This window comes from Schistocerca serialis, chromosome 5 (genome assembly GCF_023864345.2).
Source record: "Schistocerca serialis cubense isolate TAMUIC-IGC-003099 chromosome 5, iqSchSeri2.2, whole genome shotgun sequence".
NCBI classification, from domain to species: domain Eukaryota; kingdom Metazoa; phylum Arthropoda; class Insecta; order Orthoptera; family Acrididae; genus Schistocerca; species Schistocerca serialis.
The window spans coordinates 239,807,780-239,951,958 of NC_064642.1; the positions used below are offsets into that span (position 1 = coordinate 239,807,780).

The 144,179-nt window shown below is 41.2% G+C and overlaps 1 protein-coding gene across 1 annotated transcript; it reads right to left on the reverse strand.

Annotated features, from left to right (window-relative positions):
* Positions 1-10,079: 10,079 nt before the first annotated feature.
* LOC126481450 (venom allergen 5-like) lies at positions 10,080-116,081 on the reverse strand. Its single transcript, XM_050105221.1, has 6 exons — positions 115,990-116,081; positions 67,176-67,287; positions 45,319-45,483; positions 25,933-26,014; positions 16,878-17,013; positions 10,080-10,604 (listed from the first exon to the last, which is right to left on the reverse strand). The coding sequence occupies exons 1-6, from the start codon at positions 116,004-116,006 to the stop codon at positions 10,376-10,378; spliced, it is 741 nt and encodes a 246-aa protein (XP_049961178.1). The 5' UTR covers positions 116,007-116,081; the 3' UTR covers positions 10,080-10,375.
* Between the last annotated feature and the right edge of the window lie 28,098 nt (positions 116,082-144,179).

Sequence of the window (144,179 nt, forward strand, 5' to 3'; positions counted from 1 at the left end):
GAAGGAAAGAGACCAAGAGGAAGACCGAGAGACAGATGGCTGAAAGGAGTAGAGGAATGCGTCCAGAAGAAAGAAGAAGACTGTGCCAAGGTGAAGACGGAGAGATGGTGGCAAGACAGAAGACGATGGAGAGGCCTATGTTCCATACAGACCCGACCAGAGGCTGGAAACTGTCCAAGATGATGATATTGATGATCATTGGACTACAGCTATCATCCCTGAAAGCTACTTATCTGTCCGTAATTTATATACTGATTTTATGACTTTTTGTATAATTTCATTCTGTAAATGTTTGTCAGAAAATATGAAACTCCACAATAACACAGCAACTGAATGCTGCGTGAATACTTCATATCTTGTCACACTTGTGTAGTTATTTAAGGAAAATGTTACTATTTTTGCCAATAAATTTACTAAAATATGAATACAATCGATATTAAAAAACCACGCTCAGTCGCATATTTTAGATGACACCATCGCTGATAAGAGCACCAAAAACGCTTCTGTCAAGCAGACATCAAGTAAATGTTTATTTTAAAGTGAGTCCACATGTGCAAGTATGCTGGCTTATTTATTTGTGAACAAATCATTGTTTGTAGTTATTGTAAATAGTCTGGGTGTGACTGAATGTTTGTGGGATCTTTTTACTGAAATATTCTTATAATATGTCAGTATAGCGCAAAAATTGGTCAAGTTGAGTCATAACACGTCTGTATAACACAAAAACAAAGTATTTTTAGTAGGTATGGCCTTCAACCAGTGGTGAAGTAGGCAGCGGCAGAACACTACTAGGCCGGCCGAGATGGCCGAGAGGTTCTAGGCGCTACAGTGTGGAACCGCGCGATCGCTTCGGTCGCAGGTTCGAATCCTGCCTCGGGCATGGATGTGTGTGCTGTCCTTAGGACTGATGACCTCAGAAGTTAAGTCCCATAGTACTCAGAGCCATCTGAACCATTTAGAACGCTACTAGAATTAAGTTGTTGCAGACACTTTCTGAGGGTTGCGATTAAGGGAGCAAGGGAAGACACTTTATGACGAATTCTGGAAGAAGGCATACCTGCCTGGGGTAATGTGGGAGTTTCGGTCATGTGGGTGACCCGGGTGGTTAGCGGACTGTAGAAGTCATTAACTTTTGAAGGGACTTAAGCTTCTGCGAGGTCTGAATGTTCACCATTTGAGAAACTTAACTTTTCCACTTGCATTACAGAAGCGAGATTGCACAATGTATCAGTGTCTATCTTCATCTGTCGTGTTGTGATAGATAAATCATCATGCTGAACTCTATATTACTTTGAACTGGCAAATATTTCGTGTATAGGATTCACAAAATGGACTTAGCTTTTTGTGCGTCTTTGATGACTATTTAGTTCGGAAATTTTGCTACCATTCTTTTTACGCACTTAATGCAGCTTCATTGAAATTTAATAAGGCTATTTTTCTGACTGCATTTTGATTGGCAATCGTAGGACCACTTTCCGTTTGTCTGAAATGGCTTACTTGAATAAATATTATTCATTATCAGTCTCTAGTGTCGCCTACAACAATGTCAGACGTTACAATAGAACCCTTTTTATTAAGTGTTCGTTTTTTGTTATTTTATTAATTCACTATTCTATCCAATGCATAGACCTTTTGACTGCAGGATCACAGTTGCATGTTATTACTAACAGCGAAAAAGCTGCTGGGCATGAAAGCAGACCTGTACGTCTTGATCCAACGACTTCATCAAGCCTTTCTTTTTAAACAGAGTCATGCATAGTCCAGATACCTAAGCTTCAAGTAACCACAGATAAAATATCAGTTGGTCCATGTATTTATGCTGTAGTACGTCTCCCCATCGCATACCACACTTGCTCGATGAGATTTTTATGTCGGAGGAACGGGCAAGTCAGTCCATTCGCCGAATATCCTCTCGTTCACGGAACTCCTCTACCGACGGTGTTTGCTGCGGACGCGAATTGTTATCCATAAAAATTAAGTCAGGGCCGATTGTAATTCTGAAGAAACGCACTTGGGGAAGCAATACAGTGTCACAATGGCGTTGACCGATGAGTGATCAGTGTTCGAAGATTAGGGGTGTCAGGACGCCCATGCAAAATTATGTCTCCCCACTAAGTAACACCTGGACTACTAAAACTATCCGTTTGACAATGCTGGACGCACCTTCATATGGAGAGATCTGAGAACACGTAATGCACCCGAGAACATTGTTGAACATTATCCTTTTGGTTGTCCTGGTGTTATTGCATGGGGAGACATAATTTTATTCGGTAATGCTGACCTCCAAATCTTTGAACACGCTACACTCAACGTTTAACGTCAGTGTTACACTGTATTCCTTTGTCATGTGCGTATTTTCAGGGGTGCATTCGGCCCTGTGGTTATTTTTATGGATGACAAAACGCGACCGTATCGAATAGTGAATGTGGAGGAGCTTTTGGGGAGAGAGAATATTCGGCGAAGGAACTGACCCTGCCGTTCCCACGACTTAAATGCCATCGAGCACGTTTGGAATGTGTTGTGGAGACGTACATGCACCAACAACTATCGTGCAGTTTCAACCGTGCTGATCGAAGAATGGAGCACCGTACCACAAATACTCCTTACCAAACTTGTAGCCAGGTGAATGACGTTTCAGAGCATATTCAGTGCCATCCGTGGCTATCACACATCCTATTAAGAACCATGACCCATCTTTCGTGATGTCCAGTTTCATTCTCCTTGTTATTGCTAGCGTAACAACTAATATATTGATAAATGGATGAGATAAAATATGTTGCTACGAAAGGAGCCCTGAAATACCTTTTAGGGAAGCTGTGCTGTGACTTTCTTTGGATAATTAATTTTCAACAAAACAAAATATATTATGTTCTTATTATTCTGGATCTGGCTCTCTATAAAAGGAACATTGTTTCGTTACTGTAACTCGCTGTAAACTTCAACATTTATTTCTTACTTTACAGTTATTGAAAAGTTTTCCGAAAATTATTTAGCTATCAATACTGATGTTATAGTACGCAATGTTTGTTCAACATCAAAATTTTGAAGTTGATTTTTGTTAACATTAAAACACCAATAAGTACCACGACTAACACGAAAACAAGAGACTATTATCAGAGAAAAAATGTTCTTACTGTAATGTTTGCCAGACCAGAACTACGCACAGCAGGATTTCCTTTATGTCGTGAAGGTAAATTAACTTTTTGCACTGTTAATAACATAACATCATCCGCAGCCCGCGTCCACTTGTAAAACACATCATAAAATCTGCTCCTCTGTCCTGCAATCCGATAGTTGAAAGAAATAATTTTTGTTTACTATTACCTGACCGCTTCTTTACGGTATGATTGATTTCATTTAATGCAGTTTGAATGCGCCGCGGCAGCGGTTCATTCCTTCGTAGCGAAGCTGTGCACCACGCATAATATTTAAATAGCTGAAAATGTCTTAAAAGGATGGGATAAAATACCCGGCAAGCTTATTAGAAATCATATTGCAAGTTTTCACTAAGTAACTCTATTCAAAACATTTAGACATATTAAATTCTTACACACCTTTACAAATCAATGCCTAATGGCGTCCTTCTCTCAGTCTTGACAAAAGAATGCTACACAAGCATACGAAATAGCGTCAAAGGCTCTTCCTACCCACGTAACTCCAAAACGACGACAGAGAAATTAATGCTCGGTCACTACTATTTATACTCTGTTTAATACATTTACATCTTTGTTTGATAATAAGTATCGTCTGAGGCGGTTCCAGTACTCGCCGACACAGATATTATCATTAAAAAATCGATACATAACTCTATACAAGTACAAACAGAAGAGGAAAAGAGGCACAATGACAAGAGAGACATAAAGTGAAGTGGCAAACAAAGTAATAGCTTAATCTTCACTGAGGAAGCCCGCTAACAAATACGGAATAAATTGGTACAGCGATTCTGTCTAAAAATGAAAACTGTTTCTACAGGCAATAATATTTATACATGCACATAATGCTATAGTTATGAGAACTTTATTTTATTTAAAGTAACTAAGAGAGCATTTCAACATGAATTAACTTTGAAGTGTATTGCTACCCTCCACAACAAACACAGTGACTCAATAAAGTAAATACAATATTTGTATAATCCCTTAACATTGCTGAATAGAGGTATTATTTCAGTCTTGGTTTCAAACTGATATTCATTTATGCCTAATGTTGAATAGAAAAACTCTTGCCAGAACTTCTCAGAGGAGAAGATGTGATTGAAGAAGCGTGCACTTCAACTTCCCATCAGATCTGTGTCCTAACCACTACTCAGATTTGGGCAGCTATTGTAAAAGAAGACACGCCGAGAGTGATTATGGTGAGAAAAGTGATGATGATTATTATGATTACAGTGAGGAAAAAGAAGAATAAAATAATTACAATAAGGAAGATGACATTTATGACTGGAAAACAGTCTCCAACAACTCCCCCCCCCCCCCAGCACCTATCATCTGGAACGATCTGGAAGAATTGGTAGGGTAATTAGTTTTGAGGCAGTCTTCGAAAGCGGCAGGCAATAATTCACTAGATAATGAAATAATTTCTGTTGAAGAGAAAGTTCGTGAAAAACCAATTATTGTTTGAAGTTGCAGAAAATAATGTGAAAGACTCAATGGTAAGCTGCATATGAGAACATTAAATCTTACTTAGAGAAATGAAGAATGTATTTTTTACACTGAACTGCTTCTGCATCATTATGACAAAGTGACTGATTGATACATTAAGGACACACTGTTGATATTATATATGATTAGCCCACAAAATACAGTTCATTGCCATTCCGATTTTAACAGGCATATGCAGCAGTAGAAGCTTGGTTGTGTAATGGAGATACCTCAAATATTAATTCAAATCGTAAGAATTTACTTTTTGCAATAGATCATACTCTGTTGCGGATGAAAACTAAATAAATTTTATTCCACTTCACGAGACAGCATAAAATATCAATGTTCACTGTGAAAATGTTTTGCAATAGGATTTCTGTTTATAGTTTTTCTTGTTTTCTTTTCATTCCCCCTGTGACATATTATAATGGTGCAGCAATTGTAGAAATAATTTGTGAAAACACATGAGAGATGAAATTTAATTACAAGGCAGTACAGCATTTGCCGAGGTCGAACGTTATGCAGTGTGTGTGTGTGTAACGCCATTTTACGCAAATATCTCTGACTTTCAAGTGAAGGTTTCGGAAATAATTCATATCTTTCAACTTGGTGCCATTTCATCGAAGTGACTACCTTATTTTAGTACTATGCCAATGAAATACGGAAGTATGTGTGCGTACACAGTATCAGAGGTAAACACACTGATGGTGAAAGATCACAGTGCCAATAAATAATTAATGTACAGTAATGAAATTTCGGCAGAATATTTGTCTAGGTAACATATTTAAGTGATTAACATTGCAAGATCACAGGTTCATATAGGTCCGAAATAAGTCATGACGAATGTGAAATTCTGATATAATAATATCAGGTGTAATTGCCAGAATGCTGAATGCAAGCTTGCAAGAGTGCACGCCACGCATTGTGTTGTAGAGGTGCCAGATGTCATTTTGAGGGACGGAGTTCTATGCCTGTTGCACATGATTGGTCAGTACGGGGATGGTGTGATGATGCTGGTGTGAATGGTGTGGGTGATTATCTGAGTATTTAGAAAACCACAGAAACCCTAAATCTCAGTGGGTGTATGGGGACGCGACCCGTTGCTCTCCTGAATAGAGTGTATTGTGTCAACTGCCGCATTCACTCAGTTCTCCCATACACTCGTTGTCTATTAAGCCAATTGCTGAGTAGGGAACTGCTGCAATCACTCAGTTCCCTCAAACATTCGTTATTTGGTAAGCCCATTGCTGAGTAGGGATAAAGAAATTTGGGTGCACTTAGGTCAGACTGTATATGGTGAGCAGAATTATCTCACCTATTTTCAGTTTTGTTAGGCATCGTGCATTCTGAGGAACCAATGGAGTCGTTTTCTATCTATCCACACGCTCACACAGTTATTCTCATGAGTAGCGTCAGGTGCCACGCGATATGTACCTTATTAAGTGCCCATGTCATAATTTAACCGTCTCCTTGAACTCAGAAAACAAGTCTTCTGATTATGGACATCGAAGTGTTCTTTGATGATGCCACTTTGTCTTTTCATCTTTAATATCACGAACGAGTGAAGAAACAAAGTTTCGTTACAGGTTCAGTAAACATTCTCCAGGAAATGACCAGATATCTTTTTAAACTGTGTTTCACCTCTGCCTGGTCAGACCCCACTCATTCTTTTCTTCAAATAATCAGCTAGTAAGAACCTTGCTTAAGTGGTACTTTGAAGCCGCTCTAGGCTGCTGACGACATTTTAAAATTAGTGGATAGGACTTGTCCTGCCTTGCCTCTGTTCGATATTTGTTTAAAACTCATTTACCATTTTATGTTTTTCATTTAAACTATTTGCACACATCGCCGTAATTTCTGAGCACATCTTCTTTGCAAAATGATCGTGCATGAACTCCGTGTACTATACATTTACGGAATTCTATTTTCTATAGATTATATTTATGATAAACATTACGATATGGAATTTTTAAAGTGAATACAATATTCATAGAAAGTAAAAAAAATATGTTACTGATATATCACTGTTTGTTGTTCTTTACAACCTGGTAGCAGTTCTTACTGTCTATGGGGCTATCTTCAATAATTCCTCTGCAGTATAGAAAGAAATGTTAAGGAGAAATAACTTCAAACTACATTTGTAAGCTCTTCTGTTGTCTGTCAGGAATTTTATTTACTTGGGCAGATTACCAAAGACTTTTTCACTTCCTCCTGCCCTAAATTTTGATTCACTGGAGGGAAAGAAACGATCATCCGCAAAATAAATGAACGTGAAGACTTCGTTTACTGATTAATTTGCTGGAAATACTTGGAACAAGAAGATATTTTACCAAAAATTAGTTGGGGCGTATCGTCAGACATACTGAAACTAACGTAAGTCTAACAAGTATAGAAATTAGAATGTCTATCAGTCCGACAAAATTTACAGCAAAAGAAGTCATCTACATGAGTAATAAAAGGAATCCGCTAAATGTCGGTTACACGATAAATCACGTAAATCTAAATACATAGCAATTACAATTATGAACAACTTCAGTTGTAACGATATCACAGATAATGTTGTGGGCAAAGCAAACCAACGACTGTGGCTTTTTGTCAGAACACTCAGAAAACGCAATAGGTCTACTGAACACGTTGCTTAGACCGCATTTGTCCGACCTCTTCTGGAGTACTGCTGAGCAATGTGGGATCCATATCAGATAGGATCACCAGAAGACATCGAAAAAGTTCGAAGAAAGACAGCTCGTTTTGTAATATCGCGAAATAGTGGAGAGAGCTCCAAGGATATAATAGGCGAATTGGTGCAGAAGTCATTAAAACAAAGGCGTTTTTGGCTGTGGCAGGATCTGCTCATGAAATTTCAATCACCAACTTTCTCCTTAGAGTATGAAAATATTTTGTAGGAGCCCACCTACAGAGGGAGGAATGATCACCATAACAGAATAAGAATAGAGCTAGTAGAGAAATATTTAATTCTTTTTTTTTCAATGAGCTGTTCGAGAGTGGAATGATAGAGAAATAGCTTGAAGGTGGTTTAATGAACCCTCTGCCAGGCACTTAACTGTGAATTGCAAGCTAATGATGTTGATGAAGATGCAGAGGTAGAACAATTTTAGTCATGTTCTCGTGCGATTTTGAACACTGTTCTACTTCTACATTGTCTTTTCCAGACTGTCTATTGTCTGTTACTGTTCATATATTTTCATCTGCCTTCCAGAGTCTCGATTCCTTGTCTGTTTGTATCCCTGTATTTCCACACACTTCCTTCATTTTTTACACTCTTAAGCAGATAAATTTATAAATGACCTTTTTCTGTCAAATATTGTGTGAAGATTTTCTGCCGCTGGATATGAAATCCATACAGTTTGGACTTGTGTTACCGATAATGTGTGTGTGGATATTCCAGTAACAATGGGCTCCACATCTATGTCACTGTTCTGGATTGTTGAGATAGTCAGTCCTACACCAGCTCTTATCCCTTTCCACCCTGAACACCTTTTTTTCTTGAAAATGGTGAATAAAGTTGAATTCTCTGTATACTTGGGCATTGTAGACACTGGGAAAAATAATAAAAAAACTCTTCCATAAAAAATGTAGAGGGAAAACAACTAGCACAATCGTGAGGGTCAAGTTTTATTTTACCAAAATTATTCTCTGACTTCCTGCTATTTGTTTGATATTATGAGCTACCTGAGGAACAGTTATGAATAAAAAATTATTCTTTCATTACTTTTATTTATTAGTTATTATAAAAATATTACATAGATTGCAAATCATATTCTGTGGCAAAAAATTAATAATAATTTTTATTTATTTATTTTGTAACACAAAGTCATGGTTTAGACTGCTTCACTTTTCGTGAAATAATTTGAAACAATCCTTTCCTTTTGCAAGACATAAGTACTGATTACATTTTATGCACTTTGTCTTTGTTCTGGAACTGAAGCGATCATACTGACATGTTCGTGGTGGCAAAATATCATCCACTGTCGGCCAGTGATCATACCCATCATATCGCCTGTCCAGTCCTGGTTTCGGATGGGGTTTGTAAACTTTTGCCTTTGTGGAGGTGCTTAACGTATCCTCTAACGGTGTTTCAAACTCTTCAGCTCTCAATACTATAGTAGTTAAAGCTACGAGGCAAACTGTGACATCTTCTTCTTACTGTGTCGATCACTGGCTGAAATTTCCACAGTCTATTAGTTTTACCCTCTTCAGGTGGTTTTATACTACCAACAAAGTGCACATTTTTCCTGAGCGCAAGGAACCGGTCTCTAGACATAGTGTCACTAATAGCTGATAAAGAAATAGATTTCTTCCAGTACGTGGGTAGCCTAGGACACCTCATGCGCCCCATCATTAAATTTATCCCAAAAAAACACCTTCAGTTAATGAGCTGCAGTCCCTAGGGATTTCCCTGTCTTTGCAACACTATACATACTTGTATATTTCACTGCCTCTTCAAAAAATTTTTCACTGAAATATTAACAGAAATATTCAGCAGGAGTTCCAATTGGTGAAGGACTCTAGAGTTAAAAAGAATATATTTTAGTAAGAAAATGGGAATGATACACGAAATAGGTAACTCAGATCGCACCTCTATGTCACTGACCTCAACAGCACTGTAATTAATGTTTGCTGGATGAAACTTCTGAACAAAATTTGATCTCCGAAAAGCAGTGGTCTGACACCTTCTGTGACACTGTGTGAACTGCTGCACTCTTCAGGAACTTCAGGAACTTCTTCGGCACTCAAATCATCATCAGACGAGTCGTCTGCCTGCTGAATATTTGAAGGAGAAGGAACAAACTCGTCGTCTTCATCTGATGAGATGCCACTCAAATCCGAATCCTCCAATACAGAACGGATTTGACTGTCTGATAAACCTGCATACAATAACGGGAATGTGGATAAAAATTTTCCCATTCAAAACTGTATGAAAAGCAGTAATATAGGGAGGCCAATGACACAACCAACAACACCCACTCGAAGATAAAGTTACACAGTCAACACCTAAACCGCACAATCGTGCTAGTACAAGTTTAACGCACAATTACTGTGCAAAGATATGAAGTTACTAATAATTATCATTATCACAACGTTGTACACACTATTACAAATAACCAGATCCAGCAAATCGCCGAAACAATTCAATTTAACTTAATTATGAGCTACTAATCAGGCGCCGGCATAATGCTCACTTCTCGATCAACTTAAACAACATGTGCTGCAATCTGTTGACGCCGAATGACAACATAAACATGAGAAACGCGTAGCGCACAACCTGCACGATCGTTGCAGGTCGGTTGGTAGCAAGAAAGAGATTCAGCTTATCGTAAAAAAATAAAAACCGCACCCGCACGATCGTGTGGGTTCGGGTGGAAAGGGATACACCAAATATATCAAAAGAATTTACACCAAAGGGCTCTGTCATTTATTTTATTTATGTGTACATATTTTTTATTTAGCAATTACGCAAAGCATTCTGCATTCAAAGAAGATCAGAATTTGGAAAGAGAATTTAATCCTGAACCCTTCCCTCACAGAAAATACAGGTCTTATGCAAATGGCTTTGGATGACTGATGTCCTGTGAGTGTGAAACAGTCTGAAGAAAGACTAAAAACTTGTTGTTTCATATACTAAAGTGAGTCTTTGGTTCATGCTATCCAATAACTGTTGCAATCTCGTCGTATAACAAAACTGTGGTACGGTAATAGTTGATGTTTAATTCTTCTCACTAGGCACACAATGAACTGTAGGTGCTATGACATCCTCCAGGACACCTGGAGCAACTTTTGCCAATTGTGTAGACACGACGCCCTATGAAGTTCCCAGATGGTCCGTAGTTGCAAACGTACAGCTGGGTTGTCCACCGACTTGTCTCATTGTAGACTGTGTAGCCACAGCCAATATATTTTGTGTTGCCCCACACTACCTGTGAGTAGTGTCCCGTTGCTGCACTGAATCTGAAAGAAGATGATGATAATATTGATAATATTACACAAATTAATAAGTACGTTTTAGAGAAGATGAAGGGTGAATGAAGCAGAAATGCTATGAAAGAATATGTAGGATGTCTACATAAGTTGAAAAAAGCAACTTGGCAAACGGAAGGGGGCAAGGTGTTTATAAAAAAGTACAATATCATTTGAAGGTTATATAGGTTGCTCTTTCATAAATCTTTTCATTTCCATAAAATATTTATAATCCCCCAATCTAATTTTTTATACTTATCTGGCAAATTGAATGCTAACAAATCATCTTGTTCTACAAATGTTGTAGATTTATTATAAAATATTCTTCAGCTTTATTCAAATTATATAATTAGGCATATTATTTCTGATTAGAAAATTTTTGAGACTGTATTTGATCTGTTAATCTACTTATATAAGAAAACCAAACATGTAAAGGAGGGTGCTAACAAATTTCAGTTATTGTAATCAATGTGAAAGACACACATACACAACTATAACAGCGAAATTTTATTTTAGATAAATTAGTCTAATAAATATCATTAGCACAACTGAACAGTTCAATATAGTTTTTTTTTTTTGCCTGAAATGGGCAGCACAAAGAAGAACAAACAGGAGTGGTATGAAACTAGTTGAAATCTGCAGAAACTATGACAGGATCTCAAAGTTAACACATTTCAAGAGAAGACCAAATAAGCTTAAAACTCTGAAACACCCAAGCTGGGAAGGACAGATTGGCAACTGGACCATGTCTGTAGGGATAAAAATTACCACAGAAAAATTTACAATGTGAAAGTTCTGAGGGGGACAGATACTGGATCAAATCATTATGTGATAAAATAAAAATTAAATCACCCATTGACAAATAAAAACTCCCACCTCATAAACTGATAAATAACAAGGAATACGAAGAACAAACAAGTATTATAAAAATAACATATAATCTACAGGAAATGCTACCCCAGTCGAAACAAACAGCTGAACAAGTACCCCCAATAAATCAAAGGAAAAAAAACACCAATGGTATATCGATGAGTGTGATAAAACAGTGCTATATAGACACCAAGCCTAGTTAAGGTAACAGTGTCATGAAACAGAAGAATCATCCTTGGAAATTTCTGATCAAAGAAACATAACCAAGAAAATAATAAAAAGGATTAAACGAAAATATCAAAAAGATATACTACTAATGACAGAAACAAATTGGGAGAAAATGACTCAAGGAATTAGTACAAAATATTTACCAGACACCAACAGGGATATGTCCTGCAACATTAATGTTAAAGGATAAAAATAATAAGATAGCACACAGCAATAGAAAAAATACATAAGTTTTAGCAGAAACATTTACAAAATTACTAAATTGCAAAGATTCCTCCAAAACTACTTCATATAAACACTTATTCCCCTATTAAACCACCAACAGAACATATAAATCCATCTACACTCCATGAAGTATACAAAATGTTGAAAGAGCACAACTGCAAACCAAGTGGAGAAGTTCAAACATTTGTGGAACTTTGGAAACATGCAGCACAACCAGTAAAGATACCATTGCATCAATGCATAGTGACAATCTGGAACAAAGAAGAACTACGAAAACACTGGAAAACAGCTGTAATCCATCCATTACACAGAAAAGTACACAAATGTAGACAACTGCAGAGAAATTCCCTTTTGGGTATCCCATACGATCCCATACGATGTATTGACAAGAATTCCATGCAGTCATGATAGAGATCAACTTGAACTGGAACTAAGAGATTACCAAGAAAGTTTTAGACCCTGGAGAAGATTCTCCAGGGTCTAAATACTGCTTGGTATAATTAATTTGAAGTTGGTAATGGAATACCACAAAAGAAAAAAAAACAATAAGTTGTAACCTTTGCAGATTTCAAAAAAGCTTATGACTGTATCCATCCCAAATTAACAAAAATGATAAAATTAACAAACACTAAATCTGAAGTAAAGTTCAGATGGGAAATACCTGAGTCATTTACAATTAAAACTGGGTTAAGTCATCGAGATGGTTTATAGCCATTACTTTACAACTGTGCTCATGAGTATGTGGTAAGGGAATGGTACAACGACAATCCAAAAACGTAAGAACTGGAACTAAAAAAGATCAAATGGACTTAAATTGCTTGGGCTTCACAGAAGACTTATTGTTACTAGCTAATAACATTCAAGAAGCCAGAAATCAAATAACAAGACTACAAAACACTTCACAAGAAATACGACTCCATATATCATTTTTAAAAAGACTGAGGTAATTGTAGCAGATCCACTAATAATCAACCACATACCTGTAAATAATAAGAAAGTAAAAATAGTACAACAGTTTAACTACCTTGGACAAATTGTAATGTGCAACTTGGAAAAGAAACCTTCATGGAAAGAAAGAACTAGTAAAATGATAAAAGCTCAAAAAGTAACATGATCTACATACAGTGAAAATGTCTATCAACCGAAACTAAGTTAAAAAATTTACAAACGGCGGTTCAGTTACAGATGAAGAATGAAAGAAGTGAAACTATTTTTAAAATCGCCCAGGAAAACATTTAAACTGATCATAACTACATAAGATAGGTTTTGTGAAGGCAGGTACAATATTAGGAAAAACAATATGCACGAAGCAGGGAATGAGATATCTCGATTATGAGATTTATTTAAGAATTAGGAGGGATACAAGCTTTAATTAAGCAAACAGTTCAGCATCTTACAAAATGTTGCTTATACAGATATACACGAAATGACATTTACATACTAACTAAGTAAATGGTAACATAGATGCAGGTTCAAAGAAACAGTGGAGAACACAAAACAGTGTGGAAATACCTTCAAGAGGATGTGAAACTGTGCATTAAGGATTTGGTAAAAAACGAATAAAAACAATATGAATATTACGGAAATAAAACAGAAATTTACGTTGGGTTGACGTTATAGTTCATCAGCATGTATTACAGTAACTAAGAGCAAAGATAATACAGTAAAACCATTCTAAGGTTTCTTTAAATTTTTGAATAGTTCACGAGACCCATCAATCCCACTTCGATACTGAAAGGTAACGCCTCAGAATTTTTTATTATGTTCTCAGCATCGGTTGATGTACTGCATGTCATGCATATTTCTTGGTCGGCTTGTATTGCATGTCATGCATTTTTCTTGATAGACTTCCAAGCTTCGCTAACGCAAATTGAAACCCTTTTTCGCTAGAGCGCTCCGAATTGTAGCGTGTAAAACGGCGGTATGTAATGTAACTATGTCGGTGCTTGAGACACAGCGTGTTGTTTCAAGTTTATAACTGTAGGAAACTGAATCGAAGAGTTCGTCCACGCATTGAACACCCTCTTCTTCAAAATGACAATGCCAGACCGCACACGAGTGCTATGACATCTGCAAGAATCCAGTCTCTTGGGTTCACTGTCATCGGTCATCCTACATAACACTCGCAACTTGGCCTCATTAGATTTTCATATATTTCCAAGACATAAAGAACAGGATTTGGCTTCGATAGTGATTTAGTAACGCAAGAAGGGGTAACGATGTAGCTCTGTCGACAAAGCTAAACATTCTACACTGACAGCATCAACCAACTCGTTGGAAGAGATTGCTCGTCGCCGGAGTGACTATGTTGATAAACAAATTTGCAGAAGTGCAGAATAGAGGTGTAGGATGTTACTAAAGTTCTTTCTGTTTAAAAGGCTTTAAAAGTTTTCGCATAAAAAATTCGAAGGCGCTACTTTTCAGCACGCCCTTGTATATCACCAGTTTTGATTTGCAGCTGTGAGTGACGGTATTTTCATGCTAAAATATTAAAAAGAGCTAAACGTTCCCCAGTGACCATTGGAACAATACGTGGTAGCAGCTACTACTGGATGCAGGGAAGTAAATAAACTGGTCTCATAACAAGCCAACTGGAGAATATAATTGTAAGAGCATTGAAAAAGAAACACTGATAGATGAGACATACAATCAGACAAATGGATTCTGGATGAAGCAAGAAAACTCTCTATTGGCTTCCAAGAGATAAAAAGTCTTTTAGATGATGGTGAGAATATGATTACTGAAAAAATACAGCAGCAACATGAATGCATGTATTTTAAGATTTTAATGGAGTATAAGCTTAGAGCAGTGGTTCTCAACTTTTTTTTAGGCCATTATCCCTGAGTGCAATCAGACATTAGCTAGTACCACTACCTTTCCATCCCCTTTCCCTCCCCCACATTATTACGAACTTAATCATCTAACTAAACTGTCGAATGAAGGACTTTCTTGGAACACTTTTATTTTTAAAACGATGAAAGATGAATGATATTTAGTTTTGTGTGTGCGGAGGGGGAGGGGGGGGGGTATGTTTGGAGGCTGTTAGTAATAATGAAGGAGGAATTCATGGTGCATTGCAAGTGCTACCCACAACTTCTTCTGAGATAATGAAGCTAACTATCCACAGTGAAGGTAGACACTTGCTACAAAACATACTTCCCCTGCATTACTCCTCTCCATTGCAGCACTAGCTTGACCTACACACTGTAATCCCATTTAAAATCAAATAAAGTTCAGATGTGTGCAATATACTTATTGTTTGTGAATCACTTGATTGCTGTACTCCTTACTTCTGAACTGGCAAATGTTGGATGACTTCAGGATGTTAATGCTTTGTGTCTAACCAATCTAATAATAATAATACTGTGTACAGCCTTATGTAGTTACAGCTGTGTTGTGCTGTCAATAATTCGTTTAACTGTTTCAAAGCGAGTAACAGGCGACTTCTAGTACTATCTACAACTTGGAGAAGACATTTTCTTGAGGTATTTAGCATTTGTTACGTGTATGTCTCATTTCTATCATCAGCAATGTATGTGAAAAAGCACAACTTATGTTCGTAATGGGTGGGCTTTGTGAGGAACCTGTAATCTCCACCCAATTAATGCTAGTAACTGAGAAAAGTATTGATAACTTATATAATCAGTATATGATCTTTTGAAAATAATTTAGTTTTGTGACTGAAACAGAATTGAATTCTTTGGTTTTCAATCAACAGAAAATTTCATTTTACGCCTCAGGGAGTGATAACCCCCCAGGTTGGGAACCACTGGTGTAGAAGAACTATCTGCCAAGTAGTCAATGTCACATGGATAATGATTGTTTGTCTCATAGATTTGATCTCCACTTAAGCGATCTTCGATGTCATGAGAAATCGTAGTGTCTGTCGGTTATCTGATGTATTCAATGTCCCACATAATCAAAGGTCTTAGTGATAAACTAAAATAAGATAGCTACATAAGAGAAAACATTACTTTCTTCAGAATCGATGACGCATTTTTTAAACATAGTTTTACTTCCAAACAATATGCTGCGATGAATCAAGTAATATGTCACTTAACTAAAGACGTAGTTCATTACTAGACAATATTTTAAGGAAGTTCTGTCAACAGACATTTTGCTAAGGATTTTTCTAATGTTATAATGTTAACCCAACGAGATGATAGAGTGAGTTTAAGTATTTGTTAACCTAGGCGTTACTTGAAACCAAAATACATAATTTCTAAGTGGCACTTAATTTGCATTACGTATTTCTCTTTCATTCATCTCTGAAATTTATGTTTCAGCAGTTCATTGAGCTCTGTCGGATCTGTAGATATAGATTAGTTTCATCAGGAAGGATGAGATACATTGTACTATTATATTTGTCTCCTCATTTGAAATGTTTATTTAATCATTGTTTATTTCATGTAAGTTTTGTATTATTTATTGACTTATTTTCTGAAAACTTACCTATTGCTACTTCTGCTGGAAACACTGGAGTGTAGAAATCTTGTCATCAGATCGTGCCCAGTTGTATCTGATGCACAGACCAAGTACAGATGACTGGTTTTCTTAATGAGTATTATATGTGGTTTTCTACTCTTATATGTAGGATAAAATAACTGAAATGTCTCACCATAACTGCATACACGTCATTCAATTTAATGTCATTCTTTGTTATTCAATCTCATATGTACATCTCTACACCTAATCTTGGGTCTGCATTTTATAGGAGTTGTTAATTTGGCAGTTAATTATGTTGCGTTACTTCGAAATAACCATTCATCTATGAATATCAGGTAGCTGTGTGAATATGCTGTTGTCACCGTGTCTAACTGCTTTCCATAACATTGTGACTGCATTTTTAGGTCAGGTTAGGTTAGGTTAGAGTTATATGTATCTATAAGAACAAACGCAGATTATGATTAAAGTAGGTAGCATCGTAAATAGGTAACTTACTGATATTTGTTGACATTGTTTTTGCTGAAAGCTCTGACCTCATCATACCAAGCTTGAACCGCTGTCGACCACTCAGCTCCTCTTATTGGTCCTGTGGTGCTGGAGAGATAGACGTTTTGACCAACTTTAAACCTTTCTGAAACAAAACTTCAGAGTCAATAAATGCATGTTGAGAACGCTAACAGTGTGAAGATAGTTGTTACATCGAATTTAAGAGAACTAAGCATGTGCTTCTAGTAATTAAAATTTATACAGTTTCATTATTTCCAATTTGGATTACTTTTCTTATGAGCTTAGCAACGCTGTGTTCAAACAAAGGACACAATTTCATCTCTTGTACCACCCCTACTTCTTTGTTATCCTATCCATTATTTTCATAAATTGTCTTACTTCGGCTTTGGCGATTGGTCTATTATGTTGAAAGGGAGAGATCATGGATCAGTGGTTTATTTTTATCTGATGGCGAGGCTTATAGTGAATGCTGTCCTCTTGCCACAAATCAGGGTCGTTTTCTTGAAATCGAAAATTATTAGTACTTGAGTGGAAGTAAAACTGCACAAATAATTGCATTTATTGGTCAGTGAAACACACATGCACTCTCTACAAAGCCTAAATTCCACTCATTACCAGTAATGTTCATTCATTGGTAACTTCATTCTTTGCTTTGCTGAAGTGATACGTCTTTCATAATTTTTTTAACCATTGTCTCTTTTATAAGAATATCATTGTAAAAGTTTTTTTCAAATTACCGCTACCAGTCACAAACTTTGTCAACTTGAAGACATTATGACTATTTTTCGACCTTGACTGTCTCATGAAATATGTGAAGGTCTTTTTAAATAACCGCTACCAGTCACAAACTTTGTCAGCTTGAAGACATTTTGACTATTTTTCGACCGTGACTGTCTCAAGAAATATGTAAAGTTTTTTTTTTTAAATTACTACTACAAAGTTTGTGACTGGTAGCGGTAATTTAAAAAAAAACTTTACATATTTCTTGAGACAGTCACAGTCGAGAAACAGTCAAAATGGCTTCAAAGAATATCATTTCGCTATCACTCTGGACAGCATCAAGCTGATTGTTGCCGAAGTGATGTATAGTAATTTCCTGCCAAATATCAGCGTTATTATAAGCGGAGGACATCCTCGGATCACGGAAGAATGGGGAAGAAGATTGGCTGGGCGCTTTCCGAGGAAACGTCGAGCATTCACAGAAAACGAAACTGAAGCGCTGTCTTTGTAAATGTAAGTCCAGTTTGCTAACCACTGCTTCAGCCTCCTCGATCGGTAACTCACTTCGAGAACTCAGTGAAGCTCCATGAGCTGGAAACAAAACTTGCAGACATCGTCACCCAGAGTAAAAAAGTGGCTGGAGAATCTTTTACCAAGCCTTTATTACCTGCAGCAATGGTTCCTGAACGAATACGACAAACAGACTGCCAATAGGGAGTTCTCAGTGAGAGCTTGTGATAGACTGGGGAAGCAACGGATTCATTGTATTTTTATGAAGGCTCCGACTTCCCTCACCACGCGCGACCGGGTTGGCGTTTGTGGCTCTTCACTTAACGTTTCCAGCACTTCCGCTAACAGCTGGAACCAAAGGAAAAAGGTTCCTATACATTTTGTGCAGGTTTTGCTCCACAGCTTGAAAATAAATTGTATTACAGAAAATGTGAAGCACCTTGAAGATGAGCAGGAAACTTAATTGGTTGAGAGGACATGTGATTGCAAAATCGAGCCATATTTTACAAAGAACTTGGTAGTATGAGTTGACTTATCAGTAGGACTCTGCGTGCAGTCTGGCCTGGAAGCATGCACTGATTCGGTTGGGTAGATAGTCACAAAGCCGTTATGTTCTCCTCTGAGGCAAGTAAGCCTACGACTGATGAAACAAATCCTTGATGTTTCGGGTACTGACACTGGGCTGTAGTTGACCTCCCAGCTGGCCCCACACAGTATCTAGCAGGGACATATTTGTCGTCCTTGCTAGCCATGGGAGTACCTCAACACCACTCAGACAGTTCAGAGAGGCATGTGCCATTAGTGGACGACCATTATGCTATTGAAAAATGGTGTCTCGATCCTGTAGCATCAGAACTAACATGTGGCAAATCAGAGATCTGTGACGTACCTCTATGCCGCCAGAGTGCTCCCAACCACCACCAGACGTGACCTGAAGTTGTGCTCGTTGGCTCCCCACACCAAGACGCCAGGAGTAGCACTGGCGTGCTTTTAAAAAAACACTGGAGGAATGTAACATCTGCCCAGATCACAGGAGGACGTAGAAATATACATCGCTGAGAAACAACTAAGAGAGGAGAGAAGGAATCCCACTTCGGTTTCACACAGAGTACTCTCTAACACTGGACCCATATTTAATTTGCTTTTCTCGTGAATCTCTCGCCCAACAGAAAGTCTCAAGCGACTGGAAAAAAGTGGAAATGACTCCTGCATACAAAAGGTTAAAAGAACGGATCCGCACAATGTCAGGCCAAAATCTTTAAAACCGATTAGCTGAAGAATTCTTGAGCATATTTTAAGCTAGAATACAATAAATTTCGTGGGGCAGAAAAACCTTTGCCCAGAAATCAAGGCCGGCCCGTGTGACCGAGCGGTTCTAGGCTCTTCAGTCTGGAACCGCGTGACCACTACGGTCGGAGGTTCGAATCCTGCCTCGGGCTTGGATGTGTGTGATGTCCTTAGGTTAGTTAGGTTTAAGTAGTTCTAAGTTCTAGGGGACTAATGACCTCAGATGTTAAGTCCCGTAGTGCTCAGAGCCATTTTGAACCAGAAATCAACACGTATATAGAAAGCGTCGCTCGTACGAAACTCAGCCTTTCCTCACAAGATATCATCGAGCGATGGATGAAGGGCAACAGGCAGATTCCCTATTTCTAGATTTCCGGGACGCGTTTGACACAGTACCCCACAGCAGGCTATTACTGAAGGTTTGAGAATTCGAAATATGTTCGCAGATGTGTGAGTGGCTCGAAGAATCCTGGAGAAGAGTGCTCATCACAGCCAAGGGTATCATCAGGAGTGCCTCAGGGAAGTGAGACAGAAATACATACATATAGACGATCTGACAAACAGGGTGAGCAGCAAATTACGAGTGTTTGCTGATGCTGTTGTAGTATATGTAAAAGTATCGTTGACTGTAGCAGGATGCAGGGTGACTTAGACAGAATTTGTGTTTGATTTGATGGGTGGCAACTCACTCGGAGTGCACAAAAATCTAAGTTAATGCAGATGAGGAGGGAAAACAATCCTGGAATGTTTTGAATAGTGTTGTGGTGTGCTGCTTGATACAGTCAAGTCGATTAAATAACTAGGTGTACCGCTGCACAGCGATACGAAGTGGAGTGAGGACGTAAGACTGGTAGGAGAGGGAAGGCGAATAGCCGGCTTCGGTGTGTTGGGAGAGTTTAAGGAGAGTGTTGCTCAGCTATACATTTAACATTAGTGCACTCTATTCTTGAGTATTGTTGGAGTGTTTGGCATCCCATCCAGCGCGGATTAAAGAAAGACATTGAAGCAAGTGGCAGTGGCAGAGTCGATCAACACGTGAGCATTATGGAGATACTCCGTGAGCTCAAATGGAAATCTCTGGTCTTTTTTCGCGAAACACTGTTGAGAAAACTCAGATAATCAGCTTTTTCAACTGACTGCAGAACGATTCTGTTGCCACATTTCGTGTACCGACCGTGATGCAGAGTCACGGGTGGAGAAACATCTATGATAGATGGTGGAGCAGAGCTCGTATTGGTCAGAATAATCTGGAGTTCACCATTGTAAGTGTGGTTGCAGCGGTATGGCCGCTGGTTGCCACGTGATTGCCCGACATCCCATTTTGAAAACAACAGTTTCATAGACTTATAACAAGCTCTTTGTCAAAAATACAACTATCTTGAACTCACAGTGGGCGGCTTGAGTCGCACATTGGCCTACGTGAGTGCCGGAAGTACTGGTCTCAGCAAGCAGCTTCGCTGGCATAGTCGACTGCGGGGAAAGCAGGCTGCGGTGGCAGCATGCTCCGTCAGCAAAGGAACTGCCAAGCCAGGGCCCTGGCCAAGGTGACCGCGGTTGTAGAGGTTCCTATAGTTACTTTAGTATTGACAGCTGTGACGGAAGTGGTAGGAAAAAGGCCGCATTGGACGCACGGTTCGGATTCAGCCAATCCCACAGCCCAGCGGGCATGTGCAGCCTGAGTTGCCAAATCTCAGTCCACAACACTTTCGCTTGTGCCTCAATTTAGTTGCAGTGAGTGAGCCTGTGTGGTTGCCACACGCTCTGTTTGTTTCGTTGCAGTTTAGGAGTTACCGTATTGTTTCTGTGACCGTTATTTGTTACGTCTTACTTAACATGTCGGAAGAAAGTACATCGAAAGTTATAAGTGGAATAGTTCGACGTCGTTCTCGTGGACAGGGGATTGCTTTACGAGGACAGTGTAGAGAAATGGTTTGTTCGTTAAGAGCTTATTTTGAGAGTAAGAAACTTAATAGTGGCCCACTACTCTGTGTTATCAAGGTAGTGGACAGAACTGCAGCAGTCCCGAATATGAACAAAAGCACTGTCATACAAATTGGGAAGGAACTGTTTAAGACAGAAAAGAAAGTTGGAGAAGCATCCAAACTTGGTACACACAGGAAGACAGGTTCCATGGATAAGCGTGTTACAAATTTAGATTTATTTGCAGATGATGTAATTTGTCGACATGTTTACGATTATTATTGCATAAAGGAGCATTCCACAATCTCAAAGTTATTAGTGGTACTTAAAGAATTAGGACTTTTTCAGGGCCGTTGAACATCGTTATTCACAATTTTGAACAATGTAGGATTTCACTACAGACAATTTTGCGGCCATAAGCTATTGATGGAAAGGGAGGATATTGCTGCATGGCGATGCCGATTTTTAAGACAAAATATTTAGCATAAATGTTAATGAAGTAGTTTGGCTCGATGAAATGTGGGTAAATTCTGGTCACGTAGATAATCAGGGGTGGACAGACAAGACGATTAAAGGAACAATGCAGATGCCATCTGCTAAGGGGGGGGGGGGGGGGGCACACTGATTCTGCTGCATACAGGCACCTCGCAAGGTTTCGTACCAAACTGTCTCCTTCTCTTTACATCGACGACGACAGGAGATTATCATGAACGTATGAACCACATTACATTCACAAAGTGGTTTGTAGAAGCTCTAATACCAAATCTAGATAAACCGTCAACAATTGTTTTAGACAATGCTCCATATCATTCAGTTGTTGTTGATAAAGCACCTACCATGGCAAAGCGAAAGGAGGAAATTGTTAATTAGCTTGAGCGACGAAATGTAAATGTATCTGATAGCCTTAAGGATAAATTTCCACAAACCGTAATTTCCAAAACATGAAATCGACGAAATGGCAAAAAAATATGAGCATAAAATCGTCAGCCTGCCACCGTAGAATTGCCACTTCAACCCTATAGAGTTGATATGTGCTCAAACTAAAGGTTACCTTGCCAGAACAACCAAAATTTTACGCTCCCCGCAGTAGAAGGACGCACTAAAGAAGCTATTACTCACCATTACCTCTGAAGGCTGGAAGAAAGCCGTCAAACACACGCACAACATTATGGAAGGAGCCTGACAGGATGAAGGAGCTTTGGAGACTTCAGTGGAAGATATGATTATCTCTTTAAATGGCAATAGTGACACCGAAACTTCAAGTGTCTGTAATAGCGACGAGAGTGATGTCAGTGGAGTTTTACCATTATCCACATACAGATGCAGCACAAACGGATTCAGCTACACATTTGGACTGCGCAGTTTGCACTTGTAAGTACTGGCATAACAAAATTAATTCACACTAAGTTTTGAAATTTTAAAATGGCAGCATTATCAAATATTAATTCCAAAGACAGTACATTTCTAGAATTCAGTCTGTGCATACTACAGTATGCAAAATAATGTCTGCAATACATTGGCCGTTTTTGTATTGTTTTTATTTCTCAGAATGGATGTTGCCCAATTTAAGATACCAAACACGCATTACTTTATTTTTTATTGTGTTGGAAATAAGATGCATATCAGAAATATATAAGGTCTTTACAAATATAGAGATCTATTGCCTATCGCTATCGTACGCGAGCAGACGATTGCGCGTCTTATTATTTACAGTCCTGTATCTAGCGTTAGAGGTCTTCGACACAGCTAAGGTTTGAAACAGATGAAAATTTGATGTTTTCTTGACACTTCATTCGCATAATGTGTACACCTAACTTCAATAACAAAAAACTTTCACCCATGTTGAAAATTTGATAACGTCGTCGGAAAGTTGTTTCTTGAAAACTATCGTTTTATTGCCTGCATAAACATTTTAAAAAAATAAAAATGTAACCATAACATATTGAAATTATTTCACAATGAATTACAGCCGGCTCCACATTTAAAGATCTAATAGTTAGCGTGTGTGAGTGAGTTGAATGAAACATGAGATTACGCGCGAGTTTCGTGGGAGACTTGGCAACTCTGTTACTCGCTCACCTGTGCTACTTCCCAACTGCCAATCATACAGTAATTCTGAGTGCACTATAGGACCGACGAGCACGTTTTAGAGCGCAGAGCGCCAAGGCGCGTGCGCAGGTGAGCTGTGGAGCTCCAAATGAGCGGCAATATACAGAGTTGCAAAAGAACGAATAATTCCTGCTTTCATGTTAACGACAATGAATGGAAATAGAGCTCTTGCAATCGCTCCACTACGTCGATCCTGGAATGATTATTATTGGTGATGAATAGCCTTCTGCGACGAGTCATTTCGTACTTCACAAAAGGGTTTAAGATTGGCATTACCTGCAGGAAACGTCGAACAATCAACGCTCTATAACGATCATTGAAAGTGTAAGTAGTGGCTGTGTCAGCACTATAACGCGGTGATTAATTTTGTAGCACTTTTATAACTGTTTGCCGACTGGATGTCACTCTTAACTGAATGGATCGCATCCACATGATGACTGTAGTTACTTTTTGAGACTTAGTTGCCTCGACGGATTACAAACAGTATCAACTGAAACTAGTGTAGTATGGTATTTTCTGTTGGGCATTCCTTCTCCTATCAACATACTGAATTGCTATGTCAGTCTCCACAAAAATTTACAAACGATCTCCACATAGCAACAGATGGATGATTATTGAAATCTCTTTAGCTAACTTTTTCATATTAACATTTAAAAGTGACGTATTTTAAACCTTCTGGAGAAATGCTCACTTCTTGTGATTACACACTGAAATGAAGACATTACATATTTATTGTAAACAATCAATGTTGTGATGCATACCTATCGCAAAGAGCCGTAAATACTTCCACAAGGCAGCCATGTATTCGACATGTCAGTGGGGTCAACATTCCTCATTTTATATTTACCGAATCTCAAAACTTTCAGAAGGCTGTATTCCTCATTGACTGCCGCCCCTTTTAACGTGAGCAGATACTAAGAGGAACCGAAGAAAGCCTGATGAGAAACTCAAGCTCATCTCGTTGTGTCGCCTGATACATACGCCCTATAGCGTTTTGTTGCTGAAGCGATAAGATAGGCGCGGCCCAAGTTTTCTGTACGAGAAGATACATGATAGCTAGTAATTTAAGAAAATCATCAAAGGAGTTGTTTAGGTACATGTGTACCATCTGACGAACTGTGGGTATCTTAAAGAAATGTACGTAAATTTGGAGAAAGGAAGATATTGAGAATCCTGTAACAACAGCGACTGCAGGTGAAAAACATGTTATTTCTAGCCAATGGCATAAAACTGACTGATGGTGATGTCTGAGTAGATACAGAGAATGCAAACCACAGATTCTGAAAGGATGCAGACACATGAAGAACACTACGTGTCTGACGTCACTCATCACTGATCTGAGTAGTCTGTTATCACTCTTTCAGAGGAACCTGACTTCACCTTCACCTACTGATGGAACTCACCATCGATCCAGATGCAGAATAGTAGGCAGCTATAACTTCAGACACTTAAAACTGGTTAGGCTACAACTCCTGCTACACGGCCACAGACTCTTGTGAAGAGAGTAATAAATGCTACCTACTCACAACACAACGGACTAATCCTTCCATTTCACCGGAGGTAACATGACTCTTGGCTCAGGTGCGGGACGAACGTTAGCGAAATATACACACAAAGGCAACCAAGAGCACACTAAGAGTAACTGGCTGTAAATTAATTTTTAACCCAGAACAACTACTCTGAGTGGTACTAGCCTGCGTTTTAATTTCCTTGTTAAATTTCAATTGCTTATTAATAACAGAGTTGTTGATTTTATTACATGCAGTGCTCCATTGGCCACTTTACCGTAGTTTAATCTATTATCAACTTTCTAAAGTTGCTCGTTGGAAATTTGTATCCAGTGGTCTGAAAAATACAAATCGTTAAAATATCAATACTGGAAAGTCTACCATATAAATTTTGCCGGTGTTGGCCCTATCAGTCTGTTCGTCATACTCTAGTATTGGGTGAGGTTTTATTGCTGGTCGAATCTATACTTTTCTTAGTCTACGATTATGCAGTGCACGAAACGCCTAGCCGATTTTTATTTTCATTTATAAACTACGAGTTCAGCACACAGTGTACCCTTATCTTCTTAGCGCAACTGCCCACATCTAAGGAATGATTATAAAACGTGCTCAGCAGACTGTCAATATAACTCATGATCACGAGAGATTAGTTGTGAAATTACCTGACATTATTCTTTCTGCTATTGGTTGTCATGACAACTTCTCTATTATAGTCGAGATTGATCTGACTCTGGTTTCAGAATTTCTCGCTCTATGTGTACGCTTTAACCTTTTTAATAATTTTAGTAACACAATGCGAAAAGTTTTGCACGGGCAAAATAAAAGAGGAATATTCGCTATTACTCAAAGGAAATACTAAAACCGCACCACTTTTAAAACAGTACAAATGAAAACATGATTTGCGGTTATTTTCTGTATTATTGATAAGTAACTTAATTTAAAGAAAATATCAGTTCTAACAGCTAGTTCTAACGTTTTCTGGTACTTACCAACATCCCTGCAAGAGTCATGATCAAACGTGCACTGGTCAGCCCAACGCTGGGCAATCCTTGCCAATTCATCGTCCCACACCTGTAAAAAAAAACACAGTTTTCCGCTTACAACCGTATTCACTTAGGTGAGCAAGTTCTGCAAGTGTAACAATCCAGTTGTTACAATTGGGAAGGGTTACCTAACTATATAGATAAGCTGTTCATAGACCATTGTTTTAAAATCACACTCTAGACGGTTGTGTGGGCGGTGTGTAAATCATTGTACAAATGTGATCTCATTTCCGAAGTAGCACTGTTCGGTGTAACAACAAGCGGTAATATAAGATAAACACATACAGATTTTACAAGTGTAACTTATTACTTTATTTCAAAATATTAATTCTATCAAGTAAAAATGAATCAGTTAATTAAGATAACTAAAGCTTTTTTTATATTAGAAGCTATCTTTCCAATTAACTTGAAAAATGTTTGAGAGATATCATATTTATCAACACCAAGAGCTGCTGATGAATTTAACCTTTGGTTGCTGACGCTGCAGAATCATCATTATCAAACGACGTAAAATCATTTACATCATCGTGTACAGTACCATTCTTACTGTGGCGTCAACAAAACCAAAATTAAAGCCATCCTGCAACTTTTTATCTTGATTTCTGTATGTGTGTCCATTCCTTAACCTCGTGCGAGCATTCGCACGGGCCAAGCTAAAATAATAAAATTAGCTTTTTTTGTTTCATTTATGTTGATGCCACAGTAATAATGGTACCATGATGCTGATTGTGTGCTGGCTGATGAACAGTTCGAGTGAAACTGGTAGCGGCTAAAAGTTAGCTGCAACTGCAGCTGTTGGTCGTTCATTAACATGACTTCTTCAAAATACGCTGGTGTCCAAGATTAAAGCAACAAAAGGAAACTTTGTAAGGTTGCATTTATTTTGCCACAAAACAGTGTAAACAGGTGATAGTAAAGTAGAAAAATTCAAAGAATACGGAACCCAAACAACTGCAAGATGCACAACGGTAGACAAAAATTTACTTCGTTTTTTCCACCTTAACGTATTTGCACACATGTTTCGACAGCTGATTAATGTGGTCTGTATGGGGTACGACCACCTCTGGCACCAATACGGGGCTGACAATGACGCGATATACTGTGAATGGTCGCATGAGTCTCATATTGAGGAACTGTTCACAGTGTCGGAGAATGGTTGGTGGATGCTGACGTGATACAAGCCGTCTCCCTAGTGCATACCAGACATTCTCTATGGGATTCAAATCGGGAGAGCGAGATTCCAAGAAAACATCAACTACTCGTGCTCTATGAGGTCGAGCATTATCGACCACATCTACGATATATGGGCCCACAGCATCTCGCAAGAACCGCGAATGAGGTCCCTAGATCTCGTCACGATACCTGACAGCAATTAAACCATGCCGATTCACCCGTACAAATTCATGAAGACGGATTCAAGTGGTAAACATAATCCCTGCCAACAGCTTTAGGAATCCTCCTCGATCTCGGTCTCTTTCCATAATGTTTGGGCACCGAAATAGTGTTCCAAGTCCCTCCACATGCGAATCCATCGAGAATCACTCCCCAGTCAACATTGACCCACTGCTCGACCGTTCAAGTGGCTTGTTGATGACTCCACTCTACATGTTCCCTTCTGTGAAGACGCATCAGAAGTAGACATACAGTATGTCTCCGACAGTAAAGGACACGCAGTCGAAACCTTCTGAACATCGTTTGCGTCGGTACAACACGTCCAGTGGATGATCCTAGCTCACATGACAGATGCCGTGCAGTACTAAGGCGGTACTGTCGTACCCTTACAGCCAGATAACTGTCTTCTCTTCCGAAGTCAAACGTGGTCGGCACATACCTAGTCTACGGGCTACCGTTTCTGACTTTATAAACCGTCGCGACATCCGAGAAACAACAGAACGATTCACATTAAGCCGTCGGGTCTCATCAGTTTGCAACTGCCCTGCTTCCTTTCTTTCTATGGCCTGTAAGAGGTCCGAGCAGATGTAATTTCGATGTATTGCTCATGCGCTGCCTGCGATATGCAAGGTATAAGAGAATCGCTAACCAGAGAGCAGTGTTGACTGAGTAGGAACTGTGTAGCTGTAGCAGTAAGTAGTTGCTAGTCTGGTGTCTGCTCTGGTCTGGTGTAGTGTGTCGTGTTAGCTGGGCCGGTCGCGGTGCAGCGATGCCGGAGCCTGAGTATTATTGTATAAGGTAAAAAGCAGCCTCGCGCATATCTAGTAATGTTATCTGAACTCCCGTGTAAATGTTTTAAAAATGTCCTAATAATAATCTTTGTCATATAAAGTAATTTTTGATAAGCATTCATTTCAATTTAAAGAATTTACTAATTTCTCCAATCCATGATCATTCCGATTGTTGGAAAAAAAAATCTGTTGCTTCCTTTCATAAATGACCAATCTATCGGCCAGCATTGCATAGAGCTGTGCCGTAAAAATTTATTGTAAGAGCAGGTATATTCGGCGACTTTATTGAGATAAGAATTTTTCCGTTTTTTATTCAGAATGATCTTAGAGGGCCATGACGCAGCACTGCTGTGGTCCAAAATTTACCAGGTTATTGAATTTACTTTTTATTACGAGGTTTAGGAATTTTTCTGTTTCGAGCTTACATTAAATGAGAAAAGGATTTTGTGGGTACATTAAATGGCAAACAACTTTTGTGTGGAAGTTAAATGCGGATGAATTTCTGTAAGGAGGTTATAAATGGGAACCAATTTTGTTCTGAGGTTACACTAAAATCAGAATCATATTCATATTATTATTTATTCAATTTTGTGGGGAGGTTACACTTGGCGACAACCGCCCAGGATCGTATTTCTTTGTGAATCTCTAATTTACTTAAATGTAGTTTGCATCTGGCGCAACGCATTTACTAATTTGTCACTTTTTCTTCCACAGATCATCGGCAATTATTGCTCTTTGTTGTAATTGTGTTTGTTCCATTTCGCTTTGTCTTTGTTTCATTTTGTGGTTAAATTTGATTTGTGAAAAATGCCGCGAAAAATTGTTAACAGTACATCGCGATGTGCAATGAGTGAAATAGTCGACTCGAATCATTTGACCGATAATACTTTCGACACTCAGTGTAATAATGATGATCCCCTAATCACAGATAATCAGTGCCTGCCGGACACTAGTATTGAGTCAAATCCTAATTATGGGCAAATAAATTCAATTATGTCCGCAGTAAATTTAACAATTGATGACGCAGCACATTCCGATACAATGAACGCTGCCGAGTTTGACACACCCGGTTTGCAAAATTTGAATTGTGAACAGATAAATTTTTCTCACGAAGATGAACAATGTAGTCAAAATACGTCAGATTTATTTGGTTCCGAGGTAGTGACCCACAGTGCATATCCGATTGGCAAAACAATTCGAAAATCACAGAATGACCAAATGGTTACACAAAACATGACAATTGCAGGTACGCCATCAAACAGCACAGAGAATAGAGTAGGTAATTTTGGCATGGATCAAGTTGTAGCATTATTACTACAATTCAAGAAAGAACAAGGCGACAATCTCAAACAACTAAATGAAAAACTAGACAACAATTCCAAACAGTCGAATGATAAGCAAGATAACAATTTCAAACAACTTAATGAACAGAACAAACAACTTAGTGAACAGATTACAGCCGTTGCCGCGTAATGTCATGATACTAAAGAACAATTACGTGAGGAAATTAAGACTTGTGCTAGGAGCAGTAGTGAAGAAATCAGATCTGTGGCTCAAGAATTAAGGAATACGCAAGCAGCTACAACGAAATTACTTAGAGATGAAATTAGTGCAGTCGCTAAACAATGCTCTGAAAACGCAACACAGTTACGCGACGAGTTTAAATTAATGTCAGCAGAACTTTCACGCACACTGGATGCAAAAGTAGACGCGAAATTTGACCAACAGAACAGCCAAATTGACGAACGTTTTAATCACCACTTACAAAACAGTGAAACGCGTTACCGTAAATTTATACACGAACAGAATAAAGTAAAGCAACAAGTCATGGAAACAATTACTGCACAGAGACAGGAAGATAAGCGTAAATTGTTTACGAAAGCACAAACATACGTAGACAACAATATTGCTACAGTATCAGACTAAATTAATGCTGTCAAACAGTTGAACACCGAATTACATGATGAAATCTCTGATCTTAAAACAAAAACAGACACACACACAGTAGACTTTCAGACAGTGACCCACAGACTTGAACAATTAGAACTAATACAGGATCCCGATGCCATCAAAGCAGACGTTAAGGAATTGAACAAAACCACACGTAAAATACAGAAACAAATTAATGCTTCTGATACTAAAAACGATGATCAGGTAAAAGCACTGACTGAAAAATATGATGAATTGGCCAGTCGTATTGACGTTATCGAAAGTAATAATGACACAAATCAGACGAAACGTCACCAGTTTCGTTAAATCAAACAACCGAATTCCAAAATTTACAGCAGACAATCAGTGAGATAGGTTGGTCTAATAATACATTACGTAGATGAAAAATATTTCAGCCTTTAACACATCATAGCACACGCTACTTTCCGAACATTTGTCAGACTCACACAGCCAGTATAATTTAGGTAATTTACAGAGAGTACATGAGTTAGATTCCGAACAGTCACAGACAAACAGATTATCATACAATCCTGAACCTGTAAAGACATACAGAGACGATAATTTTGATTACAAGCACTTTCTATCTGTGAGAAAATTTAAGGTATTTAATAATGACTGAACACAAATACACCCTTTGGACTGGATACGACAATTTACTTTTGAATTTTCACCGGCATTGCCTATAACGCAGAAACTAAAATTTATTTGTAGCGCGTAATTGGACTCAGGGGCTTCATTGCACTTCGATGAACATGTGCCGTAGCGTGCACAGGGCCCCGAGCCGTAGTAATGCTGTTTCATCTTTAGTTTTCTGCACTGCTGCCTTCTCTTCTACTATCCTTTATATCTATCAGAACAGCTCTTCAACTATCGATCTATCTAGGATTAAGGATGAGTAAAGAAAACCTGATATGACAAATTTTACCGAAAGTGACAATTTTCATTAGACACTCCAGAACTACCAGCGTAATTTTAATGAAAGACAGAAGTGTAATCATCAGTATCGTCAAAATTATCGGCAACAGGAACCACATTTTGGTAACAATAGAGGCTTTTCCCTACAACAGCAACAAAACCAGCCGGTTAGCATACCTAACCAACAATGCAGTCTGCAAGGTCAACCAAGCTTTAATGTTTCGCCGCCTACACGTATAGCGTCCGCTCCGCCAAATAGTAACGCACAACAACAAGGAAATCACTACGTATAGAAAACACACCATTTCAACTCATATCGCAATGCACCGTATAGAAATGACTATCATGACAGACGTAAAAGCAATGAGCACAATTTTCAGCGTACGTTTAATAACAGTCGGTCTTGTCAGCAACAAAATCATCCGCAACAACAGATTATCATGAATGAACCAGACAGTAGATATCATCCCGAACGTAATACGTCAGGACGAAATAACAGAACAGTACAAATAGTCGAAATGCCACAGCATCCTCTCGCAGTACAGGTTGCATCTTCCAGCAACGTAAGCCATACTTTTGACTCACAGAATCTTGTTCACGAAAATATTATTAGTTTTGACGACATCCGATACACACTTTTGCATGAAACACAGAATCGCAACGTATGTAGACGACATTCTTATTGCAGAAGCTAACTGGTCTGAACACAATCTGATTCTTGAACAACTGTTACGAACTTTTCGTGCACAAGGACTCACAGTTAATCTCAGTAAATCGCACTTTGGCAAAACTTCTATAAAATTTCTTGGACATGTAATTTCAGCAGAAGGCATTGCGCCTGACCCGGAAAAACTTCAAGCTTTACGTGACATTACTGTTCCTACGACGAAGAAACAACTACGCAGCTTTTGGGTTTAATTAACTTTTTTCGTAAATTTATTCATTACTCTGCTTTAGACACCCCTAGATTATGTCAATTGACGGGTAAAAACACTATTTGATCCTCGGATAGGCAAGCACATTCTGAATTTATGAATCTGAAATAAGCTTTGTTGAATGCACCACTTTTATCACATCCAGATGTTACTAGAAATTTTTCCATTGCCACCGACAGTTCTAACACCGCTTTAGGCGTACATATTTTTCAGGAAATTGAAGAAGATGGTTGTACAGTAATTAGAAACATCGCCTTTACGAGTCGCATGCTGTCACCTGCTGAACGCAATTATTCTGTCACAGAACTTGAAACATTATGTGTTGTATGGGCATTTACGAGATTTCCGCATTTTCTTTATGGAAGACATACGACCGTTTACACAGACCATAGAGCTATCCATTTTTTACTTTCCGCAAAATTTACACACGACTGATTAAGCAGATGGAAACTTTATTTACAGGAATTTAATTTTACAATTGTTCACATTCCCGGTACACAAAATATTGTGCAGACGGACTATCCCGTTCTCTCAGCAACAATCAGGAAGACATCGTAACCAACTTCTGCCAAGCAAATTTTAGCGTCATGTATATTCAACAAGTTGCATTTGAAAATTTCATTTCGGCCTCATTACGAGACATAGCACAAGAGCAGAGTAAAGACAACGTATGGAAGGAAATTAAACACCTTTGGCAAGATAGGAATAATGTTACCATTAGAAACCATTACACTGTATGCAATAACATTGTGTTTCGCCGCTCTCACATTGACAGCAACAATTGGTTATTATGTATTCCTGACGAGGTTATTAACAAATTAATTTGGTATACTCATTTAAGTTACGCACATTACGGAGCCAGAAAATGTTTTCTTATACTGAGACAGAACTGTTATTTTGCCAACATGGAGAAACGTATTCGACGAGTTTTAGCGTCATGTAAAATCTGCCAGAAAGCTAAGTCAGATACGACTTCCCATATTCCTCTATTACATCCCATTGTACCTGTTAAATTGAGACACATGGCCGCTGTAGACATTTTTGGTCCGATTCCCAGAACTAATAGAGGTTTTTGCTACATCTTTGTCACGGTAGAACTCACTTCAAAATTTGTTACCTTCACTCCTTTACTCAAAGATACTGCTAAATCTGTTTCGAATGCATTTGTAAAACATTTTTTATTCCATGTAGGGCATGTATTGAAAGTAATTTCCGACAATGGATCACAGTTTCGATCTGCTATATGGACACGTATGTTACGAGCTAAAAACATTTCTCTGATCTATATATCCAGGTACCATGCTTCTTCAAACCCTTGTGAACGACTAATGAAAGAAATTGGTAAACTGCCATAAAAAACATATTGATTGGGACATACACATACTCTCATTCCAGGGTGTAATTAATTCCATACCAAATGAATCTACTATGCTATCTCCGACTGTTATACTGAAAAATGTTGAACCACCTAACAAAATTAAAGAATTAGTATCCTTTCCTACATCTCGTCGACTACGACACCATGAAATAATCGACATTGCGCTGAACAACATCAAACGTTCCGCAGAGCGCCAGAGAAGACAGCAAAAACAGGTTTGTACACGCCGTGACTTTCACATTGGACAGAAGATACTAGTACGTACACACTATTTATCCAACAGAGGAAAGAATAGATGCAGTAAATTTGAGCTTCTATATGCAGGACCGTACAGAATTCGCAGCATTCCTCACTCCAATATAGTACACGTCGAAACTCTGAGAACCGGAAAAAGTAAAGGCAATCACCATGTCTCCAATATTAAACCCTTTATTGAATGAACATACTTTATGATTTATCACACTGTGATGCTATTTTCTGATTTTTATATGACCAATGATGCAATTATATTTATGTGACTACTTACTGAAGATTATCGTATTTTTTCCTGGCAAGTGCCCGGCAAGGTAAGGTTAGCAGGTCGCTTTTCTTGTCGCTACACATCAGACCATGGACATTTTTCCAGATAAACTTACATATTTTTTGACCACTTATGCAATTATATTTATGTCACTACTTACTGATGATTATAATATTCTTCCTTGACATGTGCCCGGCAAGGTAAGGTTAGCAGGTCGCTTTTCTTGTCGTTACACATCAGACCGTGCACATTTTTTCAGATAAACTTACATATTTTATGACCAATTATGCAATTCTATCTAGTGACATATTAATTTTATCAATTTTTTTCTCCATTAAAGTCTTCAACTCTCGCCTCTATCAACTACACAACATACGAGCTGAACACAAAGAAAGTCATTTCTTGTTGTTATATATCAGACCGTGCACATTTTCCATTTTTTCGTGTATGTATGATTGTTTTCCTGTTTTGTTTGTATGCACTACGAAATCTTTAAGATACAGCAAACACCAGTTGACTTTAACATTTTTCCTTATGATATATCAATATCTTGACTATTCCACACTCTTGGCTACTGCATTATGAGACTGTGTGTACATTTTTGCACCTGAACACTGTCTATGTTTTTGACATAATATGTTTTTTGTCATGTTATGCTGTATTCTTAATCATATCACTAGAAACCAGTTTTTATTTAATAGGTATATGATTTAAATGCAAGATATTAATCCTTATTCATCATTTTCAGAAAGCAATAACGTGTAAAAGAAATAAATTAAACAAACCACTGTGGATTACTATGAAATGGGAATTTGACCTTCGGAATGAACGAAAGAAGGTGCAATACCTCGTCATGAAGAGTAAATGGATCAGAATTAACAAGCATTAACAAGAATATACTAAACACATCGTATGATAGCAGTCTTAACTAATTATTTTTCTTTCAGAATACGAGGCGATTGATGCAGGCTGTCAGACAGAACTAGACATCTTAGTTTTAGTGATTAAATATGCTAGAAATAAGAAACTCTATACTATGAATAGTTGTATGAAGTAAATGGAAATATGAATAATGAATAATGAAGTGCCTATTTTTTGCAGATGATAATAAATGGTGATGAATAGTTATATGAAGAATATGTTAATATGAATAATGAAGTTTTTCTTTGCAGGTGATGATAGTGATGAATTTTATATGGGCCACTTAACGCACCACTTTTAAGTTTTTCTTTGCAGATGATAATAATGATGAAGTTTATATATTTACTATTAGTTAAGAGATGCTATGTAGTTATTTAAGTATTTGTTGCAGTTCGTTTTGACAGTATGTCTTATGTCGCATGGTATAATGACTGCATGTTTTGGAAAGGACAGCTAGAGTACATACATATTGAGTACACGTTTCATTACCTGTTAATTCGAAATTCACTACTTTTCAGATAATATGCGTTTCTTCTTTCAGCTCAATGATCCATTTTGTATTTTTTCCAGGAGAAGCTATTCATCAAAGTAATGTGCTATAAGCAATTAGTCATTAAACCTGTTCTAGTACTTGCATTTTTTCACCCATTTGTGTGTGTCATTCATGAATGTGATCACATATACTCTACTTGTTTCATAACCTTGCTACAGCTGACTCATGACGAATGACGTTACTAATCCTTATTTGCAGCAATAAGTCAAAAGCAAATATTTTTATGCTGCAGCAATTAATTATCGATCCCAACGCAATGCATTGCTAGCACAAAAAAAATGTATTACCAGTCCAAAATAATGCTACCAGTTTAAGAGAGTTCTGAGTAATACTGAATGATGTTTTATAACCACAGCCCTTGAGTAATAGTTACAGTGGTTACATTTTAAATATGTCCTATGTCACTTGAATGATGAGTTCTGAGTAATACTTAATGATGTTTTCTAACCACAGACCTTGAGTAATAGTTACAGTGTGTTACATTTTATATATGTCCTATGTCACTTGAACAATTAGTTCTGAGTAATACTGAATGATGTTTTGTAACAATGTATAAATGCTATGCCAATAATTTCTGTAAATAATATTTTTGTTATACTCCATAAATGCTATGTCAATAATTAACTCTCATTTTGAATGATGACTTTTGAATAATAGTGAATAATGTTTTATAAAACTATATGAATACTTTGTAATTGGCCAATGAATGCCACTGTTTCTTATATTTTAAATTTGTCTTATGCACTTACATGCTATTATATATGAATACCAGTAGCTTGATGCTACACTCATTAGCTCCTGTTTTGAATGATGACTCCTGATGGTTTGTAACTAGCCACTGAGTGCCAATGATTACTATAACTAGATGAATTATGTTAATGCTATGCCATTAATTAACTCTTGTTTTGAATGATGACTTCTGAACAATGCATAAAAATGTTTAGTTACTGGCCAATGAGTGCCAATGTTCACTGTAATCAGATGACTTATGAATAATATTCTGTAATACTTCATACGTAGTACAGAAATGTTTAGTAACTAGGCTATGAGTGCCACCAATTACTCAAATCGTTTGATAGACTAGTGCAATTCTCAATGATGACTAGCATAAGACTTAATGTCCTTCACCTTCTGACCTAATTACCAGAAATTACTGCAATATCCGTTTGTCCTGTCCATCCTCATGATCATGGGGCACTATACTTGGTTTTTGCACTAATTCTACGTTGGTGAAAGAGTATGGATACTGCAAGAGTGTGGTGTTGACACATCATGCTGTCCACCACCTTGAACACTGGAGATGTTATTATGGTCCCCCTGTCTGGCGTACCTAATGTACTACCAAAATGATAACATTGAATATTAATACGACATTTCAGTGTCTTGGCTACACTGATTCACACTTCAGGGACGAGAACTTCAGATTGTCTCACTTGGTGTTGTGCTTCTGTAGAAAGATATGGACTTTCAGTGCAGCTACGTGCAACCTACTGTGCTACAACCATGATGCAATCCTTCCCTTTCCTATCCTAGTTCTTGTAAAATAGTAAAAATATATACAGTGCGTGTGCACTTTATGTCATTTGTTAATATGTTTTGTACTCATTGCGTATACTAGTTCTTGTAAAATGGTAAAAATAGATACAGTGCGTGTGCACTTTATGTCATTTGTTAATATGTATTGTAGTCATTGCGTATACTAGTTCTTGTAAAATGGTAGAAATATATACAGTGCGTGTGCACTTTATGTCATTTGTTAATATTTGTGTACTCATTGCGTATACATTTTGTCATTTCTTGATATGTTCTGTACTCAGTGCATGTGCACTCTATTTTATTTCATGTTCTGCACTTATATATATGTATATACTCTGTGACTGTAAACTTAATTAATTAAGAAAAATTTGTTGCTCATTGCAAGTCCAATTGACTCACCATCGCTGCCAAATTTTTGACCCCCCCCCCCCCCCAAGTGGAGGGTTATGTAAGAGGTCCGAGTAGATGTAATTTCGATGTATTGCTCATGCGCTGCCTGCGATATGCAAGGTATAAGAGAATCGCTAACCAGAGAGCAGTGTTGACTGAGTAGGAACTGTGTAGCTGTAGCAGTAAGTTGTTGCTAGTCTGGAGTCTGCTCTGGTCTGGTGTAGTGTGTCGTGTTGGCTGGGCCGGTCGCGGTGCAGCGATGCCGGAGCCTGAGTATTATTGTACAAGGTAAAAAGCAGCTTCGTGCATATCTAGTAATGTTATCTGAACTCCCGTGTAAATGTTTTAAAAATGTCCTAATAATAATCTTTGTCATACAAAGTAATTTTTGATAAGCATTCATTTCAATTTAAAGAATTTACTAATTTCTCCAATCCATGATCATTCCGATTGTTGGAAAAAAAATCTGTTGCTTCCTTTCATAAATGACCAATCTATCGGCCAGCATTGCACAGAGCTGTGCCGTAAAAATTTATTGTAAGAGCAGGTATATTCGGCGACTTTATTGAGGTAAGAATATTTCCTTTTTTTATTCAGAATGATCTTACAGGGCCATGACGCAGCACTGCTGTGGTCCAAAATTTACCAGGTTATTGAATTTACTTTTTATTACGAGGTTTAGGAATTTTTCTGTTTCGAGTTTACATTAAATGAGAAAAGGATTTTGTGGGTACATTAAATGGCAAACAACTTTTGTGTGGAAGTTAAATGTGAATGAATTTCTGTAAGGAGGTTATAAATGGGAACCAATTTTGTTCTGAGGTTACACTAAAATCAGAATCATATTCATATTATTATTTATACAATTTTGTGGGGAGGTTACAGGCCCTCCGCCGCAGAGAGTATGGTAGACATCTCCTCTTTGCCATACCGTACGGTCTATGATCGTGCACCCAGCCATTGTGGGTGTGGGGCTATCTGGCAAACACTACCTCGTTTCATAGGTGCCCTGACGTCATCGATGCAACGGTTGTCCGTTGACCGGAATGCCATTTTCTGAGCATAACACTATCGTACGGACATCTGGTTGACAGTTTCCATGATTATATTGTGAATTAGATACAGGACGGGAAAATAGCGATTTGTTGCTTTAATTTTTGACACTAGCGTATTTACGAGCTGCAGGGTACCGCCTGCATAATATGTATTACGTGATTAAAATTAGCTGGCATTAACGTTGACTAGCAACAAGGAATATACTGATAATTCATCGTAAACGAATTGTAAAGATTAATTTTCCATCATTAACTCAAATATTGTTAATGTATATCTTGATTCGTTGCACATGTCTGACGCTTATATTTCTTGATAGGTTCTATGCAGCACGATGAGTGAAAGAATGAGTGAAAGAACCAATCAGCGTGCTTCCCTCTACTGCGTTTCCTCATTTAAAGAGGGATAGTACTCTCCTGTGGGTCTGGCAGTTGCTGCATTTTTCAACAGCCAACTAACGTGATTAGACTGCCCCGAACTGAAGTACACCAGACCCGGATCGGCAGACGGTGGGTCATCTCCTGGTTATAAACTACTGGCCATTAAATTTGCTACACCACGAAGATGATGTGCTACAGACGCGAAATTCAACCTACAGGAAGAAGATGCTGTGATATGCAAATGCTAGCTTTTCAGAGCATTCACACAAGGCTGGCGCCGGTGGCGACACCTACAACGTGCTGACGTGAGGAAAGTTTCCAACCGATTTCTCATACACAAACAGCAGTTGTCTGGCGTTCCCTGCTGAAACGTTGTTGTGATGCCTCGTGTAAGGAGGAGAAATGCGTACCATCACGTTTCCGACTTTGATAAAGGTCGGATTTTAGCCTATCGCGATTGCGGTTTATCGTATGGCGATATTGCTGCTCGCGTTGGTCGAGATCCAATGACTGTTAGCTGAATATGGAATTGCTGGGTTCAGGAGGGTAATACGGAACGCCGTGCTGGATCCCAACGGCTTCGTATCACTAGCACTCGAGATGACAGGCATCTTATCCGCATGGATGTAACGGATCGTGCAGTCATGTCTCGATCCCTGAGTCAATAGATGGGGACCTTTGCAAGACAACAACCATCTGCGCGAACAGTTCGACAACATTTGCAGCAATATGGACTATCAGCTCGGAGACTATGGCTGCGGTTACCCTTGACGCTGCATCACAGACAGGAGCGCCTGCGATGGTGAACTCAACGACGAACCTGGGTGCACGAATGGCAACACGTCATTTTTTCGCATGAATCCATGTTTTGTTTACAGAATGATGATGGTCGCATCCGTGTTTGGCGACATCGTGGTGAACGCACATTGGAAGCGTGTATCCGTCATCGCCATACTGACGTATCACCCGGCGTGATGGTATGGGTGCTATTGGCTACACGTCTCGTTCACCTCTTGTTCGCATTGGCGGCACTTTGAACAGTGGACGTTACATTTCAGATGTGTTACGACCCGTGGGTCTACCCTTCATTCCATCCCTGCGAAACCCTACATTTCAGCAGGATAAGGCACGACCGCATCTACCACGTCCTGTACGGACCTTTCTGGATACAGAAACAGTTCCACTGGTGTCCTGGCCAGCACATTCTCCAGATCTCTGACCAATTGAAAACGACTGGTCAATGGTGGCTGAGCAACTGGCTCGTCACAATACGACAGTCAAAAAAATGGTTCAAATGGCTCTGAGCACTATGGGACTCAACTTCTGAGGTCATCAGTCCCCTAGAACTTAGAACTACTTAAACCTAACTAACCTAAGGACATCACACACATCCATGCCCGAGGCAGGATTCGAACCTGCGACCGTAGCAGTCGCACGGTTCCGGACTGCGCGCCTAGAACCGCGAGACCACCGCGGCCGGCTACGACAGTCACTACTACTGATTAATTGTAATATCGTGTTGAAGCTGCATGAGCAGCTGTACCTGTACACGCTACCCAAGCTCTCTCTGACTCAATGCCCAGGCGTATCAAGGCCGTTATTACGGCCAGAGGTGGTTGTTCTGGGTACTGATTTCTCAGTATCTATACACCCAAACTGTGTGAAAATGTAATCACATGTCAGTTATTTTGTTTGTTTTGGTCATCAGTCTACTGACTGGTTTGATGCGGCCCGCCACGAATTCCTTTCCTGTGCTAACCTCTTCATCTCAGAGTAGCACTTGCAACCTACGTCCTCAGTTATTTGCTTGTCGTATTCCAATCTCTTTCTTCCTCTACAGTTTTTGCCCTCTACAGCTCCCTCTAGTACCATGGAAATCATTCCCTCATGTCTTAGCAGATGTCCTATCATCCTGTCCCTTCTCCTTATCAGTGTTTTCCACATATTCCTTTCCTCTCCGATTCTGCGTAGAACCTCCTCATTCCTTACCTTATCAGTCTACCTAATTTTCAACATTCGTCTATAGCACCACATCTCAAACGCTTCGATTCTCTTCTGTTCCGGTTTTCCCACAGTCCATGTTTCACTACCATACAATGCTGTACTCCAGACGTACATCCTCAGAAATTTCTTCCTCAAATTAAGGCCGGTATTTGATATTAGTAGATTTCTCTTGGCCAGAAATGCCTTTTTTGCCATAGCGAGTCTGCTTTTGATGTCCTCCTTGCTCCGTCCGTCATTGGTTATTTTACTGCCTAGGTAGTAGAATTCCTTAACTTCATTGACTTCGTGACCATCAATCCTGATGTTAAGTTTCTCGCTGTTCTCATTTCTACTACTTCTCATTACCTTCGTCTTCCTCCGATTTACTCTCAAACCATACTGTGTACTCATTAGACTGTTCATTCCGTTCAGCAGATCCTTTAATTCTTCTTCACTTTCAATAGCAATGTCATCAGCGAAACGTATTATTGATATCCTTTCACCTTGTATTTTAATTCCACTCCTGAACCTTTCTTTTATTTCCATCATTGCTTCCTCGATGTACAGATTGAAGAGTAGGGGCGAAAGGCTACAGCCTTGTCTTACACCCTTCTTAATACGAGCACTTCGTTCTTGATCGTCCACTCTTATTATTCCCTCTTGGTTGTTGTACATATTGTATATGACCCGTCTCTCCCTATAGCTTACCCCTACTTTTTTCAGAATCTCGAACAGCTTGCACCATTTTATATTGTCGAACGCTTTTTCCAGGTCGACAAATCCTATGAAAGTGTCTTGATTTTTCTTTAGCCTTGCTTCCATTATTAGCCGTAAGGTCAGAATTGCCTCTCTCGTCCCTTTACTTTTCCTAAACCCAAACTGATCGTCACCTAGCGCATTATCAATTTTCTTTTCCATTCTTCTGTATATTATTCTTGTAAGCAGCTTCGATGCATGAGCTGTTAAGCTGATTGTGCGATAATTCTCGCACTTGTCAGCTCTTGCCGTCTTCGGAATTGTGTGGATGATGCTTTTCCGAAAGTCAGATGGTATATCGCCAGACTCATATATTCTACACACCAACGTGAATAGTCGTTTTGTTGCCACTTCCCCCAATGATTTTAGAAGTTCTGATGGAATGTTATCGATCCCTTCTGCCTTATGTGACCGTAAGTCCTCCAAAGCTCTTTTAAATTCCGATTCTAATACTGGATCCCGTATCTCTTCTAAATCGACTCCTGTTTCTTCTTCTATCACATCAGACAAATCCTCACCCTCATAGAGGCTTTCAATGTATTCTTTCCACCTATCTGCTCTCCCCTCTGCATTTAACTGTGGAATTCCCGTTGCACTCGCCGTCGCTTTTAATGTCACCAAAGGTTGTTTTGACTTTCCTGTATGCTGAGTCTGTCCTTCCGACAACCATATCTTTTTCGATGTCTTCATATTTTTCCTGCAGCCATTTCGTCTTAGCTTCCCTGCACTTCCTATTTATTTCATTCCTCAGCGACTTGTATTTCTGTATTCCTGATTTTCCCGGAACATGTTTGTACTTCCTCCTTTAATCAATCAACTGAAGTATTTCTTCTGTTACCCATGGTTTCTTCGCAGCTACCTTCTTTGTACCTATGTTTTCCTTCCCAACTTCTGTGATGGCCCTTTTTAGAGATGTCCATTTCTCTTCAACTGTACTGCCTACTGCGCTATTCCTTATTACTGTATCTATAGCGTTAGAGAACTTCAAACGTATCTCGTCATTCCTTAGTACTTCCGTATCCCACTTCTTTGCGTATTGATTCTTCCTGACTAATGTCTTGAACTTCAGCCTACTCTTCATCACTACTATATTGTGATCTGAGTCTATATCTGCTCCTGGGTATGCCTTACAATCCAGTATCTGATTTCGGAATCTCTGTCCGACCATGATGTAATCTAATTGAAATCTTCCCGTATCTCCCGGCCTTTTCCAAGTATGTCTCCTCCTCTTGTGATTCTTGAACAGGGTGTTCGCTATTACTAGCTGAAACTTGTTATAGAACTCAATTAGTCTTTCTCCTCTTTCATTCCTTGTCCCAAGCCCATATTCTCCTGTAACCTTTTCTTCTACTCCTTCCCCTACAACTGCATTCCAGTCGCCCATGACTATTAGATTTTCGTCCCCCTTTACATACTGCATTACCCTTTCAATATCCTCATACACTTTCGCTATCTGTTCGTCTTCAGCTTGCGACGTCGGCATGTATACCTGAACTATCGTTGTCGGTGTTGGTCTGCTGTCGATTCTGATTAGAACAACCCGGTCACTGATCTGTGCACAGTAACACACCCTCTGCCCTATCTTCCTACTCATAACGAATCCTACACCTGTTATACCATTTTCTGCTGCTGTTGATATTACCCGATACTCATCTGACCACAAATTCTTGTCTTCCTTCCACTTCACTTCACTGACCCCTACTATATCTAGATTGAGCCTTTGCATTTCCCTTTTCAGATTTTCTTGTTTCCCTACCACGTTCAAGCTTCTGACATTCCACGCCCCGACTCGTAGAACGTTATCCTTTCGTTGATTATTCAGTCTTTTTCTCATGGTAACCTCCCCCTTGGCAGTCCCCTCCCGGAGATCCGAATGGGGGACTATTCCGAAATCTTTTGCCAATGGAGAGATCATCATGACACTTCTTCAAATACAGGCCACATGTCCTGTGGATACACGTTAAGTGTCTTTAATGCAGTGGTTTCCATTGCCTTCTGCATCCTCATGTCGTTGATCATTGCTGATTCTTCCGCCTTTAGGGGCAATTTCCCACTCCTAGGACAAGAGAGTGTCCGGAACCTCTACCCGCTCCCCCGCCCTCTTTGACAAGGCCGTTGGCAGAATGAGGCTGACTTCTTATGCCGGAAGTCTTCGGCCGCCAATGCTGATTATTTATCAAAATTTAGGCAGTGGCGGGGATCGAACCCGAGACCGAAAACGTTTTGATTACGAATCAAAGACGCTACCCCTAGACCACGGGTATGTATATAGTTACAATATATTATATTTGTCCAATAAATACCCGTTCATCATCTGCATTTCTTCTTGGTGTAGCAATTTTAATGGCCAGTAGAGTAGTTCGCAGCTTTAGCCATTCCTATCACGGCGATTAGCGCCAGTTAGTGTTGCCACGCTACTACGGCCGTCACGAAAGTAGACACCTCAAGGTCACGCACGCTCCCTGCAGTCCGCCGGCGCTAAACGTTATGATTCGCCCTCTGATAGCCTTGTTGCCGCATATACACCGTTAAACTGAGACGTAGATCAGGCCAGCTCAGTGTTCTGTGTTTACGTGTGATTTCAGTCTACCGTGGAACAGCGCACTGACGCGTGTCTAGTCGTGAGCGAAATGCACGAGCAAGGGCCTACGTGTATCGCTACTCGGATCAGTGTGCGTGAAGGGCGGGAAGACCTTCGGAAACAATCTAAAATTCTCTTATAGAATGTACTGAAGATTTTTTACAGGTCTGGCCAACAGTGAAGAAGGCAGGAATCATATGAAGTTTGCTCATGTTCATAAAATGACAACAAAACTTTGTGATATTACCAAATCGACTGTATTTCGTGTCGTGTAGCGACGCCGGTAGAATCTGTAGACGTGACAAGAAAAAAATATAAATGGAAACAGCTATTACGGAATTTGATGATTCTGACGAAAAGTTAGTATGTAAAACTATACTCCGATACTACGACAGGGGAGAGTATGCGACAGCTAGAAAAATATATGGTTGAGAAATCACCATTCTTTGTCTTTCCCAATCACTTAGTTTTTGATTCAGAAAATATAATGATGGACAAAATATTTTAATGAAACGAGGAGACATTGCAGCAGGGGGAACGAAGTTTTGTGTAAAATGCACGTACTGCGTGCTTGGGATAACGGTCTGTCAGTATACTTCGATAAAACTTGAGTTTCACAAAACCAGATGCAAAAATATATTTTACTGGACTTCAACGGAGAGACTGGTGTGAAAGTACTTACAGTTACTTTTATATACCGTGTATCGGCGACATTGGTGATAAGTGCAGTGACGAAGGGTCATTAAGAGCTGTAAATAAATTTTCGGGAAGTAGATTATATTTCTGTCGTATTAAGGCGAGCCGTCGGAATTAAAATCCTGGTGGCGGCACGCAACTTCTCGGGCGCTGTCGCACACGGAGTCTCTCGTAAAAGAAATGCTTTCATACGTGACACGGTACCATAATGTCTCAGATGTTACTAAAATTAATTTCATAGTTTTCTTAACAACTTTCTCGCTGGAAATTTCTACAAGGTGCAACAGAATGCGAATTCGTGAGAGAGGTTCAAAATGGTTCAAATGGCTCTGAGCACTATGGAACTTAACATTTGAGGTGATCAGTCCCCTAGAACTTACAACTACTTTACCTAACTAACCTAAGGACATCAAACACATCCATGCCCGAGGCAGGATTTGAACATGCGACCGGAGCGATCGTGCGGTTCCAGACTGAAGCGCATAGAACCGCTCGGCCACACCGATCGGCGGCACTTAAAAGCTAATACTATATTGTTGTAATGACGCTCAGCAGAAGAGACGCCCTGCTCAACAGTTTAAGTTTGTGCGACGAGTACAAACCAGAGTGTTCATGTCGGCGGCCGGTGGCTGGGGTCCAGGCCGACCGCGGCGCTCCCTGCCGGCCGCCACCCTGTCGCGGAGTCTGTTGTGGGCTTCCACGACGGCCGTGGCGTCTGCTCCTGTGGTGCCGCTGTATACCACCTTGTGGCAGGCGCTTCCATAACCCTGAAAATCGCCAGATGCACATCGTTTCATATTAAACTAGTATAATTTCACAATCGACTGTCGAAGTAAAGTCGATCGGTACATCTAGCAACAAATTGTGAATCTAATTTTTTTCTTGTATGTAAGACATATTTATCACAAGATCATAGCATTACTGATTATTTGCTGATTCCATAGAAGTAGTACAATCCTATCGAAACTGTATTTCACGACTCCTGCAAGAGATCCATATTTTGAGCTTTTAAGCCACTTCAGTTTGTAAGGTGTCCACATTTTCGGGCCTTAAAGTGTCATAACGACAATACCGAATAAAATCCCCAGCAAATAACGATATTATAGACAACAGGAAATAATTAGATCCATCTCATGTACGGAATAACAAACTATTTACCCTTTTAATGGCAGGGGCATGAATAATACACTACTGGCCATTAAAATTGCTACACCAAGAAGAAATGCAGATGATAAACGCGTAGTCATTGGACAAATATATTATACTAGAACTGACATGTGATTATATTTTCACGAAATTTGGGAGCATAGATCCTGAGAAATCAGTACCCAGAACAACCACGTCTGGCCGTAATAACGGCCCTGATACGCCTGAATGTTGAGGCAAACAGAGCTTGGATGGCGTGCACAGGTACAGCTGCCCATGCATCTTCAACACGATACCACAGTTCATCAAGAGTTGTGACTGGCGTATTGTGACGAGCCACCATTGACCATACGTTTTAAGTTGGTGAGAGATCTGGAGAATGTGCTGGCCAGGGCACCAGTTGAACATTATCTGTGTCCAGAAAGGTCCGTACAGGACCTGCAACATGCGGTCGTGCCTTATCCTGCTGAAATGTAGGGTTTCGCAGGGACTCAATGAAGGGTAGAGCCACGGGTCGTAACACATCTGAAATGTAACGTCCACTCGTCATAGTGCCGTCAATGTGAATAAGAGGTGACCGAGACGTGTAACCAATGGCACCCCATATCATCACGCTGGGCGATACGTCAGTATGGCGATGACGAATACACGCCTCCAATGTGCGTTCACCACGATGTCGCCAAACACGAATGCGACCATCATGATACTGTAAACAGAACCTGGATTCATCCGAAAAAATGACGTTTTGCGATTCTTGCACCCAAGTTCGTCGTTGAGTAAACCATCGCAGGCGCTCCTGTCTGTGATGCAGCGTCAAAGGTAACCGCAGCCATTATTTCCGAGCTGATAATCCACGCCGCTGCAGACGTCGTCGAACTGTTCGTGAAGATGATTGTTGTCTTGCAAACGTCGTCATCTGTTGACTCAGGGATCGAGACGTGGCTGCACGATCCGTTACAGCCATGCAGATATGATGCCTGTCATCTCGACTGCTAGTGATACGAGGCCGTTGGGACGCAGCACGGCGTTCCGTATTACCCTCCTGAACCCACCCATTCCATATTCTGCTAACAGTCATTGGATCTCGACCAACGCGAGCAGGAATATCGCCATACGATAAACCGCAATCGCGATAGGCTAAAATCCGACCTTTATCAAAGTCGGAAACGTGATGGTACGCATTTCTCCTCCTTACACGAGGCATCACAACAACGTTTCACCAGGCAACGCCGGTCAACTGCTGTTTGTGTGTGAGAAATCGGTCGGAAACTTACCTTATGTCAGCACGTTGTAGGTGTCGCCACCGGCGCCAACCTTGTGTGAATGCTCTGAAAAGCTAATCATTTGCATTGCACAGCATCTTCTTCCTGTCGGTTAAATTTCGCATCTGTAGCACGTTATTTTCGTGGTGTAGCAATTTTAATGGCTAGTAGTGAATAACAAAGTGAACGCAGCTTGGAGACGGACAGGGCAGGTGGCTAATGACATTGGAAAGACTCAATTAGCTTTAACAAAATGAAGCCCAGGTGCACTGCAGAAAGAAATAAGCGAAAATCAGTATAATACCTATCAGAATAAACACTGCCGATACGCAAGAAGTGGTCAGAGTACATTAACGAGTGGAGACCCGGGCAAGAAAAATAAGAATTTACCTTTAACGTGGGAGAAGTAGCCAGATGTGTGACCCAGTAGAATCAAGGTGGGTATGATAACGTCATATTAAAGCACTTTGAGAACTCAACCAAGCAACAGAGACAGAGAGAGCGGGCGCTCACGTCTAACGGCGGGCCACACACACCTGTGTGTGTGGTAAAAGCGCGATTCTGACTCTGGTTTACGTTTGCAAAGTGAGGGCGATACGCTTCACGTACCGTGGCGACAAACATAAGGCGATAGTTGAATATTCCTGCGGGAATCTTTTCTGGCTGAATTTTGGCCACGTCGCTTCAACCCAGAGCGAGTGTGCAATTGCCATTAATTTCGACTAGGGAAATTTGAACATTCCACGGAACGCATAGTGTTTGAGACTGATTACTTTCAGTCAAGGCCAGAGTAGGGAATTAGCGATTTCACATCCAGCACGGAGACAACGCCACCGCAGTTGCCGTTTGGTGATGTACGAAGTGCTTTTGGCGAAATGAAATGTTGAGTCGAATTTTGCGAGAGCTGCATACTCCAACATGCGTACGCTTTGAATAGAGAAATTCAAGAGCTAATTACTAACCTACCCGGCAATGAGTACATGAGACCAGATTACATAAAGTCATCTTACCCCAACTTAGTTCACTGTACATCTACAACGTAGGTGTAATTTTCACTGCTAAAGATTTACTTGTTTCAATTGATAACATTTTCACATATAGAGATATAGTTTGATAAATTACATATGCAATGTTTAAATATTAATTGATTTATTGAGAGAAGAAGTAATTAAACTTGCTTATTGATTATAACTTGATTCTTGAGAGCTTTGGTAAATTAAATATAATATGGAAAAGGGAGAGATTGTGTAATCATTTTAGGTTAAATCCCAAACTTGTAATTAATGTCAATTTATGTATTCTTGGAATGTAACAGTAGCATTTTTGAGTCTTTGAGATAGGGCCAGAATTATTAGCTATGTGGAATGTCTGTTTACCACCCTGGGCTTGAGAAGACAGTCAGAACGTTATCCTTTGCCGCATTCAAAATTAACAAATCTAATGACACATTACAAGTTCATCATCTTATATTTTATTACCATTAAGAAAGGCAATGCATTCTGTTCTGAAATCGGATTGGTTTTATGCAGGATTACAGTACACCGTACGGTTCCTCACTCTTTCGGCTACAAAATCCTATTTTTTAACAGGATGTGCGTTGAGTGTGGCGGCCTTACATCACTTTAATGGGAGCGCGTGTGTGCCCACATGGTACCATCGTTCTGGTCGACGTCAGAGCCAACGTTTCGCTGCGTCAGTAGCCTCCTCGCCACCCAAGTACTGCTTCCCACGGAGCACGTCCTTGATTGGGCCAAACAGATGGAAATCGGAAAGGTGTGAGATCTGGGCTGTAGGGTGGATGAAGAAGAACAGTCCAATGAAGTTTTGTGAGCTCCTCTCGGGTGCTCACACTTGTGTGAGGCCATGCGTTGTCACGGAGAAGGAGATATTCGTTTCCATTTTTGTGGCGATGAACACACTGAAGACATATCTTCAGTTTCCTGACAGTAACACAATACACTTCCGAGGTGTTAGTTGCAGATTGAGGGACGTCGTCCATCAGAATACCCCCTCCAGAATCCCAAAAGACCGTCGGAGGGTGCGGCTCTGAACTTTTTCTTCGGAGGAGAAGTAGTGTGGCGCAACTCCATGGATGGCTGTATGTTTCCGCTTCAAAGTAATGAATCCGTGTTTCGTCGCCTACGACGATGTTCAACAAAAAGCTGTTACGATCAGCTTCGTAACGTGCAAGCAGTTCCGCTCAGATGTTCGTTCGGTCCTCTTTATAGTCTTCTGTTAGGCAACGGGGAACCCAGCGCGCATAAACTTTGAGTACCCCTACTGGTGGACGAATGTGGCAGAACTATCAGCAGATTTGTCCACAGATATGTTGAGCAGCAACGTATTTGATTGTGATCTGTCAATCACCTCGAATGAGAGTGTCCTCTCGTTACAGCATTGTGGTTGGCCAGCACACGGGAGATAGAATAGATTTGCGCGACCTCGCGATGATTACACACGCCTCATCCTACGACTCACCATGATTTTATTCACTGACAGGTCTCGGGAGACATTCTGCATGCGCCTATAGATATTTGCGATGCTCTGTTTTCCGCCAAAAGAAACTCAATGACAGCTCTCTGCTTGGAATGCATCTCCATTACAGACGCCATTTTGAAGGCTTTGAATAGCACTGTTAACTATGAGAACTTCAGGAAACAATAGCGGCTGAAGCGGTATTGTTCTACGATGTTCCACGACAAATTCCACATTTTTTCAAACGAAACTAGCCAAGAAAAAATGTGTTGTATTAATTTTTGAACATCCCTCGTACAACAACTAAGCATCATCGTAGAATTATAGGTTACCCCTGCGGACTTACTCATTTGGCTAATGTAGTTACAAAGGCAACTATTGTCCAGTGTCAAAATACAATTAAAAGACGCTTATAAAAAGCTACATTTATTCAGCAGATGCTGAAGTACAGAAGAATACATTTTACATATAAAATTGTAATCCTAACACATCAGCTAAATTAATATTACTAAACTATAAGTCAATGATATGTACATCTACGTGACTGGTCAGCAATTCAGCCTTAACCGTTTGGCAGTGGGTTCTTAGAACTTCATTCGGACTATTTTCTCGACCGTTCCACTCTCAAATAGCATGTGGGAGAATGAGTAACTAAATCTGTCCGTGCGACCTCTGACTTCTCTCACTTTATCACGATGGCTGTTTCTCCCTTGTGTACGGTGGAGATAGCTAAATATTTTCGCATTCGGAGGAGAATGTTGTAACTTGAAATTTACAGAAAAGGTCTCCCACAATGAAAACCGCCTTGTTTTATTAATACCGATTCCAAATCGTTTATTGTATCCGTGACACTCTCTCCTCTATTTCGCGATAATACAAAAGGAGCTTCCCTTTTTTGAACTTGCTTTTGCCTTCCACGCAAGATTTTCTATGTGATGGATCCAGTTTAAGGTGTTCGTAATTACAATCCCTAGGTATTTAGATGAATGGACCAACTTTAAATCTGTGTGAATTTTCGTGTGATCGAAATTTAACGGAATCGTTTAAATATTAATTTTATGGTTCAGAGTCAATTGTCACGTTTCTCACCATGAAGATATCTCGTGTAAATCATTTTCTAATTCGTATAGATCTTTCGACGAATTCACTAGACTGCAAACGACAGATGCATCTGCAGAAAATGTAAGAGGGCTGCACAGATAGTCTCCTAGAACGTAAATTTTAAATTCTTCATAGTTTAGGAAATAATACAGATTCGCAAAATCTAAAGCCAGTTTTGGAATCAGCACAGAAATTCCTTTAAGATGAGACACTTTCTGTATTAATTTTCAGTCGTTTTAAATCTCGTACAACATTTGTTAATCTAATTTTGCTAAAACGGCAGACAGTGTTATGGAAAGTAATCATTGATGCAAGTATGGTTACTACCACGTTATTCTACATCCAAACATATTTAATATGCAATAGAAGACCTCTTTTAACATTAATAAAGATTAAGTGAGTGCATTAGCTTAATTCTGCGCTGAAGCTCCAAAGAAACTGGTGTAGGTATGCCTATTCAAATGCAGAGATATGTAAAAACGCAGAATTCGGCGCAGACGTTGGCAACTCCTACATAAGACAACAAGTGTCTGGCGTAGTTGTTAGGTAGGTTACTGCTGCTACAATGGCGGGTTATCAACATTTAAGTGAGTTTGACGTGTTGGTATAGCCGACGCACGAGCGATGGGACACAGCATCTCGGAGGTAGCGATGAAGTGCGGATTTTCCCGTACTACCACTTCGCGAGTGTACCGTGAATATCAGGAATCCAGTAAAACATCAAATCTTCGACATCGCTGAGGCCAGAAAAAGAGCCCGCAAAAACGGGATCAACGACGACTGAAGAGAATCGTTCAGCGTGACAGAAGTGCAACCCTTCCGCAAATTGCTGCAGATTTCAATGCTGGGTCATCAACAAGTGTCAGCGGGAGAACCATTTCAACGAAACATCATCGGTACGGGCTTTCGGAGTTGAAGGCCCTCTCGTGTACTGATAACTGCAAGACATGAAGCTTTATGCGGCACTTGGGCCCGTCAACACCGACAGTGGACTGTAGATGACTGGAAACATGTTGCCTGGTTGGTCGAGTCTCGCTTCAAATTATATCGAGCGGATGGACGTGTACGGGTATGGAGACAGCCTCATGAATCCATGGACGCTGCATATCAGCAGGGGCTGTTCAAGTTGGTGGAGGCTCTGTAATGGTGTGGGGCGTGTGCAGCTGGAGTGTTATGGGACCCTTGACACGTCTAGATACGATTCTGATGGGTGACACGTACGTAAGCATCGTGTCTGATCACCTGCATCCATTCATGTTCATCCATCCCGATGGACTTGGGCAATTGCTGCACGACAATGCGACATCACACACGTCAGAATTACTACAGAGTGGCTCCAGGAACACTCTGCTGAGTTTAAACAGTTCCGCTGGCCACCAAACTCACGAGAGCATACCTAGGATGCCTAGCATCTTGCTGTCCAGAAGAAATCTCCACCCCGCTGTACTCTTACGGTTTTATGGACGGCACTGCAGGATTCATGGTGTCAGTTCCCTCTAGCACTACTTCATACGTTAGTTGAGTCCATGCCATGTCGTGCTGAATCACTTCCGCGAGCTCGCGGGGGCCCTACACTATATTAGGCTGGTGTACAAGCTTCTTTGGCCCTTCATTGTATTATTAACTACATGTTTGTACTTCGTCACTGTGACCTCTCATTCCTTAAATAGATGGGAAGAGATATGTCTTTGAATATATTTTAGAGAGGCACCAAACGGTAGTTCAAAGTGGACTGATGTTGTAGTGTATGACTGCAGTACTTTTAATTTCTGTAAACGAAATCTAAATATAGGTTGGTAACGGTGCACAAATATACCCGATGTCAGTCGTGACTGTGAAAGTCTTGTGTGAGTTATTTAGGAAATAAATATTGTGCTATGAAGGCATGTTTCTATTTATCAGTATTTACACGGCACATAGAAAAACCTGATAGCACCAGTCAACAATGGGAACATGGACTTGAAGTCGTCTGCCACATTAAGTTGATCCCATGACACTGATGAAACTTGCAAGTCTGATCTGCGGCATGAATGAATGTGAGCGCAGATTATTTTCATCGAACCCAATCATGGGAAACGTCAAAATGTCTCCTATAGCAGTTGTTGTGGTAGTAATAGTAGTAGTAGTAGTTTCAGCAGCAGTTTTATTCATCCATGGATCACCTTTACAAGGATGTTGGACATGCCGTGGTATTACAGTTTAAGAACAAAAATACTATGAGTCATAAGAAGAAAAAGAATGACGCATCACAAAGAAATTATCCGAATGAGACGGAAATCGGTAGATGTGATGTATCAGAAAAGTTGGATGATTCGAGAGACAGTGCTTCACAAACTGAGCAAGTCAGTAAAGCGTTGCTTCTTGCGCAAACGGTTACTCGGCTTGGCATTGGTTGACGGAGTCGTTGAATGTCCTCTTGAGGGATATCGGGTAAACTCTATATAGTTAGTGCATTAGATCTTCAAAATCTCAAGACGGTTGAAGGATCCTCCCCAGAATGCTTTAAACGTTGGGAGGAGATCTGGGGACCTTGCTGGTGAAGGCAGCTTTTGGCAAGCAGTAGAAACTCACGACGTGTGTGCGTGGACATTATTTCGCTGAAATATAAGCCCAGGAATCGGCCTAGAATCTCATTGATTGTCTTCAGTGCTGAACTCCGCTTGGAACTGAGTCCCGACGATCAGCGGAGACCTGTCTGGAGACGCCCGGAGCAGCAGTGAGACACCAACCTGACTGTTGTCCGCCATACGGACCGACAACCAGGAGTGATGGTCTGGGGTGCCACCTCTGGTTGTCAACCGCCTATCCTTACGGTACAGGATTACGTCGAAATATTCTACGCCCCGTTTCGTTAGCCTTCATCGAAATACATAATGTGCTTACATTTCAGCGAGAAAATGCCCGGCAACACACGTCGAGAGTCTTCGTGTTTGCCAAACCCTACCTTGGCCAGAAAGATCGCCTAATCTCTCCCCAATTGAAAACGTTCGGAGCATTACGACCAGGACCCTCAAACAGCTCGGGAGTTTGACGATCTAGCACGCCGCTTGGACAGAAGTTGGCACGATATCCCTCAGAGAAACTATATGAGGATATCGGAAGGATAATACTGTACGTAAAGAGAGATGAAAATGTAATAGTCACGGGGGACTGGAATGCAGTTGTAGGGGAAGTAGTGAAGAAATGGTTACAGGAGAATATGGACTTGGGACAAAGAATGAGAAAGGAGGAAGAATAATTGAGTATTGTAATAAATTTCAACTAGTAATAGCGAATACTCTGTTCAAGAATCACAAGAGGAGGAGGTATACAAGGAAAAGGCCAGATGATACGGGAAGATTTCAGTTAGATTACGTCATGGTCAGACACACATTCCGAAACCAGATACTGGATTGTAAGGCTTACCCAGGTATCACAATGTAGTAGCGATGGAGAGTAAGCTGAAGTATAAGAGATGAGTCAAGAAGAATTAATATGCAAAGAAGTGGGATACGGAAGTACTAAGGAATAACGAGATATGCCTGAAGTTCTCTAAGTCTATAGATACAGCAATAAGGTTTAGCTCAGTAGGCAGTACAGTTGAAGAGGAATGGACATCTCTAAAAGGGCAATCAGGAAAGTTGGAAAGGAAAACATAGGCACAAAGAAGGTAACTGCGAAGAAAACGTGGATAACAGAAGAAATATTTCAGTTGATCGATGAGATAAGGAAGTAAAAAAATGTTTAGGAAAATACAGGAACACGGAAATACAAGTTATTGAGGAATGAAATAAACAGGAAGTTCAGGGAAGCGAAATGGTTGGATGAAAAATTAGAAGAAATCGGAAAATAAATGATTGTTGGAAGACTGATTCAGCGTTTAGGAAAGTCAAAATAAACTTCAGTGAGATTAAAAACAAAGGTGGTAACATTAATAATGCAACGGATATTCCTGTGTTAAATGCAGAGGAGAGAGAGTTGGTGGAGAGAGCATATTGAAGGCCTCTATGAGGGGGAAGATTTTTGTAATGTGATAGATGAACCAGAAAGGAGTCGATTTGGAAGAGATAGTGCATCCAGTATTAAAATCAGAATTTAAGAGAGCTTTGGAGGACTTAAGATCAAATAACCCAAAACGGATAGATAACATTCCTTCAGAATTCCTAAAATCATTGGGGGAATTGGCAACAAAACGACTATTCATGTTGGTGTATAGCATGCATGAGTCGGGTGACATACCACCTGACAATCGGAAAAATATCATCCACACAATTCCGAAGACTGTAAGAGCTGACAAGTGCGAGAAATATCGCACAATCAGCTTAACAACTCGTGCATCCGAGTTGCTGACAAGTACAATATACAGAAGAATGGAAAAGGAAACTGAGGATGTGTTAGATGACGATCAGTTTGGCTTTAGGAAAAGTAAAGGCACGAGACAGGCAATTCTGAAGTTGCGGTTGATAATGGAAGCCAGACTAAAGAAAAATAAAGAAATGTTCATACGATTTTTCGATCTGGAATAAGCGTTTGACGATTTAAAATGGTGTAAGATATTCGAAATTCTGAGAAAAATAGGGCTAAGCTACAGGGAGAGTCATGTAATACACAATATGTACAAGAGCCAAGACGGTATAATTAAGAGTGGACGACCAAGAACGACGTGTTCTCATTGAAAAGGGTGGAAGACAGGGATGTAGTCTGTTGCCTCTACTTTTCAATCTGTACATCGAAGAAGCAATGATTAGTTGAGATTTTCCTCCTTGAATAAACATTATTCATCATAAATCTCTGTTGTCTACATCAATTACAGACGTTGAACAGAATCATTTTTATTAAATTATTCATGTATCTAGTATTTTATATTTGTGTTTGTTAATTTGTTGTTCTAGCCAATGCATAGACTATTGGAACGCAGAATCACAGCAACAGATTATTATTTGCAGCGAGTTAGTTGCTGGACACGAAAAGAAACGCGTGCAGCTTGGCCTAATGACTAGACCGAGATATTTTTTTTAAATAGAGCCATGCGCACCTAAGTACCTAAGGCACTAGTTAGCACAGGTAGAGACGCAAGTGCTTTGCTCGTAAGGGGTGTTGTTCAGAAGAGCAACAACTCAGCAGCAACCATTAAGTACCTTTGCAACTGGGACGTCGTCTGGGATACGAGTTTAATCCCATTAGAATTACTTTACCATATTCTGTGATCCAGGTCCCAAATCTATTGTACACTCCTGGAAATGGAAAAAAGAACACATTGACACCGGTGTGTCAGACCCACCATACTTGCTCCGGACACTGCGAGAGGGCTGTACAAGCAATGATCACACGCACGGCACAGCGGACACACCAGGAACCGCGGTGTTGGCCGTTGAATGGCGCTAGCTGCGCAGCATTTGTGCACCGCCGCCGTCAGTGTCAGCCAGTATGCCGTGGCATACGGAGCTCCATCGCAGCCTTTAACACTGGTAGCATGCCGCGACAGCTTGGACGTGAACCGTATGTGCAGTTGACGGACTTTGAGCGAGGGCGTATAGTGGGCATGCGGGAGGCCGGGTGGACGTACCGCCGAATTGCTCAACACGTGGGGCGTGAGGTCTCCACAGTACATCGATGTTGTCGCCAGTGGTCGGCGGAAGGTGCACGTGCCCGTCGACCTGGGACCGGACCGCAGCGACGCGCAGATGCACGCCAAGACCGTAGGATCCTATGCAGTGCCGTAGGGGACCGCACCGCCACTTCCCAGCAAATTAGGGACACTGTTGCTCCTGGGGTATCGGCGAGGACCATTCGCAACCGTCTCCATGAAGCTGGGCTACGGTCCCGCACACCGTTACGCCGTCTTCCGCTCACGCCCCAACATCGTGCAGCCCGCCTCCAGTGGTGTCGCGACAGGCGTGAATGGAGGGACGAATGGAGACGTGTCGTCTTCAGCGATGAGAGTCGCTTCGGCCTTGGTGCCAATGATGGTCGTATGCGTGTTTGGCGCTGTGCAGGTGAGCGCCACAATCAGGACTGCATACGACCGAGGCACACAGGGCCAACACCCGGCATCATGGTGTGGGGAGCGATCTCCTACACTGGCCGTACACCACTGGTGATCGTCGAGGGGACACTGAATAGTGCACGGTACATCCAAACCGTCATCGAACCCATCGTTCTACCATTCCTAGACCGGCAAGGGAAGTTGCTGTTCCAACAGGACAATGCACGTCCGCATGTATCCCGTGCCACCCAACGTGCTCTAGAAGGTGTAAGTCAACTACCCTGGCCAGCTAGATCTCCGGATCTGTCCCCCATTGAGCATGTTTGGGACTGAATGAAGCGTCGTCTCACGCGGTCTGCACGTCCAGCACGAACGCTGGTCCAACTGAGGCGCCAGGTGGAAATGGCATGGCAAGCCGTTCCACAGGACTACATCCAGCATCTCTACGATCGTCTATATGGGAGAATAGCAGCCTGCATTGCTGCGAAAGGTGGATATACACTGTACTAGTGCCGACATTGTGCATGCTCTGTTGCCTGTGTCTATGTGCCTGTGGTTCTGTCAGTGTGATCATGTGATGTATCTGACCCCAGGAATGTGTCAATAAAGTTTCCCCTTCCTGGGACAATGAATTCATGGTGTTCTTATTTCAATTTCCAGGAGTGTATAATTGTAATTTGTGCGGGGGCTTATAGCGTAAGGGTTTGCATAATTTAATGCCTTTAGAACTACGACTTTAATTCTAAGAATTTACCATATTCTGTGAAGCAGGTCCCAAATGTATTGCATAATAGGCAATTTGCGTGGGGACTCCAAGCATACGAGTTTGTAGCAGTTGTGTGCGTGAGACCCAGTAGCAAAAGTTTGGTGTGGAGAAGAACGCTGCTCTAAGGCATGCTGAGTTCGAGTCTGCAGCTGCCAGCGGCAGCTGAGATCCCGATGGCGGCAACGGCATTGAGGGCCACCGGTGGCGACTTCGTCCATCAGCAACAGCATTACTTCCGCTGCTGGCTTTAATATCTGTGAACCTACAGGATCATTATCAGAGTTGGAGCTTACAATGACTAAGCAATTACCCATTCTGTGTAGTTCAGATAATGCTAGTAGGTCAGTTAGGTCTGAACTTAGTAGTATTTACATTGTTTCAATGGCGTGGTCAAAGGAAGTTTTGTCTTATTTGAACTATAATGTGGAGACAATCCAGTCTAGCATAGGGGCACTGAGTACTAAAACGGAACAGGGAAAGTCTGAGCTCAGTTCAAATATAGAAAGTGTACAAGATGAGGTGGAAAAATAAAAATCAGATGTTGGAGGGGTTTTCGACAAAAATTAGAAGTTATAAGACAGACTTGGGCAAATTTCTGAGGAGTCAATGCGATAGAAAAATATTTCGGCGGAAAGTTGGGAAAGATTCAGGATGAGCCTGGTAGTGGTGTTAACAATTGTATGCTGAGGCAAAATACGTTTGAGGAAGTGACAACTAAAGCGGTTAAAAAAAAAAATGGCTCTGAGCACTATGGGACCTAACATCTTAGGTCATCGGTCCCCTAGAACTTAGAACTACTTACACCTAACTAACTTAAGGACATCAAACACATCCCTGCCCAAGGCAGGATTCGAACCTGCGACCGTAGCAGTCCCGCGGTTCCGGACTGTAGCGCCTAGAACCGCACGGCCAGCGCGGCCGGCAGAGCGGTTAAAACTTTAGCAGGGAGAGTAGTAGAATGTGAGAAACAGATGTTTAACAGTAGATAACATTTTGAATCTGTATTAATTAAAGAAGGTGTGCAGTATAAACGGTAGTTTAAAGACGTAAGGACAGAAAGTAATTTTTTATCAGCAAATCAGGCTACTACTTTGATGGGTGCTCCATGGTTTAATTTAGGAACAACCAAGTGTTTCGCAAATGACACAAAATGCCATCCAGTTGATTTTCTTGTTAGAGGAATGTCGGAAGAGGCAAAAATTAAGTTCGCTAAGACATCTTGAGGACAATGCACAATTACGGTCAAATTTAATTAGTGCTTCATTTACTACCAGTGAAGTGTATGAGAGTTATTTCCTGAACCAATTCTGGAGTGAAGTGAAATACACGCGAGCTCAGAATTAGTTTCTAAATGGACCAAGTTTCAGACACGGAAGTGCGTCGGTGCGGGATTTTTGTCTCTCAAGCCAGTATGGCACGATTCTAGCTTTGTGACGCAGTAAGCTAGCGGGTAGAGGTCACAGTGTCGGGGAAGGCATCAAACGAACTGTTGCAGGTGGCCCGCAGTATTCATTTAATTTACAGCTATCATAGTGCCTTGTATTACTATCACAGGTCGTATGCAAGCCCTAGTGAATGTTCTACATATCATAGTACTGCCTCCACTGGCCTGCCACCTCGGCGGAGTGCACGTGTCGAGCAGCCGTGAATGACGCAGTATCCGGACACAGCCATCCAGCTGGTGTAACAAGAAGCATGATTGATTCCACAAGACGATACGTTGTAACACCTCGGTTCAGTTTACAGTGATAAAAGCTATAGAAAGAATAATTTAAAATTAAGAATAGAATTTTTAGAGGGGAAAATAGTGTAGAATCAGAGTTCGGTAATTGCAGATCAAAATTATAGTATATCAGCAAATAGTTTAACGTCTAAGTACAGCAAAGCCTCGGAAGCTCCGTCATGGAGAAGGCAGTGACGTTAAACTCTTGTGATGAAAAACCTATAAAAAGGCCTGATCGTCGTTATTGCCGCCTTTTTTCCTTGATTGTTTCGTTAAAATGGCGGGGAACCCGTGTCAGTCAGCGAGACAATAATTAGATTGGACTTTATCGTGTTAAGATTCATGATAAACTGTTAGAATATGCAGTGTACGATCTCTGACTGTTGGTAGCAACGGAGTATTAAGGGGATTTTAGGACTTTAGTGCTAGATTGGAACTTTACGGACATATAGACGACAGCAACTCAAATTATCTGCTGACACGAGTGAATTCAGAGGTACTGGTATTCAGATACGCGGTGCATTCAAGTTCTAAGGCCTCCGATTTTTTTTTCTAACTACTCACCCGAAATCGATGAAACTGGCGTTACTTCTCGACGTAATCGCCCTGCAGACGTGCACATTTTTCACAACGCTGACGACATGATTCCATGGCAGCGGCGAAGGCCTCTTTAAGAGTCTGTTTTGACCACTGGAAAATCGCTGAGGCAATAGCAGCACGGATGGTGAATGTGCGGCCACGGAGAGTGTCTTTCATTGTTGGAAAAAGCCAAAAGTCACTAGGAGCCAGGTCAGGCGAGTAGGGAGCATGAGGAATCACTTCAAAGTTGTTATCACGAAGAAACTGTTGCGTAACGTTAGCTCGATGTGTGGGTGCGTTGTCTTGGTGAAACAGCACACGCGCAGCCCTTCCCGGACGTTTTTGTTGCAGTGCAGGAAGGAATTTGTTCTTCAAAACATTCTCGTAGGATTCACCTGTTACCATAGTGCCCTTTGGAATGCAATGGGTAAGGATTACGCCCTCGCTGTCCCAGAACATGGACACCATCATTTTTTCAGCACTGGCGGTGAATCTGTGTGCTTCCATTGAGCTGACTGGCGCTTTGTTTCTAGATTTAAAAATGGCATCCACGTCTCATCCATTGTCACAACCGACGAAAAGAAAGTCCCACTCATGCTGTCGTTGCGCGTCAACATTGCTTGGCAACATACAACACATCAGAATTCGTGGCACCCACCTGGATGACGCTTTTCGCATTTTCAAGTCGTCATGCAGGATTGTGTGCACAGAACCCACAGAAATGCCAACTCTGGAGGCGATCTGTTCAACAGTCATTCGGCAATCCCCCAAAACAATTCTCTCCACCTTCTCGATCATGTCGTCAGACCGGCTTGTGCGAGCCCGAGGTTGTTTCGGTTTGTTGTCACATGATGTTCTGCCTTCATTAAACTGTCGTACCCACGAACGCACTTTCGACACATCCATAACTCCATCACCACATGTCTCCTTCAACTGTCGATGAATTTCAATTGGTTTCACACTACGCAAATTTAGAAAACGAATGATTGCAAGCTGTTCAAGTAAGGAAAACGTCGCCATTTTAAGTATTTAAAACAGTTCTCATTCTCGCCGCTGGCGGTAAAATTCCATTTGCCGTATGGTGCTGCCATCTCTGGGACGTATTGATAATGAATGCGGCCTCATTTTAAAACAATGCGCGTGTTTGTATCTCTTTCCAGTACGGAGAAAAAAAATCGGAGGCCTTAGAACTTGAATGCACCTCGTATTAACGTGTGGACTTTTGAAAGTGTTGTGTGCCATTAGTTGCGAATCTGGACGTAGAGCGCTTGCATATCGGCATTTGCGGACTATTTAGATTCCTCTAGGCTAGGAACCTTTTAAATAGACCGTCATCCATCACCATCTTAATCCTTGAATATAGAGTGAAAGTGAAATGCAAGAGTGTTGTACTTATTTCATTTACCTAGTACTAATCAGTGAAGGTTTTACGCAACCAAAGCTATTCAGTAGTAAGTCAGCACCATCTAGCGGGAAGCGTAGGCATTAACTAACACGCTAACTGCAGTGAACGTTTACGTGTTTTACGGACTGCTTAATATGAACTTTTGTTACTCTTCGATGTCCCCACTCCCTCCCAAAGGTGGCGTAGGCTTTCTTAATCATAATAGGGGAGAGTTTTAGCCGGGCAAATTACTGAATAAAAGCGATATTTACAAGACTCGCAGTAATAGAAAAACACAAGGCCCGCACCTCATCGGAGAGTCGTCACTGTCACGTCGAGAAGTAAAGCCGGGAAACCAACCAATGATACGTATCTACGAGCAGACGTCGACGTGGAGTACCTAAAAAGGGAACCACAAGAGAGTTCGGGATGCTTTAACGTTTCTACTGATCCAGGGCCCAATCTCGATGGCAGTGTCCTCACTGAAATCGTAACTGACTGTTCATTACGTCAGTTTGGGTACTTGTAGGAGGTGTGTGCCGTGGAGCATGCCTATGCCTCCACGTCCTGTATCTACCTCTACATCCATACTCCGCAAGCTACCGTATGGTGCATGGCAGAAGATACGTTGTACCCCTGGTAGTCACTACCTTTATCTGTCCCATTCACAAATAGAGGGAGGGAAAAACGGTCTTTATGCCTCCGTACGAGCCCTAATCTCTCTAGTCTGACCGTCATGGTCTTTAAGCGAAATGAACGTTGGTGGCAGTAGAGTCTCTTTGCAGTCAGCGTCAACTGCCGGTTCTTTGAATTTTCTCAGTAGCGCTCCTCGAACAGAACGTCGCCTTCCCTCCAGGCATTCCTATTTGAGTTCCAGAAACTTCTCCGTAATACTTGCGTGTTGTTCCAACCTATTGGGAACAGATCTAGCAACCCGACTCTAAAAATTCTTCCATGTCCTCCTTCTACTCAACCGCATTAACTTACACTTTTTGTCACATTTAGAGCTAGCTGCCATTCATCACACCAACAGAAATTTTGTCTATGTCATCTTGTATCCTCCTACAGTCGCTCAACAACGACACCTTCAGATACACCACAGTATCATCACCAAACAGTCGCAAACAGTCGCTTACCATGTCCGCCAGAACAGAAGCACCAGTCCTATCACATTTCCCTTGTCTCTGATGAATGCTCGCCGTTGAGGACAACAAACTCGATTTTATTTCGTAAGAATTCATCGATCTGCTACTCGTACACCAGGGAATCAATTCCGTGTGCTTGTACCTACGTTAGCAGTCAGCAAGGCGGCACCGTGTCAGAGGCTTTACGGAAATCTAGGAATATATGGTAACCTCCCTCTTACTAATAGATCTATCCTGCTTGCGATATAAAGTATGACCGTGGATCGCGTGTATGCCTAATGGATTTTTTAAAAATTGGATAAGGCTATATTTCCCGAAGAAGTGATACCGATAAGTAGGAGGAAAAAGTACAAACGACCCTTCTGATTTACTGCCTATGAAGTATGCTAAAAATAAAAAGTAATTAAACCAAACAGCGCTATAATTTGGAAAATGTAAGTTATTTTGTGCATTCACTCACGAACAACACTGGACAGAAAAGCGGTACCACGAATCACGAATCCTAAAGTTACGCTAATGATCGAAAAGGAAATAATTAACGGTCGCCATCCCACAAGGGAAATTTACAACCAAAATCCTGTACAAGATGATGGGAAACAAAAACATGTATTATTAAACACTGACGTGGCAACTGAAGGTTGTCACGTTTTTTGACACTAATTTTAAGGGAACATGTAATGACAAAGAAAAGTGAGAAGTCACTCTTACGCTACGTTTGGCATGAAATTTTGAAAAATGCAATTGAGTAATTCTTTGAAAATATGTAATTCAACTGTATGTTATTACTGAACTCTGTTATGTGAACAATTTTTATTTAGCGTATGGCTAATACAGACATATCATGAAATTACATATACATATGTACATATTGACACACAAGAAACTTAGTTTGTCTTTACAACTGAATATCCAGTCCTTCAATCCAGCGCACTGCATCTGGAGTTGCTAGCAGGAAGTCCTCTTTGGCGCCGTGATAGGCTCGAATCCTGCATTCACTGACAATGTGGTGAACAGTCTGGTATGGAGCCCTGCAGTCATAAGCTGGATCAGGCAGCTTCTTCCACTTAAAGAGAGCATCCCTGCATCGCCCATGGCTGGTACGGATTCTGTTGAGAGTAGACCACGTCTTGCGTGGTAAGTCGAATCCACTTGGAAGTTTAGCACCTGGGAAGACGTTATGCAGGTGCACATCTGTCACTGCTTCCCACCGACCTTTCCATTCTTCAAGAGGTTTGAAATCCTTAGCAACCATGTCAGCAGTATCGCACAGAGTTGGATGACGTGATTTCAGTCTCTTGCGATTTAAAAGTGGCAGGTCGCTATGCACGGGTAGGTTAGAATTCCTGAAGATCTTGTGGAATTCTCTCATAAGGGCAGTACATCTGCGTAGATCAGGAGGCATTATACCGGTTAACAGTGGAAGCCAATAAACTGGAGTAGATCTGATTGTGCCAGATATTATGCGCATTGTCGTATTCAGCTGGGTATCAACAAGTCTTGTATGATGACTATTCATCCAAACAGGTGCACAATACTCAGCACTTGAGTATACCAAGCCCAGAGCTGAAGTTCGCAGGGTGGTTGCTGAAGATCCCCAGGTAGTTACGTATAGCTTATGGAGGATGTTGTTTCGAGTCCTCAGCTTTTGAGCTAAGTTAAGAAGGTGTTGTTTGAAGCATAGTGTACGATCCAGGATGACATCAAGATATTTTGGGTTCCAATTGTGACGAAGAATTCTGCCTCTGAAACTTACCTCCAGTTTTACGTTCGCCAACTGGTTATTTAGATGGAAGCAACACACTTCTGTTTTACTCACACTGGGTTGGGGTCTCCAGATTTTGAAGTAATTGTCTAATGCAGACAGGTCATTGGCTAAAATCTCTTCTGTTGTCTTCATTTCCTGGTGTTTGACGGCTAGAGCCAGGTCATCGGCATAGCAGTATTTTCTGGACGAAGTGTCAGGTAGATCAGATAGATATAGGTTGAACAGTAAGGGTGAACAATGTGAACAATGACTTTCAGTGACCTCAACATAACTTCATCAAAGAAATTTAGAAAAAAACCAAGCACTTTTTACTTTGCCATTACTTATTTTGCAAATTGGATTTCGTATTACTGTCTGAACAACTGTATCTTTTTTACTGACGTGAACAGAATTAAACATTAGAATACGTACCAAACCAAACAGCCATGTGCTCCAAGCTGTATGTAAAATAAATAAAACTTCCGCACTCTTAATTTGTGCATTGCTTTAGATTTGGATTTTTCCAGTGATTGATTCTCAAACTTGAAAAATTAAATTGCTTTACTTTAGTCATATACTGACACCTCTGTTGTACAACAGTTAATTGAAAATAGACTGAGGCTAAAATTCTTAAAAGTGGAATTATTCATCAATAAACTGCCTCTAACTATTCAATTTGTTTCTTATGACACTCATTTAGCATATACGGGAAAAAATGGAACAAGGATCCTGTTTGATAACAATGTCTGGGGGCAATGAGAACATAATCGCCCTGAATTTGACTGATTATTATTTAAATAAATTTTATCAATCAAATCACATTCAGTTGTGCTGCTGGGTTAGCCATTAATACTTTCTACCAATGAACAGTCTTACTTCAGTGTTGTGCATACGACGAAACTCGAAGCCAACGACGAAACTGTGTTGCTGGAACTGCTGTTGTCGTTAAAGAAGGTAGCATCTTGTGGACCACAGCTGATTACAGGAGCGTGCAATCGTAGCTAATACAGCCTCTTCCGTCCGTCCACTGTCCGTACTCCCGCTCTAGACATCTGGCCGGCGAGCGTACATGATGCCGCCGAAAATGGTACTCTCTACTGCGGGAGCGTAAACACCACACTTCCGCACACTACAAGCGCTGGAACCCGTCGCTCTCTCTATCTCTCTCTCTCTCTCTCTCTCTCTCTCTCTCTCCGCGTGCTCCGCGCAACAACTCTCTACCCAAGATTTTACAACGCACAAGCACTGCTATTATCGTTGCTAGTCGATGCAAATAACAATTTCTTTGGCTTTTTCCCAGAGCTTATAAGTTTCACAGTAAGACACAGATAAATACAATGGAACGTCAACAGACTTCTACCTAAATTTACACATACAGTGAAGCAATGCCCTTACTTATTAAAAGAAAGCATTTAAATTACAAATATTTACATTCAATTTAGAAAAAAATTACATGCATCCTGCATTTTCGTTGTTACAATATAATCCGCCTGTTGCTCTTCAACCGTGGTTTGCAGGATTTCATGTGAGAAAAGGTCCAGCCGAGTTCCGCACAAGCGAAGCTTTTTAAAACAGTGCTGATTTGTGGACAGAAGCTTTTCCCTCTCTAGGAAATTTGTTATATTCGAACTGAGAACATGTTTAAGGATTCTGCAGCGTCTGTAATATCGTGTGATGGTACCCAGTCGCTTGCTCACGGTTTCATCGACCTTCAACCACTCTCTACAGATGGCCCCAACAGTAGCACTCCACAACTGACCAGCTTCGTCGAAGTACTCCATCCCAAGCTCCGGCAGTAGCCATCTGCCCTTTGGCAGAGCATCTCGTATCTCTGGATTTACCCCTTTGCGGTCCGTCTTGTCGCTAGAATGATTCCCCATTCGTCTCTGCCTCGCTTGAATACTTTCCTTGGCGCATCACGTGATCTCAGCCACCAGAGGGTATTCAGTCTCGTAATGGTCAGTGGTCATCACATCTGACTAAAGAAATTTCCGACTTTCGCTGCATTGGAGCACTGAAATAACTCAGTGGCGACATATGGAAATTTGTGCCTCACCGAAATTCTAACCCGGATTTCCCTCTTCATGCGAACGGTCGCCTTAATCGATTCGGCTATCCGAGTACGTCTCCAATGTTACCAAAATCTCCATATACCACACAATCCAAAGTAGTGTCCCCTGTTTATTATTTCTCTTCGCTCGCAGCCCTACCTAATGTATTACCGCTAGAGGCAAGACTTTTGTGTATCTACAACGAAAGATCGATATGCCATCAGGCGTGTAATTATACAGGCATTGTACAACTATGGTCATTATATTTTGGCTGATCAGAGAACTGTATGTACCGACAGTAAAATATGTGGATAAAAGGCCACAATCTTGAGCTCATTGTCGCGACTCGCTGTATCAATCAATCATTCATATTATCTGGCGGGGGGAGGGGGGGGGGGGGGGGAAGGAAAGGAAAGGGAAGGGATTAGCGGTGTCAGCTGCATCAGGATATTATGCGGAATCAGTGGCGGGAAGTGAAAATGTATGCCGAACCTGGAATCTTCTGCTTAGTAGACAGGTGCGTTAACCACCTGGGGGCACAGTGTTCATCGCAGTTGCGCAGACTATCTCGACTTGTCCGAAAGAACGTACACTACGAATTCATATAGCCAGTTATATGTCGGTAGATGACTGTGTCTTGTACCATATATTCGCAAATCGTTTACTATATTAAATACTCATCATATACTAAAATATTTCACCACTAAAATCAAAATAACATTTTTCGAGGTACATTAACTGTAAACCTCCTCTTCCGTTTGTCTAGTACAAATGTTTATTTTACCATAGATTCAACGTCTAATATTGTCATTGCTTTTCTAAACGCCGTTTTGTTCTGTTATCCGAATTGTTACATACATTTCATATCCTAAATGGTTCAAATGGCTCTAAGTACTATGGGACTTAACATCTGATGTCATCAATCTCCTGGACTTAGAAATACTTAAACCTAACTAACCTAAGGACATCACACACATCCATGCCCGAGGCAGGATTCGAGCTTTGCGGCCGTACCACCCGCGTGGTTCCGGACTGAAGCGCCTAGAACCGCTCGGCAATTTCATATCCTGGTTAAATAAAGGTATGAACTATATATACGTAAGTCCGATGGAGCTCACCTGGTAGATACACAGCGTGTGATCGCTGCAGATGTCACAGTAGCTACTGTCGCACTTCGTGCCAGGCAGCAAAGCGACAAGCAGAAAACTCGCTACAGCTGCTGCACGGATCCTGCAACACGAGATCGTTAACTTAACATCGGTTTTTACCAGAGAACTGTTCTTCTATCCTATTCTGCATTAAGTACAAGAACATTCGGATAACAATGCTGATGGCAGCAGTAGGAGAGCCTACTAAACGGGCGTCTGATAAGAAGGAACGTAAAAGAGATAGACGTGTCATCGAATTCCTCACAGTTGAACTAACTCCACCAATGGAGGTAGGGTTCTGCTTTTCAGTAATGGTGAAAAGTACGTGACGAAAAGCCACACAGCGGTTGACCCTGCCGAAGCGTCACTCAACATAATGAACACCTCCTCGATCAAGTCATCTGTAATGGTGAGAAGGTTACGACAAACGAATTGTGTGCACAGCAAAATGTTGGTCTTATGCCTATGACAAAACGCTATACAAGCTACAGTAAAATGTGTTCGCAATGGGCCTTGCTGATACTTATGCGAGACAATAACTAAATAAATCATGGAATGGAAATTTGTCGGAATCTATTCGATCAATACGAAGTTGAAGGCGACAGTTTCCTGCACACCTTCGCCACTGGGAATGAGACGTCATTACACCACGAAGACCGGATACAAAAGAGAGTCCATGGAATGGCGACATGAGAATTCTTCGACAAACTTGAAGCTGAATCACATCTATCTTCAGCTGAAGTGATATGCACCTTGTGGGACTAACATGGGATACTGAACGTATACAGAGAAGGGCAGAACAGACGGTGGCATGTTTCTAAGACCCGCAGTATGGTGTCACAGAGATATTGAAGAAACTGAACAGACACTTGGATACAGAAGAAAATTAGCCCGAAAAATCGTTCATACAGAGTTTCAAGAACCAGCTTTAAATGTAGAGTCTAGAAATAATATACAAGCCCCTACATATCCTTCCTGTGGATATTGTGAGGACAAGATTAGATTAATCACAGTGACCTCAGAAGCGTTTTAATAGCCATTCTCCCCGCGCTCCATAAGTGAATGAAATGGGAAAAAGCACTGATAGTGGTACAACAGCAATTTATAAGTGATCACCGCCACCCTCAGTGCATGGGAATCAGCTCGCTCTGTTCGTCCATGAGATCCAGAGCACCGCGGACAAGGTGCCCAGGCTGAAGTCGTGTTCGTTGACTCGAGGAAACCATTCGATACAGTTCTATGCTGTCAGTTAGCGATCGAAGTAGGAACTGATGGGATATACGACCAGATTTGTGACTGAATTCCTGAAGATCTTGCAGATAGGACTCAACACGCCGCTCTTAATGGAACAAAACTGACATATGTAAAGGTAATTTCAGGAGCACTCAACGAAAGCTACTGTTTACAATATATACGAGGAGAAGTCAAAAAGTAAAGGGACTTTTGCAATTTCTCGCCGTGGGGCTTGGTAACGCTGCTAGTATCCGGGGCCGAAGTATTATCGTCTGCAACAGTTCTATACAACTTGTCGCTCTTATTTCCGCGTTAGTCGTTGTATTGTAGCAGACCGTGAAATGTGGTAGCTCCATTGTCTATCTGCACCAAGGAGGAAATGAAGGCAGTGATTCGCTCTTTGTTTTCGGAAGGTGTTAAATTTGCGGAAATCATTCGTGGAATGCAAGTGCAATATGATGACTGCTGTTTGTCGCGAATCAAAATCTAAGAATGAACAGAGTGCTTCAAACAGATAAGAACTTCCAGAATGAGATTTTCACTCTGCAGCGGAGTGTGCGCTGATATGAAACTTCCTGGCAGATTAAAACTGTGTGCCGGACCGAGACTCGAACTCAGGACCTTTGTCGTCCGCGAGAACGGAGCATGCGTGAGTCGTGTTTGGGTAGCTCAGATGGTAGAGCACTTGCCCACCGAAGGCAAAGGTCCCGAGTTCGTGTCTCGGTCCGGCACACAGTTTTAATCTGCCAGGAAGTTTCATATCAGCGCACACTCCGCTGTAGAGTGAAAATCTCATTCTGTAAACATCCCCCAGGCTGTGGCTAAGCCATGTCTCCGCAATATTCTTTCTTTCAGGAGTGCTAGTTCTGCAAGGTTCGCAGGAGAGCTTCTGTAAGAATTGGAAGGTAGGAGACGAGGTACTGGCAGAAGTGAAGCTGTGAGGACTGGGTGTGAATCGTGCTTGGGTAGCTTAGATGGTAGAGCACTTGTCCGCAGAAGGCAAAGGTCCCGAGTTCGAGTCTCGGTCCGGCACGCAGTTTTTATCTCCCAGGAAGTTTCAGATAAGAGCTTCTCCACGTGACGAGGAACTATCGGGCAGGCCATCGACGTCAACAACTAAGGACAATTTGGAAGTCGTTGAGGGTGTGGTGTTGGAAACCAGACTAATCACAGTTTACAATATTGTCAATATTTTACATATCAGTCATGGTTCAGCGTATTCCATCTTACAAGGCAGGCTAAATTTTCTGAAAATATGTGCAAGGTGGGGATCGAAAGAACTATCAGCGCAGCGTAAGGTGCAAAGTATTGAGATCTCCCGTAAACATTTGGCTCGTTATCATTGTGAGGGAGATGGATTTTTACAGCAAATCGTCTCTGTGGACGAAATGTGGGTGCATCTACACGAAACAGAAAGTAAAGCTGCGAGCATGGTTTGTGAACACCCGTCATCACCAGAAGTTTAAAAATTTAAATGTCGACCATCAACTGGTAAGATTATGGTAACAATATTCTGGGACATGGAAGGTCTGGTAACCGTTCGTTTCGCCCCAAGAGTCGAAATTGTAAACAGTGAGAGCTATTATGATGTGTTGCGAACTAAACTGAAACCTGCAATCAGATCCAAATAGTGTCATCCAGCAGTGAGATAAACGGACTGCTGGAACAATAAAGGAGTTGGGAGTCGAATTACTGGAACATGGCCACGCACTCCGCATCTGCTCCAAGCGATTTCCATATGTTTGGAACACTGACGGAAGTGCTCAGGGAAAGAGGATTTGCAACCGATGCAGAAGTCATTCATGCAGAGCAAAACTGGTTAAATGTTCAACCAAAAAACTTTTTTCCGATGGAATCAAAAAACTTGTGAGACGCTAGAGAAAGTGCATTGAACACGGATGTTATGTAGAAGAATAATGTGTGTTTCAGTTCCATCACTAGAATAAATATTACTCTTCTCAAAAGTCACTTTACGTTTTGACTTCCCCTCCTATAAAAGATCAAATGGATTACGGTGGCAGCTCCGCGAAGCTGTTCGCCGACGATGTTGTCCATTGCCACGCCAGAAAGCCGTAGCGAAAAGCAGTGAAACCTACACACGGTCTACAACTGGTTTGCGGGCTGTCGGTTGACTATGACAATATTCCTTATAAATTGGCGAAGAGATGAAACAACTGTTGATGATGTCGTTTGCAATCAGTTACTGGAAACACTAATAAAGCAACGCTTGAGTACTAACTTGGTAAACAACGATTCCATTGATTACTTTCAAACGAACTTATAGAAGTTTATGATACATGATGTTTGATTTCATAGATCATTTGGTATGAAGGGCAAAGAGTAAGAGTTCGAAGATGGAAAGGACATTGGTGGCCAGAACAGACTCACAAAGAAGATTATAGACACTCTTCGTGTGTTTTATGACAAGGGTATCGGACAGAACCTCTCCAGTGTAAGTGACGTAAAATGTGCAGTATGGGCTACACATTTCCACGGGTTGTTAACAGATGAACATTCCATCTGTGTCACATACGCTGGTGTAAAAATCTACAGGCTGAGGGGTAACAACTCCTACATTCACTAGTAGAGGCTTCTAAATTGTATCCTGGATGTTGTGAGGCCCACTTACAGATTACTGGTCAATTTGGAACTTCTAAAAAAACTTGCTCATGGCAAAACCCAGAATCCAGATGGGTCTCTAAATTCGCGCTCCCATGGACACGATGCTCTGAAACCACATTTTCATCGGCTGCAGTTGTGAGAATTGCAATTTAAGATGCAGTTATTATATTTAATAATGGGAACGGAGGGAGGATGAAGATATTAGAGAGAATGGGCTTTTAGGTAGAAAATTTCACTCAAGATATCTTGAAATAGATTTACAGCGCCTCTCTACAGCTGAAAAATCAGTTAAAGACCTGATAAACAAAGGAAGGCAGAAAACAAGAAACCAGAAGAGAAGCCTTGAAGTGAAAGAGGACACTGAGAACAAATCATGGACCTTCTGAAGGGGTGACATGAGGAAAAACGTTAGGTTAAACTTTAAATTTCATTTCCTAAAATAACGTTCCTTATAGTTAATGTATCTTTTTCTCAATCTGTGAAGGCTAGAATTATGGAATTTTGTACATTTATTTCTGTAAACCCAGTAAGTGTTTATAGCATTTGTGGACTTAGAAAAAGATTTTGACTGGAATATTCTCTTTGAAATTCTGAAGCTGTCAGGGGTAAAATACAGGGAGTGGAAGGCTATTCACAACTTGAACAGAAACTAGACGTCAGTAATAAGAATCGAGGGGCTTAAAAGGGAAGCAGTGGCTGAGAAGGGAGTGAGACGGGTTTATAGCCTATCCACGAAGTTATTCAAAATGGTTCAAATGGCTCTAAGCACTATGGGACTTAACATCTGAGGTCATTGGCCCCCTAAACTTAGAACTACTTAAATCTAATTAACCTAAGGACATCACATACATCCATGCCCGAGGCAGGAGTCGAACCGGCGACCGTAGCAGCAGCGCGGTTCCGGACTGAAGCGTCTAGAAGCCCTCGGCCACAGCGGAAGTTACTCAATCTGTACATTGTACAAGCAGTAATGGAAACCAAAGAAAAATTTGGAGTACGAATTAAAATTCAAGAGAAGCAATAAAAACTTTGAGGTTTGCCGACGGTATTGTAATTCCGTCAGAGACAGCAAAGGACATAGAAGAGCAGTTGAACGGAATGGACAGTGTTTTGAAAAGATGATATAACAAAGCCAAACAAGGATAATGGAATGTAGTCGAATTAAATCAGGTGATGATAAGGGAATCAGATTATTAGTACATGATTTTTGCTAATTGAGCAGCAAAATAAGTGATGATGGTGAACGAAGAGGGGATATAAAATGTAGACTGGGAATGGCAAGAAAAGTATGTCTGACGAAGGGGGGTCTATTAACATCGAATATAGATTTAAGTGTTATGGAGCCTTTTCTGAAGGTATTTGTCTGGAGTGTAGCCGTGCGTGAAAGTAAAACATGGAAGATAAACAGTTTAGACAAAAACAGAATAGGAACTTCCGAAATGTGGTGGTACAGAAGAATGCTGAAGATTAGATGGATCGATCACATAACTAATAAGGAAGTACTGAATGGAATTGGGGAGACAAGAGATTTGTGGCACAACTTGACCAAAAGAAGGGATCTGTTGACAGGAGACATTCTGAGACATCAGGAGATCACCAATTTATTATTTGAGGAAAGTATGGTGGATAAAAATCGTAGACGGAAACCAAGAGATGAATACAGTAAGCAGATTCAGAAAGATGTAGATTGCAGTTGTCATTCGGAGATGTTGATGCTCGCACAGGATAGGGTAGCATGGGGAGCCGCATTAAACCAGTCTTCGGACTGAAGACCGCAACAACAACAACAACAACAACAATATCTCCAGAATCGTGGATTTTGTGCGTCTTTCAAGTAGTGTGTGTGGTCATGAACGTCACCATTAAGAGAACGCTTTGGAGCGCTGTAGATAATATAGAACTGGTACTATGCGGTCACGTGAATCTCTATTGCTGATGTACGGTATGGCAGTTAAGTGGTGCGTATGTGCCAGTCCGCTGTATGAAATCATTTCAGTTATATGCGTCGATGTGAAGAATTGACACAGGCTGAAAGGAGCTATCGTGTTTGGACGTGGCCATGCACGACCCGGCATGAAGTGCTCAATTTGTTAGTATAGCAATGCGAACTGTCGAAGGGGTCTACACGGAATGCTGTACCACTCGAAGCCATAGAACGTGACGAAAGAGTGGTGACTGTATAAGGAACGTAACCGACAAGGTCCAGAGACAAGTGCCACGCCTCGTCTGTGACAATCGATTTCAAACGCGATAGAAAATGCTGCTGTCAATGAACGCAGCTCCACGTTAGTTTCCGAGCAAACACCGCGAAGAGAAATGCATGCATTTGACATTTGGCGTCATGTACCTCTTTGAACACCATTGTTCACCGCGGCTCATACATCTAATCATTTTCATTGAGCCAAAGGTATTTTGAGGTCGCTAATAACGAATTAGAAGATGGAATTGATGTATTGGAATGTATTATTCGATATTTTATATTTTTCAATCGAAATTGTGGTCACATTCGTCGCTTGCGTCATTATCGCTGTCAGAAGGGTCGCTGGGCAGATGTTTTACATCATGTGGCACATGTTTATCTTCTTCAATTGCTATTTTCTGGAAGCTCGGGATGTGTAGATCCGAAAATGGCAGAAGCCAATAGAATACTTCATGCTTCTTTTCTTAAGAGAATATTTGCGCATAAAATCTATGTAATGCTAGATATCCATAGTCCGAGCCGTTCTAGGGCAAAATTAATATTATCACACTATTACAAGGCACAAAGTGTAAAAATGAACGATAATACGAACGCGGATTGAATTCGCCACAAATGTAACCGATCCGTTAAACCACTGTTTACTGGCAACGTCAAATAGGTCGCATTTCCATTAATTGTGTTTCCACCTCATCCACAATTTCGATATAGTAAACCGCATTTGTTTTCCATTAGCAGCAGTCACCTGAAACGGACTGCGTACGTCCTCACACAATTTTGACTGCACAGCTGCCACCTCCCTATAAGAACCTGCTGCACACACATCTTGCACAAAGAGTTATCATACAAAATGTTCACCACAGAACAGTCCTCAATACATTTTTTATTGATTAATTTCCAGTTGAGTAACTAAGCAATTGTTTAATATATTGTTAACTAATTTATTAATTAGAGTACGATATTACGCAATAATGTCCATGATATTCTGCATTATTGCAGAATACTGTGCATTACAGCACAATTCTGTACGGTGTGGTACTGCTGCACAGTAGAAAAACGACTGTCCACTAAAAAGCGCAAATTTACGCACGCAAATACATTTTAAATCTGTATCCAAGGTTCTCGGGTGGCCAGCCGGATCCGATCGTCGAAGTTCCAAGATATTTCGGCGAATAATGCGATGGAATTCCATCAGCACCACCTGATGATGGCGGAACGGTTATTCGCCGAAATATTGTGGAACTTCGACGATCGGATCCGGCTGGACACCCGAGAACCTTGTATACAGCGCATTCGCTGGGAAAGCCTCATATCACATAACATTTTAAATCGTTAAATACACTAGCAAGGTAGTAGAAGAGCCATTTACAACATCGGACCCACAAAGAGAACATTTTGTAGTCAACCATTTCGGATAATATCAGTAATAGTTTAGTTTTAAGTCGATATGCGTGATTAGGCAGGTTAAAAATGTCATAAGTATATCTTCTGGAGTGCTACGTATCTAATTTTATCCTATCAACTGGGCACAATCGCTGTCATATGTTAAACAGGCCATGCAAGCAGTGTCTGTAAAACGTGTCGTCGTTCAGTTCTCTGTTTGTCGGGAACTGTCACGGCACGTATCATGTCGACTTGTGACTCGAATGCCACCGCAGTGCTGGGTAAGTATACGTCATTAAGTAGAAATGCGCTCCTTTGTCTATTTCTATTGCGTCTAGGTTTTGAAACGAGTTGGCGCCTGTACTACTGTGTAATGGCACATTTAACCAGAGCGCTGTGTGAAGAGTGTATTTCAAGCCGGAGGTGGTTCTGTGATGTTTTGGTGATGATTTCGTACCATGACTTCGCTTTGCTCATTTGGGTTTCCATGAACATAAACGAAAATGGTTTACTTTAGCATTCTTGTGATCCTGTGATTCCTTTTCTTCTAATCGTCATGATGAATGTGCTGTGGATACTCCTAGTGGTGTCACTGCCAGACACCACACTTGCTAGGTGGTAGCCTTTAAATCGGCCGCGGTCCGTTAGTATACGTCGGACCCGCGTGTCGCCACCATCAGTGATTGCAGACCGAGCGCCGCCACACGGCAGGTCTAGTCTAGAGACTCCCTAGCACTCGCCCAGTGGTACAGCCGACTTTGCTAGCGATGGTTCACTGTCTACATACGCTCTCAATTGCAGAGACGACAGTTTAGCATAGCCTTCAGCTACGTCATTTGCTATGACGTAGCAAGGCGCTATATTCATTTACTATAAGTACTATGTGAACAGATAATATTGTGACGAATCTACCATCAAGAGCGACGTTCATCATTAATGAATTAAAGTTAAGTATGAAACTAATTACGTCCGCTTTCTGAATTCTAATTCCTTGTTATGTTCCAGACCTCACGTCAGTATAGTTCTTCCCTCCTCACGCCAGCCTGCGTGAGCTAAAACGCGTGCATTTCGGTCTCCTCTAGTAACACGGTGTTGGCTCTTCAGCCAACACTACACTCCCGTCTTCCAAGACGAAGACAGCCCTTTACACTCATCGACGCGTACACTTCGGCGCCCTACAGCAGATCGATTGGCCCGTTTAACAACCCTATCTTAATCCCGTAGCACATGTCTGGGACTTTTTGAAACAATGGATGGAACATAGAGATAACGTGCGCGTAATTTTGTAGCTCTGCGGGATCTAATCATCAATGGGGGGCTTCAGCAGAATACGTCACACCTAAACAAACTTGCAGACTCTTGGTCAATTGACACCAGTATTGCAGTTACAGGCGGCGCTACACGGTAATTAGATGATGCCTCTTGAGGACGTCTAAATTTTTGTCAGGTTTGCTGGCAAACAGCTTAGAACCATCAGTTCGGAAGGATGTGTGGCGACGACGAAAAGACGTCCACGCATCACGAAGTCCACCCGGCTTACAGTTCGGAAACCGATGTATTATGGACTCAGCGAGTTGTACCGAGTCCAAAAGGTCTGTAGGTTTGGAGTTCAAGAACTGACGGTTAGCTGAATTATGTTCACGTAAGGCACGGGAAGAATGGTTGTAAGAGGTATGCGCTGACTGTGGTATGAGAATCGTTGACCAGAGAGCAGTGTTGACTGCAGTACGAACTGTGTAACAGTAGCAGTTAGTTGTTGCTAGTCGCTAGTCTGAGGTTGTCTGCGCTTGTCTGCAGTCTGCTCTGGTCGGGAATCTGGAGATGGAGTATTATTGTATAAGGTAAAGAAGCAGCGTCGCGCATATCTAGTAATGTATCTGAACTGTCATCCAAATGTTTTAAAAATGTCCTAATAATAATTTTGGTAATATAAAGTAATTTTTTAAAAAAAAGCATTCATTTCAAAAAAATCAGTTGCTTCCTTTCACAAATCACAAATGTATAAGCCAGCATTGCACGGAGCTGTGCAAAAAGAAAAATTAGGTAAGAGGAGATATATTCGCCGTTTTTTTTATTGAGGTAATTATTCTTGCTTTTTATTCAGAATGATCTTACAGGGCCACGACGCAGCACTGCTGTCGTCCAAATTTACCAGGTTACTGAATTTATTTTTTATTTTGAGGTTTAGGAATTTTTCTGTTTCGAGCTTACATTAAATGAGAAAAGAATTTTGTGGGTACATTGAATGTGTATGCATTTGTGCACGGACATTATAAATGGGAACCAATTTTGTTCTGAGGTCACACAAAAATTAGAATCGCTATCCATAATAATTATTTTTAATTGCAATTTTTAAATTTTGCAGGGAGGTTACACTTGGCGACATCCGGCCAGGATCGTATTTCTTTGTGAATCTCTGAGAAGTAGTCATATATCTGCTCTTATTTACTTTAATGTAGTTTGCATCTGGCGCAACGCATTTACTAATTTGTCTTTCTTTCTTTCATAGATCATCGACAATTTATTGCTCTTTGTTGTAATTTTTTTTACTTTGTCTTTGTTTCATTTTGTGATTAATTTAGATTTGTGAAAAATGCCGCGAATAACTGTTAACAGTACATCGCGATGTGCAATGAGTGAAATAGCCGACTCAAATAATTTGACCGATAATAATTGCGACACACAGTGTAATAGTGATAATCGTCTAATTACAGATAATCAGTGTGTACCGATCACTAACATTGATTATGATCCTAATAATGAACAAACAAATTCAATTGTGTCCTCTGTTAATTTAACGACAATTACAATGAACGCTGCCCAGTTTGACACACCCGGTTTGCTAAATTTGAATGACGAACAGATAAATGTTTCTAATGAAAATGAACAGTGTAGTCAAAATACATCAGATTTATTTGATTCCAAAGTAGTAACCAACAGTGCACATCCAATTGGCGAACCTTTTCAAGAATCAGAAAATGACCAAATGGTTACAGAAAACGTGACAAATGCAGATACAGCAACACACAGCATAGAAAAAAGAGTCGCTAATTTTGGCTTGGATCAAATTATTGCATTGTTGCTACAAATTAATGAAAACAATAAAAAACAAGACAACAATTACAAACAGTCTAAGAAAGAACAAGACGACAACTTCAAACAACTTAGTGAAAATCTCAAACAACAACTGAATGAAAATAATGAAAATCTCAAACAACAACTTAATGAAAAACTAGACAACAATTCCAAACAGTTGAATGAAAAACAAGACAGGTCGATCGAAAAAATTAATGAGAATTTTAAACAGATTAATGAACAGATTGCAGCCGTTGCCGTGCAATGTCATGATACTAAAGAACAATTACGTGAGGAGATTAAGACTTGTGCTTGGAACAGTAGTGAAGAAATTAGATCTGTGGCACAAGAATTAAATAATACACATGCAGCCACAACTAAATTACTTAGAGATGAAATTAGTGCAGTCGCTGAACAATGCTCTGAAAACGCAAGACAGTTACGCGACGAGTTTAAATTAGTGTCAGCAGAACTTTCGCGCACACTGGATGCAAAAGTAGACGCGAAATTTGACCAACAGAACAGCAAAATTGACGAGCGTTTTAATCACCACCTACAAAATAGTGAAACGCGTTACCGTAAATTTATGCAGGAACAGAATAAAGTAAAGCGACAAGTCATGGAAACAATTACTGCACAGAGACAGGAAGATAAACGTAAATTATTTACGAAAGCAAAAACATACGTAGACAACAATATTGCTATAGTATCGCACGAAATCAAACAGTTGAATATCGAACTGCATGATGAAATCTCCGATCTTAAAACAAAAACAGACACAGACACATTAGACTTTCAGACAATGACCAACAGACTTGAAAAATTGGAATTAATACAGGATCCTGATGCCATCAAAGCAGACGTTAAAAAATTGAACGAAACCACACGTAAAATACAAAAACAAATTAACGCTTGTGATAATAAAAACGATGACCAAGTAAAAGCACTGACTGAAAAATATGATGAATTGGCCAGTCGTATTGATGTTATCGAAAATAATAATGATACCAAATCAGACGATACGTCACCAGTTTCGTTTAATCAAACACCGAAATTCCAAAATTTACAGCAGACAATTACTGAGATAGGTTTGTCTAATAATACATTATGTAGAAAATTGTCAACTTTACAACAAGAAGTAACAGAGATGAAAAATGTTTCAGTCACTAATACGTCACAGCATATGCCACGTTCCGAACATTTGTTACACTCACACAGCCAGTATAACTTAAGTAATTTACAGAGAGTACGTGACTTAGACTCCAAACAACCACAGACAAACAGATTGTTACGCAATCCTGAACCTACTAAGACATACAGAGACGATAATTTTTATTACAAACACTTTCTATCCGTGAGAAAATTTAAAGTATTTAATAATGACAGAACACAGAGTCACGCTTTGGAATGGATACAATAATTTGCTTTTGAATTTTCGCTGGCATTGCCTGTAACGCAGAAACTAAAATTTATTTGTAGCGCGTAATTGACCTCAGGGGATTCATTACGCTTCGATGAATATGTGCCGTAGCGTGCACAGGGCCCCGAGCCGTAGTAGTGCTATTTCATCTTTAGTTTTCTGCACTGCTGCCTTCTCTATCAAAACAACTCTTCAACTATCGATCTATCTAGTATTAGGAATGTGTAAAGAAATCTGATATGACGAGTTTTACCGAAAGTGACAGTTTTCATTAGACGCTCCAGAAATGACAACCACGAGAACTTTAATACCAGACAAAAATTTAATCATCAGTATGTGTAAAATTATCAGCAACAGCAAACGCATTTTGGTAACAATAGAGGTTTTTCCCCACAACAGCAACAAAACCAGCCGGTTAGCATACCTAACCAACAATGCAGTCTGCAGGGTCAACCAAGCTTTAATGTTTCGCTGCCTACACGTATAGCGTCAGCTCCAACAAATAGTAACGCACAGCAACAAGGGAATCAGTACGTACAGAAAACACACCATTTCAATTCCTATCGCAATGCACCGTATACAAATGACTATCATGACAGACGTAAAAGTAATGAGCACAATTTTCAGTGTACGTTTAATAACAGTCGGGCTTACCAGCACCAAAATCATCCGCAACAACAAATTATCATGAATGAACCAGACAGTAGATATCATCCCGAACGTAATACGTCAGGAAGAAATAACAGAACAGTAAAAATAGTGGAAATGCCACAGCATCCTCCCGAAAATAATAGCACTTCAAATAGAATTTGACTAAATACAGTACAGGTTGCATCTTCCAGCAACGCAAGCAATGCTTTTGACATGCAGAATCTTGTTCACGAAAATGTTATTACTTTTGACGACATCCGAGACACTCTTTTGCAGGAAAGACCGGTTATTCAAAAAACCATTTCACACCCTGTCATTGAAGTAAAAATTGGATCATCCAAATTTTCAGCAGTAATCGATTCTGGATCACCTATGTCAGTTATAAATGAGGAAACTTTCAACGAATGTAACAAAGAGAATACCTATCCTACGTTACCATTAGGCAAAACTAAAGTAAAAGGAGGAGTATCTGGTAAAGGAGTAGATGTAAAATTACAGACACATTTATCATTTTGTATTGCAGGTCATACATTTCACTCAAATTTTTGGATTGTTCCCTTATTGACAACAGACGTTATTTTAGGTACGAATTTTCTGGTACAAAGGACGCAATTATTGACTTTCAAAACTCCTATTTAATGTTAAAGGATGAAAATGTACAACTGGCTTTAGAATTTCAGAACTCTTTATCCGCAGAAGAACAAACAATTAATCGTACAACGGTCATTTCCGGATCACGTGACATAGACTGTCATTCCACATCGTTCACAGATACGTACGTACACAACTATAATACTCCAGACGAAGCTGACTATGACGTTATGCTAATGATTTCTGATAAAGTTAAACAGAGCAGTGGAAATACAGACGACGAACGCACGCAACTACGCAAGATTCTTTTACAGCAAGCTCCAGTTTTTGACAACGTCCCTGGTACTATGTCCGGTTTTATGTATGAATTTCAGGTTAAACAGCACGACACATTTAAAGCCAAACATTATCCCATTCCGTATATTCATAGAGAACGAGTTAAGAAAGAATTGCAAGCTATGCTTGACCAAGGTAATATTGAACCGGCAGTAGGTCCGTACATAAATCCACTCCATATTGTTAAGAAAACGGATGGTTCACTTCGTCTCGTACTTGATTCGCGTCATATCAACGACATTATTATTAATGAAACAGATCGCCGACAAACACTAGAAGACCTTCTACAGAAATTTCATGGTACTGCTATTTATTCCACATTAGATTTGAAATCGGGATTTTGGCAAATTCAACTCCATCCGAACTGCAGAAAGTACACGGCTTTTCTCTGTTTTGGTGACTGTTATCAATTTTGTAAATTACCGTTCGGTTTAACTATTTCTTCAGCAGTATTTACTCGCGGTTTGAATAGTATACTTCCGACAGAACTTAAAGACACAATCACAACGTACGTAGACGACATTCTTATTGCAGAAGCTAACTGGTCTGAACACAATCTGATTCTTGAACAACTGTTGCAAACTTTTCGTGCACAAGGGATCACAATTAATCTCAGTAAATCGCACTTTGGCAAAACTTCTATAAAATTTCTTGGACATGTAATTTCAGCAGAAGGCATTGCGCCTGACCCGGAAGAACTTCAAGCTTTACGTGACGTTACTGTTCCTATGACGAAGAAACAACTACGCAGCTTTTGGGTTTAATTAACTTTTTTCGTAAATTTATTCATTACTCTGCTTTAGACACCCCTAGATTATGTCAATTGACGGGTAAAAACACTATTTGATCCTGGGATAGGCAAGCACATTCTGAATTTATGAATCTGAAATAAGCTTTGTTGAATGCACCACTTTTATCACATTCAGATCTTACTAGAAATTTTTCCATTGCCACCGACAGTTCTAACACCGCTTTAGGCGTACACATTTTTCATGAAATTGAAGAAGATGGTACTACAGTAATTAAAAACATCGCCTTTGCAAGTCGCATTCTGTCACCTGCTGAACGCAATTATTCTGTTACAGAACTTGAAACATTATGTGTTGTATGGGCATTTACGAGATTTCGGCATTTTCTTTATGGAAGACACACTACCGTTTACACAGATCATAGAGCTATACAGTTTTTACTTTCCGCTAAATTTACACACGACAGATTAAGCAGATGGAAACTTTATTTACAGGAATTTAATTTTACAATTGTTCACATTCCCGGCACACAAAATATTGTAGCAGACGCACTATCGCGTTCTCTCAGCAACAATCAGCAAGACATCGCAACCAACTTCTGCAAAGCAAATTTCAGCGTCATGTACACTCCTGGAAATTGAAATAAGAACACCGTGAATTCATTGTCCCAGGAAGGGGAAACTTTATTGACACATTCCTGGGGTCAGATACATCACATGATCACACTGACAGAACCACAGGCACATAGACACAGGCAACAGAGCATGCACAATGTCGGCACTAGTACATTGTATATCCACCTTTCGCAGCAATGCAGGCTGCTATTCTCCTATGGAGACGATCGTAGAGATGCTGGATGTAGTCCTGTGGAACGGCTTGCCATGCCATTTCCACCTGGCGCCTCAGTTGGACCAGCGTTCGTGCTGGACGTGCAGACCGCGTGAGACGACGCTTCATCCAGTCCCAAACATGCTCAATGGGGGACAGATCCGGAGATCTTGCTGGCCAGGGTAGTTGACTTACACCTTCTAGAGCACGTTGGGTGGCACGGGATACATGCGGACGTGCATTGTCCTGTTGGAACAGCAAGTTCCCTTGCCGGTCTAGGAATGGTAGAACGATGGGTTCGATGACGGTTTGGATGTACCGTGCACTATTCAGTGTCCCCTCGATGATCACCAGTGGTGTACGGCCAGTGTAGGAGATCGTTTCCCACACCATGATGCCGGGTGTTGGCCCTGTGTGCCTCGGTCGTATGCAATCCTGATTGTGGCGCTCACCTGCACGGCGCCAAACACGCATACGACCATCATTGGCACCAAGGCAGAAGCGACTCTCATCGCTGAAGACGACACGTCTCCATTCGTCCCTCCATTCACGCCTGTCGCGATACCACTGGAGGCGGGCTGCACGATGTTGGGGCGTGAGCGGAAGACGGCCTAACGGTGTGCGGGACCGTAGCCCAGCTTCATGGAGACGGTTGCGAATGGTCCTCGCCGATACCCCAGGAGCAACAGTGTCCCTAATTTGCTGGGAAGTGGCGGTGCGGTCCCCTACGGCACTGCGTAGGATCCTACGGTCTTGGCGTGCATCCGTGCGTCACTGCGGTCCGGTCCCAGGTCGACGGGCACGTGCACCTTCCGCCGACCACTGGCGACAACATCGATGTACTGTGGAGACCTCACGCCCCACGTGTTGAGCAATTCGGCGGTACGTCCACCCAGCCTCCCGCATGCCCACTATACGCCCTCGCTCAAAGTCCGTCAACTGCACATACGGTTCACGTCCACGCTGTCGCGGCATGCTACCAGTGTTAAAGACTGCGATGGAGCTCCGTATGCCACGGCAAACTGGCTGACACTGACGGCGGCGGTGCACAAATGCTGCGCAGCTAGCGCCATTCGACGGCCAACTCCGCGGTTCCTGGTGTGTCCGCTGTGCCGTGCGTGTGATCATTGCTTGTACTGCCCTCTCGCAGTGTCCGGAGCAAGTATGGTGGGTCTGACACACCGGTGTCAATGTGTTCTTTTTTACATTTCCAGGAGTGTATATTCAACAAATTGCATTTGAAAATTTCATTTCGTCGTCATTACAAGACATAGCACAAGAGCAGAGTAAAGACAACGTATGGAAAGAAATTAAACACCTTTGGCAAAATAGGAATAATGTTACTATTAGAAACCATTACATTGTACGGAATAATATTCTGTTTCGCCGCTCTCACCCTGACAGCAACAATTGGTTATTATGTATTCCTGACGAGCTTGTTAAAAAATTAATTTGGTATACTCATTTAAGTTACGCACATTACGGAGCTAGAAAATGTTTTCTTATACTGAGACAGAACTGTTATTTTACCAACATGCAGAAACGTATTCGACGAGTTTTAGCGTCATGTAAAATCTGCTAGAAAGCTAAGTCAGATACGACTTCACATATTCCTCCGTTACATCCCATTGTACCTGTTAAATTGAGACACATGGCTGCTGTAGATATTTTTGGTCCGATTCCCAGAACTAATAGAGGTTTTTGCTACATCTTTGTTGCTGTTGAACTCACTTCAAAATTTGTAACCTTCACTCCGTTACCCAAAGCTACTGCTAAAACTGTTTCGAAAGCATTTGTAAAACATTTTCTATTCCATGTAGGGCATGTATTGAAAGTAATTTCCGACAATGGATCACAGTTTCTATCTGCTATATGGACACGTATGTTACGAGCTGGAAACATTTCTCCGATCTATATATCCAGGAACCATGCTTCTTCGAAACCTTGTGAACGACTAATTAAAGAAATTGGTAAACTATGTAGAATATACTGCCATAAAAAACATATTGATTGGGACACACACATACTCTCATTCCAAGATGTAATTAATTCCATACCAAATGAATCTACTATGCTATCTCCGACTGTTATACTGTGAAATGGTGAACCACCTAACAAAATTAAAGAATTAGTAACCTTTCCAACATCTCGCCGACTACGACACCATGAAATAATTGACATTGCGCTGAACAACATCAAACGTGCCGCAGAGCGCCGGAGAAGACAGCAAAAACAGGTTTGTACACGCCGTGACGTTCACATTGGACAGAAGATATTAGTACGCACACATTATTTATCCATCAGAGGAAAGAATGGGTGAAGTAAATTTGAGCTTCTATACGCAGGTCCACATCGAATTCGCAGCATTCCTCACCCCAATGTAGTACACGTCGCAACTTTGAGAACCAGAAAAAGTAAAGGCAATCACCATGTCTCCAATATTAAACCCTTTATTAAATGAATGTACTTTATGATTTATCACACTGTAATGCCATTTCCTGATTTTTATATGACCAATGATGCAATTATATTTATGTGACTACTTACTGATGATTATCGTATTTTTTCTTGGCAAGTGCCCGGCAAGGTAAGGTTAGCAGGTCGCTTTTCTTGTCGTTACACATCAGACCGTGCACATTTTCCATTCTTCATGTGTGTATGATTGTTTTCCTGTTTTGTTTGTATGCACTATGAAATATTTGAGATATAAGAAACACCAGTTGACTTTGACATTTTGCCTTATGATATCTCAACGTCGTGACTATTTTACATTTTTTTTGCTGCTACATTGTGATATTCTGTGTACATTTTTGCACCTGCACACTGTCTATGTTTTTGACATATTACGTTTTCTGTCATGCTATGCTGTATGCTCAATTATATCACTAGAAACCAGTTTTTATTTAATGGGTATATGATTTAAATGCAAGACATTAATCATTGTTCATCATTTTCAGAAAGCAATAATGTGTCAAAGAAATAAATTAAACAAACCGCAGTGGATTGCTATGAAGTGGGAATTTCACCTTCGGAATGAACGGAACAAGATGCAATACCTCGTCACGAAGAGTAAATGGATCAGAATTAACAAGCATTAACAAAAATATACTATACACATCGTATGATAGCGGTCTTAACTAATTTTTTCTTTCAGAATACGAGGCGATTGATGCAGGCTGTCAGACAGAACTACACATCTTAGTTTTAGTGATGAAATATGCTAGAAATAAGGAACTCTATACTATGAATAGTTTATGATGAAGTGTCTTTTTGCAGATGATAATGAATGGTGATGAATAGTGATGAAGAATATAGTAATATGAATAATGAAGTTTCTTCTTTACAGGTGATGATAATAATGGAGTTATGGTGATATGAATAATGAAGTTTTTGTTTACAGGTATTGATAGTGATAAACTTTATATGGCCACTAAACGCACCGCTTTTAAGTTTTTCTTTGCAGATGAGGACAATGATGAAGTTTATGTATTTATGCTCTGTAGTTATTTAAGTATTTGTTGCAGTCTTATGTTGCATGGTATGCAGTCTTATGTTGCATGATATGGTGACTGAAGGTTTTGGAAAGGACAGCTAGAGAACATATATATTTAATACACATTTCATTACCTGTTAATTCGAAGTTCACTACTTTTCAGCATAATATGCTATTCTTCTTTCAGCTTAATAGTCCATTTTGTATTTTTTTTTCAGGAGAAGCTATTCATGAAATTAATGTGCTATAAGCAGTTGGTCATTAAACCTGTTCTAGTACTTGCATTTTTTTACCCATTTGTGTGTGTCATTCAAGAATGTGATCACATATACTTTATTTGTTTCGTAACCTTGCTACAGCTGACTCATGACGAATGACGTTACCTATCATCATTTGCAGCAATAAGTCAAGAGTAAATATTGTTATGCTCCAGCAATTAATTATCGATCCCAAGGCAATGCATTGCTAGTATAAAAAAAAGAAAAATGTGTTAACAGTCCCAAATAATGCTACCAGTTTAAGAGAGTTCTGAGTAGTACTGAATGATGTTTTTCTAATCACAGACCTTGAGTAATAGTTACAGTGTGTTACATTTTAAATATGTCATATGTCCCTTGAATTATGAGTTCTGAGTAATAGCGAATGATATTTTGTAATAATGCATACATGCTCTACACTCTTTAACGCCTGTTTTGAAGGATGACTTCTGATGTTTTGTAACTGGCCAATGAGTGCAAATAATTATTTTTAAATATGTCGTATGTCACTTGAATGATGAAAAATGTTTTGTAATATTCAGTACTTGCTATATGTTTAGTAACTGGCCAATGAACGCCACTGTTTCTTATATTTGTATTATGTCACTTACATGCTGTATATATGAATACTAGTAGCTTGATGCTATACTCTTTAACTCCTGTTTTGAAGGATGACTTCTCATGTTCTGTAACTGGCAATGAGTGCCAATAATTATTTTCAAATATGTCGTATGTCACTTGAATGATGAAAAATGTTTTGTAATATTCAATACTTGCTATATGTTTAGTAACTGGCCAATGAATGCCACTGTTTCTTATATTTGTGTTACGTCACTTACATGCTATATATATGAATACTAGTAGCTTGATGCTACACTCATTAGCTCCTGTTTTGAAGGATGACTTCTGATGGTTTGTAACTGGCCAATGAATGCCAATGATTACTATAACTAGCTGAATTATGTAAGTAGTATGCCATTAAGTAACTCTTGTTGAATGATCACTTTTGAATAATGCATAAAATGGTCATAACTGGGCAATGAGTGCCAATGTTCACTATAATCAGATGACTTATGAATAGTATTCTGTAATACTTCATACATAGTACAGAAATGTTGGGTAACTAGGCGATGAGTGCCACCAATTACTCAGATCACTTGATAGACTAGTGTAATTCTCAATGATGACTGGTGTGAGACTTAATGTCCTTCACCTTCTGACCTAATTACCAGGAATTACTGCAATATCCGTTTGTCCTGTCTATCCTCATGATCATGGAGCACTATATTTGGTTTTTGCACTAATTCTACATTGGTGTACCTTACAAGAACGTGGTGTTGACACGACATGCTGTCCACCACCTTGAGCGATGGAGATGTTATTATGGTCCCACTGTTTGGTGTACCTAAAGTACTTCCAAAATGATAACATTGAATATTAATACGACGTTTCAGTGTCTTGGCTACACTGATTAATTCTTCAGGGAAGAGAACTTCAGATTGTCTCACTTGGTGTTGTGCTTCTGTAGAAAGATATGGACTTTCAGTGCAGCTACGTTCAACCTACTGTGCTACAACCATGATGGAATCCTTCCCTTTCCTATCCTAGTTCTTGTAAAATGGCAAAAAAATATATATATACTACCGTGCGTGTGCACTTTATGTCATTTGTTAATATGATTTGTTCTCATTTCGTATACATTTTGTGATTTCCTGATATGTTCTGCACTACAGTGCGTGTGCACTTTATGTCATTTGTTAATATGATTTGTACTCATTGCGTATATATTTTGTGATTTCCTGATATGTTCTGTACTACAGTGCGTGTGCACTTTATATCATTTGATATATCATTTGTACTCATTGCGTATACATTTTGTGATTTCCTGATATGTTCTGTACTACAGTGCGTGTGCACTTTATATCATTTGATATATCATTTGTACTCATTGCGTATACATTTTGTGATTTCCTGATATGTTCTGTACTACAGTGCGTGTGCACTTTATGTCATTTGTTAATATGTTTTGTACTCATTGCGTATACATTTTGTCATTACCTGATATGTTCTGTACTACAGTGCGTGTGCACTTTATGTCATTTGTTAATATGTTTTGTACTCATTGCGTATACATTTTGTCATTGCTTGATATGTTCTGTACTCAGTGTATGTGCACTATATTTTATTTCATATTCTGCACTTATATATATGTATATATTCTGTGACTGTAAAATTAGCTAATTAAGAAAAAATTGTTGCTCATGGCAAGTCCAATTGACTTACCATCGCTGCCAAATTTTTGCCCCCCCAGTGGAGGGTTATGTAAGAGGTATGCGCTGACTGTGGTATGAGAATCGTTGACCAGAGAGCAGTGTTGACTGCAGTACGAACTGTGTAACAGTAGCAGTTAGTTGTTGCTAGTCGCTAGTCTGAGGTTGTCTGCGCTTGTCTGCAGTCTGCTCTGGTCGGGAATCTGGAGATGGAGTATTATTGTATAAGGTAAAGAAGCAGCGTCGCGCATATCTAGTAATGTATCTGAACTCTCATCCAAATGTTTTAAAAATGTCCTAATAATAATTTTGGTAATATAATGTAATTTTTTTTAAAAAAAAGCATTCATTTCAAAAAAATCAGTTGCTTCCTTTCACAAATCACAAATGTATAAGCCAGCATTGCACGGAGCTGTGCCAAAAAAGAAAATTTTTAGGTAAGAGCAGATATATTCGCCGTTTTTTTTAATTGAGGTAAGAATTTTTGCTTTTTATTCAGAATGATCTTACAGGGCCACGACGCAGCACTGATGTCGTCCAAATTTTACCAGGTTACTGAATTTATTTTTTATTATGAGGTTTTGGAATTTTTCTGTTTCGAGCTTACATTAAATGAGAAAAGAATTTTGTGGGTACATTAAATGTGAATGCATTTGTGCACGGAGATTATAAATGGAAACCAATTTTGTTCTGAGGTCACACAAAAATTAGAATCGCTATCCATAATAATTATTGTTAATTTCAATTTTTAAATTTTGCGGGGAGGTTACATGGTTCAAATGGCTCTGAGCACTATGGGACTTAACATCTGAGGTCATCAGTCCCCTAGAACTTAGAACTTAAACCTAACTAACCTGAGGACATCACACACATCCATGCCCGAGGTAGGATTTGAACCTGCGACCTCAGCGGTCGCGCGGTTCTGGACTGAACCGCCGAGAACCGCTCGGTCATAGCGGCCGGCTACGCAAAGAGGAACACGACCTATGAGATGATTACCTACCAGCACAGCTGTAAATATTTCCGAAAAAATCTCTGTTGGTAACGACTAAGGGCAACTGTTCATTAAGTAACACTCTGTGCACAACGAAATAAGAGGGACACTCAGTGAGCAATGAAACACTTTTTTCTCTAGGCCATTTTCGGTTAAGAAAAAGTGGAATTTACTGTGGGACGCCTTGGAACATTCGCGCCTCGGCCCCTATGTTTTCATGAAGTTCCGATACGTAGCGGCACTATACGTAGCTTTCAAAATGGCGTCTCTAATAGAGGAGTGTTTGAAGCAGAGCGCTGTCATTGAGTTTCTTTTGGTGGAAAAACCAGAGCATCACAGATATCCATAGACACCTGCAGCACGTCTACTGAGATGTAGCAGTGAGAAAAAGCACGGTGAGTCGTTGGGGAGGCGTCTGTCATTATTGCAAAATGGTCGCGCAAACCTGTCCGATCTCTCCTGTCTGTCACCCGGCCACACAAAGCTACAAAGCTGAGACTCCTGCAATACTAGAACTTGCGGACATTCTAATTCTAGGTGACAGTCGGAATCAGACGCCTCGCTGCTCCACTGGCCGTCTCTGTTGGCCGTGCTGATTCACTCGTCCTCCATTTGCGGTACTCAAAGGTGTATGCCCGCTGGGTTCCTCGAGGACTAGCAGAAAACCATAATGAGCAACGAAGGAGCGGCTGCGCGGAATTACTTGCAGGTTAAGAGGCTAATAGTGACACGTTTTTTCGAACACCCCCACAGGCGACGAAACATGGGTTCATCAAACCGGAAACAAAACGACAATCCATGGAGCGGCGACATACCACATCGCCTCCGAATAAAAAGTTCGAAGTCGCACCCTCAGTCAGTAAAGTCATCATGACGGGTTTCTGGGGCTCTGAAGGGGTTATTCTGTTTGATGTCCTCCCTCATGACGCAAATATCAACTCTGAATGTATCGTGACACCCTCAGCAAACGGAAGAAACGACTTCAGTAGATTTGTCGCACAGAAGTGCAAACGAACTTCTCCTTCTCCATGACACACGTAACCGAGAGGAGCTCACAAAACTGTTCTTCCTCTAGCCAGGATCTTGCACCTTCTGACTTCCATCTGTTTGGTGTAATGAAGGCTGCAGTCCGCGGGAAGCAGTGCGTGGGTGATGGTGGAGTTAGTGTTGGAGCTAGACGTTGACTCCGACGTCTACCAGTAGAGTGGTACGATGCAGATATACAGGGCGAGTCAAAAGTCCTTGGACGCCTTCATAAGTTGGAAGATTAAAGGGAAAATTGAAATGTGATTATGGGAACATAGGTTTGACGTGGGGCCGCAACTTTTGGAGTGAATGTCATTCATGGCCGCCATCTTGAAATCCGCCATTTTGGATTCAAGTCATTTTTTTAAAAAATGGGAAGGTGGGGTATGTGTCACATCAAATAACACTCGCTTGAGCTCTGGAATTTAGAGGTGTCATTTGTTTTTGTCTATCTTGTACAGTTTAGAAGTCAGAGTGGTTGCAGTGACTACAGTTGTGCATTGCACGGGATGGACTACACGTAGAACATGTGTTGTAGCAGTCGGTATGAAGGCAATTTCCAACTTTGAACATTAATAACCTCTAAACTGTACAAGATAGACAAAAACAAAATACGCCACTAAATTCCAGAGCTCAAGCGAGTGTTATTTGATGTGTCATACACCCCCCTTCCCATTTAAAAAAAAATGACTTGAATCCAAATTGCGGCCATCAATGACGTTCACACTAAAAGTTGCGGCCCCACATCAAAACAGTGTTCCCATCATCACATTTCAATTTTCCCTTTAATCTTTCAACTTATGAAGGTGTCCAAGAATTTTTGGCGTGCCCTGTACATGCCGTCTCTGTGAGGTGGCGTGAGGCCGTCGTACCGAATGGCGACCATGTTTAAAAATAGGATTTTCTAACCAAAAGACAGGGAATAATTGGCCGACTGGAGTCCTGAATAAAACTAACTTGCTTGCAGCAAAGAAAATGTGTTGCTTTTCTTACTGAACGTCCCTTGTACATCTACATGTACATACATACTCCGCTAGCTGCTGTACATTGCATTAACGGAGAACGTACAATTGTACATTGTTATCTTTCCCGTACGATTCACAAATGGATCGACTGAACAATTACTATCCCTGTGCTGTATGCGATCCCTAAACTCTTTTGTTGTATCCGTTACAGTCGTTAAGCGAGATCAACGTCAGAGACAGTAGAACCTTTCAGTAGTCTGTCGCGAATGTTGGTTCTCTAAACTATCTCAGCAGAGTTCCTTGGAAAGACCATCTTCTTCTTCCAAGTATTTCCGTAACCCATATTGATCAAACCGACGGGTAAAAATCTAACAGCGTACCTCTAAACTGCGTGGAATAAATGTAAGTACTCTGTTCATTATTTCAAAATTAATCGCCATAACCGTTGGTACATTTTCTCAACTGTGAGACAGGACTGTCATTGCCTTCACGGAAAAATGTTTTCGGCTGCCTGCGGAAAGATGATTCTACCAGGCGTGCGCCCCTTCGTCCGCAGCAAATCGGTAGCCATGAATGCCTTGCTGCTGGGCTCTAAAAATATGTAAATCGGTTGGGGAGAGATCGGGACTGTGTGGAGCATGTGTAAGGGCTTCCCAGCGAAGCTTCTCCAGCGTGGTTGAAACAAGCTTGGCTACATGTGGGTGGGCGCACGTCTCTCATCGTTCCCGTTTTCATTTGGCTACCCCTACATTTAATCGATGTTTCAGAATCGTGATCCACTCCCCTTCCCAGCAACTCATCTTTCCATTTCATTTCATTTCGCAGCGTTACACCTACATATGTTAAAATGGTTCAGATGGCTCTAAGCACTATGGGAATAACATGTGAGGTCATCAGTCCCCTAGACTTAGAACTACTTAAACTTAACTACGCCCGAAGCAGGATTCGAACCTGCGACCGGAGCAGCAGCGCATTTCCGGACTGAAAAGCCTAGAACCCCTTGGTCACAGCGGCCGGCTACATATGTAATCATAGGTTCTGAATCATTCATTGTATCATTAACGCTGTATTCCATCATTACAGTATCGTTTCTCATACCCATTCGAATTAACCTATATTTGCTCACGTTTAAAGCAAGCTGCCGTTGATCGTACAAAACAGAAATTCTACCCAATCCATAGTGAATCTACTTGTAGTCACTCTACGATAACACTTTCCCCATACACAACAACTTCATCAGCAAACAACCTCAGAGTGCTACCCAAACTATCCAGCAGACTGATAACGTTCATGGAAAACATAACAGGTCCTACGATGCTTTCCAGACTTACTCCTGACATTGCGTTTGTCTGTGATGAACACTCGCTGTGCAGGACAACGAACTAGACTTTCGACTTAGTCACATGTTTGAGAACCCACTCCGTATAGTCGACCTTTGTTAACAGCCTACGGTACGGTACAGTATGCCATGCTTTCCTCGAATCTGCGACAATAGGTTCTGCCTACATGGTGAGCTCGATATCATGAATTAAAGGAGTCAGATATGATTTTTCACGAACGGTATTTACACTGAAGCGCCAAAGAAACTGGTATACATATGCGTATACAAATGCACAGATATGTAAAGAGGTAGATACGAGACTGCGGTCGGTAACGCCTGCATAAGACAACAAGTGTCTGGCGCAGTTGTTAGATCTGTTACTGCTGCTAAAATGGCAGGTTATCAAGGTTTAAGTGAGTTTGAACGTGGTGCCATGGTCGGTGAACGAGCGATGAGACTCAGCTTGTCCGAGGTAGCCATGAATTGGAGATTTTCCCGTACGACCATTTCACGAGTGTACCTTGAATATCAGGATCCCGGTAAAACAACAAGCCTCCGACATCTCTGTGGCTGGCAAACGATCCTGCAAGAAGAGGGCTAAGGACGACTGAAGAGAATCGTTCAACGTGACAGAGGTGCAATCCTTCCGTAAATTGCAGCAGATTTCAATGCTGGTCTATAAGTGTCAGCGTCTGAACCATTCACGAAACATCATCGATATGGGCTTTCTGAGCCGCAGTTCCACTCGTGTACCTGTGATGACTGCACAACACAAAGCTTTTCGCCTCAGCTGGGCAGGTCAAGATCGACACTGGATTGCTGATGAATGGAAACATATCGTCTGGCCGGACGAATCTCGTTTCAAATTGTATCGAGCTGTTAGACGTGTACGGGTATGGAGACAATCTGATGAATCCATGGACCCTGCATGTCAGCAGGGGACTGTTCAAGTTGGCGGAGGTTCTGTAATGGTGTGGGGCGTGTGCAGTTGGAGTGATAAGGGACCACTGATACGTCTACATATTACTTGACAAGTGACACATACATAAGCATCCTGTCTGATCAGCTTCATTCATTCACGTCCATTGTGCATTCTTAAGGACTTGGGCAGTTCCAGAAGGACAATGCGACCCCTCGCATGTCCAGAATTGCTACAGAGTGTTTCGAGGAACACTCTTCTGAGTTTAAACATTTCTGCTGGCCATTAAACTCCCCAGACATGAATATTATTGAACATACCTGCGATGCCTTGCAACGTACTGTTCAGAAGAGATCGCCACCTCTTCGTATTCTAACAGATTTATGGACAGCCCTTCAGGATTCATGGTATCAATTCCCTCCAGCACTACTTCAGACATTAGTCGAGTCCATGCCACGTCGTGTTGCGGCAGTTACGCGTGCTGGCATGGGCCCCATACGATATTAGGCAGGTGTACCAGTTTCTTTGGCTCTTCAGTGTATTAAAATCACTCTTATCTCCTTATCGCCGTGTCCTGAAAATTCAGTGTACTCATACCAAACCTTCCACTGTGTACTCATGTTTCTCAAAGGCGTATCTAAAAGGTAGTAACAGCACTGTAAAGTGGAAGACTCCTGTCAGGGAATCCAAACTCGTATATACGCTGGTCTTATCATATCTACAGCTATATCTACAACCACATGGATACTCTGCAGATCACATGTAAGTGCCTTGCAGAGGGTTCATCGTACCACCTTCACAAAAAGTCTATATTATTCCGATCTTGAACAGAGCACGGAAAAACGAACACCTATATCTTTCGATGCGAGCTCTGATTTCCCTTATTTTATGATGATGATCGATTCTCCCTATGTAGGTCGATTTCAACAAAATATTTTCGCATTCGGAGGAGAAAATTTGTGATGGATATTTCGTGAGGAGATCCAGCCAAAATGAAAAACCCCTTTGTTTTAATGACATCCAAGCCAAAACCTGCATCATTTCAGTGACACTCTTTTCCCCTCTTCGAGATAATACAAAACGTGCTGCCCTTCTTTGAACTTTCTCAATCATTCCGTCAATCCTATTTGGTAAGGATCCCACACCACGCAGCAGTATTCTAAAAGAGGATGGACAAGCCTAGTGTAGGCAGTCTCTTTTCGTATACCCGTTACATTTTCTGAGTGTCCTGCCAATAAAACACAGCCTTCGGTTAGCCACTCCCACAACGCCTCCTATGTGTTCTTTCCAATTTAAGTTGTTCGTAATTGTAATACCTAGGTAATTAGTTGAATTTACGGCTTTTAGATTAGACTGATTTATCGTGTAACCGAAGTTTAACGAGTTCCTTTTAGCACTCATGTGGATGACCTCACACTTTTCGTTATTTAGGGTCAACTGACATTTTTCGAACCATTCAGATATATTTTCTAAATCGTTTTGCAGCTTGTTTTGATCTTCTGATGACTTTATTAGTCGATAAACTAATGCGACATCTGCAAACAACCGAAGACGGCTGCTCAGATTGTCTCCCAAATAGTTTTTATAGATAAGGAACAGCAAACGGCCTATAACACTACCTTGGGGAACGCTAGAAATCACTCCTGTTTTACTCGATGACTTTCAGTCAATTACTACGAACTGTGACCTCTCTGACAGGAAATCACAAATCCAGTCACATAACTGAGACGATATTCCGTAAGCACGCAATTTCATTACGAGCCGCTTGTGTGTTACAGTGTCAATCAGTGGAAATCCAGAAATACGGAATCGATCTGAAGTCCATTGTCAATAACACTCAACACTTCATGTGAATAAACAGCTAGTTGTGTTTGACAGGAACGATGTTTTGTAAACCCATGTTGACTGTGTGTCAATAGACCGTTTTCTTCGAGGTAATTCATAATGTTCGAACACAATACGCGTTCCAAAATCCTGTTGCATATGACGATAACGATATGGGCCTGTAATTTAGCGGATTACTCCTACCACCTTTCTTGAATATTGGTGTGACCTGTGCAACTTTCCAGTCTTTGTGTACGGATCTGTTGGCGAGCAAACGGTTGTATAAATCAAAGTATCGAGCTATTATATTAGCATACTTTGAAAATAATTTAACTGGTATACAGTTTGGACCGAAAGACTTGCATTTGTTAAGTGATTTTAGTTGCTTCTCTACTCCGAGGATATGTACTTCTACGTTACTCACATACATTGAAGCGCCAAAGAAACTGGTATAAGAATGCATATTCAAATGTAGAGATATGTAAACAGGTAGAAGACGGCGCTGCGGTCGGCAACGGCTACATAAAGACAACAAGCGTCTAGCGCAGTTGTTAGATCGGTTACTGTTGCTAAAATGGCAGGTTATCAAGATTTAAACGAGTTTGAACGTGTTATTATAGTCGACGCATGAACGAAGGAACACTGCCTTTCCGAGGAACCAATGAAATGGGGATATTCCCGAACGAACGTTTCACGAGTGTAACGAGAATATCAGGAATCCTGTAAAACATCAAATCTCCGACATCTTTGCGGATGGAAAAAGATCCTGCAAGAAGAGGACCAACGACGACTGAAGAGAATCGTTCAACGTGACTGAAATGCAAACCTTCCGCAAATTGCTTCAGAATTCAATGCTGGGCCATCAAAAAGTGGCAGTGCGCGAACCATTCAACAAAACATCATCGTTGTGGGGTTTCGGAGCCGAAGCCCCTCTCGTGTACCTTTGATGACTGCACGACACAAAGCTTTACGTCTCCCCTGGGCCGGTCAACACCGACATTGGACTATTAATGACTGGAAACATGTTGGCAGGTCGGACGAGTCTCGTGTCAAATCGTACCGAGCGGATGGAGACAACCTGATGGACCCTGAATATCAGCAAGGGACTGTTCAAGCTGTTGGAGACTCCGTAACGGTGTGGGGCGTGTGCAGTTGGAGTTATATGGGACCCCTGATACATCTAGATACGACTCTAACGGGTGAAACGTACGTATGCACCCTGTTTGATCACCTGCATCCATTCTTGTCCATTGTGAATTCCGACGGACTTGGGCAGTTCCAGCAGGACAGTGCAACCCCTCACATGTCCAGAATTGCTACAGAGTGGCTCGTGGAACACTCTTATGAGTTTAAACACTTCCGCTGTCCACTCCCCAGACATAAACATTATTGAGCATATCTGGGATGCCTCGCAATGTGTTGTTCAGAGGAGATCTCTACCCCCTCGTACTCTTACGGCTTTTATGGACAGCACTCTGGATTCATGATGTCAGTTCAGTCCAGCAATACTGCATATATTAGTAGTGTTCATGCCACGTTATGTTGCGGCATTTCTGCGTGCTCGCTGGGGCCCTGCACATTATTAGACAGGTGTACCAGTTTCTTTTGCTCTTCAGTGTATTTCCCATTATCTCACCTCAACAATCACAGCGACGCAGCTAAGATAGGCCATCGAATATGTATTCGGAATAGTAAACCTGTCAAGTTGCAGAGTTAAAGCAGACAATGTGGTTAATTTTATGACTTAAGCAAGTAATCTTTGACGTTTATGGCTGTCGAAATGGAACCGTCAGTCTTTTTCTGAAACTACATATCGTTTTCTGTGACAAACTAAAGAGCCGTCGCAGGAACTTCAACGATATAATATGTGCGGAACGTGGTCAGTTATTAACTGCGGAATAGCGCCGTAAACTGCAGTGCCTCCGTCAGGGTGGAGATGGCCCTTATCGCTGAAACAACCTGTTTGCGGTTACACCGATTCTTTTCGTCTTCAGTTTAAGCCGACTGTTGAAAGTATTCACAACAAACTGGTTCTGAAATAACCGATTTTCGGTTTTTTGTTGCTGTTATTTCAAGTAATAAACGTAGACTTCGAACAAATATTTAAAAAAATTTCGAATGTGGGTGAAGGAGTAAGAGACCACGATCGATATGGGTTTGAGTGTGCGGCAGAAAGCGGTCTCACATTCTCCAGCAAAGATCGCGGAAGTGGAGGAGACGGGCGCGGCGGTAACAAGAGGGAAAGGTTACAAGATGTAGATTTCCCTGCATCGTCACTTTTGGATGGTATCAATTTTAACCCTGAAACAACGATGAAATTGAGCTCGAGTTTGCAACTCGTCAATAAAATTTTACATATATTAATACAATTTATCTTTTCTTCGCAGAAACTTGTGGATGTTTTCGTTTTATATAATACTGAAAGTTTTTTGTGCCTCCTCCCGTTGTTAATCTTTCAAAGCAAATGGAGCATTGTACTAAAATACCGCACTTCGTAAAATACTTCCAGTATACGAATGGGACCAGTGTGCAATGCAAACGATTCTCGAAGACGACAGCGAGAAACTACCATATAGATCAAGTGGGGGCAAGTCTTTCACACATCAAGTAGACCTGTAGTGTACCATGTAATAGGCCACGCCACACTTTAGCACGTACACTATTGTCTTGACACTGCCGTAGCTATTTTTACGTCGTGTGTTTGTTGCTAGACATTAGCTGTAGGTGTCAATATTAAAACAGAGCTGATCGCTTAACCCAACATCTGTAACAATCCAATATTTCAAAGCGATGGAAATTTTACGAATAAATGTCATTCGTTTTTTAAAAAGTTTAATTTAAGAACCAAACATTTTAGCAATGGTACCATAGTAAATTGATATCCTAGCCTTTCTTTACGTGATTATTAATAAAAAATTAAGAGCAGTTTTATAACCGAGACCAAACAATTACCGATGAATTTCATTTAATCAGAACTGACACACCGGTATCGGTTTTAACCTATCTGTTTTCCCTATCCCTACGCTAGGGTAAGGGACGTAGCAACTCAGGTGCGGTTTGTGTGCTTATTACTGTTACGACTGTCATATCAAATTATCAAAATTTTAACCCTGAACAATGGTGCAAAACTATTCTGCTCTAGGCGCTCTAGTCCGGAACCACGCGGCTGCTACGGTCGCAGGTTCGAATCCTGCCTCGGGCATGGATGTGTGTGATATCCTTAGGTGAGTTAGGTTTAAGTAATTCTACGTCTAGGGGACCGATGACCTCAGATGTTAAGTCCCAAAGTGCTTGGAGCCATTACAATTTGAATTTGCAAAATTATTCCAGAGAGGCAACAGCGGATGGTGAATTTCATCTGAATTTCTATATTATACGGCATTTTGTATCAGCGAGAGTCGTCAGTGTTTCCTTGCAGACATTTTGTATTAATTTTCCTCACAGATAACTTTCTAGAAGTGCTGGGTCTGGTGTGCGCGTACGCCATTCCGTGTTTCCCAAAAGACCGGTCAAATGATTTCCGAATATTCTGTTTAGGCGGTCTGTTATCTGCGAGGGGTAGCGGGACATCCTTCTTGTTGTGGTACCACGTGGATTGCCTAATAACTATAGGAATGAGTTCCAGTAACTGCTGCACAATATCCGTTTGAAACTGTAGATAAATCTGTGTATTTAGATCCCCGTCTATACCGTAAGCTCCTCCTACGTTTGTTGAAATACTTCAGTTCATTTAATTTGAAGTCAGTCGGACCTTTTAAAGGAAAACAACTCGCAAACAAATCACCCCAGGCAAAATGATGAAACAGTGTGCCTATTGTCCTTAATGTGCCTGTAATTATCTTCCACACAAAACTAATACGGGTACCTGCTGATGACAAGGATCATGTGCATTATAAGACGATGTCCAACAACACCATTTATTAATCTGCAATCAGTAGAAAACTTCTGATTAAGTTTTCATTCGCACTCGTATAATTACTAAAGCAAAATTCATTTATTTCAAATAAGTCGCAGCTTATTAATGTTGGTTGAGTACGAATCTGACTATAAATACCTTAAGATTGGTTGTAAGTTGTCTCACTGGCTGGTTTCCACAGCAAAAAATGGAAACATACGAAATGCGTACGCTGACATTTAGACCCGTAAATTAACTTCTTCTCAATGTGGAGGATTATCCCATTTACACCAAAGATATTGCCGTTTAAGAGATCTTTCATAGCTTCGAAGTTAGAGGAGCATTCATACCTCGTAAGGTATGCATTTTAAAGCCCATGTCTACTGAAAATTTTTACATCGAATGATCTTTTCTGTTACACCCTGAATACAGACCGTTCCTCCTTGGACACCCAATATAGGGCGATTTTTTCCACCTTGTACAAACTTTAGGGATTGATCGACGGACGAGAGAATACGGAACAAACGAGCCTAATGAACATATGTCCGGAAGTGCATCGTTTCCTTGTTAGAGACCATTTATGCAAACATACATGGTTAAATTGTTACAGAGACAGGTCTAACACATGCTGTATCATGTAGCCACAGTTACAGAATGCATTGTTTCCTCCTATAGGGATTGATCGACGGACGAGAGAATACGGAAAAAACGAGCCTAATGAACATATGTCCGAAAGTACATCGTATCCATGCTAGAGACCATTTATGCAAACATACATGGTTAAATTGTTACAGAGACAGGTCTAACATATGCTGTATCATGTAGCCACAGTTACAGAATGCAGTTTCCTCCTATAGGGTTGTACTGTTACTCATACGTCATGCCCTAGCGCCCTCTCCTGCCATAGTAATTGGTAATGTGTCCGATTCACTTCTCTTGCTGACTCACCTTGTAGTGGATGTGATACAGCGTTGTACACAATGGTTCCGTATTAGAATCGAGAGCTTGCCGGCATGATGTTTACTTACTGAAAGACAAATGACAACGGGCGGCGGGCAGCAAGGTTGTATGAGGACACCTATGCCCTCCGACAACAACCACAGCATTCAATATTTGCAAGAGTGTTTCGCCATTTGCCTGAAACAGGGTCGTTTCAGGAAGCAGGAAACCGTGAAGGACGTACCCGAAATGTTCGGGCACCGGACTTGTAAAAGTATTTAACATTGTGGGAGGTGACTGCCATGTCAGTATCAGGCAGATGGCCCGCCAGTTCAGGGTAAGCCAGACAATCGTGTGGAACAATCTCCATGACAATTGTTGCTACCCTTATCACTTACAGTGTGTGAAAAGCTTACCAGTGACTTTCCACATCGGGAGCAGTTTTGTCACTGGTTTTTTCACCATTCAACCACGATTAGGGGATTTGTGTTTTCCATCCTACTTACAAAAGAGGCCACCTTTACGTGGAGTGGTACCTTCAATTTTCATAACAGTTATCTGAGCCATGCCAGAATCCCCAAGGTATGGTGACAGCGAATCATCATCGGTGCAACCGGAATGTGTGGGCCAGAATAACTGGCGACCATATTTTGGGACCAGTCATTGTTCCACGTCGCCTAACAGGCCGGAACTATCGGTGTTTCTTGCGGGTGACTTTGCCTCCCCTGTTGGAAGAAGCGCCTTTAATGATTTGAAGGGTTATGTGGCTGCTGAGTGATGGTGCCCCAGCCTCTTCGCCGTTAACGTCCGGACGCAACACAATCGTGTCTTCCGTTGTCGATGGATCGGACGCGGAGGTCCTGTTGCATGGCCTGCTAATCCACCGGATCTCAATCCGTGCGATTTCTAGTTACCCGGCCATCTGAAAAGTATCGTGTATGCAGAGCCCACTCCAGACGTGGAAACATTTGAGAAGCATATTCAAGCTGCCTTTGACAATATTCGGATGCAGCCTGGCCGATGTGAACGTGTGAGACAACATGCTACGGCGGGTATACGCATGCGTTGAGACACATGGAAACCATTTTGGAAACCATTTATAACACATAATTGTGACTGCGGATGCATGGTACAGCGCGTATTAAACAGCAGTCTCTGTAACGATGTATGAATAAATGAATAAATCGTCCCTCTCATGGAAACCATGTATTTTCGGACTTAAGCTCATTAGACCATTTCTGTTCGGTATCCTCTCATCGATCAATTCCTAGAGTTTGTACACGATGGAAAAAATCACCCTTTATACATCTCAATGTAACTGCTTAAACCCTTCTCACCATATTTTTCACGCGTCTTATTCTCATGTCTCTATGACCAGACGTCAACGGTCGATCTCGGCTTCCAGCCAAAGTCCATTGTTGGCTCCCTGTCCTAACTAAAACCAGCAGTATCGAGGCGACACGAGAATTTCCCGAGCCACCTGAAAAGACTCGTAACAATAATAAAAACTTGAAGGTTAAGCTCACTGGCTAGTTCATTTTACACCGAAAAGTGAGAGTGTTAAACGTACTCTTACAATAAACCAGAGACCTGTAACTCCGACGCCGAGCTTTTGTAGAATTTTGGAACATGCTCGCGTATTAACACATTTCTGGAGACCAAAAATCTTGTCTGTGGGGATCAACAACTTGTGTTTCGACAACAACGATCGTGTAAAACACAGCTGGCTCTAATCATCAACGACACCCAAAAGCGGTGTTCCTTGATTTCTGGGAGGCGTTCGGTACATTCTGTACTGCCGCCTGATGAGCAAAATATGACGGTGCGGAATATAAGACCAACTGTGTGATTACATGGAATAGTCTCTTGCAAACAGAACACAACATGTCATCCTAATTAGTCAACTTCTTTACGCGTGCCCCAAAGGGGCGTTTCCTTTTTTTTTTTTTCCCTCAGCCTTCTGACACTGGTTTGATGCGGCCCGCCACCAATTCCTCTCCTGTGATAACCCTTCACCTCAGAGTAGTACTTGCAACCTACGTCCTCAATTATTTGCTGAATGTATTCCAATCTCTGTCTTCCTCTACAGTTTTTGCCCTCTACAGCTCCCTCTAGTATCATGAAAGTCATTCCATCATGTCTTAACATCTGTTAAGACATCCTATCATCCTGTCCCTTCTCCTTATCATTGTTTACCACAAACTCCTTTCCTCTCCGATTCTGCGTAGAACCTCCTCATTCCTTACCTTATGAGTCCACCCAATTTTCAACGTTCGTCGGTAGCACCACATCTGAAATGCTTCGATTCTCTTCTGTTCAAAATTGTTCAAATGGCTCTGAGCACTATGCGACTTAACTTCTGAGGTCATCAGTCGCATAGAACTTAGAACTAATTAAACCTAACTAACCCAAGGACATCACACACATCCATGCCCGAGGCAGGATTCGAACCTGCGGCCGTAGCGGTCGCCCGGTTCCTGACTGTAGAGCCTAGAACCGCACAGCCACTCAGGCTGGCTCTCTTCTGTTCCGATTTTACCACACTCCATAATTCACTACCATACAATGCTGTACTCCAGACGTAAATTCTCAAAAATTTCTTCCTTAAATTAAGGCCGATATTTGATATAAGTAGACTTCTCTTGGCAAGGAATGCCACCGGCTGGTGTGGCCGAGCGGTTCTAGGCGTTTCAGTCTGGAACCGTGCGACCGCTACGGTCGCAGGTTCGAATCCTGCCTCGGGCATGGATGTTTTCGATGTCCTTAGGTTAGTTAGGTTTAAGTAGTTTTAAGTTCTAGGGGACTGATGACCCCAGATGTTAAGTCCCACAGTGCTCTGAGCCATTTGAACAATTTTTTTTTTTTGAATGGCTTTTTTGCTATAGCTAGTCTGCTTTTGATGTCCTCCTTGCTCCGTCCGTCATTGGTAATTTACTGCTTAGGTAGCAGAATTCCTTACCTTCATCTACTTCGTGAATATCAATCCTGAAAATTAGCTTCTCGCTGTTCTCATATCTACTACTTCTCTTTACCTTCTCCTTTCTTCGATTTACTCTCAATCCAAACTGTGTACTCATTGGACTGTTCATTCCGTTTAGCAGATCATGTAATTCTTCTTCACGTTCACTCAAGATAGCAATGTCATCAACGAATCTATCATTGATATCCTTTCACTATGAATTTTAATTCCACTCGTGAACCGCCCTTTTATGTCCATCATTACTTCCTCGATGTACAGATTGAACAGTAGGGGCGAAAGGCTTCCATTCTTCTGTATATTGCCGGCCGAGGTGACCGAGCGGTTCTGGGCGCTGCAATCTGGAACCGCGCGACCGCTACGGTCGCAGGTTCGAATCCTGCTTCGGACATGGATGTGTGTGCTGTCCTTAGGTGAGTTAGGTTTAAGTAGTTTTAAGTTCTAGGGGACTGATGACTTCAGAAGTTAAGTCCCATAGTGTTCAGAGCCATTTGAACCATTTTTTTCTGAATATTATTCGTGTAAGCAACTTAGATGCATGAGCTGTTAAGCTGATCGTGCTATAATTCTCGGATCTTTCAGCTCTTGCCGTCTTGGGAATTGTGTGGGTGATGCTTTTCCGAAAGTCAGATAGTATGCCGCCAGGCTCATACATTCTACACACCATCGTGAATAGTCGTTTTGTTGCCACTTCCCCCAATGATTTTAGAAATTCTGCTGGAATGCTATCTATCCCTTCTGCCTTATTTGACTTTAAGTCTTCTATCTACATCTACATCTACATCCATACTCCGCAAGCCACCTGACGGTGTGTAGCGGAGGCTACTTTGAGTACCTCTATCGGTTCTCCCTTCTATTCCAGTCTCGTATTGTTCGTGGAAAGAAATATTGTCGGCATGCCCCTGTGTGGGCTCTAATCTCTCTCTTCGCGAGATATACGTAGGAGGGAGCAATATACTGCTTGACTCCTCGGTGAAGGTATGTTCTCGAAACTTCAACAAAAGCCCGTACCGAGATACTGAGCGTCTCTCCTGCAAAGTCTTCCACTGGAGTTTGTCTATCATCTCCGTAACGCTTTCGCGATTACTAAATGATCCTGTAACGAAGCGCGGTGCTCTCCGTTGGATCTTCTCTATCTCTTCTATCAACCCTATCTGGTACAAGTTCCAAAGTTCTTTTATATTCTGATTTTAATACTGGATCCCCTATCTCTTCGAAATCGACTCCTGTTTCTTCTTCTATCACATCAGACAAATCTTCCCTCTCTTAGAGGCTTTAATATGTTCTTTCCACCTATCCGCTCTCTCCTCTGCATTTAACAGTGGAATTCCCGTTGCACTCTTAACGTTATCAACCTTGCTTTTAATGTAACCGAAAGTTGTTTTGACTTTCCTGTATGATGAGTCTGTCCTTCCGACAAACATTTCTTTTTCGATTCGATGTCTTCACATTTTTCTGCAGCCATTTCGTCTTAGCTTCCCAGAACTTCCTATTTATTTTATTCCCAGCGACTTGTGTTTCTGCATTCCTGAGTTTCCTGGAACGTTTTTGTGCTTCCTCCTTTCATCAATCAACTGAAGTATTTCTTCTATTACCCATGGTTTCTTGATGTAATCTAACTGAAATCTTCCGGTACAGCCCGGCCTTTTCTAAGTATACCACCTCCTCTTGTGATTCTTGAATAGGTTATTTGCTATTACTAGCTGAAACTTGTTACAGGACTCAATTAGTCTTTCTCCTCTCTCATTCCTTGTCTTAAGCCTATATTATCCTGTAACCTTTTCTTCTAGTCCTTCCCCTACAACTGCATTCCAGTCCCCCATGACTATAAGATTTTCATCCCCTTTACATACTGTATTGTCCTTTCAATATCCTCACACACTTTCTCTGTCTCTTCATCTTCAGCTTGCGACGTCGGCATGTATACCAGAACTATCGTTGTTGGTTTGCTGTCGATTCTGATAAGAACGACCCTGTCACTGAACTGTTCACAGAAACGCACTCTCTACCCTACCTTCCGATTCATAATGAATCCTACTCCTGCTGCTGTTGATATTACCCTACACTCATCTGACCAGAAATCCTTCTCTTCTCTCCACTTCACTTCAGTGACCCCTACTATATCTAGATTGAGCCTCTGCATTTTCCTTTTCAGATTTTCTAGTTTCCCTACCGCTTTCAAGCTTCTGACATTCCACGCCCCGATTCGTAGAACGTTATCCTTCTGCTGATTATTCAATCTTTTTCTCATGGTAACCTCCCCCTTGGCAGTCTCCTTCCGGAGATCCTAATGAGGGACTATTCCGTAATCTTTTGCCGATGGAGAGATCATCATGACAGTTCTTCAATTACAGTACAGGTGTCCTATGGATACACGTTACGGTTTTTAATGTAGTGGTTTCCATTGCCTTCTGCATCCTCATGCCGTTGATCTTTGTTGATACTTCCGCCTTTAGGGGCTGTTTCCCACCCCTAGGACAAGAGAGTGCCCTGAACCTCTTTCCCTCCTCGGCCCTCTTTGGCAAGGGTGTTGGCAGAATGAGGGTGATTTCTTACGCCGGAAGTCTTCGGCTGCCAATGCTGATTATTAATCAAAATTTAAGCGGTGACGGGATTCGATCCTGGGACCGAAGACGTTTTGATTATGAATCAAAGACGCTAGCCCTTTTTTTTGTTCATTATTGTTTGTTGTATTTGTTCGGGGCGGACGTCCCACGACGCTTGTTCAAGTTTATCTTTGATCCATTAACTCAGTTTTTTTTAGGGCAGCAATTCCTCTGACCGAACACGCTGAGCTACTGTGCCGGCATAATATATTTAAATGGTTTAATAGGTAACGTCGGAAGTTCCAAGAGGTTTTTCGCGGATGATTCTTCCGTTTACAGAGAAGTCGCAATGCTAGAAAATTGTAGAGAAATGCAGGAAAACCTGCAGAGAGTTAGCGCTTGACGCAGGGAGTGGCAAATCGACGCTGAACGTAAACAAATGTAACGTTTTGCGAATACATATACAAAAAGAACTTTTCTGTATGATTACACGCTTACAGAACAATTACTACAAGCATGTACAGGAATATGTGTACGGAGCGATATGAAGTGGAGGAACCACATAAAATTAATCTCGGATAAAGCAGACTGCAGACTGAGATTCACTGAAAGAATTGTCAGGAAATGTAGTCCATCAACCAAGGAAGTAGCTTATAAAACATTCGTTCGACCCATACTTGAATATTTCTGGTCACCCTGGGATCCGTACCGGATATGAGTGACACAGGAAACAGAGGCGATCCAAAGAAAAGCAGTACATTTCCTTATGGGTTCACTTGGTGCGAAGCGCCACGGACATGCTCAGCCAACTCGAGTGGCAGTCGCCGTGAGAGAGGCGTTCTGCATCAGTGTTCGGAGAGCGTACTTTTCTAGAAGAGTCGCCCAGTACATTGCTTTCTCCTGCGTATATGTCGCGAAAAGACCATCAAGCCAAATTTTGTGACGTTTGAGCTAACACGGTGGCTTACCAGCAATCGTTCTTCCGCGAACCATAAATGAGTGGAACAAGACAACGAGGAAGTGCTACTGATACACAAAGTACCCTCCGGCACACACCGTAAGTTGGCTTGCGGGGTACAGATGCAAATGTAAATGTAGTTGAAACGATTCTTGCTAACCCTGGCCGGCCGGAGTGGCCGTGCGTTTCTAGGTGCTACAATCTGGAATCGGGCGGCCGCTACGGTCGCAGATTCGAATCCTGCCTCGGGCATGGATGTATGTGATGTCCTGAGGTTAGTTAGGTTTAATTAGTTCTAAGTTCTAGGCGACTGATGACCTCAGATGTTACGTCGCATAGTGCTCAGAGCCATTTGAACAATTTTTTTGATAACCCAGTATCAGATGTTGGACAGAGCGAGCCAGTGCAGATTTTCAGCTGATCAGTATTGCATTACTGCGAAAGCTGATTTGCCCACTGTTTGTAAATAAAATAGTTCACCACAACGCCACAATAATTTACGGCTTACGTAGGCACCACTCAGAGAACTGTAATCGATTTTGGAAATCTTTGCTAAGAACTTGATGGAGTGAACTGCCTTAATGTAGGCTTAGTATTCTCTGAGCATTCCTTTGGGGAACCCCACGCGCACGGTGAAACTGCCTCGAAGTGACAAGAACGTATTGTCTGCGAAAATGTTAATTGCAGTTCATTCGCAAGTTGTTTACTTTTTGACTTATTTTATCCTTGACATTTCCGATACCCTGAATTTCTTGACATTTCCACTATCTCGAATTTTTTATTATTATTCCATAGACAGGGAATGAATGGCAGAATCACGATGCCTTCCGACATACAAACGCACCCATGCTCTAATAGTCTGACGGCACTGACCATAGACGAAAACCGTATTCACTTTCTTGACTGATGTATGCATTGCGAAACTCTGCATACTTTCACGAGGAAGCTGTGTGGTCGGTACAACAGCAGATCACAGACTGATGGGTTTCAAGCACACAAGTAGCACACGGCCACGATATTATTGCACTTGGCCTCGCGTGGCTGTTATCAGGAACACGCAGTTACAGTAAACAAGTACAGCGGTGACTAAGAAAACGAGTCGCAGCGACAATGCTTTCAGGTCAGTCACGCATACACTGCCGAGTGGTGCAGCGTGTTGTGAAATGTTATCAGCAGTGAATTGCGGTGTTATCCACAATCATGACTTCCCCCTGACAGTGGCAAACAGACGAAAATGTCTCGAAAGTGAACACAGTCAGGCGGCAAAGAGCTTACATTCGAGGTTGTACAATTGTCCGCCTATGTAGCTGCCCTTTCAGTGCGACCAGTTGTTAACCGAAGAGGCCTGGGTTTGCTTCCCGGGCGCGTCGGAGATTTTCTTCGCTTAGTCACTGGGTTTTGCGTCGTCCTCATGTTCGTATCGTCGTACTTGACATTCCGCTATTGAGATGGCTATATGAACAAGTCTCTAAAGCCAATAAAAAAGTAGAAAATTAAAAAAAGTTTTACAATTTTTAAGGAAGAAGAATGATGCCTCTACAGAAAGAATCTTGTGAGCTGTAAAAATGGTAGGGAAGCCAGAAATAACAGTAAAGTACAATTTGAAAGTTTAAGAAAACGGAAGAAAATAAGGAAAAGTTAAAACTTCTAGAAACCAAACGCGTTCTGGAAAAGTGTTTCTGTGGTTGATTTCGACAGAGCACTCATTCAAAAATATTTTTGGAAACTTATGAGCAGGAGAAGGAGCTCCAAAAGTTGAGAAACCTATTTATATTTAAAAAAAAAGATATTTTCAGGGAGCAAAGGAAACATTTCGGAAAATTGGGACAAAGATGAGATTTCGTTTCAAAAAATGTAAAAAGTAAGAGAATCACTCAATCAGAACGTTTCGACATAGTTTCAAAGCATGCGGAAGGGATCCAAATGAACCACTAATATTCACGGGTGAAACGTGGATAGCTACTCAAGCCATGAAAAAGTGCTAGCAGCACGAAGAAGTTGCGGATGTAACGACTAATAGCAATGAACGACAAAGAATTACACATTAGGTGACAAAAGTCATGGGATACCTCCCAACATCGGGTCGGATATCCTTCTGCCCAGCGTACTGCGCCAACTCGACGTCACATGGACTCAACAAATAATTGGAAGAATCCTGCAAAAATACTCAGCCATGCTGTCTCTATAGCCATCCATAACTGCGAAAGTGTTGCCGGAGCAAGATTTTGTGCACTAACTGATCTCTCGATACTCTCATAAATGTTCGATGGGTTTCATTTCGGACGACCTAGGTGGCCAAATCTTTTACTCGAATTGTCCAGAATGTTCTTCACTCGCGAACAATTGTGGAGCAGTGACAGGGCGCATTGTCATCCATTAAAAGTCCATCATTGTTAGGGAATATGAAGTCCATGAATGACTGCATAGCGTCTCCAAGTAGTCAATAATCAGTTCAGTTGGATCAATGGACCCAATCCGTACCATGTAAACAGAGCCCACACCATTAAGAAATCACCACCATATCGCACAGTAGCTTGTTGACAACTTGTGTCCATGGCTTCGTGGCATCTTTTCCACACTCAAATCCTACCACCAGCTCTTACCAACTAAACTCTAGAATCATCTGAGCAGGCCGCTATGATCCAGTCGTCCAGTATCCGACCGATAATGGTCACTGGCCCAGGAGAGGGCTACAAGCGATGTCGGGCTTTCAGCAAAGACTCGCGACGGTCCGCTGCCATAGCCAGCTAACGCCAAATTTCGCCGCTTTGTCCTAACGTTCATGGTACGTCCCACATTGATTTCTGCGGTTATTTCACGCAGTGTTGCTATTCTGTTAGCATTGGCAACTCTATGCAAACGCCGCTGTTCTCGATCGTTAAGGCCATCGGCCACTGTGTGGTCCGTGGTGAAAGGCAATACCTGAAGTTTGGTATTCTCGACACACTCTTGACACTGTGTATCTAGGAATACTGCATTCTTTAAATATTTCCGAAGTGAAATGTCCCATGAGTTTAGCTCCAATTACCATTACGTGTTCAACTCTGTTAATCCCCGTCGTGCAGTCACAATCACGTCGGAAACCTTTTCACATGACACACCTGAATACAAACCACAGCTCCGCCAGTATACTGCCCGTTTATGCCTTGTGTATGCGATACTAATGCCATCTGTATACGTGCATATGGCTATCATATGTGTTTTGTCACCTGAGTGTAAACTTATTCACGCTGGATGAGCAATGCGATTAATAGAGGGTGGATTCGTAATCTAAATCCCAAATTAACACAGTTATATGAATGGGTATAACTATGGCAAATGGTTACAAGGGAAGCTGATTTCTAATGTAACAGCTGGTACTATTGTTATTCTTCATAACGTACCGTATCATACTGTTTAGACAAGTAAAACCCTAACTACTGCAACGCGCCGAATGGCTCATTCTGATTAAAATTAATTCTGAATCGAACTTAACAAGAAAAGAGCTTTTACAAATTTTGTGTTACAGTAAGCCAAATACTATTTTTAAAGGAGATGTTTCGAAGCTTAAGGGACTTATTGTCCTGAGTCGCCCATCACATCAATGTGATTTGAACCTTGCAGAACAGGCCGGCCGAAGTGGCCGTGCGGTTAAAGGCGCTGCAGTCTGGAACCGCAAGACCGCTACGGTCGCAGGTTCGAATCCTGCCTCGGGCATGGATATTTGTGATGTCCTTAGGTTAATTAGGTTTAACTAGTTCTAAGTTCTAGGGGACTAATGACCTCAGCAGTTGAGTCCCATAGTGCTCAGAGCCATTTGAATCATTTGAACCCTGCAGAACTAATCTAGAATACATTGCAACAAAAAGTTGTAGATAAAACTGGTTTTCATTAAGTTAAGTAACTTAAGACAAATAACCAAAGAGAACTTTATCTAAGATCCCAACATGATTGGTCATAAGCGCATGAACGTGTTAAAGGAAATGAAAATGAATCCTGGCGCTGAGGTGTGTTAATCGAAGAATCGATAGAGAATGTAACAATGAATGCTGTTCTGGAAAGTGCAGATGAAAACGCATCACATGACGACGACACTGATATTGAAAGTGACGTGGCAAATGAAACTGGAACGGATTCCAATGAAACAGAAACAGCAGATGAAGAATTTGCTGTCCACCCCTTGTGGAATGGACCATCCACTTCGTAACTCTGATCAACAAGGTTATCGAGTATTCATTGAATAACTGTCGCTGTAGCGTCCTTCCTTGCCTCCATAACACCGGTTACTCGCTGACCCGTAATAAGCCGATCGAAGCACCCTCAGTCCCAGAGGCAATAACAACTTACAAGGGAACCTCCCCATCGCACACCCCTCAGATTTAGTTATAAGTTGCACAGTGGATAGGCCTTGAAAAACTGAACACAGATCACTCGAGAAAACAGGAAGAAGTTGTGTGGAACTATGAAAAAAATAAGCAAAATATGCAAACTGAGTAGTCCATGTGCAAGACAGGCAACATCAAGGGCAGACTGAACTCAGGAGCGCCGTGGTCCCGTGGTTAGCGTGAGCAGCTGCGGAACGAGAAGTCCTTGGTTCAAGTCTTTTTTCGAGCGAAAAGTTTAATTTTTATTTTCAGTCAATCAAAGTTCAGACACTCACACATAATCAACTTCGCTTTCCAAAATTGCAGGACATGTTCATATTTGCTTTGACATATGCAGGATTTGACGGTCTACACATGGAAAAATTTGAAAACGTTAAAAACATATGTTTTGCAGAGCACAGGGAAAAGTGTGCGACTGTGAAACTGTTGGATTCATTTGTTACAGTTTGTGTGACAAACTCTTATGTTTTCATCTCTTTTTTGGGTGTAATTATCACATCCACAAGAAAACCTAAATTGGGCAACGTAGGAGAATCTTTTTACCCATTCGCCAAGTGTACAAGTTAGGTGGGTCGACAACATATTCCTGTCATGTGACGCACATGCCGTCACCAGTGTCGTATAGAATATATCAGACGTGTTTTCCTGTGGAGGAATCGGTTGACCTATGACCTTGCGATCAAATGTTTTCGTTTCCCATTGGAGAAGCACATCCTTTCGTCTACTAATCGCACGGTTTTGCGGTGCGGTCGCAAAACGCAGACACTAAACTTATTACAGTGAACAGAGACGTCAATGAACGAATGGACAGATCATAACTTTGCGAAAATAAAGAAATTAAAATTTTCACACGAGGGAGGACTTCAACCAAGGACCTCTCGCTCCGCAGCTGCTCACGCTAACCACGGGACCACGACACTCCTGAACTCAGAATGTCCTTGATGTTGCCTATCTTCTCATGGACTACTCAGTTTGCATATTTTGCTTATTTTTTTTTTTTCATAGTTCCACTCAACTTCTTCCTGTTTTCTCGATTGATCTGTGTTCAGTTTTTCAAGGCCTATCCATTGTGCCAACTTATAACTAAATCTGAGGGGGGTGCGATGGGGAGGTTCCCTTGTTAGTCGACTAATAAACACACGAACCATATCTGTAAGTTACGCGTTTACTTACATATGGGAAAGTAGGGAAGACGTTCGTGGGAGCACTTCTCATAACAACAAGACAGCGATTTGCGGTGCAGTTATCTTGTTACTATTTGATCAAGTTCTACACGTAAACAGTAAACCGACGACTCTTTAAATAACCGAACTCCCATGTGTAAAACATCTTCAAACTCAAGACTACTTTATAATTATGAGTTAATGTGTTAACTATTTGACGTTAAGCGAGAAGAAGTTTAGGAAGTGGTTGAAATTATTTTTAAACTTGTTGTGAAGTGCACTCGTTATCATACACTGAATGAGTGTAGTCTGGATATTTTGCATTCAGTTTCAAGAAAAAGGTGTCTTCACGTGTCTCAGTGTTTATGAATCGTATCTCCTGAACTATGTCTGAAAGAAAGATATATTCATGGTATATGTGGATACTTCTGTAAAATGTGCTGAGAATAGAGGTAGTAATCAAGAAATAATAAATTGAAAGTCGTCCCAGGTTTAATACATGAACAGCGAAAATGTGATAGCCGATACAGTTTTTCTCTGTGGTCATTTTGTGAGGGGAGAGAGTGATAACAAGTTTCACAAAGGTTTGAAATTATTTATAAAGTTTATTGAAAGTCAGAAAAGCTCTCTCTCTCTCAAATACTGGATGATTATGTTGTGCATAATCTGCGCTCCGTAAGTTACGCTACCTCGGGACTTATACAGCGTTTTTAACTGCAGTACTTGTCTTATTGTGTTAAACCTTTAACATAGTATTATGCCTCTTAACGAGTAGATTCTAATAGAATTTAAAACTTTTAAATTCCTGCACTACTTACGTGAAACATTGAAAATCAGATTTTTGTTATCTTGGAATCCGTAAGACTGGCAACCTGAAACGTGGACCATTAACCATGAACCATGAGCCATGAACGTGAACCATGAACCATGGACGGTGAACCATGAACCCTGAATCGTGAGCCGTGTTAGTAGCTAAGTAATACATATGTGTGTTTGACGTTCTCTTCGTAGCCTCTCCCCAACGTAACAGAAAAAAAACTGTGTAGTTCCATTAAGCAGCATTTCTTATAATTCGACAGCTATAAACGTTAAGAATTACTTGCTTACGTCGGAAGATTCGTCACATTGTCCAGATACTTTACTAAAACCGCACCGCAATGTGTTTACGCGTTCTGGATACCAGAGAGCTCAAACTTTTTTTACGAGAAAAGTATTTGCTTTCCAACGAACATATCTGTTTGAAATTTTGGTTACAGGACCGTCACGCTCCTCTGAATGTGCTGCTGAGTGTCGTTTATCTGCAAAATTCTGTAAACGTTCTCTAGAAGACACTACATTCGTCAGTGTAGAAGCCAAATGGAATGCAGATATCTTAATCATACATACAAATTAGGACTTTCAATAAAATACTCCAAACAATATGAATGACTACGACACGCATAGTGAAGCAAACCAAGCTGATCACGTCATAACTACACATTCTACAATATCAATTCTGCACTTCACGGCCAATGACACTTTTAAAGTTGTCTTCAGGTTCACCAATATCGCAGCCAGCGTTCTGCTACGTATAACTAAGCGTTGGTCTATATACTTCTGCGTATAATTGATTGTAAATGACAGAATGCATTTTCATGATGAATAATCTGTCAATCAATTTTGGCTGCGTGTCCCTGTAACGTAGTTTAAGAAATTCTCTTATTCTCTTGGTGTATATTTTATGTCCGGAGGTTGTCCATATTTTGTAGCTTTAGATGGAAGGCTTTTTAAAACTACATCTTCTTCTGCATGCACTTCCAATTGTTCTAGTTCATTCGTATGTCCACACCAGCAGTCACTAAGTACTAGTGAATTTGCCGGCAAATATGAACTCAAACGTGACAGGACTTTACTGCTCACGCTTTCATCGATGAACACATTTGGAGGACACGGTTTTTCTGTTTCCGTTGACACACGGGTTCCAAATTTTCCATTTGGTTCTTGGAAGTTTGCGCCCCCAATCGTTTGTCCATTGATACAGACACGTCGATCGTATAGCTGTGTGTTGCACTGTTAACTAATTGCAACGTCGAGAGAGTGTTTCTTTCCCATTTTATGGACAGCGTTCTTTCTGAAGAAGGCTCATACCTACACTGACTCTCATCACAGTTCCATACCGGGCCCACCTGGGTATTTTCTATCCTGTTATGTGCACTGACTTCAGCAACAAGTGTTTGAGCTCTTTGAATCATCTTTTCTTCCCCGTCCTTTTCTTTTCATACTTGAAGCATAGTTACACGGCGTGACGTAATCCTAAACACCTTTCTCAAACTGTTAATAATTCCAAGTAACGCCGTAGAGTTTGTACACCCGAGATTTCCGGCTACGTCTGATGCCCCATGTTCTAAATTCCAATAATGAACGGAAGAACCGCATTCTCACGCTTCATCAAACTTAGCCGTAACACGCTGCCTGATGTTACTGATCTGCAGCGTACGATTTCCTTTGAAAACTGTATGGCCTTCTCTTTTCTTTTCCAGCACGCTTTTAACATTGCTTTTAGCCTTCACTAGGGTATCCTTACAGGATCTTGTCAGAAGTGTTGATAATCATCGTACATGTATGTGATCTCTTGTGTGTTGTCATCAAACACCGTGATGACACTTTCGACTTTAAACTTCTTGTCAGGAGAAGGCTGGAATTCAGTTTCACTGCTTCCATCGCCTCTTCTCGAACTTGCCATATCACTAACACGTGCAGTGAGGTGTTCATCATTATCATCACTGGCATCACAATCAAATGTTAGCGTTAAACCAGTATCCGTTTCTAACAGGTGATAACATTTCTGCACTATAACAAACACCAGAAAACATGCGGATGAATCATCTTCTACGCCAGTACCATCATTACGAAGAACAGTTCGTAACTTCATCTCAGCCAATCGCAGGGTTGATTACCAATCGCCGTCCCATCTGACGCTTCACTACACAAATAACTTCACAAAATGCAACTTTACGTACACTCTGCGCCGTCTCTACTGGTCTCAGCTGGCATAGTGGCAGGAAAAGTTCGAACAGTTTACTCACCGTTCTCTATTGAAGGGGTGCCGAAGTTGGTAGATAAATGAACATCATCGGAACCTACGTATGATACCTCACGGGAGTGAGGTGTAAAGTTGTTTGTTCGAACTCAGATACTTTCCTTGGCAACCAAGGCTGGATGCGGAACATTGAATTCAAACAACTGATACTAAAGGGTTAAAAACAGCAAAATACAGAACTTGAAGTTGGCTGCAGTTCGCAGCATGGCATGACTACTGTACCTCGGTCATAATTCGTAAACTAGGGCTAAAATGGATATGTTACCATACTGAATAAAGGGAAAGAACTTGTGTTTGGCCTAATGAAAGAAAAATATATTTGTAACGTTAGAAAACCTTTGACGTTTATTAGTACCTTGTGCGAAGAATGAGTGTGTGTGTATGTGTGAAATCTTATAGGACTTTACTGCTAAGGTCATCAGTTCTTAAGCTTACACACTACGTAACCTAAATTATCCTAAGGACAAACACACACACCCATGCCCAAGGGAGGACTCGAACCTCCGCCGGGACCAGCCGCATAGTTCACGACTGAAGAATGTGTAATCTGTAGTTGACTGATACATATTTGCGTTTGTTTTGCGGCCTGTACCGCAAATTAAGGTATCTACACTCCTTACAAGATTGTAATACGCAGACAGACGAATAATCTAAAACATTTGGAAAACCCAAGTGGTGAGATGAAGACACCGGCGGAGTGTGAACTAACCTGTTCAGTGTGGTCATCCTGATGAAAACTACCTGAAAATGCGCACGTGGTGTACTGCACCTGTGACAGGGAGCTGCAGACCGTCGCCTTTTGTAGACACGGAACAACTGCGCGCCTCGTGGAGTTTCTGCGATAAGCAGTAGTTTTCCTTTTCGTCTTTTCCCGTATCATATCCGTATATTACTCAGAGGTGTCAACAGTTTAGTACAACTTAAAACGTCGAGTGAGTTGCGAAAGAGGCATTAAAACCGCGAACAGTCGGCCCGTGAGTACTGTTTCTCAGTCGAAATGAGTGATTTCACGAAGTACGTCACGAAGTGCCCCAGTTTACGACCTGCACCACTCACGCCGTTCCAGGAATGCCTGAAGGGCGCGTCCTAGAGGTCAACGCGTTTTAAAGATAATTCTGCTTTGTACTCTACGCCACGTATTCTGGTAGCAAATAAATTTTTAGCGAATATCATTACGGTTTCTTCAAGTCTTTATCGTGGAGTTACCTACAATAAATGGCTACTGTAACAATAACAATTGAATCGATTATTGTTGTGATGACTACGACTGGCAATCAAAATAAAACGCAAATTTACAGTTCTGCGTCAGTCTCGATATTTTTATTCGTGTAGCTGTGTAGCAAATTCAGCGGTGGCACAATCACCGTAATAAATCGGCATTAAAGCTTTGCACTCACACATATAAATACATCAGATTATACATTTTACGTATTTGATCGTAGGCTTTGCGTGATGTTTTCATTTAACTTTCTCATCAGCAATTTCCATTTTATTTGTAATAAATGATTGAGGAAAGAAATGTTAAAACACAGCTGTCATTCGGATTTTTTGTTTACACATTTTTAAAGGAGAAAGGACGTCTGTGGGGCTAAGCAATTAACGTCAATGTATTCCTCTTTCTCCGTAACGTTTACGACGTTTTACACGGATAAATGTTACTGACATCCAATAAGTAGCTCTTTATCACAAAAGCAACAATTTTCTCTTACAGAGATTATGCCCCTCGGCTTCACAATAGTAAATGAAGAGAAAGTTACTTATTCTTGCCATAATCTCTAGAACAGTAGTCATAATTGTAGTTTTCTTCAGTGTTACTGTATCTCACTTTCGAACCCATACAGATTCATATTGACTCAAATAAAATAGCTGTAATTTTTAATTATTTGATTTCGCTTTATTTTTCGCTGTTGAGAGAAGTTCCATCAAAAACTTCACATGTGGCCGGAACACCTGAGTCAGCTGTTGCCCTCGGGGAGAACTGGCGCAGCTTCGCGGCGTAATTTTCCATATCTCCATCGTCAGTTCTGAGACCGGCTGCAGTCTGGAACCGCAAGACCGCTACGGTCGCAGGTTCGAATCCTGCCTCGGGCATGGATGTTTGTGATGTCCTTAGGTTAGTTAGGTTTAACTAGTTCTAAGTTCTAGGGGACTAATGACCTCAGCAGTTGAGTCCCATAGTACTCAGAGCCATTTCTGAGACTGTCCGTAGCTCCCGTGATATGAAAGGAACGAAAACAGGATTTCAATACAGTGTTATATTCCGTTCTACTCTCTGATTAACGGAAGAGAAAAGAAAAACTCGTTATGATTCTCAGCTCTTCTGTTGCTCTGTCCATAACTGTTCTTTTGTTGTCAACTCGAGTAATACGTGAGTGCGGGTGCACATGTTTTTAACAAAGCTCATGTAATGGAATTGTCTCTAACAGTAACTATGCATTACGTCGGTTAAACCATCACCATGAGGGCCAGAGTATGTCTCACATAATGACAAGCAATGGAAATTTCATACGGTACCTTTCGAGGTGACCTTTACGCAATGTTGCATCTTTCACAAATAATTAACTAACTTAATTAGCTACAGTTTTTATACACACGGTGTAGCAGCACCTTGAGGAATTACAAGATATTTACAATACAACTAGAAGAATGTGCGTGCCGTACTATGAAGCGGAAAACTGTTTGTTTTTAGCAGTACTGTGTGCCGCACAAGCTGCGGAAACTGTAGAAGGGCGCCTCAAGAAACATAAATGACGCAAATGACGGACATTATCAAGAAATCTCCGTTAGTATGTAAGGAAATTCAACTGAAAGCAGTGGCACATGTTTCGCACCATTATTTAGTGTAATTGTTCGTGAAACGTTATTTCACCAGTCTTCCGCCGCGCTGGATTAGCCGAGCGGTCTAGGGCGCAGCCGTCATGGACTGTGCGGCTTGTCCCGGCGGAGGTTCCAGTCATCCCTCGGGCATGGGTGTGTGTGTGTTTGTCCTTAGGATAATTTAGGTTAAGTAGTGTGTATGCTTAGGGACTGGTGATGTTAGCAGTGAAGTTCCATAAGATTTCACACACATATGAACTTTTTTTTTTTTCATCCAGTCTTTCGTGAAACTCTCGCTAGGTGGTGAGACCTGTGTTATTTCACTACAGTGCAATGTCTAATGAGACATTTACGTACACATCATGCAGTTACGGAAATGGCTATAATTTTACAGTGCCAGAAAAAAAACGCTAATATTAAACGCCGATTATTTACGCATTAAGCGGTAACGGATACAACAGAGAGATAAAAAGCCAGGGATTCTAGACTGAAGAGTTGTCAACTTTGTTGATTCCCCTTCGTTGCCAGAAGTGGAAGATGAAATTCATGCAGGGGATGATACGGTAGCCTTAGGATCACTTGCTTCAGCGTTCTTGCAGCCTATAAATAGAAGCCACGCCACAAAACTTCTGATACTGACATTTGAATGCGCAGCCTTAAGGTTATCCACTTTCTCTGTGAACTGTCCGCGTGACACTGATCCATTTGCGTATCTAGCAAAATCCTCAGATCTGCCCCCAGTAGAACATGTGTGGGACCAACACTGACGTCATGTTCGTCACATTACCAGTATCCAGTATATGAAGGACCAGCTACGAAACTCGTGGGCCAACATGTCTCACGAGAGGATACAACAGCATTATGATACTCTTCTCACCGAAGCAATGCATGCATCCAGGCCAGAGGGGGTGCCACGTGATATTGTTAAGTGTGCTCATTCTGAAAAGTCCTGTGTGAATCTGACTCGAATTTGTAATCAGTTTTTTTGTCACACAGAGCCTTCAGTTACGAGTCTTGCCAGATTACAGCTATTCAAGAAACAACCAGCATCATATAGCTTACTTTGTTATCCAGCCCACTGCAAATGGCTCTGAGCACTATGACACTCAACATCTGAGGGCATCAGTCCCCTAGAACTTAGAACTACTTAAACCTAACTAACCTAAGGACATCACACACATCCATGCCCGAGGCAGGATTCGAATCTGCGACCGTAGCAGTCGCGCGGTTCCGGACTGAAGGTCCTAGAACCGCTCGACCCCACTGCACTTTATCAATGTGTGATCAAGTTTTGACATGGGCGAAGTATAGCTGTTTAATGATTTATAACAGGGGTGCAAAATATGACTTTCACAGAGTTTCGGCTGCCATGATCCTATATCTGAGTTACTGCGACATGTCGATAGAAGATGGACAGAAGTCGGCAAACATGTATCACTACACCATACAATAACACTGCTTTATTGTTAAACACTACCATCAAAATGGCGACAGCTTGGTTGTGCGTCTGATTTTTGATAGACGTTAAGTTCCAGGTTCCGACCTTGAAATGAACAAATGAAATATCATTCAGGAGTTGATTAACACGAACGATACTTGCACATCGTCGTCGATCAAAAATGTGACCGAGAGTTGGTGACCTCGAATCGTTCTCGTGCGTAGGGAATGGACATTTTTATCACTCTCCAACTCTTCGCCGTATTCTCATTAGAGATTTACATGTGTGTGCATACAAAGTCCAGCTGATAACTTACGCCAGCAGACCATGCACAGCGAGGACAGTTCAGAAATGGATCGTTGAACAACAAGAAGTGATTGCCAGTTTTGTGGACAAAATCTTCTTGAGCGTGAGTCCAATTTTCACCTCGATGGCTGCGTCAGTAGTGCCTATTGTCCAGTTTAGGTCTCCGAAAATCAGCCAATGAGTGACGAGAAAAAAAATCACACCGAACGAGTAAGTGACTAGTATGCATTGTGGACTGGAGGTTATGAAAACGAATGAGATTAATGCATTTACGGTAAACGGGGAAAGTTACCGGAATCTAATCGTCCTTTGTGCCTCAACTGGAAAATATTACTCCTGAAGACATGTGATTTCTGTAGAATGGAGACATGTGGTTTCAGTAGGACGGTAAATGGCGAAAGTTATCGGAATCTAGGCGGGTACTTTGTAGGTTACTTGGAAAATATTGCTCTTGAAGATATGTCGTTTCAGCAGGACAGTGCACTTTGCATTCCACCCGTGAAACACTGACGGTCTTGCACGAGCAGTTTTCCTGATCGTGTCGCCTCTAGTTTTGGTGACCACGATTGGTCACCACAATATTGGGACAACATACGTGGATTTCTTTCTGTGCGGTTTTCTAAAGCATCAGATTCACACCAACAGGTCCACAGCCACCCAAGCACTAAAGGTCGAAATTAAGGGAAATATCACGACATTTATGCAAAACCATTACGGAAAATTTCATGAGGAGAGTAAGTGTGTCGCCACCGAAGCTGTGGAACAGTTACCCAGACTCATTGTTCTAAATATTATTTCCCAAACTTTTAAATTATAAATCAATAAATATTACAATGCTTTGTTACATCCGAACACGTTTTATTTCAGATTCAAATCATACGCTGTTACTGTAACACCACTGTATTTGTAATGTGTCTCTTCAATGCTGCATACTCAATTACTTGTCCTCATACCGGTCGTTAGACATTAATTTGAAGTGAATTACATCGACAAACACATCCAAATACGAAAATATGAAGTTTTACTTAGCTGATTATCTTGATATAAGCTTCGTTGTTTTCTTTGTAGGCATGATAATGTCCGCAGGTTTTCATCTTGTTCAGAGGAAATTAAGTGATGAAATGATTGAGAAAATCGGGTAAATCTCGAAATAGTAAACGAAGTAAACCATCTGAACTTTTAAACGTTTGTATTATGCAACATTTCACTTATTATTACAGCGTAATTTGAACAAACAAAACAAGTAACACACTTTCATTCTTGAGCCTCACAAAACGACGCGATTTCAATTCAAAACCACTTCCCGCCTACGTCCTTACACTAATAAAGAACAGAGATACTACACAGAAAGTTTATATGTTTGTCAGACATAATAGCTGGTACATATTTAGCAAAGTTAATGGAAGTTGCAAAATTGTATGTGAAAACTTCAAAACTGTTTTAAACACATGGAATATCAATACGTGAAATACTTGATTTTTAGGAAAACATTTTGCTATATGAATTTTAGTCTATGTGAACGACGATATCGATGCCCATTGATATCATAAGATCCCTGATATAGAATAGGCTTGATTACATATAGCTAAAAGTGTGAAGTAATACAAAATATATGAATATTTCCGTACAAGCAACGATCGATAGTCTTTGTGAACACATTGGGTATAGAAGCGTTCTCAATGACCAGTAATAAAATATTATACAGATCTGTCTTGATCGCATAAAGGTACTTTCATTCATAGCGACGATATTGCAGTGCCTGTTTAAAGAAGCACGATGTAATGTTCTTCGGACATGCATGTATGTGGGTTAGAGTCCCGGTCTGGCAACAACTTTCGTTGCCGTCATTCTCTTACATTTCATGTTTTAATCATGAGTTGTGACTGGTTTGGACCAGATGTGGATCATCTTAGGACGTACTCTGTAATTCAGAGAGAATAGAGGGAAACGTGTAATATAACAAACATCACGTTACAAAACGATTATACGATCCTGTACCACCCACTAATGCCCACTGCTGACTAGATGGTGGTGCCACGGAGTTAAACAGCAGAAACTCTGCCCCTTGCCTGTCACCTTATGGCATATATAGCCAACAGGATACAACGTATGCGATAGATGTCATACAGCTTGAATATACACGTTAATACTATGCTGGATATTACCATAATTTACCTCTAAATAACAATTCATAATTTATGTAGTTAAAATTTTACATAGCCCAACGTGAAAAAAAAAAAATTTACTAGGCAATGGTATCAGTTAACTCGTTAGTGGAGCTCCCCCGTTTTCACTGAATAATTTTAGTCTTATACAAGCTATACTAAGCTACTTCCTGTATATTGTAGCCCCAGTTAGAAAAACTTTTGCCCAACAACTATTTGTAGTGAAATTCAGAACAGTGACTACACAGCATTCTGTACGTATTATTAAGATGTCTATATTACCGGTAACGCTGGAGAACGGTTACATAAGTTTCCTCTAGTTTATAAAACACGTTGAAGGAAGACTTGAAACCAACGCACATATTAAGATCATTTGATCGCTGTCGATAAATTGTCCGTGTCCCGCAAACGGCAGTCCACTAACGTGTTAACCGATCCCATTGACTGATCAATTATACTTTTGCACGTTATAATATGTAAAATTTTAACTGTATAACTTACAAATTGCTATTTACATGTAACTTTTGATAATACTCAGCACAGTATTTAGAAGTACTATGTCGTTCTACGCGTATCGCATACGTTGTAAACTGTTGGCTATAGATAACGCCGGGCAGCATTTCTCAACCTCTCAGTATTCACGAGACAATTTTCAGTCATTATTTTCCTTGCGCCCCCTCTTTCCTCATACAACAGTAATATAACAGTATATACGAGTATATAATGTATTTTTGGTGTTTTTACGCTAAAGCTACTAGGTTACAAACATCACAAATAATGAAGAATAAGTAAATTTATTGATGTTGCGTAGCACCTCTCAGATACACTGCAAAAACCGGAAGCGATGGCCCTCTTTTGATCTCTGTCTTACAAGTAGCGACGTGAAAATACTCCCGAATGCCTGCCAACTGCCGAAGAAGTAGTTTTCGTAGAGTTGACGGCAAGTGGCGAAATAAAAAGACAGTTTAGTAATATATCGCTCTTTCCACTTTGGGGCAATACGGACTGACGAGTTTTCTGCGCTGAAAACAAAAGAATAGCGTATATTATTACCATTTTCAACGTCCCACATTTTTTAACCAGATTTTCTGCATTGGCTGTCTTGGAGATAAAGTACGAGTATAAATCTCAGATAAACACAGAAAAAGATCTCAGAATATCGATTTCCTATAGTAAACCCACCATCCAAAAACTTTGCTTTGCGAGCCAGGCTCAAGTGAGTAACTAACAATTACAAAATATGTTTTTAATTTAGCACTGAAAACTTAATTAGTGAATGCATTGTGCCGCGCGGAGTGTCTGTGCAGTTTGAGACGTCATATCACGTACTGCGCGGCCCCTCCTGCCGGAGGTTAGGTTCGAGTCCTTCCTCGGGCATGTGTGTGTGTTGTCCTTAGTGTAAGTTAGTTTAAGTTAGTTAAATTAGTGCTTAAGTCTAGGTACCGATTACCTAAGGAGTTTGGTCCCTTAGGAATTCACAAACATTTGAACATTTAAATGCATCGTACAGTACTGATACCCACCTATTTATAAGTGCATTATATCATTGTAAAAGTCAATTTTAGTTTTTTAAATGTCGGAACGTATTTCTTTTTCTTTCAGTGAATTTATCTATTTTTTAATTGATTATTGTTTCCGATAAGTTCAAAAAAATGGTTCAAATGGCTCTGAGCACTATGGGACTTAACTACTGAGGTCATCAGTCCCCTAGAACTTAGAACTACTTAAACCTAACTAACCTAAGGGCATCACACACATCCATGCCCGAGGCAGGATTCGAACCTGCAACCGTAGCGGTCACGCGGTTCCAAAGTGACGCGCTTAGAACCGCACGACCACACCGGCCGGCTCCGATAAGTTTGCGCCCCAGATTTAGTGTTATCACACCCCCACTAGGGGAGGGGGGGGGGTGGAACTGATGGAGAATCGCTGACGTGGGATGACAAGCAAAGGGGTGGGAGGGAGGGCGATCTGCTATTTAAGTCCATTTAGTCAGCAGTCATGAGTGGTGGCATCCACAATTCCTGCTTCGATCCATCGCCTCCACGTCTCATCACGGGGTATAACTTCGTATAATCTATTTTTAACTTCATGTTTATTATATTACATTTTTCCCTCTACTCTGTTGTACTGTAGAATAGAGAGTATGGTCCGAAGATGATCCATATTAAGTCGAAACCGGTCTTGATTTAAAAATAAAATTGTTTTTGAGTGGTCAAGACTGTTCAAGTAACGATCGCCAGTGCGCTAGATTAGTTTTGGGAGAAAAGACTTTGTAAAAGGTCCATGACTAAGGAATTTATTGCTAGCGCAGTCGAGCAGGTGTAATTTCGGTGAATTGCTCCACGCTGTCTGCGATATGTAAGCTATAAGAGAATCTCAGACCAGAGAGCAGTGTTGGCTGCAGTAGGAACTGTGTAGCAGTAGGAGCAAGTAGTAGCGAGCAGTCTGGTGTATCGAGCTGGCTGGGCCGGTCGTGGGGAGCGATGGCGGTGCCTGAGCAATGTAGTATAAGGTAAAAGCAGCCTCGCGCATATGTACTTTTGTTATATCATGTCCCATGTAAAAGTTTTTTTAAAAAATCTCTTAATAATAATCTTTCTTATAAAAAATCAACTTTTGACAGTCATTCATCTCAATTTAAATAATTTAGTAATTTCTCCAATCCATGGTCATCCCGATTATTGTAAAGAAAAATCAGTTGTTTCCTTTGATACATGACAAATCTATCGGCCAGTATTGCACTGGGCTGTGCCAGAAATTTTTTTTTGTAGGAGCAGATATATTGTCTCTGGTGTTGTTCCATTGTGTCTAACTTTCGAAGATTTTGTTCCATTGTGTCTAACTTTTGAAGATTTTGTCCCATTTGTCTCTGATTTTGTTCAAGCATTGTGTCTAACTTTTGTAGCCTTTGTCCCATTTGTTGCATTAACTGTAATAACAATGTACTGGTGTCTGAAACATGTTCCCCAGTGCTTTTCGGCAGTGAAGTTGCACCGGCAACATTCACATTTTGGCAAGCAGAAAATGTGTCTTGACTTATTTGACAAAACGGTGAGGACCCAAAACCTGAATCTGCAGTATTTGCAAGATTGTGTCCTGTCATTCCCGATTCCTGAGGCGGGCTGTTGCCGACTGATCGATCGATAATGCTACCCTGTTCACTAATTGTTTCACTGTCTACAACAATGTTTGCCACCCGCTCCATTTCCCTATGCACAATTACCAAATTACTATGTTGAACATTAGTTAATTCATTACACGGTGGCGCTAACACACTGCTTTCGTCTTCACTGTCATTTCTCAGTTTACTTTGGAGCCTAGTATTACGTTTTTCACACGCCATTATTGTCACAATATTTCCCACGGCAACACAGAAAAGCACAATTTCAAGAGCAAAATAAGAAAACACATTAACATAGCACTGAAAATAATATCTCGTTAATTGCAAGCGCAGCTGCGAAATACTTAGTGCAAATCTACATGCATGCCACAACTGTTTTACTGTACAACAATGAAAGACTGCAACTACAAAGGAGATTCTCTCTACAATTACGCGCTAGCAATAAACAAAAGCTACACTAATTACACAAACTACAAGAAAAAATCAGAAGATTCCAGTGAGGTATCTTCGGCTAAGGGTCGACATATGAAACGTCCCCTTAGAACAATTATACATGACTGTGCTTAAACTGACACACAATATTTTTTTGGTGCAACGCAATCTGACTTTCAAAAATCCCTCCAAAAGAATGGCCCTGACAAACTTTAACCTATACCTTTCACAAATCACTTACCTCACAAAAATCTTCGTTACTCGAACTACTGCAATACAGCGAGCGCCACTACTGCCAGCTAAATAAAAGATTCAAACTACTGAAGGCACTAACTACTGATAGGTATAGTTAGCAAATGAAAGATTTTGATGGAGAACAAATAATGTATTTACCTCAATAGTGTTCAAAAGTCATAATATATATATCAGTTCATGGCATCCAGTCTTACAAATTTACTGTCTCTGTCCAAAACTCCGCCATCTCACTCCCCACATCCACCACTGCTGGCGGCTCACCTCCAACTGCACAACGCTACGCCCTACGCGCTGTGAACAGCCAACTGCCAAACACTACAATAGCCAACAACAATGCAAACCAACCACAGACTGCATGCAGCACAGCCAGTGATTTTCATACAGAGCGCTACGTGGCGATGGCGTTACCAATATAAGAACCTAAACAGCCTACTTACAATATATGCGTTATCCAGCGACCTTATTGGGGTAAGAATTTTCAATTTATACAGTATGATCTTTCAGGGCCAAGACGGAGCACTGCTGACATCCAAATTTACCAGTTTAGATTCACAGTCAGTTAATTATTGAAAGGTTATATATATGTCACATTTTTTATTAGGAGGTCAGTCACATTCTATTATCTGTCGGGAGGTTACGCTGAATGTGAATCATATAATTATATTTTTTACTGTTCGGAGGTTACACTGAATGTGAATGCTATACATAATTACTTTTTTTTGTCTGTGGGAGGTTACAACTTGTAAGGCTCCCATGTGCCATGCCAAATAATGCATTTGCCAAAATGTATTTCAGTCACAAAGGGTGATGGTTACAGACTCAGTTAGGGGTGCGACTGTGACTGACTGAATCAGGAAGCCGAGAGGCGAAGGGGCGAGTGCGCCGGCAGTCCGTGGTCTGCACTTTGAAGCATGGACGGAGTCGAGCAGCCCCTAACTCCATTTTGCGGGCGCCTCGCGCAGAGACGCTAGCAGGCGGCGGTTGGTGGCGATGTTTGCACGCCGTTCCCGGCGACCACGCAGTCTCCACCTCGGCCGGCTCTTGTCCACCGGAGCGAGAATACAAATTAACGCTCTGATGCCCAGGAGTAGCGCTGGACGCCGTGCGACAATGGCAGGCGGCGGACGCCCAGAAACAGGGGCTGGGCCTCTGTGCGGCCGAGCGGGCACTGGAGAGGTTTCATACAGCTGCCGCGGCAATAGCACGGGACGAGGAGAATGGCCACTGTCGTCTCGGAGACTTGTTTCCAAACCTGCCGAACGGCACCGATCCGTGTGCTGGCTGTGTAAAACGCTAGTTTAGTTTAGTTAAAGTACGATAAGGCTATCCACAGCCATAAGGCTGGTTTCTAACAGCGTGAAACGAGGCTGCTCCGTCACCTTGTTTCACTACTTAGCGTAAGTATCTATATACACTACTGGCTATTAAAATTGCTACACCACGAAGATGACGTGCTACAGACGTGAAATTTAACCGACAGGAAGAAGATGCTGTGATATGCAAATGATTAGCTTTCCAGAGCATTCACACAAGGTTGGCGCCGGTGGCGACACCTACAACGTGCTGACATGAGGAAAGTTGCCAACCGATTTCTCATACACAAACAGCAAATGACCGCCGTTGCCTGGTGAAACGTTGTTGTGATACCTCGTGTAAGGAGGAGAAATGCGTACCATCACGTTTCCCACTTTGATAAAGGTCGGATTGTAGCTTATCGCGATTGCGGTTTATCGTATCGCGACATTGCTGTTCGCGTTGGTCGAGATCCAATGACTGCTAACAGAATATGGAATCGGTGGGTTGAGGAGGGTAATACGGAACGCCGTGCTATCACTAGCAGTCGAAGATGACAGGCATCTTATCCGCATGGCTGTAACGGATCGTGCAGCCACTTCTCGATCCTTTTGCAAGACAACAACCATCTGCACGAACAGTTCGGCGACGTTTGTAGCAGCATGCACTATCAGCTCGGAGACCATGGCTGCGGTTACCCTTCACGCTGCATTACAGACAGGAGCGCCTGCGATGGTGTACCCAACGACGAACCAGGGTGCACGAATGGCAAAACGACATTTTTTCGGATGAACCAGGTCCTGTTTACAGCATCATGATGGTCGCATACGTGTTTGGCGACGTCGCGGTGAACGCACATTAGAAGCGTGTATTCCTCATCGCCATACTGGAGTATCACCCGGCGTGATGGTATGGGGTGCCATTGGTTACACGTGTCGGTCACCTCTTGACGGCACTTTGAACAGTGGACGTTACATTTCAGATGTGTTACGACCCGTGGCTCTACCCTTCATTCGATCCCTGCGAAACCCTACATTTCAGCAGGATAATGCACGACCGCTTGTTGCAGGTCCTGTACGGGCCTTTCTGGATACAGAAAATGTTTTACTGCAGCCCTGGCCAGCACATTCTCCATATCTCTCACCAATTGAAAAAGTCTAGTAAATTGTGGCCGAGCAACTGGCTCGTCAGAATACGCCAGTCACTCCTCTTGATGTACTGTGGTTATCGTGTTGAAGCTGCATGGGCTGCCATCCAAGCTGTGTTTGACTCAATGCCCAGGCGTATCAAGACCGTTATTAGGGCCAGAGGTGGCTGTTCTGGTTACTGATTTCACAGGATCTATGCACACAAATTGCGTGAAAATGAATCACATGTCAGTTCTAGTGTAATATATTTGTCCAATGAATACCCGTATCTCATCTGCATTTCTTCTTGGTGTAGCAATTTTAAAGGCCACTAATATACTATGAGTTCTAAATATGTATGTGTGTAGCTCTCGGGAATACGCCTTGCGCTGATATGCGGTAAGTTGACAGTAATGTCTCGTGGCTTTCTTTGGAGCTGTGAAAGACCAAACCTTGGGCAGCGGAATTTTGAATGGGCCGGTTTCTTGCCTTAACATTCGTGGGGAGTCATTGCTGCTGGCAGGACACAGATTTAGACGGTGCCGATGCTGTTTTGACCAGTGTGATAGCACAATGCCGTTGCGCGAAGAGAACGCATTCCTATTCGTAACCGGCCACTGTGGCCGAGCGGTTCTAGGCGCTACAGTCAGGAACCGCGCTGCTCCTACGGTCGGAGGCTCGAATTCTGCCTCGGGCATGGATGTGTGTGATGTCCTTAGGTTAGTTAGGTGTAAGTGGTTCTAAGTCTAGGGGACTGATGATCTCCGATGTTAAGTCCCACAGCGCTTAGAGCCATTTGAGCCATTCCTATTCGTATTTACTTCATTTAACTTAATTCTAAATGCGATGTTTCTTACGAGAGTCGAGAATATACATCGTTAGTTTATGGTTTGCGTGAATCAGCACTAGGTATTTTGCGAAGGGATTTGAGCTTTTCAACCACGTGGACGAGAAAATCCAACCAATCTCGCATAATCCATACTTGTATAATACACACATAACTTTTCTTAGAAGCATGTAAGTGAAACGTTTTAAAGAATTTTGTTGAACATTGTTTTAAATTTTGGGGAATATGAATAGAAAAATTGTATTGTATAGAACACTTCATTCATAAATGGCTGGTAGAGTCATTTTCTTGCGTTCTTAATTAATGTACTATGAATAATTCACACTGTTACCCCTTCACATCTCCATTCCTAATGGATACGCGCAGTATCTTGAAGCATTTCATATAATGATAATTTGCGAATCTTCTTTTGTAACAGACTGGCTTGTAAAACGTTACCAATGGTGAAGCGAAATCAGATCTTCTCCACATGTCAATAACAATAGTGGATCAAAGAGAGAACGAGTCCAGTATGCATTGTTGCCAGGTCTCCCAATGATTAAGACTCACGGTTTCATTGTTGGCAGATCTCTATCTACGGGCCAAAGTCCTCCTATCTCCAACGTCAATCACCCCCTCGCCTCCTCAGTTCGCCCTCCGCTCCTGTCCCCTCCCCACATCTCTGCTCCCATCTGTTCTCCCATCCGCCCTCGCAACTTTATGCCGGTTGTGTGTCATTTGTGCTTAAACATGATAGTGAGAGGACCACGAAGTGTCAGCAGCAGAGATCAGCCACCATACAGAAAAAGAGAGGAAAACTTTCATCTAGGTATTAACCGACTCCTCTCTCACTGTTCATTGTGTATAAGTCTAATTTCAAGGATACAATTTTTCTTTTTTCAGCAGCACAACAGCCTCCTGATGCAGCACTAGCTGATGCGTTGGAGCAGGACATAAATCTGTTCACTGTACTGTCACTTTTTGAGCTACAGCAGCATCCAGATGGGTTACCTGATATTTCTGAGCAGTACACACAACTATTCACTGCACCACCACTTGTCGAACTGCAGCTAGGTAGTCCAGTATGCTTCTGATGGCTACTGCATATAATCTGGCAGCCAGTGTGTCCATATATGTAAATATAAGTATAGAAGCAGAAAGAGACTGGTGTAGTAATGGAGACTAAGGATGTTCAACATGGTGTTTAAGTGCGGTTTGCAGAGATTGTGTTGGGTGACTTACATTGTAAGATGGAGTACATCGATACTCAGACGTCGACTACGACATCTCTCAGTTTCCTATTGACATTCATCACTTTGGCATCGAGACGTCCGTTATTGAAGTGTACAGCCACAGAAAACTCAACGTAATGTTTGGAGACTCCCCTGTTTCTTTACGTCATTCAGGTGTAAAGCACTTGCTTGATCTATACAACGCATTGTGGATTACGGCAAACGAGCTGAGCCACTGGTAACTAAGTCAAAGCTTTATTTAATGGTGTTGCAAGCTCTCTGTGTGACCATAGAGTGCATGTGAATGACTTAGAACAGTGTACAAATTGACATGCTTCTACAGGCCCAAAGTCAGCTACTGTCATTCAAATAAATACTAAAGCCACACAAATAGAATTTACAGACGTAATACCACGGTTTTCTACTCATCCCAGGTGTTTGACTGTGATACGATGTGAATTCGAAGCATAAAAAGAAACAGTTATTTGGGAGGCACCACAGGTTAAACGCTGCAGAGAGAGAGAGAATACCATTATAACTGTGGATGTGGGTATACGAATACAAATTACAAAATAGTTCTTTCATACCAAATTGTTTTATTTTTTCCCAACCCTATCCTGTAATTAATGTAATTTAAATGTTTATAGAGCTGTGCAGTCATTGTCGCTCAGCGAGTGAGATGTTCGTTTGTTAAACAGAGGTTTACGAAGAAATTGTGGTATTACCGTTCTCCTTCCAGCTTCCTGAGCTACAGTCGCTGTGCATTTGCTTGAGGAAAAAAACTATAAATATTGAAAACTTTTTTATCTGTTCTCTTTTACAGCCCTCACACTGCAGTTTAATAGGTGAAGGGCCATCAATTTGACGTTACATATTCATATCATAATAATAATAACAAGGTTCATACCGTACGTGCTGGACTTGGTTAGGATGGGAAAATGAGCAGGAAGTGGGGCATGCAGTGGTGCTAGGAGAAAACTTTCGAAAGAAAAACCTGTTTCCAATCACCATTGAAGATTTTATTTCTGCAAACGCATGGTACTAACAGTAATATAACAATCAGTTTTTCACTATTGGGTTTACGTATAGTGCTGCAACATGTGATTCGCCCTCAGTGTTAGCAGCAGTCATGAATACGCAACTGCAAAGAGTATCTCCAGTCCGATGGCATACACTACTAATTTTCAAATATTTGTAACAGCTTTGGTACTGTGTTTGATCGCTGAAGGTCCATTACATTTAAAAATTATTCCAGTGTGTTGTTCTGTTAAAAAGGTCTATTTAATCCAACGTGAATGACCAATAGGGACTGCGTAGTTCCGGTGCGTAGATGGCAGGGTCGCAACGGGCTAAGTGTTTGGGAAACCGCTTTATAGTCTTGGTAAGCATGCTGATTCACAGTACACGCAAGAGGTGTGAGTGGAATTCCTGTTTATGCTAATATAGAAAGATATTCAATCAATATTTACTAATTTAGAAGTTGAAAATCGATAACCTCAATGGATTTGTAGGCCAAATACACAAAATCACTTCTGGAAGTTTAGAGTTTTAGCACGGAACTAGTAACTAAATAATCTATTTCACCTTGGTCTGGTAGCTAAATTAGGGACAGTAGTATTGTTTGGACTTAAGCATAACTTTATTAGTAATACTGTTAAAGGTCAACTACATCAGACATGGTTCGGATGTTTGATATTTGCTTATCATTATCGTAGCAGGGGAGTCACGAAGATGCACATAGTAGCAGGGCCTTGCACCAGGCAAAAGGGGAGGGGGGCGTCTGAAACCAAGTGTCTTAGTTGTTGGCTTAATATAATGTTGTTCACCCTGCTAAGTTGACCGCAGTATTAGTTCCTGGTAATCAAACGGCGAAATCAAATTATTTGTGGGACCCAACAAAATCTTTTCAAAGAGCCATGGTTAGTGGACATTGCTATGCAAAAGGTTTACAAGGAAATCTCGAAAGGGTTCAGAACATTCCAGGAAATGAACCATGAATTGTTTCATGTTGATTTCTGTATTGAACATCAAATGTGTTACCAGTTAATCATTGAATCTTCGCATTTAACTGTTTTCTTTCCATTACTTTCGAAGAAGGGCATTACGGCGTAACTGTAGTGGGATCGAAATCTTGTTTTTCTTATCGAGTGGTGGTGTTAGAAATGAATGACGGGGCCAGTTAAAGGCTGCGTGAGTGTTCGTTTTCCTCGTAGTCGCACATGTGCGAGATTAGGGCGAGGCTCAACAAAGGCACAGGCCGTCCATTGTGCCGGTAATGCCTATGTTCGCCTGAGTTTACACGCTTCATGATGGCGAAGGGGAGAACCCGACCAATACAAATTCGCGCTCGGTGTGACATACCTGTGTGGCGTCCTTCACGAAATTTATTGGTATTCTCAGCTTATAATTAAGTTGTTGGGTCTTAACGGGGTAACATGATGTTCTCTAGGCAATCCCCGGGTGCACAGAACGAACACATATTTCTCGTAGTATTGTTTGTGGTACTGCTCTACACCTCTCAGTACGGGCGAAAATAAACTTACATTGGTAGACTCATTAGTTAAGAAACAGGTTCCTATTATTCCAAAACATATATTACTGAGTGTGTTGGTTTGCTGTCGATTCTGGTGAGAATTATCCTATCACTGATCTATTCACAGTAACTCATTTTCTACCCTAGCTTCCTATTCACAACAAATCCTACTCCCGTCAGGTCATTTTCTGTCGTTTTTGATATTATCCTGACCAATATTCTAACCAGAAATCCCTGTCTTCTTTCCATTTCACTTCATTGATCCACTATATCTAAAGTAAGCCTTAGCACTTCCTTTTTCAGATTTTCTAGCTTCTGACATTCAACGCCCCGACGCGTAGAAGTCATCCTTTGGCCGGTTATTCGGCCTTTGTCTCATGGTCACCTCCCTGTTGGCGGTCCCCTCCCGGAGATCCGAATGGAGGACTAGTGCCAATGGACAGATCATAATGACACTTTTCAATTCCAGGCCACATGTCCTGTGGATATGCATTACCTATCTTTAATGCAGTGGTTTCCATTGCCTTCTGCATCCTCATGCCGTTGATTATTGCTGATTCTTCGACCTTTAGTGGCAGTTTCCCACACCAAGGGCAAGCGAGTGCCCTGAACCTCAGTCCGCTACTCCGCCCTCATTAACAAGGCCGTTGGCTGGATGAGGGGAGGCTTCTTACTCCAGAAGTCTCCGACTGCCGTGAGTTTTATTTAAAATGTAAGCGATAGCAGCGTTCTAACCAGGAGCAGACCACGTTTTGCTTACTTAACAAAGCCACTACCCCTAGACCACGAGTCGTTTTGTTATTACCATTCTGTTACCCAAGGGGGTCTTGCGATACAGAAGACCGTCTTTAGTGATAAACCCTGGGTGACATTCTGCGTCTCTCTCTTGTGCTTTCTCTAACTCCGCTATTGAAATATCATCTGTGTGAACAATTCTGACTTTGCGGCTTAACATGACTGCATTTTTACGAAGTCGGTCTAGCTTGTGAACTACTGCATGAAGTTACTCTGCTAACTTCAGCGTCCATCGAGTTAAGCGACTGCTGGGGTTCTTTAAACTTAATAAGGCCAGCGTGCTCAGTGACTACAGGGGACAACTGCCCTTATAGGTAGCATTTAAAATAATTTACTCCAAACGTGAGGGTGAAAGCTCTTTCTCGGTAGTGCTATAATTAAGTTCAGCTGAATTCCTCTGTCTTGAGGTCTAACCTATAAGTCTTCACTCGCTATTCTATTCGTGAGAAAGAATTGGGCCCGCAGCGTAATCAGTTGTATCCGTGGAAAAAATAAATGGTTTTTCAAAACCTGGGTAGATAAACACAGCTGAACTCGTTAAAACGTCCTTCATTTTTCTCATAGTGATGTAACACCCCTTCTTCAACAACTTCGTCAATGACTTGGCTATCATAGCATAATCCTCATAATACGGCGATAATAATGTGCTTGTCCCAGAAATGATTGCAACTCGTTAACGTTTGTAGGTACTGTTAATTTGTCTACAATTCCTGTCAACCTAGGATCTGGTAGACCGCAGTCTGCCCTAATAATATTTCCCAGGCACTGGACGTGTGACGTAGCAAATAAAGAGTTCTCTATCTTCAAGCTTTGGCGTGCATTTTGCAACCTACACAACACCCTCGTTAATCTCTCTGCGTGTTCCGTAACTGTCGTCGAAAAAATAATTGTCATCCAGATACACGAGACACAGAATAGGCTTCAAACTTCTCAATAGTAAATCAGCGAACCTCAGAAAAGTGGCAGATGCAGTTCTTAAATTAAATGGCAAACGGAAAAACGCATATAATCCAGTAAGAACAACAAAAGCGGTTTTGGGTCGGTATCCAGAACTCATGTCAAGGATGGTGAAATACTTACAATTCCCAAATCGGATCAATGTTTCGTCGACACGAAGCGCTTGCAGAGGGTTGAATTACTGAAACCAGCTGCTGTCGAATAGTTTCATCAGGAAATTGTAAATGATGTAGTAATCTATAAGGTTTCTGAACGATCGGTGTAGAGTCTCCCATGGGAATTTTGTGCTGTACGAGGTCAGTTGCTAGAAAATACTGCCTCCACAACTGGGCGCAAAAGATTTTGATCTCGCTTAGGCAGATACTCCAACTTCTCTCGCAGCTGATTATTTAATGATGACGTAATTGCATGGATCTTTCTTAGGGACGAGTTTGTAAGATTATGGTCAGGTGGTTTCTTATTCTATGATTGTACAAAACTGTGTAAGCTGTAATGAGATTGTTTAATATTGCAATTTTCTCACGGAAATACATGCTTTTACACAGTTTACAATGTGACAACGTTAAGACGGTTGTCAAAATGACGCATCTCGGCTTCTGAAACTGAACTAATTCTAAACACAACAATAGTAAATTGCAACTCTCAGAAAGTTAAATAATTCCAAACACAACGATATTAAATTTTAACTAGAAGTTTCTTTACAAAATTGTTCTTACGATTACGTTACGATGTTGGCCAGTACTACGATAAATCATCCGATTCCAATTCAAAGTTCGATACTATTTTTAGGGTGACACTCAAGTCTATGTAGGATGGTTAGTTTTGTGACAAGTCGGCGCGGTATTTACCTTAGCTGCGATGAGTGGTCGTTGTGCATGGCTGCTCTCGCCCACTGAAATTCCTCTAAAATCTAATTAATTCTTTGCTGAATTTTCCAGCAGAAACACTCCTTATGTTTCTCGATATACGAGAAAACATGAACTCATCCCTAGTCTCAGACTATGGCTATATACATGTGCATGGGTGGAGTAGCGTGCATATTATAATGCCCTCTCAGTTCTCACAAGAGCAATTAACTAACTAACTGGCTGGTTCGTTTCTCCACAGTTGGAGCTCAACGAAGCTACAGCTAATTTCTAGCTGGAGGTCAGCCTCTGTGAACGCAGTGTTCACACCAAGTTCTCCTCTCCATCGAACAGAACATTATGCGCTCCATTCTGCAGTTGCTGCCAGTTCAGAGAAGAGTCCCCAAAAATTTTGCTCTAGTCTTTCATGTAGCCGAACTCTCTCCCGACCTGGGTTCTATCGTTCTCCACGTCATGGCGTTTTTCGACCAATAGGAGCGTTCCTCTTATTTTGTGGAAACACTCTCTACCAATCACAAGGGTCCTACCATAAAACTGCGTCGAAATCTCGGCACTTTACTCCTTCTCAATGCGTTTCCGCCAGTCGGACGTTTTGTGCCTGCTGCAGATGCCTGAAAAGGTACATGTGTATCACATGTGTACCACTTGCAGTTCACGTAATCGAATGCATCGCTAATTTTGTTCATATCCATTTGGAATGCCGAATGCAGTTTTGTAAAGCTTCTTTCTGTCCTCCTCCTGGTGGCCCCTTATTCGCCCTGCGGTATGCGCCACCTGTCTGGTCGCTGACCCGCTGCATGACGCGCCCCCTTAAGAGCTTTCTGTAGGGCCTCCCGGGGTGCGACCTCTGTGTCTGTCTGTGCACGTTTCCACACAAAACGCCTCCTCTCGCTGCTTGTTTCACCTTCTGCTCATTGACATGCATTTATAGGAGTGGTGCGTTAATATTGTCGATTGAATGTCATCTCTTTTGCCTTACATACTTATAGGCAAATCTCCTCATCACCGCCAAAGTAAGTCAGGTGTCATATTCACCTTCCCGTTATGATGTATAAAATTCTCATGTAAGGTGCGAAATTGACCTCAATTTATTCTGCCACCTTACAAGTTCTTCCTCTTACTTTGCGTAAACTCTTGGTTCAAATGGCTCTGAGCACTATGGGACTTAACATCTGTGGTCATCAGTCCCCTAGAACTTGGAATTACTTAAACCTAACTAACCTAAGAACATCACACACATCCATGCCCGAGGCAGGATTCGAACCTGCGATCGTAGCGGTCACGTGGTTCCAGACTGAAGCGCCTAGAACCGCACGGCCACACCGGTCGGCGCGTAAGCTCTTCTTCACGTTGAACTCCTGTTTTTATAACCTCTTCTCCACCTACCAATATTATTCCACGTGGAATCTTGGGATCTCGTGGAGCAAAATTGTCAACAAAAACTGCTAGTATGAACTTCTTTCCTGAAACTTCTGGTTTACTTATGCTTCTCTCAACAGGATTACCAGAGAACGTCGTTCGGGCTGAGCGGATCGACAAGAAAGAAGTCCAATATCGGTGGTATTCGAGTTTTGACATCAATCCTGAGACCTTTTCCCATACTGACACTGACAGGGGTGACAGTTTCTAACGTCCACGCACGCGGTTCTATTGGAGCTTGTGGAAGAGGCCTCATATCACAAGTTACTCTCGACTCAGGCTCACACTTACTAAGCAAAACATTGGGTTGTCTCATCGAGTTGAACCGTTCACGCCCTGTAATCTATCACCACCTGAAAACGATGCAGAAAATCATTATCTAAAATGATATCGAAATCTCGTCTGCGTCTCCTCACTGCCTCCATGTAAAACTGATAACTTTTCCCGCACATCTGCAGATGGACAACGCACGTTCCAGCCAGTATTATTATCTTCTCACCCACCTAAGGCACTTGTATTATACCGTGGCGGTTTTAGCGCACGCTTACCGTGTTGGGACACAAAATAGTAATCTGTGCTCCGATATCTACTAGCAGACGGACAGTCTTTCCTTCTGAGCTTCTTACTTAATTCGCCATCTCATTAATCTTTCCTTCTTAACTGGAGTCATATTCTGGCTGGGTGCAAGAGTGGGCGGGAGGCCTTGCCCTCGCTCGTTGCCCCCTTGTGTGTTGTTGCACTGGGGACACCTGTTTCTTCTGTCACTTTACGGGTAAGACCTCTGTGGAAAACTTTGTGGACATTTGTCATTTGGATGCCCGATCGTGCGGCATTTTGTGCAACAAGGAGCGCGACAACGCCCTGTAGTTTGGCTTTGCACTCAGCTGGGAATTGTTATCCTTAGCAAAAACGCAGCACGATTCATTACTGCGGGCATGGATTGAAACGAACCGTTCTGCTTTTTCGCGTACTAATAGCTATCGAACTGCCTGATGTAGAGAGGCGGGGGAGGTTACTTTTGCCTCACTTTCGACCTGCTAGTTCATTCCCCGTAGAAATACATGAGTCGCTGTGGCTTCGGCCTCCTCGATTAAAGTGCGCGTCATTTATGTTGGCGGCCGAGTTCAGGTTCGTTCTGCGCATCTGACGTCACAAAACACAGTCAGCCAATGAACAGAGAACGACGTTGCCAGATCTCAACTGCAGAGCAGAGCATGGACGAGTGTCTTCAGTTTTAGAAACGTTCGGTCATAAATAAAGCAATAGAACAAAAGCAATGTCTTGATAGCAGACTTTCTTTTATAGAAAGTTTGGAAAAAGCATTCTTTATACCAATTGCTTCATATACTATTAATTAATTAAACCAAACAAGCAATAAGACTCCTAATTCAGGCGATAGGACGGAAAGGTGTTTGTATCAATCTCACGAACCGCTTTTTCGCATTAAAGAACGGCAGTAATTGTTTATTTCCTATTGTACTTCGACGAAGCGTGAGTAATTCATAGTCAATTCATGTCAGTATTTTGCATGACGTGTTATACTCCTCAATGCAATCAGCAGCCAGACGAGTTGCGATAGCATAACGGTTAAGGTGTTGGGCTACTACGCAAAACATTATGAGTTCAAAGCTTGTGCGGTGCTTATTAGTTTCATTATTTAAAAACAATATCGAAGTGCCTTTCGTCACGAATTATATTCGTTTGAATGCAATTTTTTGAAATTTCTAGTGCTTTATCTCTTCATTAACCCTTTCGCTGCTGCAAACACGTGCTCTCCGCATCCCGCGCTGTGCGCGATTTTGTCATCACTGCACTGCTCGCCTGTGCAGACACATGATGTTCCCACTGCTTTCATACACTTATTATTCGATTTCACAAAAACTATTTGGCCCAAAAATTAGATTTTTACACGTCTTCTTGACTGATACCTTCCACCCATAAATGACTTAATTTTGTTTCGATGTTCAACGCAGTTATTATGCAGCACAAAGCATTGCACGAAATTTTGAAACGTTTCCAGAGGTATAAGTCCATAGCGTATACTTTCCGTATGGTCGATTTTAGTTGCCACAATGTTGAGAATGAAATGTGGACAAGATACCTAAATTTCATATAAAATTTACTGTATAACAATATCTCATTTAAGTACCACATAGGTGTCGTATGTAATATTGAGAAATATTCTGTCTTTCGCGACTGTAATAAAAGTTTTATTTACACCGGACGCGTTTGGCTTTATTTTAAAGCACTTCAATCAATGAAAGGTATGGCACATACACAATGGTACTCACGTTATCTTTCTTGTTTTTGTTCCACAGTCGCAGTTTTACCAATAGTACTGAAATATATTGCTCTTCTGCAACTGTAATAAGCGACTTATTTATACCAGACGCGTTTCTCTCTTTTGAAGCATCTTTAGTGGACAGTATTTTGTCTCCTCCATTGCCAAGTCACCTTTCGTAGTTTTGTGCTGCGGTAACACAATATTCAACATTTGTGTTGGCTGATCAGTGTTTTAGAAAATAAATGATGTTTGTGTGTGCCACACACAAAAATTATATTTGACATAGCTCAGAGCACTTCACCGATAGATGGGATATTCAAGTCCTAATATTTTTGTAAGTCCACAGTTTTGTTTAATGTATTTTGTCTACTTCCTTTTGATTGATTGAAGTGCTTTAAAATAAAGCCAAACGCGCTTCTATTGGCGCGTGTGTCGTGTGCAACTGGCAACGCAGCAATCTCCCGCGTCTGGGCGGGCATGCGCGAGCCGCCAAGATAAAAGAACTGAACTATAGTAAATCATTAAGGGTTTGGTTCTTCCCTAAGGCATAAGTGAAGTAAGATGCAGTACTGATGCTGTCAGCAAATGATTAGATATCTTGTTCTCCGTTTTCTGTTGGAGCGTCGGTAACCGATCTCGGTGATACTGATACTGCATTTGTTGGAATAGCGCTCTGCTAACCTATTCGCCAAGACATCGAAAGTGATTGCGTCACGTAAGGCATCGACTGACTCCATATACGGCGTGCATCGCAAGAGAGTTTCAACTTTGTTACGTTTGAAAGAAAGCTGTCAGGCCATGTTGGAGGAACGTGGTGACATTTTAACCTGGTTTTGTAGAAAGTGAAGGTACATAAGTAATTGCGAGGAGGATATTGGCAAATCAGGCACTTACGTGATAGGTTCAACTGTAGCGGCTTCGGAAGAGTTTGCAGCAGCCTTTATGGACGCCTGCCGGGTTTCACGGCAAGGCTCATGTAAAGCATTAATTGTCAAGTGGTATTTTATTAGGCTGTGTTTGTAAGAGACGATCTACCTTATCGTTTAAATCAGCAGCGGCTGCTGAAGCCGATTCTGATTGCTCTGGCGAAGAGATTGAACGCGTAACAGGCATGGTTACAATATTGGGGCCGAGATTTCAGCAGACGAACAACGTTACGAAAGAAGGATCTCGACAGTACTAGATTCAGTAGCGACGAGTTCCCATGCCGGAAGCTCGCAGCACGGGCGGTGAACAAAGGTAAGGACGCATTACATTGCAGCGACACTTAAAGTAACGTCCCCTGGCGACGTAGACCGCGAGGAAGGCGGCGCTGACGACGAACCAGTGGTTGAGTGAAGCCAGGCTTCGAGATAACGAGGGCGGCGGCGGCAGCTTCTGCGTCTGCGTGCGGCGGCTACGAAGATGCGGCGGCTACGAAGATGCGGCGTGGTCGGCGGAGTGCGCCAGACTGCGCCCGCAGTGTAGGCTAAGATGTGGCAGCAGCATGATGCGGTCCGGGAGAGCGCGCCCACGCAGCAAAGGCTCCGTGTACGGCCTAATGCATTGACGGTACGTTCCGTATGCGTTGACACGCGGGAGCGCACAGTATGCGCTTACGAATACAAACAGGACATCGAAGTTTCCTGTCACTGGCCAGATTACGTGATAACTATTAGGCAAACAGGCTGTGCCAGTGCGTATGAATCAAATTAAAGCGGCAAAAATCGACAAAGGAAATGTGTCAGCTGGACCTAACGGTGAGCTAATACCACTTCAGCAGACACCTCCTGGTCCGTGCTGAACTTTGATACGATGGAAAAATGCGCGGGAAGCGCGACGTATGATGGTGTTGAAACGGAACTTGTACCGTTCCATCCTCATTTCAAGACACCGTCCATTCTATTCAACAGCTCTTGCAGCTCCTTTGATGTCTCTGACACTACAATGTCGTCGACAAACATCAATGTTTTTATTTCTCCACCATGGAATTTAATTCCTACTGCAATTTTTTTTTTTTTTGTTTCCTTTACCACTTCTTCAACATGTGGATTGAATAACATCGGGGATATTCTACAATCCTGTTTCACTCCCTTCTCAACCATCCTTCGTGCCCCCCGACTGTTAACTGCCTTCTGGTTTCCACACAAATTGCAAATGGACTTTCACTCCCTGTATTGTACCCCTACCACCTTCAGAATTTAGTAGTATTCCAATCAAAATTATCAAAAGCTTTCTCTAAGTCTACAAATGCTAGAAACCTCAGTTTGCCTTTCCTTAACCTATCTTCTAAGATAAGTCGTAGGGTCAGTATTGCCTCTCGTGCTCCAACATTTGTATGGAATCCAAACTGATCTTCACCAAGGTCAGCTTCTACCAGTTTTTCCATTCTTCTGTAAAGAATTCGTGTTAGTATTTTGCAACGGTGACTTATTAAACTGATAGTCCGGTAACTTTCACACCTGTAAACACTTGCTTTCTTTGGAATTAGAATTATTATACTCTTCTTAAAGTCTGAAGGTATTTCACTTGTCTCATACATCTTGCTCACCAGATGGAAGAGTTTTGTCATGGCCGTCTCAAGGTTGTCAGTAGTTCTAATGGAATGTTGTCCACTCCCAGGGCCTTGTTTCGAACTAGGTCTTTCAGTGCTCTATCAAATTCTTCACGCTGTATCATATCTCCCATTTCATCTTCATCTATGCCCTCTTCTACGTCCATAATATTGCCATCAAGTACATCCCCGTATGTAGACTCTCTAGATACTCTTTCCACCTTTCTGCTTTGCCGTCTTTGCCTAGGACTGTTTTTCCATCTAAGCTCTTGACATTCATACAGGTGGTTCTCTTTTCTCCAAAGGTCTCTTTAATATTCATGTAGGCAGGATCTATCTTACCTCTAGTGATAGATGCTTCTACATCCTTACATTTGTCCTGTAGCCATTTCTGCTTACCGATTTTGCACTTCCTGTCAGTCTCATTTTTGAGACGTTTGTATTCCATTTCGCCTGCTTCATTTACTGCATTTTTATGTTTTCTCCTTTCATCAATTAAATATAATATCTCTTCTATTACCCAACTATTTCAACTAGACCTCCTGTTTACCTATTTGATCCTCTGCTGCCTTCACTATTTCATCTCTCAAAGCTACCCATTCTTCTTCTACTGTATTTCTTTCCCCTGTTCTTGTCAGTTGTTCCTTAATGCACTCTCTGAAACTCTCTACAACTTCCGGTTCTTACAGGTTATCCAGGTCCCATCTCCTTAAATTCCTACCTTCTTGCAGTTTCTTCAGTTTTAATCTAAAAGAAATGTTAGTAATAATAGTTTACAGTCAACGCTTATGTTCTTTTGTTTTATAGGATTCTTTGGTGAAATTATTGAAATGTGGAATGGGATGATACTGCTGTCAGTCACCTCGAGGGCAGTGAGAAGGCTAGCATTGTACGAACATCATTCTCGACCCCAGCTTGTAATATTCCTGTTTTTGTATTATGTGTGTTATTTACTATCCTGATATGTAAAACCAGATGTAATACTTGCGTGTATTTTTTATTCTCTGAATTGGTTTACAAAACATACTGTCATGCAAAGCCAACTGTAATATTCTTAAACTATGCTGTTAATAATAAGCACTGTAACAAACAAATACATTTACCTATGCAGACAGCAAAACCACAAAAACAAGTGTAATAACCGTGTGTGTTAACATAATGAATAAGCATCAAACTTTAACTCGTTTCTTCAAATAAGTCAGAGGCATGGCAAATAACAGTAGGTAGACTACTATTCTGCATCGATAACAATATATGTGGTTGGTGGTACACTATTATTCGCCAGTCTATTTGGGGACACGTAATGAAGCTGAGGAGGACAGCAGAAAAGATTGCAACTCCCTACTTACCTAACAGACTTCGTTTTAGATTTAGATAAAAAATGATTCAGCAATACAAAAAAAGTTTAGCCGCTCGAAACAAAATTACAGTACCTAGTTCTACATCAACATATTTGGTACTCAACATTTCATTGATTCACTATGAACTGTTTAACGTCACTATTTATCACCATTAATCATCAGCTTAGTATTTCCTTTTATTAATACGTAATGTGAAAGCAGCAAACAATTTATCAAATGTGGTCTCTGCATCTAGCATAACCTTACATAACCATTTTAACACAGAAAATAATACCAATGTTAATTACGAAATTCTCGGTTATTCTTTCAATCAATTATTTCACTGATTAATCACTGATTTGCCAATAATATATTAAAGATTTCACAGTCTTGGCTGAATACAGGTCACTCGGAATTTTCATTTACCAGGTTAGGATCCAGCTTAGTTTATGAGCGGGATAAATTACCAGGTGGACACAGTTGTTAATTTGGATGACGGTTATTATTCTTAAAGCACATTTCAATTTCCTGGCACACACTATAATACATAGCTAAAATGCTGTACCCTGTAAGCTGTGATCAGCGACGGTGGCGTTGGTGGCAACAACTGCATTAGTATCAGAACGGCCAAGAGCAGTTATCCATGTCGGACTTACTTGCGCTTCATAGCGATGATCCATCTTATAATCAATAGCCCGTTTTTCTCCCCATACCAGGCCGTGATAAACTGCACTTTCCAACCGAGGCAAGATGCAACAATATGGCGCACTCCATACTATGCTGGCGCTGTACGTGCTGCCTCTATGATCACTGGCCACCGACTGACTCTGTTCGCACCCGCCAAAGCGCGCCAAACGTTTCCGCTCCCACCCCTTTCCTACGCTTACACAGCTTTCCGTTCCTGGCGGAACCAATACATCTTTTATACTACACAGATCTCATACAGCCCTAAGTGAGTGCCAGTAACTATTACATACATAACTACATTATAGCACCTTTTTACATTTAATAATTATAAGAAATATATATGTTTACAAGATTTAAAAGTAAATATTACTTTTTCTTAGTATGTACATTCACTTTAATCTTATCAAAGAGTTTCAGTATCTATTTCGCTTCAAACAAGTTGTCTACTTCCGCTTTAACAGTTTCAATAA

What these genes read in the sequence shown, in the direction of transcription:
- LOC126481450 (XM_050105221.1), bottom strand. An exon ending in CCGCCGACATGAACACTCTG is followed by an intron (nt 26,015 to 45,318) that starts GTTTGTACTCGT and finishes TTTTTTTTACAG; the next exon opens with GTGTGGGACGATGAATTGGC. An exon ending in TGACTCTTGCAGGGATGTTG is followed by an intron (nt 17,014 to 25,932) that starts GTAAGTACCAGA and finishes GTTTTGTTTCAG; the next exon opens with AAAGGTTTAAAGTTGGTCAA.